General features: G+C 38.5%; 1 long non-coding RNA gene across 4 annotated transcripts; it reads right to left on the bottom strand.

The window, feature by feature from the left end:
• Nucleotides 1-1,523: 1,523 nt before the first annotated feature.
• LOC140602209 (uncharacterized) lies at nt 1,524-86,834 on the bottom strand. Of its 4 annotated transcripts, XR_012005181.1 has the most exons (5): nt 86,688-86,834; nt 50,926-50,968; nt 46,770-46,883; nt 40,020-40,102; nt 39,172-39,281 (listed from the first exon to the last, which is right to left on the bottom strand). It is a non-coding gene; the product is annotated as an uncharacterized lncRNA (long non-coding RNA). The 4 variants fall into 4 exon arrangements; XR_012005184.1 differs by lacking the exons at nt 39,172-39,281; nt 40,020-40,102 and adding an exon at nt 1,524-2,055; XR_012005182.1 differs by lacking the exons at nt 39,172-39,281; nt 40,020-40,102 and adding an exon at nt 34,289-34,820.
• Between the last annotated feature and the right edge of the window lie 57,345 nt (nt 86,835-144,179).

A 144,179-nucleotide genomic window follows, 5' to 3' on the forward strand; every position in this document is an offset into this window, starting at 1 on the left:
AAAATGAGATATTCTTGGGCAAAGCAAACAGACATGCATGAGATGAATAGCAAGACTATGGATAAGCATTTATCTGTCTCTGTAGATTTTACATTTTATTAGGAAAACCAGATAATAAACAATAAGTAAGTTATATACTGTGTTAAAAAAGGTGTCATAGATAAGAAAATACATCAAGGTAAAGGAGAGTAGGAGTTCCTGGGAAGGAAGGGATGGTGGTGTCAAGGTGGGCCTTATTGAGAAGGTGGTATTGGAATAAAGATTTTAGGAGGTGACTAAGCCATATGGTGTCCCAGGAGAAGAGCATTACAAGTAAAGGGAATAGCTGGTGCAAACACAGGAAGGTATCTGGTGAGTTTGACGAGAAGCAAGGAGGCTATTGAAGTATAAGCAGAGTAAGCAAGGGGGAGAATAATAGGAGACGATATTAGAGAGGTAATGAAGGGCCATATTGTATAGACCCATTAAGGTCATTGTAGAGGCTAACTTTGAATAAGAGAGTCCTGAGATTGTTGTAGCAACGCAGGAGGGGAGTGAAGGTAGTTTGGAGTAGTAGTAGCAGTGGAGACTGGTCATCTTGTGGGTGTTTACAGTTGACCCTTAAACAACTTGGGAGTTGGGGGCACTGATCCCAGAGTCAAAAATCCATATATAGCTTTTGACTCTCCCAAAACTTTACTAGCACCCTACTGTTGACTAGAAGCCTTACTGATAACATACGCAGTCAGTTAATGCATACTCTATATATTTTATGTATTATATATTGTATTCTTACAATAAAAGAAGCTAGAGAAAGGAAAATATTATTAAGAAAATCATAAGGAAGAGAAAATACATTTATAGTAGTGTACTATATTTATAAAAAAAATAGCCTCCTACAAATATACTCATGCAGTTCAAACCCATGTTGTTCAAGGGTCAACTATATTTGTATAATCCCACTATGTGAGACACCTGACAGCAGTGAATAATGAATGAATTACTGCTGCATGTATCAACGTGGGTGTATGTCAGAAATGTGAATGCAAAAGGTGAGACAAAAGAATCACCACAGTATGATGACACTTTTTAAAGTTCAAAATCAAGCAAAGCCAAATAATAGAGTGTTTAGTTGTACAGCTATTTGTGGTAAATGTCTATGAGAATATTAAAAGGAGGTTAAAGAACCAAAGTTCAGGATTATAGTTGCAGCCACAAAGGGGTAGGAACTCCAAAATGGCTTTGGGGAGGAACACATAGAAAATTTGCTTGGCAATGTGCTGTTTCTTAAGTTGGGTGGAAGTTTGGGGGAATGTGTTTTATTGTGCTTCATTCGTAATTTATATACACATTACATATAGTCATTAGCTATACAAATACTCTGTTAAAAAGAAAAAAGAGAGAACAGATGATACTTGACCAAAAGGAGGAAGATAACCAACAGAAGGGACCATGTAGCAGGAATTAAAAGTGTGGGCGTTGCTTTATTTCTGGTTTAGCAGGAGCTCCAGCTATGGGAGGCCGCAGGAAGCCCCTGGAGTCATCACTGAGGTAGCTTTCCTTAAGAATATGAATGCATGCAGGCCCCTCTTACTCCCTGAATGGCAGCCATGAGGTGAGGGACCAGCCCCAACTTCTGGGAGAGAGAATGGCCTGGAATAGCCATGAAGGCGAGGGGACCTTAGTCCCATACTGGTGAGGGAGCAGACTGTGGACTTTATGCCCATCCCAATGCTCTCAGTGACTGATGGTGGACACCTGGGAAGGGACTGTATACACAGTCTGGGATTTTGTTTTGGATTCTAGTTGACCTGCTGTCTAATGTACTGTGTGAACTTGGTAGATGTTAGCTCTCTGAGCTCCAGGCTCCTCATCAGTATAATTAAGGGGTGAGACAAGAGCAATTGTCTTCATGTTGTCACCTTCAGAAATCCCTGGTGATACTGTTGGGTCACTTAGAGGAGTCTATATAGTTGAAAAGTAGTTTTCAGTCAGGCTACCCCTGGTTCAATCAGGAGCCAATCTGATGGATGTTGTGTTTCCATTCCGTGTGTGACTTCATTTCAGAGGAGAGTTCTGTTGTTAAAACAAAAAGCAGTGAAAGCTCAAACAAGTAACAATTTGGAGACCAGTGGTCTAGATTAGTATCTCACAGATCGATCTATGTATTAAATTATTCAGATTAATTTAAAAAATGCAGATTCCCTCCAGACCTTACCCTTGATTTATTGAGTCAGTATTTTCAGGAGGAGGGTCCGCAGACACCTTTGTAACAAGCCTTCTAGGTGCATCTCACAGCGGCAGCCCCTCTCTGACCATAGGCTGGTTTTGGAAACCCCCTGATGTGCTGGAACTTTGGAGTTCTCCTCTAAAGCACTAGCATACCATGAGCCTGTGTTTATATTCCTCCTGTGTGTAACACCTTCTGTTCCATTTGTTTATTTTTTCACCATTTTTGCAAAAACAACAGCTTCTAAGAACCAAAATATCAAAATGAAGCTGCCATCCAATTTTTATTTTTTTCCCATGTGCAAAATTTAGGATTGTTTTTCTGTTTTTTGTGTCTCCCCTCCTCTTGGAACATTGTGTATAAAAATAGGCTCTTTGTTTTTCTACAGTGCCTACCGCTGTAGCTCCCACATGCTTTGGAAATCATGCCATTCAAGTTTGAATAGATACTAAAGGAGCCCAGGGGGTAGTTTTCCCTTGCATCGTTTGGGCGACAAAATATTTCCAAACTGTGCTCTGACATTGATTTTGAAATATTTTCCCCTTCCTGTTTGCTCCCACCCTCCTGAAAGCATATAAGCATGCTTGATTGAATAGCCCACTGGAGAGAGTTAAAGATAAGGCTGGGAACACCTGCTCTTGAAATAATGTCTGTGGTTAGTACCCCCTAACAAAGAAATATGATTCTTAGAAGGGCCAGTAAAGGGCAGATGAAAGAATTAAGGGAATACGTGGGCTGAAACATGAGGTCAAACTAAGAAGATTAAGACTTTCAGCCCACAGAGATGAAGGCTGCATGGGGAGATGATCAAAGTCGATGAAGCCAGGAAGGGCATCAATATGTTTGTGTTCACCAAATTCCAAAGCACTAGGATGAGCAGGAAGACTCTTTGAAGCCTGAAAGAGGAGAAATTTAGGACAAATAGAAGAAAACATTACTTTACACAGCAAGTCATAAACTTTTGAAACAAGTCATTCCCAAGATATGGTCTGGGTTAAAAATAATAAAGGTTCACAAAACGTGTAATATATTTATAAGGCATAGAGACACTGTTTTTTTTGAGAGTGTATTATACTGTTCTGTGGTACCTCTTTGACATTTTATATTTGGGTTGGTGCCATGTTTGAGACAGAGTGCTTGGCTGTGTTTACTCTGCAGATAATCTAATATGACAAAATTTATGTCCTTCTGGGGTTAACACTTTATTCAGTCAGATGCCTTCAAAATTTTAAATAATGGAAATAATTTCCTTACTGTGTAGGATCTTGCTTTAAGAAAACCTTTTACCCATCTTGAAACCTTATAGCTTATTAGTTGATGAGGCCTGTTTTCACTAACAGTGAAAGGTGGGATGGGAATGAAACAACTATAATGATGAATATTTGCATTGTTTTTTCATTTTTCATGTTTAACCTCTAAACAGATTGGCAAGGCCGGAGAGGGAAAAGACAGGAAGAGGCCTCCACTGATGCCACTGATGTACCATGAGGCCCATACCAGTGAGAAAGCCATGTGAATACCTCTCAGCACCACACATGGGAATTCCTTTCTGAGGCAAAATGACCTTTCTGCCTTTTCAGTCATGCAAAAGGCTGACTGTTGAGGCTGACAGACAGGGAAACATTATATACTGGGATGTGAAGTTAGCCATAGGAAAGGTGGAGATCAGAAGAGATAGTAAAGTAGGAGTTTTAACCTTCCTTACTCTTTCTCAGATTCTGATAAAACATATCCATGAATAAATTATTCTAGTAATATTACACCAAATGGCAGGACCAAGAGTTGATTCCTTCCCACCCTATCAAAATTATACTGTAAAAATGGCTGAGTCATGTAAGGAAATTGCTGTGTAACAAACTATCCCAACACTTAGTGGCTTAAAGCAACAACCATTGAATTATGCTCATGGGTCCTGTGAATTAGTAATTTAGGTGGTTAATCCCTTCTCTACAATAAATGAGACCTCCAAATGGCTAGGGGCAGAATGATCTTGAGGCTTTTTCACTCACATGTTTGACACCTGGGTTAGGAGGACTTAAATGTTGGGCTCAGCTGAAAATGTCAACCAGAGCACCTGTATATGACCTCTTGGTGTGGCTTAGCCTCTCACAGCACAGCAGCTGGGTTCCCAATGGGGGAATCTGGAGATATGGAAGCTATCATATGGAAGCTATGTGGCCTTTCTGACACAATCTAGTTTCAGAAATCATGAAGTGATTTACTTTTGTTGCATTTGTTGGCATAAATAAATCACTGAGGCCAGTCCATATTCAAGAGAGGGGTATTAGACTCCTCCTTTTGGTGGGGGGTGGTGGTAAGGTAACATTGGCAAAGAATGTGTTGGAGGGTAGATATTTTCATGGAAATCTTGAAAAATGAAATATAGTCTACCATAAGGATGTGTGTTGTATGCATGCGTGTGTGTGTGTGTGTGTGTGTGTGTGTGTAAATGATAATCTTTTTCCCCCATGTTAAGATCTGAGAGGGGAATTCTTTTGGCATCCAGAGACAGGGAATGCAGGATGTGTTTATTGAGGGTGGGAAGAGGTCAGAGGATTAAGAGCAATATTTGCAACTTATCCTTTAGATAAAACTTTCTTCAGTAAAGGATGAGCAAACAGGCAAACAAATAAAACCAACCTGGGGCCTTTGGAAAGTTTCTGCAACTTGAGAAACAAAGGACTGTTGCCTTGAAGATACAGATGGAAAGTATACTTTGAAAAATGACCTATTAAAATAAAAGAACATTTTTGAAATCTTTTTTGGAAGGAAGGAAGAACATAACTGAGACTGCAAAAAAAATGTGTCTGTTACCATGAAGAGAGAGTTGAGAGTCACTTTAGAACACAGAGGAAATCATCCAAGAGATGAACATGATGATAGCAAAGCTGATCAATATGGAAGGCAGAGAATAGATAGTGACACCCCAAGTATCAAGAATATCAATGGTATCAAAGTAATAATAATAGATATGAAGAAGAAAGCTTACCCAAATAGAAGAAAGATTGAGTCAGCATTTGATAGCACTCAATAATTCCCAGAGAAAACAAGCAGAGTAAGACTGGTTTCCAACATGTCCTTACAAAAATGTTCAAATTTAATAAGACAAAACATTGATGCAAAACCCTGAATTCCCAAAAGTTTTCATACAGAGGAATAAAAATCAAGCTGAATTTAGATTTCAACTCTATAATACTAAACACCACATGATAGAATAACCTTTGTAATATGAAGCACTAGGTAATAATAGTACTATGAGGAAAAAATGTTTTGATCAAAGTGTTCATCCAAATTTTTATCAATGTGTGATAGCAGCAGAAAAGCATTTTCAACTGTACACAGTTTCAGAAAGTAACCACAGATGTATGATTTCTGAAAAATTAAGGATATTATCTGTTGATGGCTGGAATGAGAAAATATGCATATAAGACACTGATTATGTGGATTTCAGATTTCATATCTCATCTTGGATTAGCAAAGACTGACAAGTAGTCATGAGAGAGACAATGCTGATATTCTTAATTTACAAAGGGAGAAATGACAAAGATACTGACTCTACTGCTCCAAAGCTAATTAAAGATTGGTTGAGCAAAGTGGAGAAAACTTCAGCCATAATATCTGCAAAGGAGGTTGCAGCCCAGCCTGACTAGAATGTTCCAGAAAGAATCTAGATTGGAAGCTCAGAGATAGTGGGTAACTGAGAGAGTGGAAATGAGAGTGCAAAAAGCAGGGAATTGAAGGTGTATACTTAAAGGCCTGTTTAAATAAGGACATATAGACTCTTTTTTTCCTTCGGAAGGTCTAGCAACCAAACATTTTCCTCTAGGCAAAAACAATGACAGCAATACACTAAAAACCCAGAGTATTCTTTTCTAAAGAAATTGAACAAATATTTTAAGAGAACTTGAGCTGTTAGTGTGGGTATTATCACCCCGGAGGAGAGCCCTTCACATTCTGTCATTTTGAGGCCCATAAATACAACTGGTTCTTCTCACCTCTTCACCTTAAGGGAAGCCTGTGAGTTGGGAAATCCTGCTCCCATCCAGCCTTATATTTGAGGAAGTTCACAAACATGGAAAAGAAAGAGTGAAAGATAATCATAGAAAACTGACCCCTACAGAAAGAGAATCCAGGAAACTGAAAAGAATTTAAAAACAGCAATAACAACTCTGTTGTCCTCAGAGAGATTTAAAGAATCTATTGCCTTCATAAAAGGAGACCAAGATGCCATGAAAGTGAAAAATACAAAGAACAAAGAAAAACACTTGGAAATTAGAGATGATTGCTCAAATAAAACATTCACAATAATTGGGAGGAAAAAGTTGAGGAAATATAAAAGGTAGCACAACAAGAGAGGCTACAAGGAGAGAAAGGATAGAGGTTAATTAAGGCGAAGACTGAAAAGTGTCCAGTGGATAGATTTAGCAAAAAAGGAGGCCACTGGTGATCTTGCCAGAAATAGTTTTAGGGGAGCAATAGAGTGAATACAACATCAGCGTCTAAATGATGTGATTTTGTCTGTCTGGCTTAAGACTGGTGCAGTGCTTCAAACTTAGTGGAAAAGAATCCGTATCTCATCCCAAATATATGATCCTAACTCATCTATATAGTTCAATGGATGGTCTTGAGTTCTTACCCAAAACTACCTACTGGATGGTTTGTCACTTTTGGTTCCAGGTGGGTAGCAGTGATCTCAGGCCAGAAATAAGCAGGGCCAAATTTGTCTAGATTGTTAATTAATTTTTCAGGACTCTAGGTTATATACCATTAAGGATCTTAATGATATTGATAGTATTTAGTTGCAAATTGGCTATTTCTACTAAGAGAAGGACACGTGGGTCATGTAATTAGTATCCATTACCATATCACAAAGTGGTACATAACTGTTGTGTGTGTGCGGGGGGAGGGGGGTAGCGGGCAAGGTGCAGAGGGTAGAGGGAGAGAGAATCTTAAGCTGGCTCCATGCCCAGCTTGCAGTCCAGCTCGGGGCTTGATCTCACAATCCTGAGATCATGACCTGAGCTGAAATCAAGAATAGGACACTTAACTGACTACCCTCCGCCCCCCCCCCACCCCGGCCGGTGCCTCTGGCATATAACTTCCTATATAAGCAGTTTGAGATGTTTCTGGCAGTAAGCATTGTGGTTTTCCACACATAAATAAAATAAAATAAAATAAAATAAATCCACAGATAGATATTGGAAGAAGGAAATAAAGATTAGGTAGCAGGAAAAATGATCTTTAAACTACATTTTTCAAAGATTTACGTGAAGTATTTATTGGCCCTAAAGTAGTACTTCACCAGTAGCAGCTTCCTAAGAAAAGCAGCAGCTGGATATTGATATTATTATTATATTTTGAAAGGGGGAAAAGTTTGCCTTCCAGGTAAGAACTGTCTTGGAGTTCCTTGTTTAACTACAAACAAAGGGTTTTCAGCTCTGTGGTGCTCTTTAACTTTGTACCATTGGCAGGAGGCAAAATGATAATGGGTAATAGCTAAAAAAGTCACTTTTTATATAGCAAGTGAGCCTGAGACTTTCAGTCCTGCAAATTAAGTTAAAATGAATGGCTTCTGAACGGCACATTGGGTGACAGGAAGTTTATAAATGTTATGTCTCCTGAGGTGTTCCAGTAATAGTAAGTTTGGGCAGAATAAGCTTTTTCTGTAACAGTCTCATTGGAAGGACCAGCAGTCTCCAGAGAGATTGGTTAATAAGTCAGTTACCTGGGTGTTGAAAATGAAATAGAAGAGGTAGGGAAATAAAAAAGACTTTGAAAGAGAAAAATGTTAATTTAGCCAATTCAGTGCTTCTCTTACTAGAGTGATATTCAAAGCTGGCTAACGTACTCTCTGTGGTTTTGCTCTAATTTCAATTTGTATGACAGCCTCCGTGAATGCAGGGCTTTTTGTTTTGGTCATGTGGAGCTGACATGGAGAAGACAGTGGACATATGATTTAGGTTTGGTACTGGAGAAGTTTGGAAATGGCATTAGGAAGACCACCAGGTGTGCTGTCTGATTGGACAACCCAGCATGTGGAATATGGTGCTGTTGCCATGAGCTACCCCTTTCCTACTGTTGCTTTTGTGGATCTCAGTAGGAATCAAGGCAATGGTAAGTGGTATATCTGTATGTCACAATCTGACAGTCGTCCCTACAAAAGCATTTTAATTTTCTCATGTAAAGGTGCTCTCATAGGAAACACAGTTAATTGGCTTCTGAAATGCATTGACACTTCAAGATCATTGGACAGATGACACTGTATAAGTTCACAAACAGAATGTGCTTGATTATGTACAAGAAAGAGTGTTTTTTTTTTTTTTTTTTTGAAAAAAGGCAGTGTTGTTTGCTCGAAGTGTTTTTTTTTTTTTTTTCTCTTCTTGTTCTTGGGATGGATAAAATTCTGAAACGGCCCTGAGAGAGAGAAGATTGAGGTCTCTGTAGATTTCACAGGCCACCAACAGGTCTCATGGTTTTGTTTCCTACACGAACTCTACATATGTTTACACATAGTTTCTCCTATTTTCTGCTAGCCCAGAAGTTAATAGTGTTGTTGTTAAATAAATGAATGTATTAATTTTAATGTGAAATGATTTTTGAAAAAGCAATAGTGTTTTCTCAGGAAAGCTCATGAAGTATTCATTTTTCTATCACTACACTGTAAATTTGTTTACCAGTTATAATCATTTGAAGATTTAGTTTGTATGCTCTTGGGTGATTATTTTGACTGAGAAGTCAGGGAAACATGACATCATGTTACCATCTCTTACCTTCTGCCCTTCTTTCTCTGGTCACCATGTCATTGCCTCAGTTGAGGTGTGCATCCTCTCTTGCCTGGACTGCGGCAGTAGCCTCTTCCTAACTAGGTTTCTTTCTCCAGCTTTGTCTTTCTGCAGATCCTCCATATAAAAGTGATGGGTCTCAAGGACCTATATGATCAGGTGAATTCCTTCCATGGTTTTCAGGGTTTAGAATGATAGAATATCCAAACCCCGAGCAAAGCCATTCATAAATTGACCCATTTTTTAAAATTATTATTATTTTTTAAATTTTTATTTATTTATGATAGTCACACACACACACACACACACACGCAGAGAGAGAGAGAGAGAGAGAGAGAGGCAGAGACACAGGCAGAGAGAGAAGCAGGCTCCATGCAGGGAGCCCAACGTGGGACTCGATCCCGGGTCTCCAGGATCACACCCCTAGCCGAAGACAGCGCTAAACTCCTGTGCCACCTGGGAATCCCTTAAATTGACCCATTTCTATCTCTCTAATCTAGTGATTCTCAACCATGCTCAATTTTACCTCCCAGTGGACATTTGACAATGTCTGTGTACATTTTTATTGTTATTATGGTTTTGTGTGTGTGTGTGTGTGTGTGTGTGTGTGTGCGCGCGCGCACGCGTAACTGGTATCTAGTGGATAGAGGCCAGGGATGCTGCTGAATGTCTTACAATGCACAGGACAGCCTCTACAACAAAAGGCTAAAGTCTAAAGTCTGAAGTCTAAACTGTCTATAGTGCTGAGGTTGACAAACCCTCCTGGTGTCTAATTTGCTCATTTCTTCTATGCTTCCGGTACTCTAACCACAGGGAACTACTTACTCCTCCATGACTGTGCCATGTGGTGTCTCTTTTGTCCTGCTCTTTGCACATGCTGTTCCCTCAGACTGGAATGCCTCCCTCCTCCTTTACCATCTGGAGGTAAAGTGTTATCACTTTACCTGGGCTCTCATACCATCCCTTGAGCTCCTGTGTAATATATGCTGATGTGGTATTGTAATGTTGATTTTTAAATTTTTTCCCTTGTTCCCCACCCTGGGAAGAGCTATTCATGTCAGGCATCATGTCTGACATCTTTCTATTTGTGCCAACTGGTGTTAATCTTAGAATATAGTAGATGTTAAATGTATTTGTTTGTTGGATACTTGGCGAGATGCATGGATAATAGAGTCAGTGTTTATATCAGATGATAGAGATCAATATTGTTCATATTCCAAGGCTTCTAATATTTTGGCTTGGAAATTAATTATCCTTTTAGTCCACTTTTTTTCAGTGTCACCTTCTTGGTGACTTTCTTTTGATATCTGCTTTGACTACTGGTGCCTTGGATATAGTAGGTGATCAGTAACTATTCAATGAATGCTGGCTACAGTCTATGTAGCACTGGATAACCTTAGATTCATTTTCTTTAGGAAGTTAGGAAGAGATTTTTTCCCTTCAAAATTGATCTGGGTCACTTTGTTCCTACTTTCCCCCTCCAGGCCATTGGGACCTTCCTGCCCCCTACTCCACCCACTATAGATCAGCATACCCTCAAAACTGGGTGCAGAACTGAAGAGCCCAGGAGTGAGAAGGCTTTCTCACCAATACAGCTGCCTTAATTCACCTCACTTAAGGTTTTGATGGGATCAGAGCCTCAGATCCCATCCCTGCTGTGCTAGTAATGGCATAGGTTTATCTCCTCTTTGGGCCACAACCTCTTCTGTAGGTTCTGTCCCCTCCAATTATGAATGCTGGTTAGTTCACCCTGTTTCTATTCTCAAACAGCAAGTTGAGCTGTTTCTATCTTTAGCTTCCCTTTATCATCTGGAGGAGAGTGGTCTATCTAGTTTCTTCTGAATGTCCTTTCTTCCTCTGTCCAGAGACATGGATCATTAGGGAGAAATAACTTTCTCAGGGTCTGTATTCAGGTGATTTTCCATTCACTTATGCAGCTTCTGCATTCCCACCTTTTTCTCAATATAGTCAGTTGGCTGTTGATGGTTCTTGGTTTTGGACACATTTTCTTGTTCCCTGGCTTTTCCATTTTTATTATAGATTCTGGTCCACTTCTATCTGCAACATAATTATTTTTATTTCATGAAGTTTTCAGTAATTCTCCTGAACTCTTATTCTCTGCCCTCATTTCTCTGTAGGTACCCATTAGCACTTCTGTATCTTTCCTATCAATTTACCATATCCTTTCTAGGTGATGGCATTTTTTATAGGCCATTACTTGAGTCTTGCACCTATTGTACCTCTTGAGTAGCAGATGCTTCGTGGTCTTAATCTTTGGATTTTATTGTGTCTGGAAATGGAGTTGGATGTGGGGGGGGTAGAAAGGGAGTATTTAAGGAAGAAAAAGGCAAGAGATCTTCATTTCAGTCTTATCAGAAAAGGACAAGGATCACAGTGACAGGGATTCCTTTCTATTAAACTCAGCTCTGGGTTTTGTAGAATTTCCTTCTCTTTCTTAAAGCCTTGATCTGTACTTCTACCCATAAGCAAAGTTTCAGTAATTTGTGGAGTTTGAAAAAGGAGCACCAACCCCATGAAGATTACTGTTGGAGTCTATTCAGTATTAGACATGACAAGCTAAGAAACATACACCTACCCATAGCGGCAGTCCAAGGGGAGGTAGGTAGGTGTGTTCAAGACTAGCGACATTAGATCAGCAACAAACTAAGGAAGAAAAAAGTTTTCAGCAGGAACTTCACAATTAGGAAATTGTCCTTCCCACAAATATTAAACAAAAACAAAAATAGAAATAAGCAATAGAAATCCTTCTCTTTCCTTTGCCACAGGCAGACAAAAAATACAGACAGTCCCACCAGCAGCTCAGAGATTAGACAGGCAGTAAGTCATTACACATCATAAACTGAGAGACAAACAGTGTATTCCAAGGGTTTACACAGAATGTAGGCAGCCAGCATGTTACAGAGAGTATTGGCAGGAAGAAAAGTATCCTCAGCAAAATGATTGATCATGAGAATGCATAAAGTGAACTCTGAAGTGTGTTGAAAGACTTAACAAAAGGACACTGATGAGAATTGCAGTTACTCCACTGTGGACCAGGGTGGAATAAGAATAGTTTGGAAAGGGAGGAAAGGAGGAAAAGTGCAATTCAGATTATGTCAGAAACACAGTCCCCTACCTTCAATGGCTAAGAGTTTTAGCAATTTTTTTTTTCCATAAGAAAGAATAAGGTGTTTCTTTTGGAACCCTACCCTCTTTCCTTTGTATTTGTATGTGAATGAAGTTCAGTTATTCTCAATATGCTTGTTATCTTCATGAAGTCTGAGGGTAACGTCACCTGCTTTTATTACACCCAGACAACTGAGCCTGTTTCAGCCATGAGTCAGGCATGCAGAATGGGAAGAGTGGGTAAGCATCAGTCTTACAGAATGTTGTCATGACCAAACTCCCCTATTTCTGCCCTAAGTTCTTTTGTAAGGTAAACCTCCTATAACCAGAATCTGATTAACCAGAATGTTTCTGTAGTCCCAATTCTCTCACAACACTTGCTGTGGTTTTGAATATTTTTAAAAATCTTATCAGAAAAAGGGCAAATATCAAGAAACTATATGGTAGCAATATGGAGTACATGAAAAATCTTGAAAGCTATTTACAATCAATGAATAAATAACGTGAGATTCATATAGATTCAGCTCAATCTCCTTTACATGATTTAAATCAGTAGCTATGGAAACTCCTACTTGAAGTTTTTTATAATAAGCATAAAATGCTGACCTCTGTCATCAAAGAAAGACTCAGCTGTGTTCAGGATGGTGAAGAGAACTAATAATGCATCTTCGAAGGGTTTAAAACAAAGGTCAAAAGCAAAGGTTCCAAGAACAATCTGAATACTTTTTTTTAATGTAAAATTTAGCTTTTTCACAATGGGTTTGCCACCAGAACACAGGTGTCATGAAAACCACCACTAAACCTAAACCAAAATGGGAAAGGAAAAGACTCACATCAACATCATCATTGTTGGACATGTAGATTCGGGCAAGTCTATCACTACTGGCCATCTGATCTACAAATGTGGTGGGATCGATGAAAGAACTATCAAAAAATGTGAGGAGGAGGCTGCTGAGATAAGAAAAGTCTCCTTCAAGTATGTCTGGGTCTTGGATAAACTGAAAGCTGAACGTGAACATGGTATCACCATTGATATCTCCCTGTGGAAATTCGAGATCAGCAAGTATTATGTGACCATCATTGATGCCCCAGGACACAGAGACTTTATCAGAAACATAATTATAGGCACATCTCAGGCTGACTGTGTTGTCCTGATTGTTGCTGCTGGTGTTGGTGAATTTGAAGCAGGAATCTCCAAGAATGGGCAGACCCATGAGCATGCACTTCTGGCTTACATACTGGGTGTAAAACAACTAATTGTTGGTGTTAAAAAAAAATGGATTCCATTGACCCACCCTACAGCCAGAAGAGATACGAGGAAATCATTAAGGAAGTCAATACCTACATTAAGAAAATTGGCTACAACCCTGACACAGTAGCATTTGTGCCAATTTCTGGTTGGAATGGTGACAACATGCTGGAGCCAAGTGCTAACATGCCTTGGTTCAAGGGATGGAAATTCACCCATAAAGATAGGAATGCCAGTGGAACCACACTGCTTGAAGCTCTGGATTGCATCTGCCACCAACTCGTCCAACTGATAAGTCCTTGTGTCTGCTCCTCTAGGATGTCTACAAAATTGGTGGTATTGGTACTGTCCCAGTGGGCTGAGTAGAGACTGGTGTTCTTAAGCCTGGCATGGTGGTCACCTTTGCTCCAGTCAGTGTTACAACTGAAATAAAGTCTGTTGAAATGCACCATGAAGCTTTGAGTGAGGCTCTTCCTGGGGACAATGTGGGCTTCAATGTCAAGAACATATCTGTCAAAGATGTTTGTCGTGGCAATGTGGCTGGTGATAGCAAAAATGACCCACCAATGGAAGCATCTGGCTTCATGGCTCAGGTGATTATCCTGAACCATCCAGGCCAAATCAGTGCTGGATATGCACCTGTGCTGTATTGTCACAGCTCACATTGCTTGCAAGTTTGCTGAGCTGAAGGAGAAGACGGACGGTCGTTCTGGAAAACAGCTGGAAGATGGTCCCAAGTTCTTGAAATCTAGGGATGCTGCCATTGTTGATATGGTTCCTGGCAAACCTATGTGTGTTGAGAGCTTCTCTGACTATCCTCTTCTGGGCCATTTTGCTGTTTGTGACATGAGACAGATGGTTGCTGTGGGTGTCATCAAAGCAGTGGACAAGAAGGCAGCCGGAGCTGGCAAAGTCACCAAGTCTGCCCAGAAAGCTCAGAAAGCTAAATGAGTATTATCCCCAATACCTGTCACCCCAGTCTTAATCAGTGGTGGAAGAACCATCTCAGAACTGTTTGTGTCAATTGGACATTTAAGTTTAATAGTAAAAGACTGGTTAATGATAACAATGCATCGTAAAACCTTCAGAAGAAAAGAGAATGTTTTGTGGACCATTTGTTTGTGTGTGTGTGTGTGTGTGTGTGTGTGTGTGGCAGTTTTAAGTTATTAGTTTTTAAAATCAGTACTTTTTAATGGAAATGACCAAAAAATCTGTCACAGAATTTTGAGAATCCTTAAAACAAAAGTTTAATGAGTAAAAAAATAAAATTTAACACACAAAAGTGAGAGGATGATATAATGATCCTAAGGTTCAATTAGATTCGAGTCCAGTTTTTAGGCAAGACTTTTTCCTGGGTGGTGTTCTATGCTTTTTGTTGAAATGAAGCCATAGCGTCTGGTTGTCCCACTTGAAGTGAGACTGAGATCCATGAGTGGGGACAAATATGTTACCCTCATCCCTCCATTATAAAGTTTCTGGTTTTTGGTGATTGTTATCTAGATCCACTGTTCTTTATTTAAGGGCTTGAAAAAGGTTGATTTTCTGATTCTATCATTCCTTCTGCATTTATTTGCAGAAATTTTCCAAAAAAGGAATTCCTTTCATTGACTATTTGATTACCCTGAAATACATAAAGTACCCCATTAGGTATAGGAAGGGCAGAATAAATAACTCATTCATTTCTTTTATTTTTTAGCTTTTAGAATCACTTGTTGGAGCCCCAATAATTAGATTTGTGGCCACTTAACAAATGGGACCTGTGGGTTTGTGTTTAAATTCCATTTGCTAAGGTCATTGATGAGATGCTTTTGTCTCCTCATTCTAGAATTATATTATTTTTCTTGGTCAACTGTAACCTTCCTACCTCCCACACATAACACTGCCTTCAACAAAAACTAGTAAAAATTCTCAAACAGAAGTGACAGTAGAGGTGTTGAGTTGAAGGAAGAGTTATGGTTTTCATGTTCTTTCTTCAAGAATTTGATTTGAGTTTAATGCAAGGACCTCCCAGACCTGACATTGCAAGGGTAGGTTTAAATATAAATTCTAGATGTTGAGCGGTGATGTATGGTCTCCTCTTTTCCTTGTGGCAGCTGTATTGTAAGGACGTGCACATGCTTATGATATATGGACAGGAAACTCCTGTGGAAGTGGCATTGTTGTATGTTGGGCTCCATGTATCCTGGAAAGGATGTAATTGGTATGGCCAGCATGCTCTGTCAGGCATTTTAGGAAGTAACAATAGCATGCTTCTATGGAAGATTTCTACTTTACTGTAGACTGTACTGTAAATAGGTCTAACCCAAGGAATCATTAGCTGTACTAACAGTGGGCAATGTACTAACTTGATTAGTACTTTATTTTGGAGATCAAGTGGCACAGAGGGAGAAGGAATTATTTGAAAGATAAAATAAATGTATATATATGTATGTATGTATGCATGTATTTCCCTCTTTTTTTTAAGTCATCCCTTGGGCCTCTGAATTCAGTTTGATGACTGTAGAATGCTGAAAGTAAAAAGCTTATGGTTTGGGGGCACCTGGGTGGCTTAGTCAGTTAAGTGTCTGACTCTTGATTTTGGCTCAGGCCATGATCTCAGGGTTGTGAGATTGAGCCCAGCGTTGGGCTCTGAGCTAGGCGTGGAGCCTGCTTAAGATGCTCTCTCCCCCTCCCCCTCCCCTCCTCTTCCTCTTCCTCCTCAAAAATAGCTTATGGTGTTTGGATAAAAAAGCTTCATGAAATTTAATTTTTGGAAGCTGTGTGTGCTAAAACCTTTTAGAGAACAAGACTAAAGTCAGTATCAAAGAGACCTTGAAAAAAAAAAAAAGAAAAAAAAAAGAGATCTTGGAGGATAGGGTTACTGGATAAAATATAGGATTTCCAGCCTAAAGTTGAATTTCAGATAACGATTACATTTTTAGTAGAAATATATCTCAAATATTGCATGGGGCATTATTCCACTAAAAATATTATTCTTTTATCTGAAATTCAACTTTAACCGGACATCTTGTTATTTTATTTGCTAAATCTGGCAACTCTGCTTGGATGGCTGACAGAACAATCTGAGAGTTGTTTGTGGTCCTGTGTGCTGAGCCTCCAGCCCTATAATTATCTCAGGAAAACTCAAGGGAGTGCTAGTAATGTCCATGAATATTCCTATACTATGTGCTGATGATATTCATCAGAGCAAAACCTGCTGTTACCTAATAGACTTACTTTTTAATGTCTCTCCTAATTTTATAAAAGTGAATAGCATTTTCTGGGGCATAGCATTTTCTGGGGCATAGCATTTTCTGGGGGTCAGAAGATCCCAGGCTAATCAGTCTTTTTCACTGAACATCTTAGTTATGTGAGGTACTCATCTGGGAACTGTGAAATACTAGGGGACAGGGCAGTTGTCTTTAGATTTAGCTGGGTGAAGTGGATACTGAATAAAATTTTATTTAGCTTGTTCAGACATCTAGTGAAGAGGCCAGTGTGAAACTTGCATCTTTCATGACCTGGTTATAGAACTGGAGAAATTAAAGGAGGTGTGAATATCTATTGGTTTTAAATGTTGTTGCAAGAAATAGGTCACATCAAAGCCTATATTTTTGGTGATCCTTGAGAAATTTGCAATCGAGATTTCTCTGTACTTTCAGCAATGTCTAGAGGTGTTTCTTTTTTCCTCCTTATATAGCCCATGTTGATTTTTGTAGTGTATGTAAATCTGAAATAGAAACAGGGACACCAGCCATCTGCATGTGATGTTGAATAATTCTCTAAAAGGAGCCTTACTTATAACATAAAGAACTAAAAGTTTACATAGTTGATCATACAGGGCTTAATGATTTTATTTGTCTTTTGTAAACGGTATTTCCTTTATTTCAATGTTGTTTCTATGAGCTGCCATCTTTGTAAAACATGTCTGCAGAGTCAGCTTCTGTGGATTGGTCGAGGGATGTTACTTAATTAAAAACTGGACCAATCATAATAGAGCTCTGTCCTTAACCCTTTCTGTGATCACCTGAGATGTCTCCAGTATTCCTCCAAAAACCAGTAAGTTCCTATTTTACCATAAATCAAAAAGTTTAAGTTGGGTTTCTAAAATTTGCAACCAAAAGAATCCCAACTCAGAATTAAATTTTTATGAAATATTTGTATAAGCCTTTTGGTTGCTTTAAAACAAAAAGAAAAAGAAAAAAAAATAAAGCCCAACCTTGCCTCAGCCTACTCTTGAAACATTTCTGTTTACATATATTTTAATGTTGGCCCACTTCCAGGAAGATTTTTTTGAAATTCTTTTTTAATTCAGGGAACGATCATATTTCATTATTTATACTACTCTAATCACAATTTATATCATATTATATCACAATTATTTTGCTCACCTCTTTTTCCTATACTTGTTAGTAGAGATCATTCTTTTACTCATTTTAGTAATGCTTGTAATACATACATTGTAAGTCAAAAATAATATTATTAAATGGATGAATAAATATTCTCTCAGTTATTTGTTCTTATTGGAATATAATAGAGGTTTGGGTTGTTTTATCCCAAAAAAGCAACTTATAATAATTTTTTTTATTACTTAGGGATGTACACATATGCATGTGGTGTATATAATACAACATAGAAAAATTCATTTTTGAAAATCTGATTTGAAAGGCAGTGGAAAGCTGTGCCTGGCTTATGGAGAAAGAGAATTTTGTCCATCTACGTTCTCTATATGCTCTGAGAAGACCAGCCTCCATAATGAGTGACAGAATGACAGAGGGAACTTCTTAATTGTCATGGGCCATTAGAGACAGTGAAAAAGATTCCCAGCCACATGCTTGAGTTGCTTCTGGGAGGATAACAGAATGAGGCTCATTAATAAAGTCAGGCTGTGGAATGGACTGGATTGCCAGAGAAAGCCATAGTGAAGGGAGGCACGGGGGGCACTCAAGTGAAGTCCCCCTGAGGGAAAACATCTGGAGGCTGCCCAGAGTATAGTGGGTGGAGTATCAGAGAGAGTAGCTCCAGGTACAATACTTTGATGATCCCTAACCCGAGTTGCTTGGACTGGCCCATTGTAGTTTCTGGGGAAGAATTGTATCTCTGGGGCCTATGAACTCTTTTTTTTTTCCTAAGGGAAAACCCTTAAGGTGACTTTTTATAGGAAGTAGAAGGAACTATTTTCTTGGCCAGAGATGAATGTCAGAAGTTGGCCTTTCTGAAGAGGCCAGCATAGGTGAGAATAGCTGCAGGAAGGCTTTGGATAGAATTAGGGAAAGTGAGATGAAGAGCAGAAGGGTTATGGGGTTCATTTCCATAGCCATCTTCCTCCTAGGTCTCCTTTTCTGTCCACCCCAGAATCAAGGGGGGGAATAATTGGGGAAGTGATTCCTGGAAAAGTCTAGACCTAGTAATAATCAAGCCAGTGGGGCCTTATAGGCTGGTAATGTGGTAAACATGAGATAGGTATATTGCTTATACAGTGTTACAGTAAGTATAAAATACTATGTAGCATTATAGTAAATAGTGTTATCATATTATAGTAAATGTATAAAGTATTACAGAAAACACAACACATTTGTATTCACTTGGATGAAGTTAGGATGTTAGAGTGGCAGGTTAACTATTTCCAATTATCCATCAGTTTGCAATTTTTCACTGTCATCAATAATATGGCTATTGATTCATTGTATGAGTAAATCTCTGTCCATACCTCTGATTATTTGCTTAGGATAAGTTCCTGGAAGTAAAGTTAAATCCAGGAGTATAAATAATTTTAAGGGTCTTTGATACCTACTGCCAAATTGCTCTTTAGGAAGGGTGTACTAATGTACATACCAGCTCATAGTATATGACAGTTTCTATTTCAGTGATAACATTATGAGCCTTGAATGTTATCATGAAAATGCAAATCTTTGCACAAGTGAAAAATGGGTATGTTTTGAGTTTACTGTTCGCTTTTTGCTGTATTAATGCTGTAGAGATAAAATACTTCCTCTACCCTTCTAGTTTCTTTTGGCTGGCCTATTAAGTTGACATAAGACAGATTAACAAGAGAAAAACAACTTTGATTATGTTTAACTCTTTGAGGAACCTCCACACAGTTTTCCAGAGTGGCTGCACCAGTTCACATTCCCACCAACAGTGCAAGAGGGTTCCCTTTTCTCCGCATCCTCTCCAACATTTGTGGTTTCCTGCCTTGTTAATTTTCCCCATTCTCACTGGTGTGAGGTGGTATCTCATTGTGGTTTTGATTTCTATTTCCCTGATGGCAAGTGATGCAGAGCATTTTCTCATGTGCATGTTGGCCATGTCTATGTCTTCCTCTGTGAGATTTCTGTTCATGTCTTTTGCCCATTTCATGATTGGATTGTTTGTTTCTTTGGTGTTGAGTTTAATAAGTCCTTTATAGATCTTGGAAACTAGCCCTTTATCTGATACGTCATTTGCAAATATCTTCTCCCATTCTGTAGGTTGTCTTTGAGTTTTGTTGACTGTATCCTTTGCTGTGCAAAAGCTTCTTATCCTGATGAAGTCCCAATAGTTCATTTTTGCTTTTGTTTCTTTTGCCTTCGTGGATGTATCTTGCAAGAAGTTACTGTGGCTGAGTTCCAAAAGGGTGTTGCCTGTGTTCTCCTCTAGGATTTTGATGGAATCTTGTGATTATGTATGTATGGGAACCTCACGGAAGTATGAGACTCACATGTGGTCAGGCAATTGAGGTTTATATGCCATTATGAGCTGAAGAAGGGGGTAGGAGTCTGAGGTTTCAAAGGGGATGGAGACAATTTATAGGAAGATGAGAAGAGCAGATGTTTGGTAACAAATGTTTGTCGTACTACAGACTCAGTGGGAACCAGAGAGAAGTTTGATCTTCAAGCCCTGCCAAACTCCCTACAGTTTACCACATCTAGCACATATTCTTTGTCGTTATCTGTGGTCATAATTCTCTTTCTGGAACAAGCCCTCTATCTAAATTATTTTCCCTTTTAAAAGATTTCATTTATTTATTTGACAGAGATAGTGCACTCAGAAGTGGGGGAGGAGGAGCAGAGGGAGAGGGAGAAGCAGGCTCCCCTCTGAACAGGGAGCCTGACCCACGACACAAAGGGCTGGATCCCAAGATCATGACCTGGAGCTGAAAGCAGACACTTAACCGACTGAGCTATCCAGGTGACCCCCTAAATTCTTTTAGGTGAGGTAAAGCTCTTCCTGAGTGTTTGAGCCTTGATTGACTTCAGCTCAACATAATCCACATAGCAAAGCAGCACATTTTGGGAAGGCTTGTTCTGAACCCCTTCAATATGATGTATTATATTAATAAAATTTCCTTTATAGTACTTAGATAAATGCTACTTGTTTTTGGTAGAATTATTTTTAAAAAGAACAACTTGATTTCCTTTTTATGAAAGAAATATGTTTAGGATAGAAGGTAGGAAAGCAGAAAAGAGAAAATAAAGATCAACTATAATCCTGCCTCCTGGAAATAACCATTATTAAAGTTTAGATATATACAGTAGATTCTTGAACAATGCAGGGCTTGGGGTTACTGATCCCCTACACAGTTGAAAATATGCATTTAACTTTTGAATCCACAGAAACTTAACTATTGTTACCTTAGTGTTGACTGGAAACCTTACTGGTAACATAAACATTTAATACATGTTTTGTATGTAATAGCTATTATATACTGTATTCTTACAAAGATAAGCTAAGAAAAGGAAATGTTATTTATTTATTTTTTTATACTAAATTTATTTTTTATTGGTGTTCAATTTACCAACATACAGAATAACACCCAGTGCTCATCCCATCAAGTGCCCCCCTAAGTGCCCGTCACCCATTCACCCCCAACCCCCGTCCTCCTCCCCTTCCACCACCCCTAGTTCGTTTTGCAGAGTCAGGAGTCTCCATGTTCTGTCTCCCTGTCTGATATTTCCCACACATTTCTCTCCCTTCCCTTATATTCCCTTTCACTATTATTTAAATTCCCCAAATGGGGAGTATATGAGAACATATAATGTTTGTCCTTCTCCGATTGACTTACTTCACTCAGCATAATACCCTCCAGTTCCATCCACGTCGAAGCAAATGGTGGGTATTTGTCGTTTCTAATGGCTGAGTAATATTCCATTGTATACATAAACCACATCTTCTTTATCCATTCATCTTTCGATGGACACCGAGGATCCTTCCACAGTTTGGCTATTGTGGACATTGCTGCTATAAACATCCGGGTGCAGGTGTCCCGGCGTTTCATTGCATCTGTATCTTTGGGGTAAATCCCCAACAGTGCAATTGCTGGGTCGTAGGGCAGGTCTATTTTTAACTCTTTGAGGAACCTCCACACAGTTTTCCAGAGTGGCTGCACCAGTTCACATTCCCACCAACAGTGCAAGAGGGTTCCCTTTTCTCCGCATCCTCTCCAACATTTGTGGTTTCCAGCCTTGTTAATTTTCCCCATTCTCACTGGTGTGAGGTGGTATCTCATTGTGGTTTTGATTTCTATTTCCCTGATGGCAAGTGATGCAGAGCATTTTCTCATGTGCATGTTGGCCATGTCTAAGTCTTCCTCTGTGAGATTTCTGTTCATGTCTTTTGCCCATTTCATGATTGGATTGTTTGTTTCTTTGGTGTTGAGTTTAATAAGTCCTTTATAGATCTTGGAAACTAGCCCTTTACCTGATACATCATTTGCAAAAATCTCCTCTCATTCTGTAGGTTGTCTTTGAGTTTTGTTGACTGTATCCTTTGCTGTGCAAAAGCTTCTTATCCTGATGAAGTCCCAATAGTTCATTTTTGCTTTTGTTTCTTTTGCCTTCGTGGATGTATCTTGCAAGAAGTTACTGTGGCCGAGTTCAAAAAGGGTGTTGCCTGTGTTCTCCTCTAGGATTTTGATGGAATCTTGTCTCACATTTAGATCTTTCATCCATTTTGAGTTTATCTTTGTGTATGGTGAAAGAGAGTGGTCTAGTTTCATTCTTCTGCATGTGGATGTCCAATTTTCCCAGCACCATTTATTGAAGAGACTTTCTCCCAATGGATAGTCTTTCCTCCTTTATCGAATATTAGTTGACCATAAAGTTCAGGGTCCACTTCTGGGTTCTCTATTCTGTTCCATTGATCTATGTGTCTGTTTTTGTGCCAGTACCACACTGTCTTGATGACCACAGCTTTGTAGTACAACCTGAAATCTGGCATTGTGATGCCCCCAGCTATGGTTTTCTTTTTTAAAATTCCCCTGGCTATTCGGAGTCTTTTCTGATTCCACACAAATCTTAAAATAATTTGTTCTAACTCTCTGAAGAAAGTCCATGGTGTTTTGATAGGGATTACATTAAACGTGTAAATTGCCCTGGGTAACGTTGACATTTTCACAATATTAATTCTGCCAATCCATGAGCATGGAATATTTTTCCATCTCTTGTGACTTCCTCAATTTCTTTCAGAAGTGTTCTATAGTTTTTAGGGTATAGATCCTTTACCTCTTTGGTTAGGTTTATTCCTAGGTATCTTATGCTTTTGGGTGCAATTGTAAATGGGATTGACTCCTTAATTTCTCTTTCTTCAGTCTCATTGTTAGTGTATAGAAATGCCACTGATTTCTGGGCATTGATTTTGTATCCTGCCACGTTGCCAAATTGCTGTATGAGTTCTAGCAATCTTGGGGTGGAGGCTTTTGGGTTTTCTATGTAGAGTATCATGTCATCGGCGAAGAGGGAGAATTTGACTTCTTCTTTGCCAATTTGAATGCCTTTAATGTCTTTTTGTTGTCTGATGGCTGAGGCTAGGACTTCCAGTACTATGTTGAATAGCAGTGGTGAGAGTGGACATCCCTGTCTTGTTCCTGATCTTAGGGGAAAGGCTCCCAGTGCTTCCCCATTGAGAATGATATTTGCTGTGGGCTTTTCGTAGATGGCTTTTAAGATGTTGAGGAATGTTCCCTCTATCCCTACACTCTGAAGAGTTTTGATCAGGAATGGATGCTGTATTTTGTCAAATGCTTTCTCTGCATCTAATGAGAGGATCATATGGTTCTTGGTTTTTCTCTTGCTGATAATGATGAATCACATTGATTGTTTTACGAGTGTTGAACCAGCCTTGTGTGCTGGGGATAAATCCTACTTGGTCATGGTGAATAATTTTCTTAATGTATTGTTGGATCCGATTGGCTAGTATCTTGTTGAGAATTTTTGCATCCATGTTCATCAGGGATATCGGTCTGTAATTCTCCTTTTTGGTGGGGTCTTTGTCTGGTTTTGGAATTAAGGTGATGCTGGCCTCATAGAACGAATTTGGAAGTACTCCATCTCTTTCTATCTTTCCAAACAGCTTTAGTAGAATAGGTATGGTTTCTTCTTTAAACGTTTGATAGAATTCCCCCTGGGAAGCCATCTCGCCCTGGACTTCTGTGTCTTGGGAGGTTTTTGATGACTGCTTCAATTTCCTCCCTGGTTATTGGCCTGTTCAGGTTTTCAATTTCTTCCTGTTCCAGTTTTGGTAGTTTGTGGCTTTCCAGGAATGCGTCCATTTCTTCTAGATTGCCTAATTTATTGGCGTATACCTGTTCATAGTATGTTTTTAAAATCGTTTGTATTTCCTTGGTGTTGGTAGTGATCTATCCTTTCTCATTCATGATTTTATTAATTTGAGTCTTCCCTCTCTTCTTTTTAATAAGGTTGGCTAATGGTTTATCTCTCTTATTAATTCTTTCAAAGAACCAACTCCTGGTTCTGTTTATCTGTTCCACAGTTCTTCTGGTCTCGATTTCGTTGAGTTCTGCTTGAATCTTAATTAACTCTCTTCTTCTGCTGGGTGTAGGATCTGTCTGCTGTTTTTTCTCTAGCTCCTTTAGGTGTAAGGTTAGCTTTTGTATTTGAGTTCTTTCCAGTTTTTGAATGGATGCTTGTATTGAGATGTATTTCCCCCTCAGGACTGCTTTTGCTGTGTCCCAAAGATTTTGAATGCTTGTATGTTCATTCTCATTAGTTTCCAGGTATCTTTTTAATTCTTCCTTAATTTCCTGGTTGACCCTTTTATCTTTTAGCAGGATGGTCCTTAACCTCCATGTGTTTGAGGTCCTTCCAAACTTCTTGTGATTTAGTTCTAATTTCAAGGCATTAAGGTCTGAGAATATTCAGGGGATGGTCCCAATCTTTTGGTATCGGTTCAGAGCCAATTTGTGACCCAGTATGTGGTCTATTCTGGAGAAAGTTCCATGTGCACTTGAGAAGAATGTGTATTCAGTTGAGTTTGGATGTGAAGTTCTGTAGATATCTGTGAAATCCATCTGGTCCAGTGTATCATTTAAAGCTCTCGTTTCTTTGGAGATGTTGTGCTTAGAAGACCTATCGAGTATAGAAAGAGCTAGATTGAAGTCACCAAGTATAAGTGTATTATTATCTAAGTATTTCTTCATTTTGGTTATTAATTGATTTAAATATTTGGCAGCTCCCACATTCGGGGCATATATATTGAGGATTGTTAAGTCCTCTTGTTGGATAGATCCTTTAAGTATGATATAGTGTCCCTCTTCATCTCTCACTACAGTCTTCGGGGTAAATTTTAGTTTAACTGATATGAGGATGGCTACCCCTGTTTCTTTTGAGGGCCATTTGAATGGTAAATGGTTCTCCAACCTTTTATTTTCAGGCTGTAGGTGTCCTTCTGTCTAAAATGAGTCTCTTGTAGACAGCAAATAGATGGGTCCTGCTTTTTTATCCAATCTGAAACCCTGCACCTTTTGATGGGGTCATTAAGCCCATTCACGTTGAGAGTTACTATTGAGAGATATGAGTTTATTGTCATCATGATATCTATTCAGTCCTTGATTTTGTGGATTGTTCCACTGAACTTCTTCTTAAAGGGGAATTTTAAGAGTCCCCCTTAAAATTTCTTGCAGAGCTGGTTTGGAGGTCACATATTCTTTCAGTTCCTGCCTGTCTTAGAAGCCCTTTATCTCTCCTTCCATTTTGAATGAGAGCCTTGCTGGATAAAGTATTCTTGGTTGCATGTTCTTCTCATTTTGGACCCTGAATATATCCTGCCAGCCCTTTCTGGCCTGCCAGGTCTCTGTGGAGAGGTCTGCTGTTACCCTAATACTCCTCCCCATAAAAGTCAGGGATTTCTTGTCTCTTGCTGCTTTAAGGATCTTCTCTTTATCTTTGGAATTTGCAAGCTTAAGTATTAGATGTCGAGGTGTTGAACGGTTTTTATTGATTTTAGGGGGGGGTATCTCTCTATTTCCTCGATCTGAATGCCTGTTTCCCTTCCCAGATTACAAAAGTTTTCAGCTATGATTTGTTCAAATACATATTCTGGCCCTCTGGCCCTTTCGGCGCCCTCGGGAACCCCAATTAAATGTAAGTTTTTCTTCCTCAGGCTGTCGTTTATTTCCCTTAATCTATCTTCATGGTCTTTTAATTGTTTGTCTCTTTTTCCCTCAGTTTCTCTCTTTGCCATCAACTTGTATTCTATGTCACTCACTCATTCTTCCACCTTGTTAACCCTCGTCGTTAGGACTTCTAGTTTGGATTGCATTTCATTCAATTGCTTTTTAATTTCTGCCTGATTGGATCTAAATTCTGCAGTCATGAAGTCTCTTGAGTCCTTTATGCTTTTTTTTAGAGCCACCAGTAGCTGTATAATAGTGCTTCTGAATTGGCTTTCTGACATTGAATTTTAATCCAGATTTTGTAACTCTGTGGGAGAGAGGACTGTTTCTGATTCTTTCTTTTGAGGTGAGGTTTTCCTTCTAATCATTTTGCTCAGTGCAGAATGGCCAAAAACAAGTTGTATTGGGAAAAGGAGAAAAAGAGAGAGAAAGAAGGAAAGAAAAGAGAAAAGAAAAAAGAAAAAAAGGAAGAAAAAAAGAAAAAAGAGAAGAAAAAGAGAAAGAAAAAGAAAGGGAAAAAAGGGTGGGTGAAGCAAACAGAAATCAAAAAGCAAACAAAAACAAAACAAATACAAAAACAAAACAAAACAAAACAAAACAAAAACCACGGGGGAGTATCTTCTGATTCTGTATACTTTAAGTCCCTTGACTTCCCCTGGAACTTGTCCTTTTAGCTGGTCTTCTAGGGGAGGGACCTGTTGTGCTGATTTTCAGGTGTTAGCACTTGGGGGAGCTGCTCTGCCCCCTGCCTGGTGCAGGGCTCAGTGGGGGTTGTTTATCCCGTGAGGCCCCAGGAGGAACAACTGCAGTGGTGGCGGCCAGCTCTGGAGCCCTGGAGTCAGCTCCCGCTGTAACTACAGAGCTCTCCGTCTGCAGGGCCTGGAGGCTCCGGGGCGGGGCTGCTGATCTGCTCAGCTCGGGGCAGGAGCGTCCTTGCTGTCCTGGGCCTCCCGGCCTCTGCCTGTCCCGGGGGGTGGCAGGATCCTGGGCTGTGTCCCGGCGCCCAGTGCTCCAGAGCTTGCGCTGTTGGATTCGCGCTCCTGGCCGCAACCCCCTTCGCGGAACCGCCGCCCGAGCCCCTCCGAGCTGCTCCCGGCCGCGCAGCCCCCTCTGCACAGAGCCGCCGCCTGAGCCCCTCCGAGCTTCTCCGGGTGCAGCCGTGCCCGCTGCAGTCTTTTAGGGAGTTTGACTGCAGGGTATGGCGCACTCTCCTGGGCACGCAGGTGTCTCTTACTGTCCCAGGGAGCCCGAGGGCATCCCCACCCTCCTGGGTTCTGCTCCAACTCCCTGCGAGGCCTTTCCCTCCGGGAAGATTGGTGCAGCTCCTGCTTCTTCAGGTCGGGGCTCTCCTGTCCTGAGGACACTCGCTCCGGCCTTAACCCGGCTCCTCGCTGGGTCCCTCTCCCTTGGATGCCTTTTGTTTCTTTATTTATTTTCCCCTTGTCTTCCTACCTTGATAGAAGCGTGAACTCTTCTCACTGTAGCATTCCAGCTGGTCTCTCTTTAAATCTCAGGCCGAATTTGTAGATTTTCAGGATGATTTGAAGGTTATCTAGGTAATTTGGTGGAGACAGGTGATTTGGGGACCCTACTCTTCTGCCATCTTGCCTCTCCTCCACAAAGGAAATGTAATTAAGAAAATCATGAGGAAAGGAAAATGCATTTATAGTACTTGACTGTATTTATTGAAAAAAATCTGCATACAAGTGGACCTGTGCTATTCAAGTCTGCTTTGTTCAAAGGTCAACTGAATATGTTTAGTCTGTTTTTTAATGAACACATTACAGTGGCTTTCAAGCCTGGTTGCACAACACAATCACCTGTATTGCTTTTAAAAAATATGGATGACTAGATCTTGTCTCTGGAGATTCATCTTCAGGAGGTACTTTCTTAAAACACTTTCTACCATTATGTTTAATTGTCACATGTCATAGGTTTTTATTTATTCACTTTCCTTGGGTCATTTCATCAACTGTCAACACTTTGATAATCTATTGAGAAGTGACCATTCCTACCCTTAGGCCAAATGGCTATACCAAGGATGAAAACCCTATGTCCCAACAAGTATTACCCAACTCAACATGGATGTGCTACAGGTTCCCCAAACTCAAAATACCCAAAACTCATCTCATTACTTAATGGCAAAAATTGGTTATTACTTCAGAAATCCCAATAACTAATTCAACCATCTACCCTCTTATTCACCTCAATCCACATAGCCAGTCAGACTCAAAAATAGTTCCAGTGATCCCTACTTTGTCTTTGTGTAATTCATGTTTTTGTATAATTCCCTCCCCTTAACTATGGGCTGGCCTAGCAACTTGCTTGTATATAATAGATGGCATGTCATTTCCATGATTAGGTAAAAAAGATTATGACTTCTTCCATGCCAGCACATTCTATCATTTCCTGGCTTTGCTGAAGCGAGCTACCATGTTGCAGAGGAATGTTCCATATAGGAAGGAACAAAAACCCTCCGTCCACATGCTGCAAATCCTGTCAAAAACCATGAGGCTTAAAGTAGTTCCTTCTCCATGAAACCATCAGATGAGACTGTAGCCCTGGCCAACACTTTGATGGTAGACTTGTATGGGACCAAGAAGCAGAAGACATGCCCTGACTCCTAATCTATCAAAATTATGAGATAAAAAATGTGTTTATGCGGGATTAGTGGTAATTATTTTGCAGCAATAGGTAACTAACGTAAAATTAACCCCCACATCCTATTGTTTCAGTATCTCTCTCAGATCTGATATACTCAGATCTGTACATCAGATCTCTCAGATCTGATGTTCTCACAACCAGCTGTCTAGGTCAGTCATGATCATAAATCCCCTCAATTATTACAGTCTTCTCACCCTGTCATTAGTCTTATGGTCTCCATTCTAATTTTTTCTTAGCAAAATCATCCTTCACAATGGAAATTAGATTGTATTCCACTGCTTAAAAATCCTTCAGCACTCTTACACTGTTCTTGGGTTGAGATTCAGTTTTAAGCATGAGTCACAAGGTTCTCTATGTCTTGGACCCTTCTTGCCTCTTTCATATCCTAAATGCATCAAGTTCTCTTGGTTCTTGGCTTAACTCTTGCTCTTTCTCTGCCCAGAGTGCTCTCTGACATACTTCTCCACTTGCCTGGATTCCAAATCTTTCACCTACCACACCTCATTTTTCGAATACAAACAATTTCCTTTAGCAAGACTTTCCCAATTGTTAAAGTCTGATCTGGATGCCTCTGTGGATTTATCTGCTGGCTCTACATTCTTCACCTATTTATCTATCATCACCATCGCCTATCTATTTGTCTCAATCCTCTATTGACTGTAAGCTTTGGATCACAAGGATCATGCTATTTAATTTCCTAGTTGGTTGACAATAAATATTTGTTGAATGAATAAATAAGTAAATATCAGTGGATGGTCTTTGTTCTCTAGACTTAGTGAAACTTCTGAAACAGAGATTCAGTTTTCTGCATGCACCATGTCTGGATCAAGCTGTGGCTTGGTCCTTATAACCAGCATCCAGTCTCTTTCTGCAACATAGCCCACGAGATCTCTGATACTGTGCCAGCTTTCTGCTTTCTTTTGTCGAATGGATCCTGGGCCACATCCTTTCTAGTGTTAATGCTCATGAGGGATGGAGTGGAGTGCAATTGGCTCCTGTTTGTCTAAAAGTCCAGCCCAGGCCTCCAGCTTAGGAATGTTAGTATGATTCAGCCAGGGCTTCTTTCACTTAAATCCTGGGTTTGCCGCTCTTTTTTAGGAGGGGGCAATATGAATGGAACACATTCTGGACCTTCTCTCAATATCATTATCTTCATTGGATGAGAGTGTTTTTAAAATTTTGCCATGTGAATGCTGTTCTTCTCTTTCAGGCTTGCAGATAAAGGATTTCCCCTGATTTTATTGGGAAAGTGGGGAGGAAGAAGTTAAATGACTGTGCTTAATGCCATTTGACCTGAAAAAATATTTGTAATTATTTAAGCTTTACTCCTTAACTCATATAATGTTCATCACAATCCTCTTATACATGACTGCCTGATTTCTAAGCTCCTGTTTTTAATTTATCTTTGTTCATTGTAATGTATTTAGAGTTCTTATATATCTAGGAATGTTTTTATCTTTGCTTCATAACAAGTGGATAACAAGTTGGTGAAATAGAAATATTTAGATAGTAACTGTTTCTGTTCAAACTCTGTAGATGTTGATCTGTAACCCTCCAGCTTTTGTTATAAAGAGAAGACTGGCCAGCCTGATTTTTTTTCTCCCTTGTGTATCACCTTTTCCTTTTTTTTTCTATCAGGAGCCTAATGTAATTTTTTAAATTTATCTTTGTAATTAAATTTTTTTCTAAAATGTAAAATCAGTTCTTAATTTTTCCTAGAATGCAGTAAGCCCCTGCTTACTGGTCTGTTTAGGCATATATTGGAGATACTGTGGGTTTAGTTCCAAACCTTTGCAGTAAAGTGAATATCTCAATAAAGTAAGTCAAATGAGTTTTTTGGTTTCCCAGTGCATATAAAAGTTATTTTTATATTATACTGTAGTCTATGAAGTGTTCGGGAGCATTATGTCTAAAAAAAAGTACATACCTTAATTAGAAAATACTTTGTTGTTAAAAATGCTAAGAATCATCTGAACTTTCAGTGAGTCATGATATTTTTTCTGGCAGAGGGTCTTCTCTCAATGTGGATGGCTGCTGACTGATGAGGGTGGTGGTTGCTGAAGTTTGGGGTGGCTGTGGCAATTTCTTAAAATCAGACAGCAGTGAAGTCTGTCACAATGATTGACTCTTCCTTTCATGAATGATTTCTCTATATCATGTAATGCTGTTTGATAGCATTTTACCCTCAGTAGAACTTCTTCCAGAATTGGAGTCAGTCTTCTCAAACTCTGCCATTGCTTTATCAACTAAGTTCATGTGATATATTCTAAATCTTTTGTTGTAATGTCAACAGTCTTCATGGCATCTTCACCAGGAGTAGATTCCATCTCAAGAAACCATGTTCTTTGCTCATCCATAAGGAACAATTCATTATCCATTGAAGTTTTACCATGAGATTGAAGCAGTTCAGTTACATCTTCAGGTTTTGCTTTTAAATCTAGTTATCTTGCTGTTTCCACCATATTTGCAGTGACTTCTTTCACTGAAGTCTTGAACTCCTGAAAGTCATCTATGAAAGTTGGAATCAACTTCTTCCAAAATCCTGTTAATGTTGATATTTTGGCCTCTTCCCAGAATCACACATGTTCTTAATGGCATCTCAAATGATAAATCCTTTCCAGAAGATTTTCTTTTTTTTTAATAATAAATTTATTTTTTATTGGTGTTCAATTTGCCAACATACAGAATAACACCCAGTGCTCATCCCGTCAAGTGCCCTCCTCAGCGCCCGTATTTTGCCCACATCCATCAGAAGAATCACTATCTATGGCAGCTATTGCCTTACGAGATGTGTTTTTTAAAGGATAAGACTTGAAAGTTGAAATTACTCCATGATTGATGGGCTGCAGCATGAATGTTGTGTTAGTAGGCATGAAAACATTCATATTCTTGTCCATCTCCATCAGAGTTTTTGGGTGATCAGGTGCATTTTCAGTAAGTAGCAATATTTTGAAAAAAATCTCTTTTTCTGAGCAGTATTCTCAACAGTGGGCTTAAAATATTCAGTAGGCCATGTTGTAAATAAATATACCATTGTCTAGGCTTTGTTGTTTTGTTGATAGAGCACAGAATGAGTAGACTCAGCATAATTCTTAAAGGCCCTGGGATTTTCAGGATGGTAAATGAGCCCTGGCTTCAACTTAGAGTCACCAGCTGCTTTGGCTTCTAACAAGGGAGTTAGCCCATCCTTTGAAACTTTGAAGCCAGGCATTGACTTTTCCTCTCTAGCTATGAAAGAGTCCTTGATGGGATTTTCTTCCAATAGAAGGCAGTTTGTCTGCATTAAAATCTAGTGTTTAGTAAAACCACTTTAATTATCTTAGCCAGGTCTTCTGGAGAACTTGTTGAAGCTTCTACATCAGCACTTGCTGCCTTATGTTGCACTTTTATCTTACAGAGACAGCTTCTCTCCTTAAACTTCATGAACCAACCTCTGAGGGCTTCAGACTTTTCTTCTGTAGGGTCCTTAGCCTTCATAGAATTAAAGAGAGATAGGGCTTTGCTCTGGTTTTGGCTTCATCTCAAGGGAATGTTGTGGCTGATTTGATCTTCTACACAGAACACTAAAACTTTCTCCATATCAGCAATGAGGCTATTTTACCTCCTTATCATGTATGTGTTCACTGGAGAAACTCTTCTCCAAGAACTGCTCCTTTGCATTCACAGCTTGGCTGACTGGAGCAATAGGCCTAGCTTTCAGCCTGTGTTGGCTTTTGACATGCCTTCCCGACTAAGCTTAAATCATTTCTAGCTTTTGATTTAAACTCAGAAATGTATGACTCTTCCTTTCACTTGAACAATTAACAGGCCATTGCAAGGTGATTAATTGGCCTAATTTCAGTATTGTTGTGTCTCAGGGAACATGGAAGCCCTAGGAGAGGGAGGGAGATGGGAGATGGAGGAACAGCCAGTTGGTGGAGCGGTCAGAACACACACATAACATTTATCAATTGAATTTATTGTCTTAAATGTGTATGATTTGTGGCACCCCCCCAAAAACAATTACAGTAGTAACATCAAGGATCACATGATCACAGATCACCCTCACAAATATAATAATAATGCAAAAGTTTGAAATATTATGAGAATTACTTAAATGTGACACAGAGACACAAAGTGAGCAAATGCTGTTGGAAAAGTGGCACTGGTAGACTTGCTTGATACAGGGTCATCACAAACCTTTAATTTATAAAAAGCACAAAGTCTGCACAGCAAAATAAATTGAAGTGCAATAAAACAAGGTATACCTGTATATACAAGTCATTTTTTCTAGCTTTGGGAGGTAATTTTCAGTCACATAGAATTGTTGCTCTTGTTTCGCTTATATGGGTTTCTTTTTCAGAAACTCTTATAACTCTTAGATGGGATCTCCATGTCAATTGTGATTTTTTTTTTTATGCCTGAGGGCTGATTTTGTGTAGGGAGAAAGGCTATGCTGTTATTCAAGGTTTTAATTTAATATTCACCTTATTAAAGATACAGGTTTTTTTTTTAATCTAGCTTTTCTCAAACCTTTAAGTTCACCTTACATTATTATTTGATTTATGAATCTAGTAAATTTTAACAATTGCTTTCAAGGGAGCCTTTGAGTAATGTTTGATCAATTTAAGTTGAACTCATTCAACTCCCAAGCATGTCCCTTTACAACTTAGTTAATAAAATCCCCATAATTATTTAAAATCCATTTATACATTTGATACATTCAGTTTTCTTGTTAAGTTTTTCAAATGCCTGCCCTACTAGCCAAACCTTAACAACTCCAATAAATCTAATAAGCTAACCTTAAATAACAAATCACACGTTCTCCTAACCATTCCAATACTTTTAAACTTGATTAAATTCTCTAAATCTTCCCACTTAAAGGTAAAAGTCTAAAATCCATTACTCAATTACACCTTTTAAATTGAAATCCCAAGTCTAATCTGCCATATTCACCAATATGGTGCATTTTCTTAAACATTAAACCTTTTTATATACTACACATACAAATATTGTCCAAAGATTAGAAACTTATTCCTACATTTACCACAAAAATATTAATTCTGTGGGTTTGATTCACTTTATCATTTCTGCATTCAACGCAAAACTTCCTGGAGGGAAAAGACACCCACTAGATTGAATTATCTAAAATAAATGGAGGTTGCCATTCCAAACAAGTTGGTGTTACTGTCTGGGGAGAACTGGATGCTGAGGATGCTTATTGACTAGAGATTTTTGACCAGAATGCATAGGGTCTAGTGTGGTAGCGATAGCATAGTATTGTTGTTATGGTAACAGGGGACTCCCAGTGCATTGCCTGTAGGTGAAGTTGGCTCCTTCTGGTTTAAATTATGCAGTTCTTCCTTTTGATTTGAGTATATGGGATTCCATACCGTCCCTCCCCATGCCCCTGTTGCAAGAATTACAACTAATTCCAAAACTTCCAAAAGCAAACTTAGAAGTTTGCTTTTTTTTTCTTTTTGGCTTCTTTAATTATTTTAATGTTTTTCTCTCCATCTCTAGGGCTATGTATATAATTCTTTCCTCTGATTTGAATAACAGCACTAACACAACAGCAACTGACTTATTGGGCATTTGCTGTGTGTATAACAGATTAAGTGCTTTGCATGGCATAAGCATTTTCAGTCCTCACAGCCATCCCTTAAAGAGAGAGCTATGATTTCCCATGGTAAATTTACTTATAATTTTGTTTTTTTAGGCAAAAAGAAAGTAACTTGGCCAAGGTCACTTAGTAATGAATCCAGGATTTCAACCCTGGCAGTGCCTTTGCACTATGAACTTGCTATGAGATGCCATCTATTTCTCTGTTGTAGCTAAGACCAAATGAGACCTTGTGTCCACCTTGTTAGAGAGGAATGGCCTCTCGTAATTTCAGGTTATGCCTTTATTTTGTAATACTCCTAGTAAGATTATAGCTAATTTCCTTCCCAGTTTCTTCGTTGCACGTTGAACTCTTGATTCATTTACAGGAAATGCATGCAAATAGAGAAGGCAGTGCCGATGTTTTCCTCATCCTCTTTTCTGATTTGATTTTCTAGAGTGTGAATTCCACTCTTTACTAGATTCTCTATGAGTTTTATTTTTGTTAGTGCAATTTTAGTTTTTGTGGAAATCTTCCTTGGGCCACACAGCTTCTCTTGCTCTCAATTCACTGTTTTCAAAACTCATCTTATTGTCTTTTATTCTTGACTCTTTCTCTCCTTAATGGGCTCTTCTCTGGGTACCTTAGAAGGCAGAGCTTCTTGGACAGTATCCAGTTGGGGCTGCCGAACAAATTCTCAGAATTTCTTCTGATTCCTGTAAGGAAAGCATTTTCAAGAGGGTGCACTTCCTCTGAGACCCTGGATATTTTCTCACCTTTTTCCATGGTTTTTCAAAGCTCTCTTGGGGAAGAAAAAAGGTCTTCTCAGTGTGCAGCAACTGAAAAGGGAGTAATAATGCAACATTCACTGTCTAGTTCTTGCCTTAGTATTTTCTGGGAGTTTCAGTCTGAGGAAAGTGATGGAGAAAGATCAGTGAGTTGAGGGAGGTGGGAGAGTAAACAACATCTGACTCCTCAGGCTTGAGGTCCTTCAGACCAGGGTCTCTGAGGCCCTACAAGCATACATTTTATTTTATTTTTTTAAGGATTTTATTTATTCATGAGAGACACACACAGAGAGGCAGAGATACAGGCAGAGGGAGAAGTAGGCTCCCTTCAGGGAGCCTGATGTGGTACTCGATCCCAGGACCCTAGGATAATGACCTGAGCTGAAGGCAGACACTCAACCACTGAGCCACCCAGGCACCCCTACAAGCATACATTTTCATTTATGTTTGTGAACCACGGATTTATTTGAAGTACTTCTTAGAATCTAGTAATAAGTTGTCTATCACTATTATGTTTTATGGGGGTGTGGTTTTATAGTTTTCTTTGATTTTATCAGTGTTTTAGTGAGGAATCAAGAAAGGCCATATCAAGGATTGCAAGCCAGACTCCATTTAAATCAGAAGTACTTAGCTATATTCTTGGAGATCTCTGTGGAATAGGTTGGATATCCCAAATGACTTATTTCTTAGATTTTATAGTGGACTTGGATTTATCTTATCTTTTTCCTTTTTACCTAAAAGATGATCTTCAAAATCTTTTATTTCTAAACAATGAGACATGAGTATTATTATTATTATTTTTTGGTTACTCATTCACAGAAACCCAAGCAATGTAGGTGACTTAAAAAGATACACATGAAATTTTAGCTCACCTACTCTCATGATAGAGAATAGAATGAAGAATGCAACATTATGTTCTATAACTATAACTAGAGAACAGTTGGCCTGAATGAAAGGATAGGGAAGGGTAGATTCTCAGAAATAGTTTTTTAAAAATCCCACAAAAAAAAAAAAAAAAAAAAAAAACCACCAGAAAAATGCCACTGGCTCTTCATGGTAGACAGTCTGGTCTAAATCCCTTTGCCCAGCGTTCAAAGCCCCTATCATTTGGATCCCATCTGCTTTTGTAACCCTGCCTCTTACCACTTTGCTATGTGAATCCTGCACCAAAGACTAAACAGTCTACTTGACTGTACTTGTCAGCAAATACAGCACTCTCCTTCCCCTGTTTTGTTGCTCCCAGTATCCCTTGGCTGAATACTTTCCCAGGATGCCAGTGTCTGCTTGTCTCCTAAGGCCCAGCTCTTAAGCAGTCCAGCACTTGTAGTCTGACACTGCCCGATTGTGACTCTCTGGGTTCTTCGCCTGTATTTTGGCTTGATTGTACTTTTCAGTCTCACAAGGACCCCATGTTGCATTCACGTAGTCCTGAGGTGCAGCAAATTGACCTGCACAAAGTAGGACCACAAGAAATAGGTCACTTTGATTGAAGAGAGAGTTATAGGGAGAAGGAGAATGAAAGGGCAAGTAATAATAAAATAAAAAAGAGATAGAGCAGGCAAAAAATTGAGATGACAGAAGGAAAAAAAAGGAAAGACAGGTAGACAGGGAGGAGTGAGATAGGCAGACATCGCTTTCTTTAATTCAGAGATAATATCTCCTTTTCATTGAAATGTTTATTAGCATATCAGCACCTTCAACATTGGAGAAAAGAGCCTGTCTGCTTTTATTTACACATTTCAAAGCTTATATTGGAAATAAACATTTATTTTCCCATGGAATGCCACAGATTTTGTATTATATCACAGAATGTGCCAAGATTTTTAAAAAGCATTTTGGAGACTCCAGAGCATCTATCAATTTTCCATTTATTCCTGTGAATCTCTTTGACATTCACATTCTATCATTTTTGCCTAATCTTTGTTATTTGAGAGATTAGGGCTGTCTCATTTCATAACATGTAGAAGATTTTATTTGAGAGCAGCATCTATTTCATAGTGTGGACTTTTTTTTTTTAAACCAAAGCGATCATTTTCAAGTCCAGTCACTTTTTGTTTTAATTGTTTCATGGTAGGAATTATAGGGAGAAAAACAAATCAAAAGTAGAAGTGCAGAAAATCATCAGAAAGAAAGGAATTGCTCCTGATCACAGCTCTTAAAATGTTCTGTTAAACCTCCAGAGTTTTAGTTTTGAGCTCAGGCATCTCAGATGCCTGCCGTTGCAGCCGGCTTAGGCCGTGGGTTGTCATGTTATGGCTGGTCCAACACTACCTCATCACAGCTTTCCTGGCGCCAAATGAAATGAAAGCTAAATGTGATTTCTAGGCTATTTTTCACTTCTGCTTACTCTGAGGTTCTAGTCAGTAAGAGATTAAAGCATCCTGAAGAGTTTCTGCTGCATGCCATTGCTTTAACAGGTAAACTTGACTTTAAGACTTCTTGAATTTGCATCATTCTTTTGTGGGAATGAGTTTTCAAACTTTTCATCTGAGTCCATTGCAGGATGACAAATATTAAGGTGGTGATTCTAGAATCTGGCTGGCAGCCATGTTTCTCCCCTTGTTTCTGTCGAAGGGCATGTCTACTATATCTGCAAGGGATAGCTGGAAGTTCCTGGGGAAGCCACTGAACTTTCAGTGTTATGGTCAGTTCAGAATGAAAGAATACGGAAATCCTCTGCATTACTGACAGTTTTGGAGAGCCAAGTTAGAAGGTGAGAAGACAGCAGTGCAGATGGAGGGTGTGAAAAGAGGAAAGATATTTCAGGTAGAGGTGTCAGCACTGGTAAAGACCCAGAGACAAGAGAGCTGTGTTTGAGAAGTAGGAGTGTAGATAAAACATGGTGTGAGATTTGAGGCAGTGGAGAGGGAGGAGTCAGGAGAGATAAGCCAAGAGCCCCGTATACCGGCTGGCTCTGTGAAACAGGAGTGATGGGGTGTGCACCTGAGGATCCAATTTGGTGAGCACAGCCCGACACAGTATTTCTGAAATGGCTTACATCAGAACTGCTGCTAGCCTGTTCAGAGCCTCTGCCCAAGTGAGAAGTAGGTCCCAGTGGATGATGCCCCAGTTATCAATTGCTGCATAACCAGCGGCTTCAAAGCAGAGTAGCATAAAACAACCATTTGAGTGCTCATGGACTCCGTGGGTCAGGAATTTGGACAGGGCCCACCAGCTCTGGCTTGCCTCTGCTTTACCTCTGGGCTATCGGGGAGAGAGCAGAAGGCTGGGTGTGACCCAACAGTGAGAATCACCTAGAGGTGTCTTTACATATGTATTTGCTGGTGAATGCTGGCTGTTTGCTAGGCCCTTAGCTGAGACTGTCAGCTGGAACTTCTGCACAGCATCTCCATGTAGCCGTCAAGGAATGGTACCTAGGTTCCAAGAGTGCATGTCCCAAAAGGCAGGAAAAGGAAGCTGTCACTTTGTTACTTTCAATTTTCTATTAATCCAGCAGTAAAAAGAAAAAGAAAAAAACAAAACAAAACAAAACAAAACAATAAAACAACAGATTCAAAGGGAATGGACCATAGGAATGCCTGGGGGGGTTCAGCAGTTGAGTGTCTGCCTTCGGCCCAGGACATGATCCTGGGGTCCTGGGATCGAGTTCCACATGGGCTTCTGCATGAAGCCTGCTTCTCCCTCTGTCTGTGTCTCTGCCTCTGTGTGTGTGTGTCTCTCATGAATAAATAAATAAAATCTTAACAACAACAAAGGGGTTGGACCGTAGATCACACTTCTTGTTAGGAGGAGAATCAAAGAATTTGGAAGTCATTTTTAAAAGGCCACAGGTTAATCAGGACATAGCCCTTCAGGCAAGAAAAAAACAACTTCTTTCTCCAAACAAATATTGCCTCATGCCAGGGAACACAGGATGGATGTAGTTCCATTTGACACCTTCACTGGGAGCCTTTGTGCAGTTCACCACCTGCACAACCATACATAGAGTCCGTGGGCTCAGTGAATCTTATGTACTCAGTTCCTCTTTCCCACTCTTCAAAATCAAAATGGAAACTACCTTTCTCCATTCAACTTTCAACCTTGCTCCCTACATCTACTTTCCCCCCTTGTGATTCTGTTTAATTAATATTATTTTTTTTGTCACGTGGCTTATGCTGATCCTGAGTTTTCTTGGATTGGTGATTTAAAAAAGTGTTTATATGGACTGTCACTGAATATTCTCTTGTTTACTACTTGATTCCCACCCCTGTCTCATGCCTTTTTAGAACGTACTACAAACAATACAAATAATAGGTTTTGCCTTTTAAAAGACCCAGCCGTAGTGATTTGAGTTTTCTATCTTGCATCCTTTTGGGAGGGGGTGGGGGGCAAATATTTTTTTTTATTTTTAATTATTATTATTATTTTTTTAAGATTTATTTATTTTATAGAGAAAGAGAGAGAGTGAGTGAGCAGGGAAGGGGCAAGAGAAAGAATCCTGAAACAGACTCCCCTCTGAGTGCAGAGCCTGACGTGGGACTTGATTCCAGGATCCGGAGATCAGATAGTGACCTGAATGGAAACCAAAAGACAGCCGCTTAACCAACTGAGTCACTCAGGCTCCCTGGGGGCAAATAATTTTTAAAGTGCGAATCCTCTTTTCTCTCAAAAACTTCTAAGTTTTAAATTTTTATCAAGTCAGAGGAGTTAAAAAAAGTTTTTTTTTTTTAAATTAAATCACACATTATAATATGTTAGAACCCTTCTCTAGATCTTTCCTGAAGCAATTGGCATTAAGTGAAAGTGGTTAAGGGAATGAGTTAAAGATAATGTGTACTGGTGAGAAATGGTTACTGAGATAAAATTAATTGAGCTATAATAACTGAAGAATGAGAACATGGGCTAGGATAGCATATTCATGATCCTACTGAAGAGGAGATGGGATGGTGATGAAGAGAATTTGGAGCTGACCACCACCTTGTAGCAGTCTCTAGCTGACCCTGTTAGGCATGGACAGCTTGGATATTGCATGATTGGAGGTGGAAGTCAGGGAGAACAATGGAGGCCTCCTCTAGGGGGGAAAAAAGGACAGTCATAGAAGTAGCATATTTGCAAATAGCGTACACTGAGGGATTGACTAGCAGTACCACATTCTGTAAATTATTCTCTGATTTATCTCCTGATTATAAGTCATCCAAGGTCTGGAATTGGGTCATATACTTATTTTATATATCCTGGCATCCAGTGCCAACAACAGGCCTATGATAAGATCATTAAAATATGGAGTAAAATTCAACAATGCTTTCTAACCATCGGCCTTTGCAGCCAGAGTGTTCGTCTTTATTCTTTGGTGGATCCTCTTCACTTTCCTTTTTAGCTTAGGGGTTCTTGATCTGTGTGGTGGGAGACATTAAGGAAAAGAAAAAATGACTTTAGGAGCCATTGGACTGGTTTTATATTGTTTGAGAGTGATCTGAATAGTCACATTCTAAGAGTGGAAGTATTTTGGTCATTGAAAGGTCATAAGATAAATATATTCTATTCATTAGATATAAATTGCAAGGAACTTCTATTTATTTATTTATTTATTTATTTATTTATTTATTTATTTATTTTTTGTAAGGAACTTTTTAAAGCAAATGAAAACTTTGTGCAGATGGCTACTCATGTTCCTAGATGCTGACTTTTGGAAAATCCCACGTGAGATCAGAAAGACCTATTTTAAATGGACCCACCGGGAGTCAACTTACAGGTTCTACTTGAGTGAGCTCTATGGCCAAATTTCAGTTTCCTTTAGGTATTCAATTATTTCATAACACCAAAGAAACACTGCCTTCCCGGGCCTGCTCTTCCCTCTAGGAGTGGAAGGAAGACTGGTTTGATCAAATCTTGAGGTTGCCAGTGAGAATGCAGTTGAGGCAGGAGAAATCCTTTGTTGTCTTGCCCTGGTTGCCTGCCTGAGGGTTGTAGAAGCTCCAACAAAATACTCTTAATTTCAGTTGTCCTCCAAGGTGGATCCCAGGACATGGCCTTTTTTCTGTCACTCCACTTGTCAGAATTATAACACTGTTAGATTATTTGTTTACTGGATGATTCTGTCCTAATGGATCCATTTTTACCCTTGCACACTTTTTATTTTTTTTTAACCCACTTAAAGAAATGTGAAGAAAGATGACTACTCTTCAGTTGGATGCATTGTTTTCAGCTTGGGCTAAAAGCACTTTTTGAAGGGTATGATGTTAGTATAATACCATATCTTATCCACTTAAGGCACCGTCATCTAATGTACCATTAAGAAAAGAAAGAAAACCCTGCCAGTTAATTGTGAAATACCAGACGCTCTCAATTATAAGATGCATTCTGATTCCTGAGATATTAAAAGGCAAAAAAGGATTGTCTTGGATTCAGTGAAATAAGGTGTATATATTTGATTTTTTAATCATTACATACATGCATTTAATTTTACAGAACTATAATACTTTAGTGCAAATTATTTATCCCCCTTTCCCTCACTATTGCTGCTATATCCATCCATCCATCCATCCATCCATCCATCCATCCATCCATCTCATATAACTGAATTGAATTATATAATATTATAAAGGTGTGTATTATATGTAATCCATATTTGTCCACATGATCATACAATCATGTGTAAGCCTATACATACACCCACATACATAAATGTATTCTTTCAGGAAGTTTGATCATTGTTTTATAATACTGTGATATTTTAGAAAGCATTTTCTCTACATTTAGGTTTTGTCACTCAAAATACCCCTTCTATCCCAGTTGGCAGAGCTGTAATTCATTCTTTTTTATGGCCATAGAATATTCCACAATGAATCTGATTAATGGACATTTACTTTGCTTCCATTTTGTTGTCATTGTTGTCAGTTGTTATTGGTAGCTTTTATCAACAGTGATACATTAAATATCCTGTATCATATTCTTGTATATTTGAGCTTTTATTTCTTTGGCTGGATTCCCGGGGGGGGGGGGGCAAGTCTTCAGTCAAAGATACATATATTTTTAATTAATATGGGCAGATTCTTTATCAAAAAGGCTTTTATAGTTTACATTTTTTAAAACATGTTTATCCTTATACCCGTTTTTGTCTTCTTTCAGAAATATAAAATGGATATGTTTTAAAAGTTCAACAATAATAATTATTTTTCTTTTTTACTTTGTCAATCTTACTGGCATCATGGATATTTCATTCACTTTTATTTACACTTCCTGCATCACTAGGGAAATTGAACATTTTAAAATACTTTCTGGCCATTTATATCAGCTTCTGTGAGTTTTCTCCTCCTATTCCTTTCCTATAGGGAAAAATTGTTTGCCTTCCTGTTGATTTGTAGTAGCTTTTTGTGTACAAATCGTGTATTAACTGTGTTTTTCTTCTGTTTTGTAGTATTTTTTCCCAAATGCGTTGTCTGTTGGGTTTGTTTAGGGTAACTTTTGCCATGGAAAATGTCTAGTTTTTACTTTGCCAAATATGTTTTACATTTTACAATATGAGTTTTCAGTTTGGATGAGGAAGGACTCACCTGCCCCTCAATAATACACATAGTCTCTTAGATTTAAAAAAATAGTTTTGTTTAATATTTTTATGTTTATATGTTTAATGCATCTCAAGTTTGCTTTGGTATATAGTGTAGGATGGTAGTTCAAATGATTTTTTTCCAGATGGATAACCAGGATAATTTATTAAGTAATTCATTTTTCACCCAGTGAAATGAAATGCTATCCTTGCTGTATATTACATCCCCATATGCTAGCATCTGATTCGTGATTTTCTGTTATGTTCCAGTGATCAGTTTTCTATTTCTTTTTTTTTTCAGTTTTCTATTTCTAGGTTAATACCATATTCTCTTTGTACTATGTTCTAATATTTGGTAAACCAAGTCTTACTTTATTCTTTTTTATTCTTTACTCTTCCTAGATATTTATCCTTTCATATAAAATGTGTGATCATTATAGCCAAAATTTTTAAGAATGTCATATTGGAAATCTAATTGAAGTTACATTAAAATTACATAGATATATTGATAGATGTTTATTTAGACTTTTTTGGCATTAAGTCTTCCTAATTAATAGCATGGACCAATATTTAAGTGACATTGTATTAGTAGGATTTTTTTCCCTACTATTTTCTTACCACAATTTAGTATTGCATTAAACTAGATTCTCTAATGAGATTTTCTTCATTTTCCATGCCCTAGAAGAGTTTAAATAACACTGGAATTATGTGTTCATCAGAACATTTTCAGTTGTATAGGTGTTTTGGTTATCTCAGTGATGGTGGGATGCTAATGTTATTGTGTACTTTAGGAGCTAGGAATGGGTTAATGCCAAGCAATGCACAAAAGAGTCCTATGCAACAAATTATTATTCCATTGAAAATGCCAATAGTTCCCCAGTAAAAAAACACTGGGTTTGAAAAACTCAGCTAAGAATCCATCTGATTTCAATGCTTCTTTCTAATAATAGCTTAAAATTTTTTTTAACCTTTCAAAACTCTGTGCTAATGGATCTGTTTCCCTTAGGTTCAAAAGTACGTTCCAATAGATTCTGGTATGAAATATTCTTCTTTTAATTTGCTTTCAAAGTAGTTTGTCATTTTTCTTTTGATTCCTCTTTGGTCCAAGAATTTTCTAAAAGTATGTGCCTTAATTTCCTAGTAGTTATAACTTTATTGGAGGAAACTTTTTATTTCTAATACATCATTTTGTAGCTGGAGAATGTAGCATGTTTCTTTTAAAAATATATTAGAGGTATTCTTTGTGGTTTATATATATTTTTATAGATGATCCATGGATCATTCTTTCTTCAAACACACACACACACACACACACACACTCTCTCTCTCTCTCTCTCTTTTTCTCTCTATTTGAGGAGATACTTTCTATTTGGGAATTAAGAGATTCAGCCTGGGTTGTATTAGTTTGCAAGGCTGCCATAACAAAGTACCACACATGATGTGGGCGTAAGCAACAGTTCTGGGGGCTAGAAGTCCAAGATCAATCATGGTGCCACCCAGTTTGGTTTCTTGTGAGGCCTCCTTTTTTGTGGCCTATAGAGGGCCACCTTCTCACTGTGTCTTCTTGCGTTCTTTCCTCTGTGAGCATGTATCACTCATTGCACTTTCTGTGTCCAAATTTTCTAATAAGGACACCAGACAGGCTGGATTAGGACCCACCCATATGACTTCATTTAATTTTAATTACCACTTCAAAGTCCTATCTCTCTATACAGTTACATTCTGAGTTTTGGAATTAAGACTTCCATCTGATTTTTTTTTTGGTGGGGGGAGAGGGGGTACACAATTCAGCCCCCAAACATGGATTTATTAAGTAAAGCTTATAAATTGCACTATTCATTTTTTCATTTTATTTTTTGTAAACTATAATTGTATAATGCTCAAAAGACATACTGATATTTAAAGCCAAAATTATATTTTTATCAAGGTCTCACATTTCTAATAATTTTTGCTTTTTATGCTTAGCAACCTACTATATATAAAATTATAGTTATTTTATCTTCTTTATACCTTGTATGAAAACCTGATGACCCTCTAATTCCTGTTTAGGGCTTTTAACATTAAATTCTGTTTGTCTAATACTAACAGCCTCTTTGCATTTGTCTTTGTCCATACGTTTGTTTTCAGCCTTTCTGAGTCACTTTGTTGTACAATTGTTTCTTTTAGATTGTATAAATCCATGTGTTCCATTTTTTATTTTATTTTATTTTATTTTACTTTATTTATTTTATTTTATTTTATTTTATTTTATTATTTTATTTTATTTTATTTTATTTATGATAGGCACACAGTGAGAGAGAGAGAGGCAGAGACACAGGCAGAGGGGGAAGCAGGCTCCATGCACAGGGAGCCCGACGTGGGATTCGATCCCAGGCCTCCAGGATCGCGCCCTGGGCCAAAGGCAGGCGCCAAACCGCTGCGCCACCCAGGGATCCCCTATGTGTTCCCTTTTAGTCCAGTTTGACAGTCTCTTGCAATGGGAAAATTTAATCTACTGGGTTTTAGTGTAGTGACTTGATTTTATTCCTGTCTTTTTCCTTTATGCTTTATGTTGTTGTTCTACTTTTTTCCCCTTATCCTAATTTTAATTGATTTGTTCATTTGTTATTTATTTGGAAGATCTACTATACTATTTTGGTCCTTTCTCTGTACTTATTATCTTAAATATATTTCTCTAATATTATTTTGAAAATAAGATACTGTTTATTTTCTTACCAGGAGGCACTGTTCCCTTCCATTTTACTCCATCCTAGTGAAGTGAATTTTTGAACAATGCCACTTACACTTCTTTCTACCTTTTATTTGACCTCTCCCCTGTCCAGATCCTTATAGTTCTTCCTTCCCTATGGTCTTTGGGCATTACTTCATTATCCTCTCTACTTCAGTATTGCAGAAAAGTAGTCCGGTGCCTAATTCTTTCTCCTTGGTGGTAACTTGTTTTGTTTCGCTTCTGTCTAGAAGTTTGTTAAATTTTCTCTTAATTCTGAGAATCCATGTATTTTATTAGAATAGTTGTAAACCTGTATTTTCTTGTTAATCTATATTTGAATCATGTCCTTTCCTTCTGCAGACTCAAGTGTTTTTTTTTTAGTTCAGAGAAAATGTTCTCTGTTATTTGTTTAGGCATTGTATCTCTGTCTTCTTCTGGGGGCAAAGAACAAAACAAAACAAAAACAAACCAACAAAAAACAAACCACCAAGAACCTAAGTTCTTGACTTTGTCCTCCAGAGCTTTTGTCTTTTCTCTCAATATTTCTAAAACCTTCTATAATTTTTGCATCTCTTCATTTTTATCTCTTTACATTTTTTTCGTCTCTTTATACTTTGGCTTTCTATTTTGAAATACTTCTTATACTTGATTTCCAAGTCACTAATTTGGATCTTAATGATAAACATTCAGTCTTCAAATTCATCTATTAAGTTGTTTACTTGGAAAAATCATGGTCTCTGTTTTGATTTTCTTCCAGAAGGCTTTTTTATTTTTTACTTTGTGATTGCTGTTACATTTTTTTTTTTACAAAAATATGTATGTTACACCATCATCATTTATTTTCCTGAGCAATTCTATTTTCTTAGACATGTATTTTGTTTACTCTTCATGATCTTACTTGATGGCTTTAATATAATTGTGAAAAATATGTTTTATTTATTCATATATCTTACTAGCATCCTCAGTGGGACTCAGGGCTGGTTGTTGGAGTTCTGAAGTGGTACCAGTTCAGGAAGTGGGTGATAGAAAGCAATGTGGTGTCTACATTCTGAGTGGTTAGTGTACCTCTAGCCTCTCACAGAAGCATGAAAAGAAGCCTCCTGTCCCCCTCCCCCTTTTTTTTTTGAGATTCTGAAGGGCTGGGGACAGGGAAGACCAGGACCATGTGCTTAGTTATTTCTTATCCATTTATCTAACACTTCTTGTCTAAGGATCCCAGGCATGCTCATGGGGCTTAGAACCCACCCAGTTCTGTGAACTATACTCTTTCCAGGATCTTTGGAGTTATGCTTCTCATGCTAGGATCTCACATTGGTTTCCTGTAGTCTTTTGCTTATTTAGTCCCTTTGGGAAAAACGTAAACCATTTCCATCTTTGGGGACTCACCCTGAGGGAAGGCCTCATTTCCATCCACCAATTGTTGGACCTAAGAGAAGCAGATAGACTGGAGTTGGGGGTATAGCTGTAACAGACCTTAGCAAGGTCTTCTTATTTTCAGAATCCCTAGAGGCCTATTTTAAAATAGTTACTTTATAAATCAGCAAAATCCTAGCAAAAATCCAGAGTTTCCTAGCCTTTTTAATCAGGAGAAGTATTCAATCTAGGCTGATTCTTTGCCTTAATGCACATTGGCAATGAGAGCTTAAATGCCAAATGATGTTTTTTCTTTCACATGTGTGAGACAGAGGGACATTTATTGTAAAAGTTAAACAGAGTGACAGCTTGCTTTGGCTAATGTGTAAGAGTTCTTGACTGGGCTGCTTTCCTTTCTTCCATAATAAGTAGTTAATAGAAATTCACTGACCTGCAGTGCAGACTTAATCTATCGCGTATATCAAGTTGATTTAACAGGAATGGAATGTGCTGGAACAATAGCTTCCCTCTCTCCCCACATCTTGGTGATCCTCCAACATTTCGCCTGAAAAGAAAATCAGGTTTAACACCATGTAGAACCTTTGTGATTTTAAATAATTGGACTAAGTTTGAAAAAAAAAAAAAAGTATTTAATCAATGGCAATCATCTGTTTATTTGAAAAACCATTGGGTGGGGGAGGTGGTATTTGTCTTTAAAATTTTCACTTGTAGGAAAAGCTGAAGTGGCCGAGTACACTATGTGCTTTGCACTGTGCAAAAGAAAAACTGAAAATCCTGAATTGCTTCTTTCTTGTATGGTATGTTCTCTATTTAGAAAATCCTTAATTAATTTTGGTGAAAGCAGACGGTCAAAGGATTTAAAGAAGCAGAAAAACATCTTGAATTCCCTACTGCTGGCAAAGTGGAGAAAGTGAAAATAGTAAACTGATTAACAGAAGTCATCTTGAAGTCTGCCATATAATAAGATGTAAATAACAACAGCCACAAATCCGAATCACTTACGAAAGTTTGCACAGGGTTTTTCCATTTTAAATGCATCTCTCCCCCAACTTTGTTCTCTTGAGACATCAGCCATTTAAAAGCATGATATTGGAACTAACCCAGCATCACTTTTAATTAGCACAGAAATGCTAATTATACTTTTTCTGCATGATGCTTAATGCAAGCTGTCAGGGCACTGCATTTTTCACATCAGTGGTGGTGAGGTACACATGATCACCAGACCCGTTTTAAAATCATTAGGGCCAGATTCATCCAAACTGATTATTATTTCTAAACTATAGGAATGTGCTAGAAGATACATGAAAATAATGGCATCAAAATGAAAAAAGTGAGCTTTTTATTTACTCCAGACACAAGCATATTTCATTTTATTCAATATTTGTGGTCTGTGAAAATCAAATTTCTTGCCATTGAATCATTTAAAATACCATACAAAGCTTGATTTTGAAAGAGAGCTACATTTTCATGAAACATAGTCTGTTTTGAAAAGCAAATGCCCTCTCTCCATTTATAGGTTGAAGGCTTTGCATGTTAGATTTTTCTTAAAGAGGGCCTACCTATGTTCTTCATGTGATTTTATTTTTAAGCTAATAGCTATAGGAATGCGATGGATACTATCCTTTAATAAAGTCTGTTGTATGAATTTAATTAAGCACAAATTTAATTAAGTTTATTTTCATTATTGAAGACAGTTAGACTACATTCTTCCCAATACTCAAACACATAACCCTTCCCGTGACCAAAACCCCAAAACAAAATGAAACAAACACATCCAACTATAAAATCTAGGCCTTAACATTTTACCAATATTTATCAGAATCAGGGTGAGGGTCTAAATGACTTTAAGGTCTATACTTATCATAAAATCCATCATATAATTCTATATAACAAAAGGGATTCATTCTATATTAAATTATTTTTTTAGAGTATTGATGTAATGAACCCAGCAGTCAGCCAGAAATCCTGGGGGGAGGGGGAGGGGTGGGAATAACAATAAAACTGTGTATATTAGAGGGCACAAATTTGTTTTTCCTCAACTAATGTAAATCCTCTGTAATTTTAACTCAGAGAAAATTATGAATTATTTCTTAAAAATCTGAATTGCAGAATATTATAAAAGAAATAGAATTTTATGGCATTTGATATACTTGGTCTACTATATAATGATAACAACACAACGTGATCCCTGTAATATTTATTGGCTGCCTGCAATTGTCTTGGCACTGCGCTGTGTGGTTTACATAAAAACCATACTGGGCAGCTTGGGTGGCTCAGCAGTTTGGTGCCTGCCTTCAACTCAGGGTGTGATCCTGGAGTCCCGGGATCGTGTCCACATCAGGCTCCCTGCATGGAGCCTGCTTCTCCCTCTGCCTGTATCTCTGCCTCTCTTTCTCTCTCTCTCTGTCTCTCAAGAATAAAAAAAACAAAAACAAAAACAAAAACAAAAAAAAACACCAAAAAACCAAAAAACCAAAAAAAACTTAAAAAAACAAAACAAAACATACCAAGTAGGAGCCATTATTGTCTTCATTTTATAACAGAGGACAATATGGCTCTGGACATTATAGAGCTTGCCCCAAGGCTTCACAGTTAGCAAATGGCAAGAGTGAGTCATGCCCAAGAGTGAGTACCTGTCTGGTACTAAAGCACCTGTAAACCATTGCACTATATGATGAAAGCTATGTTTTTTGTTGTATGGTAGAAAGTTCTAAACGTGTTTTCTTGTTTGTTTGTTTTGTCCATCTGAAATCAAGTTTAATATGAGTGCATGATCATGTTTTCACTGTTCTCAGGAAACCGTATCTTCTTATCTATGGCAAAAGCATATTTATGTCTAGTATGCTTTGAATGCTGACTGCTATGGACTGAATCCCCTAACTTGAGGGATGGCATTCCCCCCAAATTCATATGTTGAAGCACTAACATTCAATGTGATGGTATTTAGAGGTGGGGCCTTTGGCATGTAATAACCTATTACATTAAAACAGAAAAAAAAAATACCTTTAGAACTTTCTACCATATCCCCAGAACACATAACTGAGGTTATAAGGATAGATCTCCATGACAGGGTTAATGACCTTATAAGAAGGGGAAAAGATACCAGGGCTCCCTCTGTCTTCCTACCATGTGAGGACCCAGCAAGAAGTTGACTGTCTACAAACCAGGAACAGAGCCCTCATTGGGGAACCAATAATCCATAATCTTGGACTTCCCAGCCTCCAGAACTGTGAGGAATAAATTCCAGTTGCTTAATCCACACAGTATTTTGTTGTGGCAACTGCAGCTAACAAAGGCACTGATAGACTACAAATAAGTGGGAATGAAAGGAATAGTCAATGCAGGGTGTTAAATGACAAGGATATAGGTATAACAACATCAAGCATTTATGTGTTCTACTGTGTACTGGGCACTGGTCTGTGTGCCGTAACTGTATAACTTGCTTGACTAGACCTCTTAACACTCCTCTGTGGTAGTTGTTATCCTCCTTGTTTTACAATACCAAAGGACAGTGAAGTTGGGCAACTTATCCAAAGGTACAACTCTAGGGAGAAATGCAACAGAACTATAATTCAGACTCAGACAGTCTGGCTCCAGAACCTATAGCTTTTCTTTCTTATTCTACTAGAGGTTTTTTGTCATTTTTTTATATCTGTAAAATGGGAATGATGGCCACCCTATTTATAGGGTAAGGAGAAATAGGTAAGGTCATAAATATGAAACTACTTAAGGCAAAACAAAAGATAAAATATTACTATTTATTAGCACAAATTTTCAAAATTGATTCTTAGTGAATTTATTTCTACTGCAGCTCCTTCAAAAAATAAGTTGAGACAAGCTACCAAAAAAGAAAAAAAAAAAAAAAAAGGTCATAAAAATAAGGTCTGGTAAACCAGATTTAAGCAAAGGAGGAAGACAGAGCAACAAATAATGGTAAAGCCTTCTAATACCCAAGGCCAAAGGTAGAACACAAACTTCATAGTTTTACCAATAAAAAAGAAAACAATATTTTCTCAGGAGAAAGAAAAGTTTTTTCACCCTATCATTACATTTAAAAAAGAAATTTCTCATGTTGGAGCTTCTGAAGTGAACATAATGATCAGCGGTTCCACAGAGTAAGCAGTTTGATTGATTACAATATCATCACTTTTGTTTCTTCTTGTCATGGTGGAGATATTAAGGAGCCATGAAACCTTCAAATTTGGTCAGCAGGAGGGAAATGTCGTAGAGTATAAGGATATAGATAATTTAAAACTGGATAATCAACCCTTAAATTGCCAAAAATTGACTATTTTCCAAAGAAGACCTCCCAGGTGTGCCAAATAGATCTGCCATAGCTGTGATAATGCTAACCCCTGGGTCATTTCACACTGATGCCATGTAGGGTGTGATGCAGGATGCATAATTAGATGATTAGATGTGGTTTCTGCTCTTGGGGCCCAAATTTTAAATTAGACACAGCATATTAGTGCAGGGAATGGATCAGAATATAGATAAGGGAAACACCTATACATCGTGGAATATTTGGAAAAAGTATAAAAATAAATAAAAATATGAAGTCAACACCAAATTACCATCATTGTTACCTTTTGGTGTGTATTTCCTTTTAGTCTCTTATTCTCATTCTCCCTATAAGTGGAGATATAGATACAGATATGTTATAGACAGAAATATAGGTGTAGATAGATACAGATGCACACATGTATTTACACACATACTTCACATACCTGAATATGTGAATCAGAGATTCACATGGGTTATATATCTTTCCCATGGTTTCAGAGCCAGTAAGTGGCAAAGATGGTGCTCAGATCCATTTCTGACACTAACATCCCTTTCTCTTAATCATTATTCTATATTTGAGTATGCCATTTTTTGAAACATATTATTTTATGAAAGTAAAAACATGCATTGTTTAGCACTTTGTACCCTGCCATGCCTTCCCCAATCACCTTGTATTGGGAGCAGAGTTTCAAGTCATTAGTGGTTTAAAAGAATTTTTTTGATGACTTTTAACATTGCTTAATATTCTATCATAGACCATCATTTATTTAATTATATCATTATTTTAAATCTTTATGTTTCCACTGCTCCCAAGTTGTTATGTATCCCTCACAAAGGGGAGGGTGATAAGCCCTGTCAAGGAAGGCCTCATTGAAAAACAGACACTTGAGCTAGATCTTGAAGTTGCCTGGGGGTTGATCAGTCAGACATGTAACAGAAAAATATACCCAGTGGAAGAAAAAAACCATGGCAAATCTGGTGAACTAAATGTAGTTCAGTGTGGCAACATAGTATAATAGTTAAGAGATCAGAGTTTGTTTCCAAACACATGCATTTGAGTTCCAGTACTGGCATTAGCACTTCTCAGCTGTGTGAATTTGGGCACCTTACTTGATTTCTTTAAGGCTGAATTTTCTCATCTGTAGAATGAGGATTGCAGTAAAGTTGTTGTGACGGCATAGAAGGCTTTTTGTATAGAACCTGATGCCTTGTTAGAACTCAAGAAATATTATTTTTCTTTACTAGTGTTAGTATTGATATCAGCCACCTTAGGGTGTGTGTTGGGGAATATCGAGAGGCAAAGCAGGGCAAATTCTAGAGAGCCTTAGGTGTCCTGCTAGGGAGCTTGGTCTTTACATCATATGTAGGACTGATATATTTGTAAACTAGGCAGTACTATGATCAGGTTGGAATTGCAGTAGGGATGAAGGTCTGTAGGTAGGGCCATTACAGTTGCAGGTAAGACACAATGAGAGCTTGAGGTAAGTCAGTGATAGCAGTATCTGAAGGGAGACAGGTAAGACAGTTAAGGATAGAAAATCACTGGAACTAAGCAATTCTTTGGATCAAAGGGTAAAGGGAAAAGGAGTCCAGGATGATATGGAAAAAGTATCTGATGTCTTTGTCTACACAGTGTCCCTTTCCTTTCCTTTCCTTTCCTTTCCTTTCCTTTCCTTTCCTTTCCTTTCCTTTCCTTTCCTTTCCTTTCCTTTCCTTTCCTTTTTTTTTTTTTCCCTTGAAATAGCATCTCAGTTTTCCTCTGGGCAATTCCTTTTTCCCCTTACACATAGTCCATTTCCCAATCCCCTTTATCCATGATGTGTGAAGATGACCCAACAGTTCCATATTCCTGGCCACTAAGTAACTACTCAAGAGTGCATCAGTAAACTAAGTTGGTCCAGTAATACCAGGACTCTTGCTAAAATTATTAGGAAGCAGAGCCTCTTTTATTTTTTTTTTAAATTAAAACCAGATAGATGTAAGATCAGCATACACAACCCAGGATGGAGCCAACCAGGAGAGCAATTTTATGGTGTCACTTAGCTGGGTCCACTGAGACTTAGAGATAGAATCTCCTTTTTAGACTTTATAGTTAAATAATTCAATAAATTATGTCTTCTAGTCAAACCAGGTTCAGTTGAATTTCTTTCACTTGAAACCGAATTTGAAATTCTAGCAGATACAGATGATTTCCAGATTTTTGCCTCGGGTGACTTGACGGATTAACCAATGTATGAAACATATAGGAGATGCAGGTTTGGAAGAGTGTGTTGACTGGTTTGGAACATGTCAAGTCTGGATTACTCATGGCCAAGTAAATGGAGCTGTCTGGTAGACATAAGGATACATGAGTCTGGAACATAGGAGAAAGATAAAAGCCTGAGAAACAGGTTTAAATCCATCTGGGTTTGTGGTTTGGAAAGTTTATTTCTTTTTGAAGTTCTCCTTTTGTGGATGCAAGGCTGATCCCATGGCAAGCACTCAGGATATATTAGTAAACAATAGGGGGAATGGCAAGCAAATCAATACCTTGTGTAAGATTATTTTGGGGTGGGTTGTGCATTTGTTGTTCATTTGTATCACACTGTTGGTGTATTAGTAGCCTTATGAGGTAATTAAGACATCAATTTTCCATCTGAGGAAAAACAAAATGAATATTTTGAAAAGTGTCCTGTGATTTTTTTTAGGAATACAATAATGCATACAATGATTTTATAAGCTAGAGAAGAACTATCGTAAGCCTGACTGCTTTTATGGTGGATGTAGAGTAAATAGAGAAGAATTGATTTAAAATGACATTTGTTGTTTTGTAATTACTAGCTATTTAAAGTAGTAATCCAGCTATTTAAATATAAAAAATGAACAGGTATATTTGCCCTCATCCCCAAGTTGAATATCTAGCCAATAGCCATAGGCAGTATAGCTCTGTGCTTCATGAACATTAACCTCTGGAAGTTTGGCATGTGAATAATTTGTGGAGCTTCTGAAATCCATAAGATTTTGGATTCCACTCCCCAAAGAGTCTGTTTCTGCAAGTTTGTGTGTCTAGGAACCTCTGTTTACTCTCAGGTGACTAATGTTTAGCCAGGTATGGGAATTCCTTAATGGTGGGGAGAGTTATAGATGTAGTCTGCAATCATGTGACCTTGAGCTGGCTATTTTTATTCTTTGCATTTTTTTCCCTCATTATTAAACTGAGGGGGTTGAAATAATGATCTCTTAAGATCCCTTCTTGCTCTTAACATACCTTCATTTCATTCCCCAAATCAGTTTTATTTTTCTCCATTAGTATGTGACTTTTATAAAGTGCTTCTCCTACTTCATAAAGAAGATAAGAGAGAAAATTCAAATCAGCATTTCGGCTGTCTGTTGACTGCCAACAAGATGACAGTTTTAGGAGTGTCTTGGTTTAGTGATGTGTAACAGTAATGATAGTGAGCTGTGTTGTATATAATTTAATCCTTAGGCGTGCATACACCACTTAAAGTTATTTTCTATACACATAAAATGATAAAATAGTGAGAAGAATTTTCTTTAACTTACTCTATTTTGTTATTGTGTATTGTAAATGTGCTATTCCCACAGGAGAAAGTGTAGTGATTTTTTTCCTTTTTCCTTTGAAAATCAAGCTCATGCGAAGTGACAGGTTTAGAACATATTTCTAAATCAAAGAATGACCATTCTAGGACTCGATCATATGAGCTACTTCCCTAACTACCATTTATTTGTGCTAAAATTGGCTACATTCCTGATGATAATTCTGCAAGACAGCAGTAGGATATGACTTGCCTTCCCACTGTTTGATATAAATCTCCACTGATACGAATTGAGTTCAGCTGCAGTGAACTTAAATGCTAATGCTGAAAACATAAGGCAGCCTGCTGTTTCATTTATACTAGAAAGTTTTAACTTCTACAGTTTTCTGTATCCCCCTGCTCCCACCTTAGGTTAGATCAAATTAGAACCACTCCATTTCTGTCTGAAGGGTGAAATGTGCAAGCGTGATTTACATAACTAAACATGAAAACGGAAGAAGGAATTAATCTTAAGGATGGGTGCACCACTCTTGTCCTTGAATAATATACCATAACAGTCATGGGAAAGTGGTTGGTGCCATAGCATTTATCAGATAACCAACCAGTATTTGTTACCACTGACTCTGCCCAGGACTGTGTAAAGAAGCATTCTAGGGTCTAGAAAACAATAATAGTCAAAATGATAGTAATGGAATTTGTTGTGTGCTCACTATGTGTCAGGCATGGAATCCTTAAAACAACCTTTTGAAGTAGGTACCTGTTACTCTATAAATTTTACTGACAGAAAAACAGAGGCCTAGAGGAATTTAAAAAGTGGCCCATGGATTCCAGAAAAACCAGGATTTAGACACAGGTGTCCATACTCTTGGCTTCTTGATATTCCCCAACTTTAATGACTTTAAAGTTGTGTAGTTGGGGACACAAGGTCACATAGCTCTTCTGGAGAAGGCTCAGCATTGTAAGATCTGCAAAAAACAAATAGCATCAGGGTTTGTTCCTGATCATGCAAGATATCAACAGAGGTGTAAGTATAATACTTAAGCGGGAACAAGAGCCAGCTTAAAGACAAAAAGCAAGAATGGGAAAGATGAGTCAGTTCAGTTATACAACGCTTATCTCGTTCACACCTAAGACATTTCCCTCAAGCTTAAGTCCATGTACTTTTCTCAGTTTACTTTTGCTGTGACTCAGAATCGATCCTTGGATGCCATCACATTAAGGCCTGCCTGGAATTTGCGATGTCCAATATAGCTGATGCTCTGAACTTTAAAGAGAGAGTGGAATGAAATGAGATAAGGAAGGCAAGGCTCACATGGTGGGGGGCGTTGAAAGTATCCTGAAGAATTTGGTCTGTATCCTAAGTGGAGCTGTGTGATGATGTGGTCAGAACTGGTTATTCGCAAGAGTATTCTGGATGTGGAATGTGGAATAAATTGAAGGAGATATAAGAGTGTTGTGCATAAATGATGGTAGCAGCTTAAACTTAAGTTGAGATGGGATAATTGAGACATGTTTAGGAAATATTTAGACAGCGGAGCCATAGGATTTCTGGTGTATGTCCTCCTCATTCTTTCACAATGCCTTTGTCATTGCCGTAGTTTCTTACTTTACCATTCTTAGTTGACAGTATTCTAGATAGTAGGCCTCTTGCCTTTTAGATCCCATTTTTTTCTTTTATCGACTTTTCTCCTTTTTAGTTTAATTTTACCTGTTTTTCTTCTTTGTGACTTACCTTTTCAATCTCTTTTTAACTATTTTTCTACCTTTTAACCACCCACAATCGAACTCTTGGGGTTAATCCTGGGATTGCTTTCCTTCTCTCTCTATAGTTTAGTGTCTGCACTGTTTTCCAAGTGATTTTATTGTCCCTATGCTGTTGACTCACAAGTTTATGTCTTAGGCCTAGACTTTTCCTTGAACTTATAAGCTTATTACCCCAACTACTACTTGCCAAACCCATTTGGAAGCTAGCAGACATTTCAAATTCAACACATCTAAAAGTTACTTGTTGATTCTCTATCTTTTCCCCACCTCAGATAATAGCACTACCATCTGGCACTTAGATATTCAATGAAGAAGCTGGAAACATTCCTTTATTTCTCTTTCTCTTGATGTCTATATCAAGTGAATCAGGAAAACCTTCCAGTTCTACCTCCCGGGATATCTCTGAGCTTCTTAATTTCTTTGTTGTCCCAAGAAACTGGTTTTATTTTTCCTTGTATTTCTTGCTTTCTTATGTGTCTATTTACTTGTTTAGTGACTACTGTTCTCCACACTAAGCTGTAAGTTTCATGAGGCCAGGAAACTCAGCTGTTTTGCTCACCATGGCACCTAATACAGATGATAGATTCAATACATATTTGTGAAATGAATGAATGATGGTCTTATTGTTGATTTAATGTGAGTGGTAAAAGACAAAGGAGAAAAAGGTGCCAAAAATCATTCCCAGATTTCTGATTTGAGTAAGTGGTTTACTTGGTTATGCTCTTTACCAAGACCAGAGCAAGTTTGGAGGAAAGACATTAAGTTCCTTTCTTGACATGCTGAGTTTAAGATTCTTACAAGACACCAAGTAGAAATGTCCAATTGGCCTTTGGATGTATAGGACTAGAGCTTAGGAATCAGTTCTGATCTAGAGATACCCATTGCAAACTCATTAGCCTAAGGATGGTACTTGAAGTCATAGGAGTATCTAAGCTCCTTTAAGTGAGAAGAATAAGTCAGAGAAACATTGACATTATGGAATCAGTAGACCAGAAGTAGCCAGAGTGGTAGGAAAAATACTTAAGAGTATGTGCTGTCAAGAAAGAAAGAGAATTTCAAGGGGAACTGGACAATAGTGTCACATGCTGCTGAGAGGTCAGAAAATTATAACTGAAAAGTGACCATTGGATTTAGCAACATGGGAGACAGTGATGATCTTGAAAAGTAGTTTCAGTGGAGTACAAAGAAAAGGTCCAGATTTAAGGGATACAAGGAGTAAGGGCGTTAAGGAAGATGGCATAGAATTTGTTTAGAACAGAAAAGGAACAAGGAAGAAACATTGTCAACTGGAGGATGGACAGAAGGTTGATGGATTTTTTTTTTTTTTTAATGTGAAAGAGACTTAAGCATGTTAAATGCTGTCCAGGAAGAGAGAGCAAGTCTGGGGTGGTGGGAGAGGGAAAGGACAGAGGGAGCGGGAAGGGGAGAAAGAAGATAACACAGAGCAATAAATTGAGGAGAGGTAATAGCCAGGAGAACCAAAACATGGGAGGAGATAGAGACCAAGGTACAAGTAGGAGTAGCTTTCCACTGGAGGAGGGAACCTATACAAACTATGTTCTAACAGAAAGGAGGAGAGATCGTGTACACTGTTGACTGATTAGTAGATTTGGTCAAAATTGCAAGACCTTCGTCTAATGAGTTCCATTTTCTTTGTGAAGGAAAAAAGATGTCTGTTCCAGGACCACCCACTTTAGGGTCTACTCCTCCTTGGTATGGCCTACTCTAAAAATATTCTGTATGGCCAAGTCCTCTTGAAATACTACCCTTCAGTGATAGTCTGGAAATAATGCATTTGCTGAACTTCCCTCTCTTAGTGGCACTACCACTCTGGATAGACCTTCAGAGAATTGTGGCCAGAGTAGTACATTTGTGGACTGGCTCTCATCATTTCCATGATTAATACAAAGTTGTTTACTTATTATTCTTTTGTTCTCTTTTCTTTTTTATGGCTACTTTGCATTTTACCTTCCTGTTTGTTGCCAGGCATAAGCTAGAATAGAGATATTTGGTATAATGGTTTCATATTATAATATCAGTACACTTTTGATGCCCCTAGATAATTAATGCTGAAATTCACAGCCAGCAGTGGTAACAAGAGTCAGAAAACAACTCTTAAGAACAATGCAACGTGCTTAATAATTGGTTCATTTTTTCCCCTCTGCCTAGTAATCAACTTTATTTTTAACTGCTATGACAAAGACTGGTTGAGGAAAAATCTTATTATGTAACAGTCTCCTCCTTGATCCCATCCAAATGTGAAAGATATTTCACCTGTTCAGTGGGTGACTGGGAATCCTAGGCAGTATTGTAGTCATGACTTTTCCATTTTCATTTGGAAATAACAATAGCTACAACATCACTCAAGTCTTTGGAGACCTGAGCTGTGGCATTAGCAGTTATCTCACGTTGGTTTACTGCATGACCATTAAACAACTTCGAAAATCAGATTTTCACTGTTAATAATTAAGTAATTAGAGAGTTACGAGCTTTGACAAGAGTTCTTCATCTTTTGATCCCTACAGGGAAAATAAAGACAACAAAATTAAAGTTAATATACTGATTCCACTCACTGGTTTTCAAGTCCTACAAATGCCCTGCCATTGAAATTTCAGGGAGTGATGGACCAGGCTCTTCAAACATGAATTATTTTCCCTTTATTCTTCCAGCTGTGTGTCTTATTGGCAACAGTCTCTCTCTTCTTCCAGAGATAAATATGTCTGGCGTTGGCTGAACAACCCTTTGGAAATTTCCCATATTCAATCAGAGGTTTGCAGAGCACTGAGAATCCATTTTGAATGTTGATGAAGTCTAAAGAGTGATGAACAGAGTAAGAATTGAGTGCTATGAAAGGATAAAAACCTTTGAGTGTTATTTTTGCCTTGAAGTAAAACAAAACAATTTTGAAGTCAGATTGCAGCTCCATAAATTATTATCTTGCTCTTTGGCAAGTTACTTAACTTCTCTGAGCCTCAGTTTCTTACCTTTACAAAAAGGATAATAATAATAATAATAATAATAATACACATTTCAGAGATTCCTGGGATTAAATAAAATTTCATGAGAAGCTCCCAGCATAGGGTCTAGAGGATATAATTCTCAATATATAGAAGTTTCTTTGTCCTTCTTTCTCAAAGTAAAATAAAATGTCTTTATAGCTCCTGAACACATAAAAACCTCCGTTTAAGATTTGTTCTGTTATATCTACTTCTGTGACTCTCTTGCATCTGTATCTTCCCCTCCATTCCTTTTTTTTTTTTTAAAAGACTTTTTTTTTTAATTTATGATAGTCACAGAGAGAGAGAGAGAGGCAGAGACATAGGCAGAGGGAGAAGCAGGCTCCATGCACCGGGAGCCTGATGTGGGATTCGATCCCGGGTTTCCAGGATCGCGCCCTGGGCCAAAGGCAGGCGCCAAACTGCTGTGCCACCCAGGGATCCCTCCCCTCCATTCCTGTTGCTAGGAAGGGCCAATTGATATCCCAGGTTCAGATCAATATCCTTAGCATATAATTCCAGTCATAAGAACAGAGAGACCAGCTCCGAAGCCTTCAGTGCTTTTGCACTGCATACCTAGAAAAATCCAAAACCTCTGATAGCTCAGAGAGGTGGAGCCTTCCATGTTGAATCTTCCCCTTCCCTTTTCAGTCTCTTCACTGAGTTCCCTACACACCCTAGTCAGATCCTTTCTCTATGAGCACTGCTCATTCTGATCTGCTTCTTTGCCTCTTCTGGCTTAGAATCTCCTCTTCACTATCTCTACTCAGAATCTCCTCTTCACTGTCTCTACTCAATGAGTCCTAGCATCCGTGAAGATCAGTGCCAGTGCTCTCTGTATTCTAGGATGTACCATCTCTTCCTCCCACCCAGAAAGGATTTCTCCCCCTGAAAGTTCCCATAGCATTTTTTTTTCTTTATTTGGCCATGTCTAGAATGTTCTTCCAGCCTTGTCACCTCCTGTTCATTCTGAGGTCTCCACCATGAATCCTGTCTCTGGTTGCTGGGTCTCCTTAGATCAGTCTCCTTAGATAGGCTCTGCATTCAGAACACTTATCTTGGTTCTTGATGCCATAGGTCATTAGTCTGATCATTCCAGTAGTTTTCATCACCCACTCACAGGAGTGGAAGCTCTTCTAGGGGAGGAAGAATGCCTGTTTTTCGCTCTACTGTGTCCTCAGTGGCTGGCAGAGAAAGCACTCAGTAAATGCTTGTTGAATCAATAAAGTCTACCACTTGCCACATACTGCCTTTCCGTATAGCTATTTGTATCCATGCCTGTCACATCTGTGTCACTGAGAACAAGGGCCATGTCATATTAATCCTATTTGGCCCTACAGCACCTAGCTCAGTGCCTTGTTGATCATAAGTGCTTGTTAAGTATTTGTGTAGTAAAAAATGAGTGAGCACACAAACAGAGAACCCTAGCCTGAAGCCTACTGCAGACATTTTGAGTAGCTATCTGTATGGGGCGAGGGGGAGACAGAGCCCACTTCAGGTTTAGTAGGAGTCTTCTCATTTTAGTAAACAAACCACTTGCAGTGGGTTATGGAAACCTTGATTTTCAGATCTCATTCATAAATGGTTAAGGTTGTTTTTTCAAGGAAAAAAAACATTCTTAAAGCAGAGATCAAAGCATAAATACTTTCAATAATAAAAACAATAGCTGCCCCTTCAGCCCCAGGTTTCCGGTGGAAGGAATTTATAATTCTCCAGGGATATAATTTCCCATGTTCACCATCTTTCTTTTAAATTGCCCAATCCATCAGAGGGGGGATTTGTGCCCCACCTGTGGTGAGACATTTTAAAGAGAGGAGACATTTGATTGCTGTGTTTAGATTTATGGGATTGAGATGACCCTGAAGATTAAATGAAGAAGCAACTGTGAAAAAGAAACTGAAACAGGGAGAAAATTGATTTTTAAGTTGAAGACACATTGATGTGGCAAGGTTTAAATGAGGAGATAGGGCAGAATCAGAAAAGCCCCGTCAGTAGGGGAGGGGCGCCCTGAGGGGGGCCATGTTGGTTAATTGCCGCTGGTGCAATCCTTGTTGACCTTCAGGAGGCTCTGAGAAGGATGATATCCTGAGACTTGGGTCTTACAATCACATTTAGTGAACTCCTAATCAGAGTTACAGATGGACTTCAGATTTGATCCACCTGATGAAACTGAATTAAGACAGGATAGAAGACAGATAATCAAGAGTGACTATGAGATGAAATTCCAGAGAGGTATTTTTCAAAATGCGAGAGGCAGCAAAAATATATTGCTGGCTAAAACAAAAGAAATTTAATCAGTGAAGATAAAAATAGGATTTTTTTCTTTTTAGGAAAAAAATGTCTTGGGAACTTTACCTAAATATCTAAGTTTCTTTAAAAGAGATCTACTTCTGCATACCTCAAATCGATTTATTTCTGCTTCCTTTTAGGTTACTAGTCTCTCATCTGTTCTTTTACATTTTGCACTATTAACATCATTCCTTTTTGCCTTTTCTCCATCATCTTATGATGACTTCAGACACACCTCTCCAGGCCTGATTATGGAACTTCAGTGGCATTCAGTATGTTTTGAGTACTTGCTTTTTACTTAACAGTATTGTAGGATTTAAGCTAAAGGTCCTGTCCTCAAGAATTTAAAGGACTTTTGAGGTTACAAAGCACATACATGAAGTAATGAATAAAAATTTAATCCATAGACATTTGTTTAACAGGAGCTCATAAGAAGAAAGAGGGATCTTCTGGGCTGGCCCATTACAGTAAATTACTCGAAGGAGATGGCACTTAGTGCATTGGAGAACAGAGAAGTCATGGAAAGTGGAGTGTGGGGGAAAGTAGACTAAAAAAATCACAGAGCCCAAACTGAACATGGAAGTGTTGAGTGGCTAGTGAGAAGACTGACCTGATAAGACCAGAAATTCATTATTAAGAAAAAGTGAGGATCAGCTGAGGTATGCTCTATGGATTTTAGGCAAAGAGATTAGATTAGATTAGATTTTGAGACAAAGAGAATTATATGTTCTGAGAACATGATTATATAATTGTTAAATCATTTATATGCTGCATTTATGTATTTATGCATAAATATGTGGAAGGGAACGCCAGATCCTATAATTGTGTTTCTTTGTTTCTCATCCTTGAAGCCATTGTGTTGAGACATCACACAGATGCATACACACACACACACACACACACACACACCCAGTATGCAAAGCACTTTGCTAAGCATAAAGCTCCATGCAATGCTTAGTTAATATGATCAATTTTTCTGGGTGGGGAAGGGAAGATAGCAAACTTTTGTTCTGAGCACATCCTTCTTACCAGATAAATGGACTACAGAGGCTAATATATGGCCTTCTGCGTGGGGAATAGACATTACTAGATATAAAAATTCCATTAATGAATGCAGTGAGAACAAAATTATGGTAACTAAATGGTTTAAATACCAGATTGTTCTTTAGAAGTGTACATTTAAAAAATATGGAGTAAAGATGTTTGGGTAATTAAAAACATATCAGGAATGAAATAAAGAGTATCTCCTGATGTATAGGTAAGAGAGAAGAGTAAGAAGAAAGGATTTGCATTTAGTAATATTATAAAAAGAATAATGAAACTTATTCAATCACTGAATTTTAAATCATAGCAAACTAGAGTGATAAAGAATAAGAATAAAATGCAATGTATTTGGAGGCAGCATGCATTGTTGAATAAGTGAAGGCCTGAATGGAGATTCTGTAACAATTTCAAATTCCCTGTGCAAACTCAATTTCTCTGTTTTAAAGGGGAACTACAAAAATATTAATAACTACCACCACCATCACCACCACCTTTCCGAGATTTTGGCTTATCTGCTCTCAAACACCGTTCTTACACTTTTCCTGCCCCACTCTGAGGAGCAGGGGGCCTGACTGTGTTTCCAAAGGTGATGGGTCGGCTGACATTTTGCTGTGTTGAGGTGTCAGAAGGTGCTGGGATTGGAGGGTGAGAGGAAGGGAGAAAGCAGGGTACTTCTCCACCCCTCTCTCTGCCTTGGCTGCTGCTTCTCCATTAATCGCATCATTCCAGACTAGCCCCATTGTTCAGGCTTTAGTTAGATGACCCTGCCCCTGGGTTCTAGAAACACACTGCTCTACTGGTCTTGGAGGAAGAGACTTGCAGTGTTGCTGATCTCTCGATTGCTTCACTGTTCCCTTTGATTACTCATCTCTTTTGTCATCTGTTCAACAAAATCCCCTCTGTTAAATTCTCTCTGTTTTAAATACTGTTTTTCTGGTTGGACCCTGACTGCTACACTGGTTTCATACATGTAATATAAAGAATGAAATAGTACAGTGTTTCAGTCCTGAGATTTTTGGAGAAAGGCATTTAGTTATACATGTTCAAATAATAATTTTATGTGATACCTCATGAATCTAGAGTAATCATATTTAACACTACAGGCTTTCCCGAAAGTATTACAAAGCTTACTCATGGGGTAAAAAGTCTCCTGGTGGCTCTGAAATTATCTTCTAAGTATTGCTTTTTAGATTGTCACTAAAATATTGATACATTCCCAAATTCTGGGATGTATCCAACATATATAATGTGAAAGCAACCCAGATAAATGCTTCTCAGTGTTAAATTTATTTTAGCTCTTTTGACATGGATACATCCTCATTTTTGCATAGAGAAGTTATTGTAATGTTTTCTCCATTGTTTAATTGATTTGGCCAAAGAACAGCAGATCACGATTGTATCAGTAAATCAAGTATATTTCAAAACAGTTCCAGCACTGCTAGTAAGGGTAATATAACTAATATGAGTAAAATTATTAATAATATTAATAATATGCTATTATGGGTAATATAATAGCTCTGTTAGTCTGATATTCCAAAGGTTCTGATTCTCCTGGGAAGTTTTTTTATGATATTGTCTATAATGGCTGAACTCTATTCTGGTCTTCTCATACTTTAACTGTCCATAACATTTTTTCTCAAGTGTGGTTTAAAAAATGCTTATGCTGGAATCACCTCGGGAGTGCTTGTTAAAAACACAAATGCTGAATCAGAACCTCTGGAAATAACACACAAATGCTTGAATTTTAATAATAAGATTTTTTTTAACCTACTAGGATTTGCAAAACATTGGGTACCAGTGAATGCAGAATTCCCATTAGTCTGTATTTTATCTCCTCAATGAGATCAGTGGCTTCCAGAGGGAAGTTTTCTTCTGCTAATCTGTCTTCTCTACATTGCCTGGCAGAGTAATAAGCAATTAGTAAATGTGCAGTAAGTATTTGTAGAATTGATTTGAATTCTTTTATCAACCCAAATATGAGGAGTAATTTCTTGAGCATTATCTTAATGATAATGATTATTGTTGTTCTTTAAAACAATGAACAACACTGACATAATTATCTAGCAAAAGCAGGTAAATCTACATTGAAAAAATAGAATGAGCATTAATAGAAAATTTGCAAGCATTGATGAAACATAGAAGGATAATGATAATGGACATTATAAAATAGGAATTTAAAAAGGACAAATTGTACCAGAAAACCTCGATTGCTTTTTTTGATAGAGCTACAAGATCAGTAGATAAAAGTAATGTGAAATTGTAGATGTAATCTGTCTCAATTTTGGTAAAGTGTTTGATAGTGTCACATGAAATTTTCCATCTTGAATTAATTGAAATTGGCTTTGGTGTGAACCTCTTGTTGTCTGCTAGATGCTACAAAAGTCTACTAACACAAAATCATGATGCATCTTATGATGAGCTATTTCAGAAATGAAAACTAAGTTTGCCTTCAATTGCCATCTTAGTGTTTGATTTGGAAGCTGTATTTAAATAAGTCGGTGACATTTTACATTTGTGTTGCATTAAAATTTGCTGGAATAACTAGGGAAAGAGAAATTATACTAAGATGTGTTAAAATATCATAAATATTCATATTTTATATCATTGACAACCTCCAGGCTTTTAAACATTCTACCAACTCACACAGTTATGTTCACATATAGCCTTTTCTAGGCTGTGAATATACAAGCATATGTCTATTTCAAACATATTAAGGGTTGCCAGATTTATAAAATTAAAGTACTAAATATACTTAGAATATATTTTCAAACAGAGATATATTAAGAAATCCTAAGAAAAATTTGTAAAAAAAGATAATAGTACTTATTCATCTAGGAATACTGGGTTAATTCTTTTAAGGTTAACCTGCTTTTATAGACTGATTCAAGGGTCTGGTCTGAAGTATGATATGGCTATCCAAGTAGCTTTGTTTGGGTGTGAATGAGAAATAAGAGATTGAAAAGGACATTGTAATTTTCAATTTTCTATAATTCTGAGGGAAATGTTATCTGAATTTTAAAAATTGTGGAAAATGATGAGACTATTTAGTGCTAAAGGATTTGATTCATGCATGTCAGAAAGATGGCAATAAATAAATGACTATTTATAGTTGATGAAAATGGTAACTAAAGTGATGTGGTGGGTTGAGGAAGATATCTAATAATATCCAAAGAATATGAACATTGCAGAATTAGCTACCATGGTACATAAGTATTAATGAATGACATTAAGTAAATGAAAACTTAAAGAGAATGATGCCAAGGTGAATTATTTTAATTACAAAACTCTTCTAAGAAATTGTTGGGTATTTAAGTATGTTAAATATATATACTGTAGTATATATTTATGTACTTTAATATATTTAAAATGAGACTAAAACCCAGCATATATGCAGAATGACTTTTAACTAGAGATAATAACTTCTTCTTTTCTCTAATTGTATTAATTTTGTATTTTTCTATATAAGTGAGTGAATGATAGTTAGCTTTAATTCAGTATTAAGCATAATACTTTCACTAAGCACAGTTGTGGGGGTTAGCCTTTTTACAGGGATTTTATGAATCTTCCCAACAATCCAAGGGGTAGGTATTCTTACTGTCCTCATTTTATATAAGAATCTGAGGCTTTGATGAGTTAAATGACTTGACCAAGGTTGCGTAACTTGGAAGCTGGGATTTAAATCTAGGCTTGCCTGATTCCTAAACCTGTGCTTTTATTTATTTATTTTTATGAAGTTTTACATTTTAATTCCAGTATAATTAACATGTAGTATTATATTAGTTTCAGGTGTACAATATACAATATGTTGGGTATACAGTATATCAGCAATTCTCTACATTACTCAATGCTCACCATGGGAAGTATACTTTTAATTACCTTACCTGTTTCACCCATCCCCCACCCACCTCCTCTCTGCTATGCTTTATTTTTCCAAGTTTTTGATTAAATTCTAGCTAGTTAACATACAGTGCACTATTAGTTTCAGATGTAGAATTTTGTGATTCATCACTTACATACAACATCTAGTGTTCACACGAGTGCCCCCCCTCAAGACCTATCACTCACTTAACCCATCCCCCTCCCCACCTCTCCTCCATTAACCATCAGTTTGTACTCTATAGTTAAGAGTCTGTTTCTTGGTTTGCCTCTCTTCCTGTTGCTATGCCCCTACCATGTTCATTTGTTTTATTTTTTAAATTCTACATATGAGTGAAATCATATGGTATCTGTCTTTCTCTGACTGACTTATTTTGCTTAATATAATACTCTCTAGCTCTATCCATGTTGTTGCAAATGGCAAGATTTCATTCTTTTTTATGGCTGAGTAATATTCCATTGTGTATATACCACTTCTTCTTTATTAATTCATCAGTCAGGGGACATTTGAGCTCTTTCCATAATTTGGCTACTGTTGATAATACTGTTGTAAACATCAGGGTGCATGTATCCCTTCGAATTAGTATTTTTGCATCCTTTGGTAAATACCTAGCAGTGCAATTGCTGGATCATAGGGTAGTTCTATTTAACTTCTTGAGGAACCTCCATACTGTTTCCCAGAATGGCTGACCAGTTCGCATTCCCAACAACAGTGTAAAAGAGTTCCTCTTTCTCCATATCCTCACCAACACCAACAGATCATAAAATTGTTTCTTGTGTTGTTAATTTTAGCCATTCTGACAGGTGTGAGGTGATAGCTCTTTGTAGTTTTGATTTGTATTTTTCCAATGATGAGCGATTTTGAACATCTTTAATGTGTGTGTTAGCCATCTGTATGTCTTCCTTGGAAAAATGTCTATTCATGTCTTCCACCTATTTTTTAACTGGATTATTTGGTTTTTTTTGTGTTAAACCTGAGCTTTTAATCAGAAATGCTGTGCAGGACCTCATGAAGACAATAGGGGCTTTGATTCAATTCACAAAAGAGATTATTACTGTTTTAAACAGTTTTAAACTTTACTGTTTTAAACTTTACTGTTGCTTTAGAAATCATTCATTTTACTCAAATTTGATTTAAATACATGTTTTTTAAATTTTATTAAATTTTTAATTTTAATTCCAGTATAGTTAACAGTGTTATATATTAGTTCCAGGTATACAATATAGTGATTTAGGCATAGCTTTTTATTTTTTTTATTTTTTATTTTTTATTTATTATAGGCATAGCTTTTTAAAGGAACAGATCTGTTGTTTAAAGTGAGCAACAGGTCTACAGTGCTTAGATTTTCCCTAATGGTCAGAGACTAAAGTAAACCCCACCTCAGTCATACTCTATATGGATAATTATGTAAGATTCATGAACATAAATTTGCCATTTTTTAAAAGGATATATTTATTTTACAGAGAGAGGGAGCATGCAAGTAGGGGGAGGGGCAGAAGGAGAGGCAGAGAGATAATCTCAGACTCCCCACTGAGCATGGAGCCTGCTGCTTACAACCCTGAGATCCCAGCCAGAGCTGAAATCAAGACTGGGATGCGGGGGAGGGGCAAGAAGGCGGAAGAGTAGGGTCCCCAAATCACCTGTCCCCACCAAATTACCTAGATAACCTTCAAATCATCCTGAAAATCTACGAATTCGGCCTGAGATTTAAAGAGAGAACAGCTGGAATGCTACAGTGAGAAGAGTTCGTGCTTCTATCAAGGTAGGAAGACTGGGGAAAAGAAATAAAGAAACAAAAGGCCTCCAAGGGGGAGGGGCCCCACGAGGAGCCGGGCTAAGGCCGGGCGAGTGTCCCCAGGACAGGAGAGCCCCGTTCCGGAGAAGCAGGAGCTGCACCAATCTTCCCGGGCAGAAAGGCACTCGCAGGGAGTTGGAGCAGGACCCCAGGAGGGCGGGGATGCCCTCAGGCTCCCTGGGACACTAACAGACACCTATGCCCCGGGGAGAGTGCGCCGAGCTCCCTAAGGGCTGCAGCGCGCACGGCGGGACCCGGAGCAGCTCGGAGGGGCTCCGGCGGCGGCTGCGGAGAGGCGGCTGCGCGGCCGGGAGCGCAAACCCAACAGCGCAGGCCCGGGAGCACAGGGCGCCGGGGACACAACCCAGGATCCGGCCTCCCCCTGGGACAGGCAGAGGCCGGGAGGGCCCAGGACAGCAAGGATGCTCCTTCCTGGAGCTGAGCAGATCAGCGGCCCCGTCCCCGGGAGCCGGCAGGCCCTGCAGACGGAGAGCTCTGTGGTTACTGCGGGAGCTGACTCTAGGGCTCCAGAGCTGGCCGCCGCCACTGCGGTTGTTCCTCCTGGGGCCTCACGGTGTAAACAACCCCCACTGACCCTCACAGTGGCCTCACCTGATAAACAGGATAAACATTAGTCACTGAGCCCTGCACCAGGCAGGGGGCAGAGCAGCTCCCCCAAGTGCTGACACCGGAAAATCAGCACAACAGGCCCCCCCCCAGAAGAGCAGCTACAAGGACAAGTTCCAGGGGAAGTCAAGGGACTTAAAGTATACAGAATCAGAAGATACTCCCCCGTGTTTTCTTTTTTCTTTCTGTCTTTTTTTTTTTTTTGCTTTTTGATTTTTGTTTGTTCCCCACTCTTTTCTTTTTCCTTTCTTTCTTTTTTTTTCTTTTTCTTTTTCTTTTTTCTTTTTTCTTCCTTTTTTTTCTTTTTCTTTTCTTTCCTTCTTTCTCTCCTCTCTTTCTCCTTTTCCCAATACAACTTGTTTTTGGCCAATCTGCACTGAGCAAAATGACTAGAAGGAAAACCTCACCTCAAAAGAAAGAATCAGAAACAGTCCTCTCTTCCACAGAGTTACAAAATCTGGATTACAATTCATGTCAGAAAGCCAATTCAGAAGCACTATTATACAGCTACTGGTGGCTCTAGAAAAAAGCATAAAGGACTCAAGAGACTTCATGACTGCAGAATTTAGACCTAATGAGGCAGAAATTAAAAATCAATTGAATGAGATGCAATCCAAAGTAGAAGTCCTAACGACGAGGGTTAACGAGGTGGAAGAACGAGTGAGTGACATAGAAGACAAGTTGATGGCAAAGAGGGAAACTGAGGAAAAAAAGAGACAAACAATTAAAAGACCACGAGGATAGGTTAAGGGAAATAAATGACAGCCTGAGGAAGAAAAACCTACGTTTAATTGGGGTTCCCAAGGGCGCCGTAAGGGACAGAGGTCCACAATACGTTTTTGAACAAATCATACCTGAAAACTTTCCTAATCTGGGAAGGGAAACAGGCATTCAGATCCAGGAAATAGATCCCCCCCTAAAATCAATAAAAACCATTCAACACCATCTATTTGCTGTCTACAAGAGACTCATTTTAGACAGAAGGACACCTACAGCCTGAAAATAAAAAGTTGGAGAACCATTTACCATTCAAATGGCCCTCAAAAGAAACAGGGGTAGCCATCCTCATATCAGATAAACTAAAATTTCCCCGAAGACTGTAGTGAGAGATGAAGAGGGACACTATATCATACTTAAAGGATCTATCCAACAAGAGGACTTAACAATCCTCAATATATATGCCCCGAATGTAGGAGCTGCCAAATATTTAAATCAATTAATAACCAAAATGAAGAAATACTTAGATAATAATACACTTATACTTGGTGACTTCAATCTAGCTCTTTCTATACTCGATAGGTCTTCTAAGCACAACATCTCCAAAGAAACGAGAGCTTTAAATGATACACTGGACCAGATGGATTTCACAGATATCTACAGAACTTCACATCCAAACTCAACTGAATACACATTCTTCTCCAGTGCACATGGAACTTTCTCCAGAATAGACCACATATTGGGTCACAAATCGGCTCTGAACCGATACCAAAAGATTGGGATCGTCCCCTGCATATTCTCAGACCATAATGCCTTGAAATTAGAACTAAATCACAACAAGAAGTTTGGAAGGACCTCAAACACGTGGAGGTTAAGGACCATCCTGCTAAAAGATGAAAGGGTCAACAGGAAATTAAGGAAGAATTAAAAAGATTCATGGAAACTAATGAGAATGAAGATACAACCATTCAAAATCTTTGGGATGCAGCAAAAGCAGTCCTGAGGGGGAAATACATCGCAATACAAGCATCCATCCAAAAACTGGAAAGAACTCAAATACAAAAGCTAACCTTACACCTAAAGGAGCTAGAGAAAAAACAGCAGACAGATCCTACACCCAGCAGAAGAAGAGAGTTAATAAAGATTCGAGCAGACTCAACGAAATCGAGACCAGAAGAACTGTGGAACAGATCAACAGAACCAGGAGTTGGTTCTTTGAAAGAATAAGATAGATAAACCATTAGCCAGCCTTATTAAAAAGAAGAGAGGGAAGACTCAAATTAATAAAATCATGAATGAGAAAGGAGAGATCACTACCAACACCAAGGAAATACAAACGATTTTAAAAACATATTATGAACAGCTATATGCCAATAAATCAGGCAATCTAGAAGAAATGGACGCATTCCTGGAAAGCCACAAACTACCAAAACTGGAACAGGAAGAAATAGAAAACCTGAACAGGCCAATAACCAGGGAGGAAATTGAAGTAGTCATCAAAAACCTCCCAAGACACAAAAGTCCAGGGCGAGATGGCTTCCCAGGGGAATTCTATCAAACGTTTAAAGAAGAAACCATACCTATTCTACTAAAGCTGTTTGGAAAGATAGAAAGAGATTGAGTACTTCCAAATTCATTCTATGAGGCCAGCATCACCTTAATTCCAAAACCAGACAAAGACCCCACCAAAAAGGAGAATTACAGACCAATATCCCTGATGAACATGGATGCAAAAATTCTCAACAAGATACTAGCCAATAGGATCCAACAATACATTAAGAATATTATTCACCATGACCAAGTAGGATTTATCCCCGGGACACAAGGCTGGTTCAACACCCGTAAAACAATCAATGTGATTCATCATATCAGCAAGAGAAAAACCGAGAACCATATGATCCTCTCAATAGATGCAGAGAAAACATTTGACAAAATACAGCATCCATTCCTGATCAGAACTCTTCAGAGTGTAGGGATAGAGGGAACATTCCTCAACATCTTAAAAGCCATCTACGAAAAGCCCACAGCAAATATCATTCTCAATGGGGAAGCACTGGGAGCCTTTCCCCTAAGATCAGGAACAAGACAGGGATGTCCACTCTCACCACTGCTATTCAACAGAGTATTGGAAGTCTTAGCCTCAGCAATCAGACAACAAAAAGACATTAAAGGCATTCAAATTGGCAAAGAAGAAGTCAAACTCTCCCTCTTCGCCGATGACATGATACTCTACATAGAAAACCCAAAAGCCTCCACCCCAAGATTGCTAGAACTCATACAGCAATTTGGTAGCGTGGCAGGATACAAAACCAATGCCCAGAAATCAATGCCATTTCTATACACTAACAATGAGACTGAAGAAAGAGAAATTAAGGAGTCAATCCCATTTACAATTGCACCCAAAAGCATAAGATACCTAGGAATAAACCTAACCAGAGAGGTAAAGGTTAAAAAAACCTAAAAACTACAGAACACTTCTGGACGAAATTGAGGAAGACACAAAGACATGGAAAAATATTCCATGCTCATGGATTGGCAGAATTAATATTGTGAAAATGTCCATGTTACCCAGGGCAATTTACATGTTTAATGCAATCCCTCTCAAAATACCAAGGACTTTCTTCAGAGAGTTAGAACAAATTATTTTAAGATTTGTGTGGAATCAGAAAAGACTCCGAATAGCCAGGGGAATTTTAAAAAAGAAAACCATAGCTGGGGGCATCACAATGCCAGATTTCAGGTTGTACTACAAAGCTGTGGTCATCAAGACAGTGTGGTACTGGCACAAAAACAGACACATAGATCAGTGGAACAGAATAGAGAATCCAGAAGTGGACCCTGAACTTTATGGTCAACTAATATTCGATAAAGGAGGAAAGACTATCCACTGGAAGAAAGACAGTCTCTTCAATAAATGGTGCCTGGAAAATTGGACATCCACATGCAGAAGAATGAAACTAGACCACTCTCTTTCACCATACACAAAGATAAACTCAAAATGGATGAAAGATCTAAATGTGAGACAAGATTCCATCAAAATCCTAGAGAAGAACACAGGCAACACCCTTTTTGAACTCGGCCACAGTAACTTCTTGCAAGATACATCCACGAAGGCAAAAGAAACAAAAGCAAAAATGAACTATTGGGACTTCATCAGGATAAGAAGCTTTTGCACAGCAAAGGATACAGTCAACAAAACTAAAAGACAACCTACAGAATGGGAGAAGATATTTGCAAATGACGTATCAGATAAAGGGCTAGTTTCCAAGATCTATAAAGAACTTATTAAACTCAACACCAAAGAAACAAACAATCCAATCATGAAATGGGCAAAGGACATGAAGAGAAATATCATAGAGGAAGACACAGACATGGCCAACATGCACATGAGAAAATGCTCCGCATCACTTGCCATCAGGGAAATACAAATCAAAACCACAATGAGATACCACCTCACACCAGTGAGAATGGGGAAAATTAACAAGGTAGGAAATCACAAATGTTGGAGAAGATGCGGAGAAAAGGGAACCCTCTTGCACTGTTGGTGGGAATGTGAACTGGTGCAGCCACTCTGGAAAACTGTGTGGAGGTTCCTCAAAGAGTTAAAAATAGAACTGTCCTACGACCCAGCAATTGCACTGTTGGGGATTTACCCCAAATATTCAGATGCAATGAAACGCCGGGACACCTGCACCCCGATGTTTCTAGCAGCAATGTCCACAATAGCCAAACTGTGGAAGGAGCCTCAGTGTCCATCGAAAGATGAATGGATAAAGAAGATGTGGTCTATGTATACAATGGAATATTACTCAGCCATTAGAAATGACAAATACCCACCGTTTGCTTCGACGTGGATGGAACTGGAGGGTATTATGCTGAGTGAAGTGAGTCAATCGGAGAAGGACAAACATTATATGTTCTCATTGATTTGGGGAATATAAATAATAGTGAAAGGGAATATAAGGGAAGGGAGAAGAAATGTGTGGGAAATATCAGAAAGGGAGACAGAACATAAAGACTCCTAACTCTGGGAAATGAACTAGGGGTGGTGGAAGGGGAGGAGTGTGGGGGATGGGGGTGAGTGTTTGGTGGGCACTGAGGGGGGCACTTGATGGGATGAGCACTGGGTGTTATTCTGTATGTTGGTAAATTGAACACCAATAAAAATAAATTTATTAAAAAAAAAAGACTGGGATGCATAACTGGCTGAGCCACCCCGGTGCCCTGAGTATAAACATGCAGTTAAAAAAAATTGGGGGCAGCCTGGGTGACACAGAGGTTTAGTGCCTCCTTCAGCCCAGGGCCTGATCCTGGAGACCTGGGATCAAGTCCCACATCAGGCTCCCTTCATGGACCCTCTTCTCCTTCTGCCTGTGTCTCTGCCTCTCTCTCTCTCTCTCTCTCTCTCTGTGTCTCTCATGAATAAGTAAATAAAATCTTTAAAAAATAATTGTAGGGAAGCCTGGGTGGCTCAGCGGTTGAGCGCCTGCCTTTGACCCAGGGCATGATCCTAGAGTACCAGGATCAAGTCCCATGTCGGGCTCGCTGCATGGAGCCTGCTTCTCCTTCTGCCTATGTCTCTGCTTCTCTCTGTGTGTGTTTTTCATGAATAAATAAATAAAAATCTTAAAAAAAATTGTATGGATGACCTTCCTGGACTAGTGCTCCCAGAAGATGTAAGCATTCCCTCAGAGGAAAATCTGATACTTGAACTTAGTGGAAAATATTAAACTCACAGAGGATCTGAATCTATTTTACCTACTCCTTTGTAATACCACTGTACAAATAATGGTATTTTAGGGAAAAATGTATTAAAAGGAAGGAGATTTAGTTGTCTTTTTTTTTTTCTCCAGTATGTTCTATAGTTATTTATTTAACCTCTCTGGTCTGAACTACATAAAAATTAGGATAGTAATTATGGTCTCAGTTCCTGAAAACTGACTTGCTTGGCTTCAAATCTGAGTGAGGATGTCTGCTTCTGTCTAACATGGAGTAAAAAGAAGTAGATTTACCTTTCTTCCTGAAATGGCTAGAAAGTCAGGCAACATTTATGACATGGGACAGCTTTTAAGACACTAGACATCATGTCATGAAGGACAGTGATCCTTGGGATATGGGAAACAAATAAGGTGAGTCCTATAATTGTCCTTGCTTACTGCCTAGAGAGTTTCCAGACTAAGGTGTAGACAAGGGGAATCCAGGTAGATCAGGGCAATTCCCCTGAATTGAGAAGAGAGCTAAAATTCCTGGGAGGCCAAAGCCAGAATTTGCAGGGTAGAGTGTTGTAGAGAAGACAGCCATGGAGAGAGAGCTCCAGAAATCTGAGTCTTTAGCTAAGTGATAACCAGCTTGAGTCTTTAGCTAAGTGATAACCAGCTCATTTTTTTAAAAAAGATTTTATTTATTCATGAGAGAGAAAGAAAGAGAGAGAGAGAAAGAGAAAGAGAGAAAGGAGAGAGAGAGGCAGAGACAGAAGGAGGCTCCATGCAGGGAACCTGATGTGGGACTTGATCCTGGGTCTCCAGGATCAGGCCCTGGGCTGAAGGCAGCGCTAAACCACTGAGCCACCCAGGCTGCCCAAACCAGCTCATTAAGGAGAGGAAAATACCAAAGATAGGAGAGAACCAACTGCAAGGTTTAAAGGGATAATACTAGGAGCTTATACAGGCCTAGGACAAGTTCCTATTTCCACTAGCCACAGTATAAAACCTCGTAATTCATGGGGCCTCAGGTAGCATATTCTGAAAAATTTTGCCTTAGTTGTGAAGAATACTTAGTGATTCACTAAACACTACTTTGGTCCTGCCTACAAAGCTTAAAACCAAGACCCAAGAGGATTGAATTCCTCCCAAGTAACTTTCTAACATTGCAGAATACAGCTCAAGAAAGGAATACAAAAATATCCAATATCCAACAATATAAAATTCACAGTGACTAACTTTCCATAAAAAATTACCAGATCTAGAGATGCCTGAGCGGCTCAGCGGTTGAGCATCTGCCTTCGGCTCAGGGCATGATCCCAGGATCTGGGATTGAGTCCCATATGGGCTCCTTGTGGGAAGCCTGCTTCTCCCTCTGCCTGTGTCTCTGCCCCTCTCTCTCTCTGTCTCTCATGAATAAATATATAAAATCTTAAAAAAAAAATTACCAGGTCTAAACTTGACCACTTATCAGTGGCACCTTGAGTAAATAATGCAGATTCTTTAATCCTCTGTTTCTTTTTCTTCAAAGTAAAGATGGTCATAATACATTTCACAGAATTGTGTAGGGCAAATAACTTCATAGACGTCAAGTGTTTAGTGTAGATCATGGCATATTACAAAGTGTTCTCTATATAATAATCACATTACTGTTATGATTATTTGGGAAGAACTACATTTCTTACACAGACCCTCGGATATCTGCTGAAGACCCTTACACCTCTAATTTCTGCATGTTCGTGAAGTACAGAACAGTGCTTAATATGGTTTAAAGACTCCTTCTCTAAGGTAAACTTTGATTTTTAGCAACCCCCGCCTCCGCCCACCGCCAATTCTATGATGATTAAGTATTTGGAAATTTACTTAGGGTAATAAGAATATAAATACTCTGTCTTGACAGACAAAAATCTGAGTTTTGTCAGTTACAGATTTTTATCTGATGGAAATAAACTGCAAAAAGAAAATGCTGCCATTAAAATGTCATTATTTCAGAGCCTTTTCTGACAGGAAAAAGTGAGACCAAGATTGACCAGAAGCTGCTTTTGGCTGCATCATCTGCCACAATCTCAGTCAGCTCTGTTGTAATGGCCTCTCAGGACCCCTTTTCCATCCAGCAGCATCTTATGGTCTCATGTCGGGTTTTTTTTTGTCACCAATCTTAATTCCACCAGGCTCATGGGACCAAGGGTGCAAGAGGTGCGTGAGGGCTCAGTGCAACCTCAGCTGTGAAGATCCCAACTCTGGCTCTTATCATTACCATTTGGAACATCTGTGGCCAGAACTATTAATTGTCTTCCTAGTACAACTATATTTTTAGCAAAACAGAATAGAATTCATTATATTTAATTTGGTGCTATGGAACCTAACATAAAAATGTAAGCTAATTGAAATGATTTTAATTTAGAATGATTCATTTTAGTGTATGACTGTTATTTCTAGCATTACGCAGATTTCCCATCTTTTTTTTTTTTTTTTTTTTAGCATGTAAGGGTCCTACCCTATTGTTTCCTCTTATGACCCTTTTTTCTTTGGTTACTGGAATCTTCATTTTATTTTATTTGTTTTTTAGATGCTGGCACACTGCACCTCCAAAGGTTGTTAGCATTTGTCAGCTCTCAGAATGACAGTTCTATTCACTATAGGAGACAAGTCATTTTCTTTCTGAAGAAAGGGGAAGCTAATCTCCTCCCACAGTAACATGTTTTGAGAAACATAATGCAGTGGGAAAATGTACCAATTATTTCGCTGCAAATTGTCTCCCTTCCACTAGATAGACAATCATATCAACATTTTTGGACTTTTTTTTTCTTGCAGTTTTATAACATAACTCGCCTTCTGCAAAGTTAAACTTGATGTTAAAGAAAATGAATGAATGTTCCATGAACTATATGAGTGATAATGTATTGCTGTGTGGTTCTGGGCAGCTATCATTTGAGATTTCATTCCTGTTGCTAGCTTCCATCCAAGCCCTTTAGCAAGAATATTTGTTTTCTATCATACAGGAACAGGAGTGGGGAAGATGCTGGATTGGTTACTTATTCTTCATGAATTTGACAGGGGAAATTAAATAGAGGGTGTTTATTATATATCCACTTCCCTCTGACCTCTTTAATGATTAGAGGGCAGTGGGAAAAAGGGAGTGACTTCATTCTTGAGTTTGTGCAAACCGGTTTGTGCATGGCTTTAGATTTCATGTCTGACGGGAGTTCAAGTCCTGGCTCCTGCATATGATGGCTGGGTGGCTTGGGCAAGTAGCCCAGCCTCTCCGAGGCTTATTTTGTGCATCTGTAGAATGGAGATGGTCATTGTACCTTCTCTGTGTAAGGTGTTTTGGAGGATTAAGGGCCCACCACACTCAGTGGTATACACAGTACTCAACAGAGGTTTTAGGATGATGACTGCTGTGATTGCAGCTATGGTCTTAGGCACATATTTCATTTAAATGAGGTTAAAATGATTGTAACCTCTTTTAATGTAAAATTAGCACTGCACAAAATAAATTTTGTATTTTTTTCCCAACAGAGTATACTGATATTGTAGACCTATTTGGTATACATGGAAATGGCTATTGTAGTTCCTGACTCGTCACAAGTATCTGGCCCATGCTATTCCCCTATCATATCTGAAGGTAGGTGAACTTAAAATAATGAAAACTTTAGTTATTTAAAAATACATGTAGAATTGTTTTCAAGTTGAGATTTATAATTCAACCTGATAGCTGGAAAGTATTTGTCCTGCTGGGCCTGCTTCAGTAGTTAGATAACCTCTTAATTTCTGGACTGAGGAGACTTCTGTGGTTTATCTATTTCAATCATTGAGTTTTATAATTGAAGAAACAGATGTTTAATTTTTTTCAAGACTATGTAATTTATTGTCAACAGCGTAGGATATGAACTCAGATTTCTTCCAGCCTAGGTGAGCACTTTTTCTATGGTATTTTCTTGTCACTCATTGGCTCTTTTGTAACTTTAGCATCATTTTATGTGCATAGGAGGTCCCATAAGCATAAAAGTAAGTTACCTATCCTTGCACACTGTTTGCAATATTAATTTGCCTTAGAATTCTTTGTTCAGTGAAGGTCTAGTCAAAGAATTACAAATTTGGAATATTATCCAAGTGATTATTACTTTATTTTAATAGTGTCTGTAATTTCACTGCACTTTGTGTGGTTTTTAACAGGAAACATTTCATTTGCATGCCTGTGCATTTTCCCATCTTGAAAAGATAAAAATTAAGCTTTTTAGAGATAATAACTCAAGGAGAAACCCAACCAGGTTTTAATTTGACAACATGAGTCACGTGCATGCTAGACTCACAGCTTGCATTTTCCCCCTTACTATGCAATTATCTGTAAATACTGTATGTGCTGGGCTAAAATGCTAGGAAGTCTGCAATTACATTAATGTAGCTCCTTAATTGCATATAATGGGATTTTCAGGCTACTGCAACCCATCACATTTATCATATTCCTAATAAAATTACTCAGTTTTTTTTTGTCAAAGATCTTTTTATTTACTCTTCATTTAATTTAGAAGAACTTTAAAGATAATTTAATTCTTGAGAAATTAAATCATTTGTAATGAAGGAGGAAAATATGCAATCCAGGTTAAGAGCTGAATCCACTTAAGAGGCAGTTATCCAAAACCCCAAGTCTTGTTGATGAGACATTTTGTGCCCCTGGGCAGCAAACGCTAACAAGTGAGTCATGCTAGGACTCTGCTTATAAGATTCCTAGCTGTCCTTTGGAGAGAAATATGAATGTTCATAACTCTTTTGATGTCAAAAACAGGTATCCCTTGATATGTAGAGTGGATGTATTCCCCTCCAAAAGTTAGCTGCCTTTAAGGCAGATTTCTTCATGTTAGTCCCGTTTGCACTGATGGCCATTAAGAAATCCAACTGGCATTTCAAGGCCAAAGAATCTCCAGTATATATAGTTTTGAGTTCCTAATAAGAGAAAGACACTGGTTTATAAGAAAAGGTTAATAGTATTCAGAAGTCACTGAGAAATACCCATGCTGACCCTCAAAATACCAACCTTGGTTTCAACCTGTAGTGGAGAGGAAGGAGAGAGGCAAGTGCTCAGGAGCTGGATGAGCAAGGGAGGACAGGAGACCCTGGTGGAGTTCAGCACAGGGGCTCAGAGCATGTGTGGGGCAGACATAAAAGGGCCCAGTTATATTTTAGCCTGCTCCCTCTCTCCTCTTCATTCCCATTCTTTTTCTTTGAATCTCTAACCCATTGCACTTGTTATTTGCTCAAAGCTTTCCATTCTCGTTTACCCAGCCCTCTGGTTGAATCATCTGCTCCTCATAGTCTGGCTAGTCTCTATATACAAGTATGGGAGCAGCCAATCCACTCTTTTTTTTTTTTTTTTTCTACAGGGGAAACCATGACATAGAAATGGAAAGTAATGTGCTTCCTTTCTGGTCTCATCACCTCTATCTTCCAACTTTGGCTGCTCCGCAGGCTCAGTGTAAACTTCCTCTGGCCTCTAGTCTCTGGCTCCTGAGAGTTTCATCTCTGTCCTGGACCACAAAGTTGGTAGAGGAGTAACACCCTGTTCTAGCAGTACTAAGCTTCCCAGAAAATATATCTGGACAATGATACTCTGATCTAGGAGCATTGTGAAAAGAAGAGAGACAGAAGGTGGGGAGAGACAGAGAAAGAGAGAGTGAGCACATGTATGTTGAGAGGTGGAGAACAGATAGTGAGATGGAGGCATTTGGAGGTAGAAAGTCTCTAGTCAAAGTTTGATTCATCCAAGTGCATTGGGGACCCTCAGGGCAGTACAGCAAGGGGGTAACAAGCCCAGACACTTGAGCTAAGATTTAAACTCCCATATCTTGGCTGTGTGACTTTTGACAAGTTAATTTATCCCTCTGTTGCTCAGAGTGGGGTAACAACTATTATAGGGTTGTGGTGATATTACTAAAGGTCAGAGGGAAAGTATTAATACAGATGAGCTATTATTACAAGCAGCCCCAGAGAAGAATGCCCAACTCACCCTTTCTTATTATGTGCCTTGTATTAGTTTTGGGGACAAAATGTTATACACCTTTGGGTAAAATTAATCGACTTGGATTTTTAGGGAATGTAGGTAGCATCTCTTTGCTTCCTGTTACATACATACTGTCACTGTGAAATGCTGCTTGTTAGGCTGCTCTATAGAAGTATTTGCACTATAGACAATACATATTTAACGTGTGTGGGGGGGTACACGAGGACAAACACTAGAGGCTTCAACTGTAACATCTCTAATGACAAAAAGGATTTAAGGCTTTCTCCTCCAGAATTATGTCTGCATGTTTTCTATGCACCAAATGCCTTTCTTCGTGAATTTTTTTTTGAGTAATATCTCAGTCTCCCCAGTCCCTAATTCTAAGTACTAAATACCATATCTACTAGTATTATACGGAGGTCAGACAGTAAAAGTCCTTGGATTTATCTTTATTTTACTGAGAACCATCATTCAAGTCTTACTGGGGGAACATAAGGGTGATGAAGTGGATGTTAGGAGAATTTCTGATGTTCAGCTTCTTACTCTTTGCCTTGTGCAGGGATTCATCTTGTTAGTTAGACAAATAAAAGAAGTACCAAAGCTTGGGATAATTTTTTTCTCAATGTAATGGACTTATAGTCTTGAAAATGTTGAGATAGGGTGTGCAGTGTAGAGGAAAGCTCTTTATGGCTGCCTGGAGAGTGTGAGAATGTTTAGGGCCAGTGCGTTATTTGCTAGCCTGCCTGCCTGCTTGACCTGATGCATTGGCATCTGAGAGAAATGAATCTCAGGAGAGAATTTATTTGGGTCACCATGGCAACGGAAGGGGGTGCAAAGATCTGCCTGGAAGCCTATAAAGAATGCACACAAGTTGGTATGACAACTGCAATACCTACTTCTCTGAGTTTAAATGTTTCAGGGAAGTCTAATATTTAACTTTTCCAGTGGCATTCAAACTTTTCTTTGGCCATTGGTGGTTAATGTGGCATGACTCAGACTTTGATGTCTGATGTCTTTTTAAGAAGTTAGATTCCTGCAGGAATTCAGTAACTATTACATTTTGAGTCATAATACTCTTGTGGCACTCAGGCAGGAATAAACTTTTTCTTTTTTAATTATCTTGTTCTATCTTTTTGGTTTCTGACTAATAAAAAAAAATGTTCTTTTTACCGATGTGTACTATCATCGGGTGCCCTTCTTTATCATCCCATTACCAAGCCGAACATTTTAAATGTCATTTAGAAGAACATCATATTGAGCTGCTCACAAAGAAATGCCTTACATGTTGGGATTCAATATGGGAATTTAATTCAGCCCTGCACTGAGATACTGGAAAGATTAACAGATTATGGGATGAGAATGGAAATGTAAATGACAGATCAAAGACAGTTGAATAGTTGCTGTCTTGATTTCCCCAGTAAGAGACAGATGAATAAAATAAAGCACATATATTTGAAAAACAGCAGGTATAAAAAAGCAAAAGCCAACTATACACATTTGTTTGAAATCTCTACACTAGAACCTGGATGTTAGACTAATGTAGATACATGGAAATCTGAAGAGGGTATGGCTTCCAAGACAATGACCTTCTTCCAGCCCATCATATGTTTTTATCTTCACCTTGTCCCAAGCTTAATGTTTCTCCTACTCCATTTCCTGCTTCAGTTTCTTAAGTTCCTGCATGGAATCTACTTTTAGGTCCTTCTAGGCACTGAGTAGGCCGATCAGTGGTTCTAGTTTGCCTGGGACTGTCACATTTTTGGTCTTGAAAGTCCCACGAAACTCCACAATCCCAGTCACACCAGACAGGTTCGTTATACCAGCACCATGTGTTCTTTGCATTTCTTCCTGCTTCTCACTTTCTATTCCTCTCACTGCTCTGTTCCCTGCCACTTGATGATTTGCAAATGGTCCAGACATACACTATACAATATGTTAGCTACCAGCTACATGTGACTACTTAAATTTAAAATAAAGTAAAATAAAAAATTCAGTTTCTCAGTCTCTCTAGCCAAGTGCTCAACATGTGGGACAGTACAGACATAGAGCATAGCTAGTGTCTGAGAACATTCTATCAGACCTGGCTGATCTGTGTAACTGAGAATTGGGGTAGAGGCATGCATGCAAGTGTTTCCTACAATTTATGGCTTAGATATAATGTTAGCTGCAAACGTGAAATGTTGAAAGAACCACATAATCCTTAGCTTCCACTTTCTTTGAATTTCTCCTTATACCAACTGTGGAACAGGTAATAAGGCTATCTGTCATCCTTATTGGGTCATTCGTCAAACAGGTATTGAGCACCTGTGCTGAAATGCCATGATGAATGATAGCATCTGCCTTCTGGCAACTTATGGTCGAAAATGAGAAGAAAAGTTGTGATAGTTATCATATAATAAGACTCTTCATGAGACTCATGGAGGGGCTGATGTGAAATTGTGATCGGTAGTCAGGGCTTTGCAGAGGAGATGATACAGAGCAAGGAACTGAAGAAGCAGAAGGAGGCAGTGCATGTGTGATGAAGGGCACATCCATGGAGCTGGACTGCCTGAGTTTGGACCTTGCTTCTTTCCTTCCTCTACCAATATACTTGCTGTGTGGCTTTGGGCAAGTCTTTTAACTGGTCTGTGCCAGGGTTTCATCATCTGTAAAATGAGGAGAATAATAGTATCTGCCTCACAGGGTTGTAATGATTGAATGAGTTAATACTCATAAAGCTTATGGAATAAGATCTGGTATGATAAGAGCTATATTAGTGGGTTGTTAAATGCAACAAGCAAGAAGGAAGCATAATTGAGACATGGAATGTGAAAAGTGAGCTTACAATAGCATGGGGAGGGGTATTAGAGAACCACAGGTCTTCTAGAACTGTAAGAGTTAAATGATGGTGGTGCGTGGTGGCTATGCTAGAGATGTGTGTGTGTGTGTGTTTGTGTGCATGTGTGCACACATGGGAAGTAGGGAAGGAGGAGATGGGTGGGGAGATGGAAGACAGAGTTAGATGGACATATAAGTGGGGCATGCCAAAGAGTGGGGACGTGATTCTGTAGGTGATGGGAAGTTGTTGACTTTTTTGAGCACGGAAAGGAAGAAATTAGACATACAGTTTATAAGGATCCCAGTCCCCTGAGCTAGGATTATTCATTTGAGAAGATTGACAGCATCTGAAGTATGAGGAGTACTGAAAGAAAATGACAAAGTTGATAAATTTTCAGGAAGTTAAAAAAAAAAAGAATTTGGTGGTTAATTGGCTATGGGGAATCGGTGTAAGGGAGAAGTACTGTGTAACAATACAGTGGCAGTTAGCCTAGTATACTTGAAAATAAGAAACAGAGTTAAATTTGAGGGCTAATTTCAAAGACAGTTTGCCCTGCCCCTAGAAGATGTTGTTAGAAACATATGATATTATTCTTACTTATTGCTCTATTGTAGACTCATAAATGGAGTTTTAATGTTTTTTTTTAAAGAAAATTTCCCTGTGATATGGAAAAAAAGGGGAAAATTTGAGGGTGGAAAGCGGTAGAAAGTTTAACATCATTCTGTTATTCTAAGTTATTGCTTTGTCTTTGGAAAAGTAATAAAAGCTTATTTCCTTTATAACTTCATCTGTGTACTCAGGGCTGTCACATTAACCCCACATTAGTATTAGATTTTAATAAAGGACAACATGGTAGGAAGAAAGATGTTTGCTAAATCTAGAGAATGGGCCATATAATTTTGTTTTTGGAAGGTTTCTAATATTTTTATTTTTTCATTGTCTTGAAAATGGTATTTAACTTTGTCAAATAACTGCAACAGAAAACAAAGGCTGTGTTTGAATAGTACTTGGGAGGTGTTGTTAAACAACATAAGCTGGGGCTTCTGTTTCTTTACTGGTTTACTTCTTGGTAGCATCTTGAAGCCAAAGGGGTGTTGGATCCCTTGCTTGGAACAGAGTTCCTTACGTTCGTTTCTCGGCTGAGATGTGTTTTTGAGGATGATCTTTGCCAGTGTGTTCCTTTCTTTTCTCCCCTCTATTCCTTACTCAGTGAGTTTCGTGATTCCATTTTATGGCCTCATATAATCTCTGAACCTCCAATGGCTGATGAACTTTGGTCTTCAACCCGGAGCTGGTCCCTGATGCTCAGAAAACTTGACACTGTCCTTGGCATGTTCTTTCTGAACCCCTCTGTCCTCACAGCTCTTTCTGGGTTCCAGGCTTCCTATCCCAGGTGATTCAAGCCCAGATATTTCTATGGGTGGGGGATCTTTTAATCTAATCCCCCACTCCTGGGTGTAGATATACCATTACTCAGACCATTAAGTATTTGTTGTTTCCTCTTTTTGTTTTGCTTCATAGCCTTAAGAAGATTAGAAACCAAGGGAGAAGCATAGGCCTGCATATTTGTATTTCCCACAAAGCTTGTTGGAATATAGGGGAGAGCCTGGAAATGGCAGGTGAAATGGAATTAAACAATAGTGTATGAGCTTCAGTTATCTTTAGCATACCTGCTTCATGGCAGTAATAAGCAATTAATAGTTGTGAGATAATTTTGGCATTTTTCCAGAAATATTTTAGTTGACTTTCTGATTTCAAATAAGGCCAGTGCTTCTATAAATTTCCTTCCCATGGCATGTTCCTTGAGCCTTCATTAATATCAAACTGTAATAACATCAAAGCTAACATTTTAGATTGCTTCCTGTGTTTCAGGCACTGTACTAAGTACTTTATATTCATTGTTTTAGTTTTTACTATAACCTCCTAAAATGTGTACAGTTATTATCTGTACAAGTGAGGAAACTGAAATCAGAGAGGTTGACAGATTTATAAAAAATCACCCAATAGACAGTGAAGGAGCTGGGGTCCTGATCTAGGTGGTCTGGCTCCAGAGTCCATGCTCTTAACCAGTACCCTGTAAGTATTACTCTCTCTGTGGCCACCAGCCTTCCCCACATACATCTTGCTTTGCTAGGAAGTGCTACATAGAGTAACGAAGCCTACAGAGATGTCACTCTGCAGGATCTTGAGCATCCAAGTCTTGCTTCTCTGTGGTTCCCAAAGTGCTCCTTAGAGATGGAGAAAATTGCTAAAACTCTGTTTCTATGTGTTGAGTTTCCACAAGAGTGATATTTTGATAGCAGTAGGCTGAGCTCTTTGAGGAGCAACTCATAATATTTATCATCCCCATTTTTATAGATGGAAAAAGGGACCCCCCCCCCCAAAATCAAAATCACTTCTCCAGGTTTGAGTTGCAAGTCTTCAGGGGTGATGAAAATGTAGCCAGAAGATAAAGAAATCTCAACGTTTCTCTAAGTTTGGGGCTTATAGGATTCTTTTTGCTTCTTCAGCTTATATAATACTACACTAAGTGTCTGACCTGACCTCTCATTTTTTTCTGGGAGAGCTCATGCAGTTGCAGCAACAGGTTCTCCTGTGAGCCCAAGTTAGTTGATTGATTTAATAACTATCTTTTGTTGTGCTCTTTCCACTCAGGAAGGGCTCTTGCTTTTTCTTCTGTGCTTACTCAATCACACTGCATGTTTGCTGCTGAGAAAGGCCACAGAGTATTTTTATTCTGGTCATTCTCTCATAACCCTTGCATAAAGTAGCCACAGGCACCATGTAGGTAGCATTTACAGTGGTTTTCAGTAGACTTGGCATTCCTTTCTGTTTATCCAAAATGCAGCTAAGAAAAATCTCCTGGTAGTTGGAGAGAATGGAAGCTGCTCACTGTGGGTTAAGTCCACTTACAAAGAGTGCTGCTAGAGCCGCACCATCATCTCCGTGTGATGAAAAGGGTTTTTGGCTACAGCACCCATCTTTCAGAAAGCAACATGAGACCCATTGATGCCTTCCGGCTCTCATTTCATCTCCTTCCTTTCATTTTAATCACTTCTGGAGCACTACTCTGTCTCAATATGTGAAATTCCCAGAGACCCCTTTCAGGATAGTGCTTACTTCTCCAAATTATGTAGTGCCACACGGAGCCCACCTCTCTCTATGACGATTGCTGAAGGCCCCCTGAATGGTCAGATTCCAAGGTGGCTGCTTAGCCACAGGACTGCTTCTGGTACTATGAGCTGCACCTTTATCCTTCACTAATTTGCAAGCCCTGTGAGGACCCCATGCAGCAACTGAGATGGAATAGGAACACACAGAAGTTGCCCATAATGACTGGGCCTCTGAGGAGTGGCCTCAAACAGGCTGCATGTTACTTCTCTAACAACCCCTCTGTACCTTCTCTTTCTCCCTCAAATACCTCTGGAGCTTGAGCCTGAGCATCTAAGCTTTCCATCTCTATTTGTGTTCTCTCTCTCTCTCTGTCTCTCTCGATTTTTCACTGACATCCTCTGACTATACTTTCACCTCTTTCAATTTCTACAGTTCTTCACTTGAGCACCTGTGCTGTTCCTCATCCCCAACCCACACATACTCAAAGACTAAGTCCTCTTGCAGATTGTATCCACCAAAGGTATTTTAAGTTAACTTCCTTTCAGGGGGTGCCTGGGTGGCTCAGTCAGTTAAGCATCTGATTTCAGTTCAGATCATGATCTCATGATTGTGAGATTGAGCCTCACAATCTTTCTGTACTGAGATCAAGCCCCTCATCAGGCTCCATGCTCAGTGCAGAGTCTGCTTCAGATTCTTTCTCCCTCTCCACCCTACCCCTCCCTGTTTACACATGCACACACATACACACACACACTCTCTCTCTCTTTCAAATAAATAAAATCTTACAAAGTTTTCTTCCCTTCAGACAGCAACCCTGGTCCCTTTTTCTGGTCACATAGTTCTCTGTTCTGTTGACATACATAAAGCCAACCAACCAATTCCAAATGACTTTGCCCTCCCAGCCTCCCAGTACAATGGTCAGCACATTGCTTTGTAAAGAGCCAGATAGTAAATATTTCAGGCTTTGTGGGCTATACAGTCTCTGTGACAACTACTCAGCATTATGCTGTGAAGGCAGTCATAGGCCATGTGTAAATGAATGAGTGTGGTTGTGTTCCAATAAAACTTTATTTATAAACAAAAGCTGTAAGCAGGATTTTGTTTGTGGACCATAGTTTTTTTTTTTTTTTTTTTTTTTTTTTTGGACCATAGTTTGTTAACCTCTGGACTGAACTGTATGTTTTTTAGCCTGAAATCTTTGAACCAGTGAATGGGATTCCCAGTGTAATTTTGTGATCAGGTCCAGTCCAAACTGTTGTGTTTTGTTAGCATTGTTACCCCTGCCTGAACTCTTCTGGAATGTGTGCTCAGATACTTTTAAACTTCTTTTACACCCTAGTTGAAACTTTCCACTGGGTTCTACTTTTTCCTGCTTTTTCAGATCTCTGTTGTTTTAATCCTTTCCAGAGTTCTTGCCTTAAGTATGTTCTTCTATTTAACTACTTTGGTTCTCTATACCCTTTCCAGTCATAGCTATGCTGCCTTAAAGTCATCTCTTTCATTTTAGGAAGCCTGGATCCAGAGTTGTTTGTCTTTTTCTATCTCGCCAATTTCTATAAAAAGTCAGTTTCAGATACTGGGAAAAGCATAGACATGGTAGATAAAGCATGGAGTCTAAAAGATTCATCGGTGCAGCCTCAATCCTTTTTTTGTAGACAACAGAATTCACCCAAGGTTGTTTAACTGAAATGGCTTTATTACAGGGTATTGGGAAATCTGCACACTTTCCAGGCTTGGGAAACAAATTTGCTTGCTGTGCAGCCAGAAATAATGCAACCAACTGAAACAGTAAAAAATAACAAGGTACGTCTTTAGAGAAGACCCCACTACCAACTCTGCCTGCTGCTGCTCATCATTCTTATGACTTAAACACATAACGTCTTCAACCACTACCCTAAAGAACAAAAGGCTGTGCCCTGTGCTTGCCAAAGAATCCTATCTCTCTGCTTGATACTCATATCTACCTTCCTTGTCTTACGTGGATGTATCTACTTTCAAACCTAGGTTGTATATAGAGCCAGAGCGACAAGAGAGTCTGAAAACTAGCTCTCTAGCTTCAATGGTATAGAAAGATACAATCGAAGAGAATAGAGTGGGTTAATGGTAAACAACCATTTACTGGTCACAACCTTGGGTAAAGTACTGTTTGAATTTTCCTATAGATAAAAATGGGGATAAAAGTACGTTTCTTATAGCATTGGTCCAATTATTTTCAAAACACCTAAGATATAATAAATGCTCAATTAATGGCCATTATTATACATAGACAATAAATTAATATTTTGACTATATAAGAATACAATGAACATGTTAAGGAAAGTTTTCTTTATTTTTAAAAGCATACAAAGATAGTAAGAATGGAGCATGCTTCTCACCTTAATAATTTTAGTGTTCTGATTTGCTGACATTCTGTCCTTTGGTCAGTTCACACAAATATCAAAATACTCTTAACTCATGTATTCATTGAATTCAGTGCTTTCAGTTTAACCTCTAAAGTATATCCACATCTTTTTATTCATAAAACATGATTACAAAATGTATACATGACCACTGTAGAAAAAACAGAAAATATAGAAAGTATAAAGAAGAAGGTAAAGATCACAGGTGATCAGTGCTCATTTGTGGTAAAGTAAAAAGGCATTAATGGTAGCCAGTTGAGATGTTCATGACCTGATGCTAGTAGAATTGAGGGTCAGGTTCCGCAAAAATTTGTGGGTGGTAGGTGGTGTTTGAACCTATGCTATTAATTTGTTTTTCATTAACCTTTGGGGAGGCAGCTGTAAGTGTTAACCTCATCTTACAGGGGAAGAAACAGTGACAGGAGGTGACCACTGTGTGCTTTCTCAGTTTGCATCTTGAGAGGGCAGGATTCAGACTTAAAATTCAGATTCCCAGTCCACCTCTCTTTCCATTATCCTATACTTCCTCTGTTTCTATGAGTTGTGTTGCCCTGTGGTCAATAAGTAATGCATGGGGACAATTCCATTACATTTCTACTGCTTATGCTCCCACAGTGAGCCATTCTTAGCCACTCTATGATAAAGAGTGAATTAGTATCACTCAGTTTAGGATGATAGTGTCTTGCCAAAGATTGTGCCAAATGGTTGCTTAAAAATGATGTTGAGATGATGACAAAATGAATTGACAGCACAACACAAGAGGTCGTTTATTGTATTATAAATCATGAAGGTATGAATTTTGTTTTTTACTTTATATGCTTAGCCTATGGTAGCATCTCAATTAGATATCTTGAATTCAATTCACATTTGTAACAAATGTATTTGACCTATGGGAAAACCCGTATCTGAATTGTTTACTAGTGATTGACTTGTTCTCAGGAGTTGTTTCCTGATAGATTTATCAAATGGAAATGAAAGATGACAACAAAAGAGTACCATCTAATTTAAATGTATTTGACTGTCTTTTAAATGTTTTAAAATGCATTCTTACACGATACTTGAGTTTATAAGTGGGTGAAGTAAAAATAAAAAGGACATCTTGCATATGTGCAAGATGCATTAATATTCCCCTTTTACATGTTCCTTTGAACTGAGCCCTATTTCCTTTCTGTATCCAATGACAGTACTTTCCATGAAGTGTCTAAGCCCCGTTGTTAAACTTATGCAAGTAGTTCATCATACATAAACCTATTCTCCACTGACTCAGTCTCACCGAAGTTAAAAACAGAAGTAGAAGTCACGCTGTGAGGCTAGTAGGTAGAGGATGGACCCAGTTGATTTCTAGGGACATTGGGTCCCACGCTTGGGCTGTGGGAAGCAGAGCCAGTCTTCTAGGTGCAGCATCACTTGGTGAGACCTGACAGAGCTCAAAATAGCCTGTGTGCCTCAAATCTGTGTGCCGTGAGTATGAGTCACAGTCAAGAGAGAGCAGTGCAGCAGCCAGGGCAGCCATTGGGATGCACCATCACCGAGGCGCCTCCTTTCATTCCTGGTGTGACTGTTTGAGTTCCTGTGCATGGTGCATGCAGACCTGGGATTTCTTCTGGAATGTCACCACATTGTCTTAGTCTCTCTATTGAAACGATTCTTGTGAAAAGGCAACTCTTCTTTTAGGAAACTAAAATATTTCAACATATCTTTCTCTCATAGTAGACACGTTTGTTGTTTTCTGTGGAATGTAATTGCTTTGCTCCTTAGCTAGCTTTTACTCATACATTTCATACACCTTCAAAAGAAAATGGTCATTCACAAGATGGAGTGGAGGAGGCAAAATGTATCTGTTTTCTCTCCTCTCATGATCACTTTCTAGTCAACAAGTACCACCAAATATGGCCTCACTTTCCACACAATTCTAGGGTTCCTTAGGTGGAAATTTTTCCAAGCTTGGAATAGATTATCACAATCTATTAAATATAAGCCGACAGGGATCTTTTCTTCCCTGACACTGTTTTTTACTTGCGTTGTTAATAAAATTAAAAAGTGCTTACAGTTGTGAAGTTCTTTATATTTATTTGGTGCACTTGACAGGATGAGCACTGGGTGTTATGCCATATGTTGGCAAATTGAACTCCAATTAAAAAAATATACAAAAATAAATAAATAAATTTACTTGGTGGTAAAAGAAAAAAAGCAATTAAAGATGAAAACTCTTTTATTTTTTTAATTCTTGGAGAAAAAAAAACAAACTCCAAGTGGGGGCTTAGTTAGTTCTGTAGGGTAAATTCTTTTAAAATGTACCACCTATAAAATATTCCTTGTGCCCTCATTTTCTTAGAGTAGGCAGGTGGGCATATTTGTTTTAATTATAGAGCTGTGATTCTCAGCCTTGGCTGCACATTAGAATCATTGGGGGCACTTTAACAGGTATTGGTCACACCCTCACGGAGTCTCATTTAATTGGCTTGGGGTGTGACTTCAGTGCTGGATTTAAAAAACTCCCTAGTAATTCTCTTGTGCTGCCAAAGTTGAGAACCACTGTTCTAGAGCAAGGATTTCTTAGCACATCAGTTGGATTCTCAGTTTATAGCTATTGGAATGGACTCTTGCTAACTTATGTACAAAAGGAATTTGTTAAAAGATAAAGGGAAGCTCACCGACTCAAAAGGAAAAGCTATGTTATCAGGTCTCAGGACAGAAACCAAGACAACTATGGCAATGGAAGCAGCATGAACTAACGGATGACCTCTTTAGGCACTGCTTGGATGTATCAGCCCCAACCATTTTCTGTCCTTAAAGGTCTGCTTAAGATTCAAATTCCAGGGAGAGAAAGAGGATCAGCTGAACTCTTAGCCCTACCCTTAGCCAGGATAGGATGGGGTGGGGTACTTCCCCAGAGGAAAATTGATTTGCTCTTCTTGGAAGATGGCACTGTGTTTTCTTGGCAGACAACACCAACAGATGTCCCCACACTCTGAAACCATTTTTGCTCTGGATAGGGAAGATGTAAGGAACATTTCTCTCAGAATGCAGTTGGCTTAGGATCAGACTCCCTCGGTGTCTGATAATTTGTTCATGGTAGTTATTCATTCATTCAGAAAATGTTTATTGAATATCTATATTATGAAAGTCTCTCTGTGAATGTCAAGCTGGGGAAGCAGTTGATGCTTTTAGGGGACTTAAAATCCAATAAGGGTAAGAGACATGCAAGCATAAGCATGATATCCCAGGCCTATCTCCAAGCATTAGTCCACAGAGTAAGACCAGCATCAGTCAGACAACCAGTATTTGAGTGCCTACAATTTGTTAGACCCTCATAGTTCCTGGCCAGTGAAAATTAGATGGAGGACCATCAGATGTCCCTAGACAAACTTGATTCCTGCACTGGTTACCCATGGCTGGAGTTTCTCATCTTCTGAACTGAATCTTTTTCTTTTGTTTCTCAGTCTCTTGAAGTACCTTACTGATGGCACCTTCCTTCTAGCATGCCTGGACTCAGAACTGCCTTCATTCCTTGCTTTAGCTGAATTTTCTGTACATAACCTCATATCTGATTAACTTAGAAAGCTTACTAACATTACTAATTTTTTTCTGATTTGCTATTCTGACCTAGGCCCATCCTCTTGCTTTGCTTTGTCAAATAAGGTACAAAAAGATAAGCTCTCTCCTTGACCATGGGCATAGTCATTTTTTTTGAAGAATTTATTCATTTATTTGAGAGAGAGAGAGAGAGAACATGAGTAGGGAGAGGAGCAGAGAGAAAGGGAGAAGTAGATCCCCCTCTGAGCAGGGAGCCGACATGGGGCTCATCCACTCAGGTGGCTGAGTGGCTCAGTGGTTTAAGCGTCTGCTTTCGGCTTAGGTCATGATCCCAGGGTCCTAGGATTGAGCCCCCATCAGGCTTTCTGCACAGCAGGGATCCTGCTCACTCTCCTTCTCCCTCTCCCTCTGCCTGCTGTTCTGCCTACTTGTGCTCTCTCTCTTTCTCTGTCAAATAAATAAATAAATAAAATCCTTAAAAAAGTATAAAAGAACTTCTCCAAGTCCCTCCAAGTAGCATGGTCAGGAACTAAACTCAGGCATTTGGCTCCATTTTTGTAGTCCCAAGATAGTTGTTGGTTATTTTTATTGATATAGTGCCTACATATGGTTTCTTCATAAATATTTGTAGAAAAAAATGAATGAGTGAATAGTAGATTCTACAGCTGGCTTCTTTCAACCCTGCTCCCTACCACCATACTTTGGAACACAAAAATTTAAATTTATTTTTAATTTTAGCTAAGACATAATCATGATGACAATTTATACTTAAAAGACTACTCTATGCTCTACAAAGCTTGTTGCACTTTTTTTTGCTTTATTTCTTTTAGCTTTATTGAGATATAATTTCCATAAAACACTGTGAATTCATGATACATAACATGTTGACTTGATACACTTATGTAGTGCAAAATGATGACTACCACAGTTTTAGTTAATACCTCCATCCTTCACATAATTACCATTTTTTTTTGTTTGAGAACATTTGAGATTTACTCTCTGAGCAATTTTTATATATACTACAGTATTACTAGCTATATCACCATATTGTGTATTTAAATCCCTAAAACTTGTTAATCTTATAAGTGTATATCTATACCTTGGTCCTTCTCCCCATTTCTTCCACTCCCCAGCCTCTAGTAACCATCACTCTACATTCTGCTTCTCAGAGTTCAGCTTTTTTCCAAGGATTTGGTTAATGTGGTTTCTTATGATTTTACAAGTTTGGATCACTGAGATTTGCTTAACTTCAGAAGAATAATGATCTATTTGGCCATCGTAGATAGTGCTTCAGAAAAACACATCAATAACCAACAGAGGAGATGGGGCTGCTTCATTTGTATTGTCTTTCTGATTCTCTTTCCTTTGCTTGCTTTTTCTCCAGGATGGAGGTGACTCTCCTTAAAGTTAATTCCTCAGTTGTCCTTGCACTGTCAGATGCCTTTCTTTTCTGAAGGATTTATTTAATCCACTGTGGTTCTTTAAAAAAAAAAAAGATTTTATTTATTTATTCATAGACACACAGAGAGAGAGGCAGAGACACAGGCAGAGGAAGAGAAGCAGGCTCCATGCAGGGAGCCCAATGCGGGACTCCATCCTAGGTCTCCAGGATCACACCCCAGGCTGCAGGCGGCGCCAAACGGCTGCGCTACCAGGGCTGCCCTCCACTGTGGTTCTTTAGTGACTGTCTTGATAACACCAAATGTTGTCTGGCAAGTGAATGACCTTACCTGACTATCCAGATATATTGCCAGAGGAGACTATGAACTTTGTTTTGGCCTTAATTTTAGGAAACTGAATCCCAAGGCACGTATAACAAACATGAGGACCTGTCCCATTTCCTGTTCCTGTACTTTGCTAGAGATGAATAGAAATTATTGCTCTTTTTTTATTTGTGTTTATTTACCTATTTTTGGAAGAGCTACTTGTTTTTAAGTGACAGAAAAAGAATGCCAATAAACCAATTCCTGGGTGAATCACAGATTGAAGTAACCCTGCTGGGATGTTTCAAAGATGCTGCTGTGTCTTTCAAACCAGCGGATCCTGAAAGCAACTATTTATCATATCTTTTTGCCCTCAGTTTCATTTGTACTTGGACAAAACAAAGGTCTGTGATAAACACTGGGTTCTAGCCTGGGACAGCAAGAACCAAGCAGACTCCTGAGTAGGGTTTCAAAAAGATCCTCAGTCTTAGAGTCAAAGTTCACCTGACTCCTCTGCTGGATCCAGTGTTCAGGAAGAGACCCAGCTGAGGCAGGCAGGACAGTGGCCAAGGATGGTGTTAGGTGAACCAAATCCATACCCATCACTGCATAAAATGAAAGAAAGAGAAAGTCTCTAGGTATGTGGCTTCTCAAAGAATCTGAGGCTAGGAGAGAAACATCTGGTTCTGGCCAGGGTGAGTTGGAAGAAATAACCTCTGATCTAGGTCTTAAAGAAGTAGGAGTCAGCTCAGCAGAGAAGTTGGGGAGAGCATTCTAGGGAGGATTGCATGTATAGAGATTTAAAAAGAGAGGAAGAAACTGAGTGGTTGATGTAACCATGTATGGGGTGAGTGAGAGAAGTAAGCAAGGACCACATTACAAATGCCTTGCTTCCCTCTTCTAAAACCTTCACGATAAATGAGAAGGGAAGTAAGAAAGAGACAGTGTTGGATTTTCATTTTTGAATCATCATTCTGATGGAAGGATGAATTGGAGGTAGCTGGGAACTAGAGGAAGGAAGACCAGCTTCAAAGAGTGGTAGCAGAATGAAGAGGATGGGGTTGGATCTATGAGATATTTTAGGAGGTAAAAATTGATAGAACTTGGTGAGTTACCTTGGGTGCAAGGGGGTAAGGATTTCCCCCAGGAGGGGAAGTTGGGTAAGTGGTGGCATTGGTTTCTAAGAAAAAGGATGCAGGAAAGGAATACACATGTAGAGGAAAATACACATTCTTGGAGGAAAAGAATACACATGTGTCTATCCCTGGAAGCTGACAAGATGTATATACTGGGTTAGTTTTTCAGCCCTAGCTTTCCTCATATATGTGTATCAGGTGTTTCAGTTCTCAGCTTTGGCTGATGCAGTCCAGCAGTCCCTGTTAAGATTGTCACTACTAATTTTCTTGTGAATCATTCCAAGACCATAGGAGCTTGAAAGCAGAGACATTTCCCATCTTAAAATGATGTGAGATTCATTCTTCTTCAGGCTTAGGCCTTACAAACCTGGGGAATCAAAACAATGTTTCTGTGGCCTGGCCTCTTGGAGAGTTGGGCTGGTGGTACAGCAACCAAGCTACACTCAGCAGCAGTCAAACCACTGGATATAAAGGGAAGGTTCCCTCCCATTTGCCCCATTCAGGGTCTTTGTCCTTTCAACCTCATTACACAGAACCCCCTCACAGCTTGGGAGAGGCTCACACATTTCTGCTTCTCTCTCGTTTGTCCTCACAGATGTCCTGCAATAATGGATCAGCATATCCTGTGCTCTTGGCCACCCTTGGGTCCCTTATAGATCCAAAGTTTTATCACTTCCAAAATTCATCCTTCAGTTTTCAGAGTCTTTCACCAGGTTATTGAGATGCTGGAGACAGTAACCAAAATTGTATGGTTCTTGCCTTTACCCACATAGTCCTTTCCAGCCTAGCGTATTTCTGAGGGACCTAGAGGGTGTTTCACATGTGCTTATAGGAGTCCTCTTAGTCTTCTGTTGGACTGGTACCCACAACCAGCCACCACTGCTCCTCTTGCTGGTGTCTTACATTTTTGCTGAGAATACTGACATCTGTACAGAAGGTACCCTTAATTCCTGATACAGTGCTGTGCTGGTTAACTGTAGGTCAACTTTGCCAGGTTGTGATGCCCAGTTGTGTGGTGAAAAACTATTCTATGTTGCTGTGGAAGTATTGTATAAATTAACATTTACAAATAGTTGATTTCAATTAAGGCAGATCATCCTCCATAATGTGGGAGGGCTTCCCTCAATCAGTTGAAGGCCTAAAGAGCAAAAACAAGTTTCTCAGAGATGAAGAAATTCTGCCTTAAGACTGTAACAGTGAAATCCTGAGTTTCCTAAATTTCTACCTGCTGTCCTACCCTATGAATTTCAAACTTGCAGGTCCAACCACCATCACATGAGCCAGTTCATGAAAATATGTATCCATCTATCTGTCCCTTCCACTGGTTCTGTTTCTCTGGGGGAACACCAACTGATACGGGTGTCTATACCAAGGGTACTCTGAGGATTCTCAGTTTTTGAGGTTCCAAAGAATTATGGATGTATCTGCTGGAACATCTCTTTTCCTCACCTATGGGCAGATTGTCACTAGGGCCCAAAGTGACTCTATCTGTGCCTTCCTGTCTCTCACGTTCCCTGAAACCTACATGAATACTCCCTATCAAGTATCTACCTGTAGTTCATCACTCCATACCACTCAGTTACATGTTCTAGAAAAATAGAGGGTGAATATTCTGGCCTGTAGCTGTATGCAGGGCTGAGACCACATCTGCCACGTTTGCCCATGTGTCCCCAGCCCCTAGTGTAGTATTTAAACTTTAAGGATTAGATTTTAATTGGGATTGCCTGGGTGGGTCAGTCGGTTAAGTGTGGGACTCTTGGTTTTGGCTCAGGTCACGATTTCAGGGTTGAGGGTTTGAGCCCAGGATTGGGCTTCCCGCTGATCCGGAAGTCTGCTTCTTCCTTCTTCCTCTCCCTTTGCTCCTGTATATGCTCTCTGTGGCTCTCTCTCTTTCTCTCAAAAATAAATAAATAATAAAAATTTTAAAAAAGTTATTATTTGGGGAGTTGTAATGAAATAGTTGATGCAGTGTAATAGGTACTAAATAAATGTGTGTGGATTGGTACATTGAGACTGACACTTCCTGCTCTCCCCTCTACTGGTCATTTTCTCTAGATCCAACAACCCAAATGCAAATCAACTTGTTCTAGTCCTGTCTACAACCAGTATGCTCAGATCAAATCCAAGTGCCAGTTTAGGCTTTAACTGCAGGAGTAGAACTATGCAGTCCTTTTCTTTTCTGGCTAGAATTCATCTTCCACCTGCTGCTTTCTCACATATTTTGGTCACAGAGAATCCAGCTCATCTGTCTCATTTTGCATTTTAATTATTTTTCCCACTGATCTGTCTCCCCCAAAAGTATGGAGCCCTGACTTAGATATCTTTGCCTTCTCAGTACCTCAAATCAAATGTAGAGCTTCTTAGATACTAAGATAATTTTTCATAAAAGAATGGGTGGAAGGAGGGAGGGAAGTAAGGCAGAAAGGATGGGAAAAGGAAAGAATGAAAGAGGGAAAGAAATATGGAGTTAACTAAAGACACACATCCCAAGTTTTAAGACAACCTCCTCTCTCTAGCATTTGGTTCTGTCAGATTCTTTAAGGTAACAAAGTTTCTTTCAGCTGATAAATTAAATACTTGGAGAGTCCTGCTAGTTTGAAGACTGGTGGAATACATAGACTAGTACTCATGTGACTACAAATAGCAGAAACTAACATCAGACCTGAGAATTCTACTCATTGAACCACAGAACCCTAAAATTATTTCCTACACTCAACAGTCTGGATCAGACACCTAATCTGTTGTAATGGAAAGTAATCATATTGCATGATATATTTTGACAAATGAATGTGTGGGAAGGCACCCCTGTGACTGCAATGCACATGGCTTTTAATATGGCTAAGTGGAACTGAAGCCTAGTATGTAGAAATCTCGTGTTAGAGTTGTACTTGCAGCCAGATCCTAGAGAGACTAAAACAGAAAAATCTACCACAATTAGAATGTCAAATCACACTTCCCATTTTCACATTGCATTTCTAAAAATAAGATAATGAAAATATGTATTTGTGTGGGAGAGGGCTTATTGTACAAAGCTGCAAATAAGACGCAAGAAAATATCTGTGCTCAGAAACCCCATTCAGGAAGCGGCTTTCACTGCAGGGAGCTCTGTGCTATGAAGAAAGCTGCATAATGTGCTCTGAGCACAAAAAGGTAGCAGCCAAGAAAGGTGACTGCTTTTCTAAGCCTCTAAGAAGGCTTGGTGACACTATTGTTCTACCAGTTAGGGCTAGTTTTTCCCTCTTCCTGTTATCTGATTTCAAACATTCTTTAAGGGGTTGGGAAGAGACTTAATATGGTCTGTTAAACATCGATGTAGCATTGAAACCTTTAAAACAGTTCGTTATTGAAAACTTTGGTGGAATGTTATGGAAGGCATCTAAGGAGTCCAAAAGATTTCTCCCATACTGTCTTCTTTACAGATTTCTATTGTGCAGATTAAACTAAATATAGGAAAAAGATTTAGGATCATTACTGGTGACAAGGGAAAGAATTGCCTGATCTGTGGCACTCTATTCCTTAAAACATTAATCCTCAGCAATGAGGGTTCCTTGAGGTAATCTCTCTTTTGAAATGAGAGAAAGTATTAAGTGGGGGGAGAGGTTTGAGGGCACCTATTTTCTTAAGATTTAGTTTTTATTTAGGGAGCTGAAATGAGAAATGATATAGAATCATTTTCAGACCCAGGAACAGACATTTGGATTCTCCTTTTCTTCCTTTTCTAAGGTTAATGGATACTTTAGGATATAAAATTTCTCTGACTTAAGTGAAAATGGGAGTAAGGGAAGTATACATTTGGAGCAAGGTGGACATAATGTTATTATTTTAACAGTTAAGTACTTACTAAGAAGTAGTCATTGTGCTACGAACTGGCCATAAGTTGTTACACTCCCTGCTGTTCTGGAGATTACCGACAGGTTTTTGAAAATGTAGGCTTTTCATTACTCCCTACATTTCAGTGTGGCTATTTTAGATATTTTCCTCCTACCTGAAAAAAATCCTTTCAGTGATTTTATTTTTTTTTTGGTTCAGGTTGGCTAGAAATGTATTCTTTCCATCTTTGGAATTTGTCTTAAAACATCTTAATTTTCCTTTTATGTTTGAGTATTGAAGTCTTCATTATTTTCTCCCAACTCTTCAAAGAAGTCATTCCATTGTCTTCTGGGTTTCATCATCTCTCATGAGAAGTTAGCAGATTTTCTAACTGTTGCTCTCTTAAAGGTAATGTGTCTCTTCTCCCCCTCTGTCTACTTATAGGATTTTTTATTTTTTAATTTTCCTTGGTTTTCAGTTTTATATGACATAGCTCAATATATTTTTCTTTGACTTTATTTAGGATTCTAAGAATGCTTGAAACTGTGGGTATGGTCTTCATGAGTTTGAGAAATTTCTGATGGTTATTGGACTATTTTCCTGTTGCTCCTTTCTACCTAGGATATCTATTACATATCTGTTAGATTTATTGATGTTGTACATGTGTTTATGCTCTTTTTTGAATTTTTATTCTTTTCCTCTCTGTTCTCTGTTTAGATATTTTTATGAACCTGTCTTCCAATTCAATAATTTTGTCTTCTTCCATATTAAATCCATTCAATAAATTCTTAATTTCAGTAACTGTATTTTTCAGTTCTAGAATTTGCGTTTGACTCTTTCTTACACATTTCAATTCTTTGTTGAAATTCTCCATCTTTCCTCTATTCAAAATTTTTTCTTATTTATTTTCTTGAAGCTATAACTCATAGTTATACTAAAGGTTCTTTTCCTGTTCTATATCTGGATCCATATGGACATATTTCCATATCATTTTTCTTTGGGTTTTTAGGCATATTGTTTTGTATCTTAGCATGCCTAGTAATTTTGTAGTTAAGTGCCAGTCATTTTATATTAAAAAAATTGTGATGGCTCCAGATGTTATCTTCCTCCAACCAGAGTTTACTTTTTATTGTCCCAGGGCAACTTGGAACTGATTTTTTTTTTAGTGTTTATTAATTTGTGAGAGAGAGGGAGAGAGAGAGAAAGCAGCAGCAACAACAGCAGCAGGGGGAGGAACAGAAGGAGATGGAGAAGTAGACTCTCCACTAAGCAGGGAGCCTGACGACGTGGAGCTCAATCCCAGGACCCTGGGACCATGACCTGAGACAAAGGCAGACGCTTAACCAACTGAGCCACGAGGAGCCCCAGAGCTGATTGTTAATCCAACTAAAGACTATGTTTCAGTTTCAGTCTGAGTCTATTCCTGGTGCATCCCCACCCCAAAGCCTGAGAGTTTGAGGAGTTCACTGGGCCCCCCTCACCCAGACAGGGCCTCAACTCTAATCTTTTCTCCTTAATAACTGAGATTCCCAAAAACTCTGCTCTGCTTTTCAGTCTATCTGCTTAGCTTCTAAGCCTTCTGGCCTCACTTTAGAAATTGGCCTATGTGTTAAGGGAAAAGCTGGCTATGTATCAGGCTTTGTTCTCTATTCCTCCCTTATTACTAGTAACTTGGGATTTCAAATTTTGTCTCTCTTGTTTCACAAGACAGTGAAAATCTCTACTCGTTTATATGTCCCAAGTGGTGGCTTTCTGCCTGGACAAAACCCAGATTTGCATTCTTTTGCTCTGAATCCAGAATCATCAAAACAGTTGCACAATGTCAGTTTTTTTTTTTTTTCTTTTTTCCTAGTTCTCTCCTTTCCAGAATCTTGTCCCTTTTAGTTCTGGTTGTTTCAGCAACTTGCAAATCCTTTAAACAGTCTTTTGTTTGTTTGTTTAGTTCTAAATTTTAAGTTATTCTGAGTAATATTGACCTGCTGAGAATATTCTGAGAATACTGGATTTCTTTTTCAGGAAAGAAGTGTTTGTGTCAGCATCTGAGATGCATCAGATACTATTTGAGGTGTGAGGAGTATAAAGACAAGTGGAACTGATAAATTCTTGGGGTAGATTCTATTTTGTAAAGGAATAGGGCCCTGTTATGGGTTGAACTGTATACACCTCAAAAAAATATGTTGAAATCCTAACTCCCATTACCTCAGAATGTGACCTCATTTGGAAATAGGGTCATTGCAGGCATAACTAGTTATTATGAGCTTATATTGGAGTAAAGTAGGCTCCTAACCCAATATAACTGCTGTTCTTATAAGAAGACAGACATGTGAAGACACAGAGACACAGGAGAATGCCATGTGAAGATGGAGGCACAAATCGGAGTGATGCACATATAAGTCAAGGAATGCCAGTGAATGACAGCCAACATTGGAAGCCAGGAAAAGTTAAGGAAAGATTCTTCCCTACAGATTTCAGAGGGAAGTGACTTGCTGACACTTGAATTTTTTACTTCTAGCCTCTAGCAGCTCCAGGAAACAAATCTAGGTCTCTTATCTTCAGAAGTCAGAGAAACTACTCTGAATAAGAGAGAAGAATTAGGAACTTCTGTGAGAGAAGGGAAGGGGAGACAGGGAGGTGGAGAGACAGCAAGTTAGAAATAGTGGCTTTACACAATGCTTTGTCTTGTCAATAATATTTCTGATGTTCTAAATCCTTGATACAGCCTTAAAATGGTAACTGATGGAATTAGATTTCTTGAAGCACCCAGAAAAGAGTTTGAGAGCAATGTCTAGGTAATTGTGGGACAAAACCAAGTTTACATAAATGAGTGTCAGAGGGGAGAAGAACCTTGGAACTTTCTAGGACCCAGGCATTCACAGAAATCTTGGGGAGAATTTTGATATTCTGCTGTCTCTAGAATTTGTCTTTAGTGAAAGTCAGAAGGATTAACTTTAAGAAATTTTACCTTGAACCCAAGAGTTGTGACATATGGGTTATTCATGTGTTCATTTACTGAAAATTGTAGCATTTACTTATTAGCTATATTCTTGAGTCATGTTTTTAGAAGATTGCTTTTTTTCTCCCTAGTTATTTCTTTCAGGCACAGTGACAACTAGATTACTCAAGATACACTGGTTATACAGCAATAATAAATTTACCCTGAAATCTCAGAGATTTTAATAAAAGTTTATTTTTCATGTGATATCTATTGTGGATAGCAATGGGGTATACTCTTCTCTTTATGTTCACTCATGTACTCAAGATGATGGAGGCTGCAAGGTCATCAGCATTCACTATGGCAGAGGAGAAGAGAGCATAGAATATTATGTGCCAGCTCCTAAAATTTTTTGGTGCCCTGGAAGTGACACAATTACTTTTGCTCATAGCCCATTAGCCAGAACTAGTCACGTGATTCACCTCACTACAAGGCAAATTGGGAAATTGGGAATACATAGCATATTTTCATAAGCAACTATTGTCTCTGGCACTCCACCTGAGCCTGTTACTATCTCCATTAAACTGATGGGTACATTTTAAGCATAGAAAAGAAGTAATTTGCTCAAGGTCACATAGCTAGTGAGCTGTCAGAGTCAGGAATGAAACCCAGGAAATCTGCATTTATAAGCACTGTGCTATATATCATACGTAGAGGGAAGAGTAGTCAATTTGGTATGGATTTTGGTCTTCTTAGTACCCTTTCCCCGGTCCCCCATATAGTGGGGATTTCTTAATCCTTCTGCTTCCCACAGTAAGACATCAAGAACTGTTGAGTGAAACATGTCTTTCAATTTTTTTTTGGAAAATGAACAGAATAGATTACTCTTTGTGAAATCTTTCTTAACTAGCTTAGACTGTTCAGACTGCTGCATCAGAATACCACAGACTGGGTGGCTTAAACAACAAACATTTATTTCTTCCAGTCTTGGTGCCAGCAATTCCAGTATGTGGTAAGAGTTCGCTTCTTGCTTCATAGAGAGTGGCCTTCTCACCATGTCCTCAGATAGCAGAAGGAGTGAGGGCATTCTTTATAAAGAAACTAGTCCTATTCATATAGACTTCACACTCACGATCTAATTATCTCCTAAAGGTCCCAACTTATAATACTATCACAATGAGCATTAGGTTTCAATATGATGAATTTTGAAGGACACAGTCTGAGTCACTAGCTAAAACTGATCTTTCCTTGCTCTGAACCGTCATTGCACTTGGATTACACTGCAACAAGGAGGAATTGTGGAGATTAATTTTTCCATAATCGCATAATCCAGTAACATCCATTAGCCTTGCTACCATACACACAACACACACATATACCTCTTTATTATGTGCAGTTGGCATGTCCTCAATCCTACGTATAGTGCTAGACATCATGGCTTCTAACTCCCTTCTCAACAGACTGTGGTTCCTGAACTACTTCTGTGTAGAAATGCTAGTGTCACTGTTCACACATGGAGATTTACCCTTACCTTTAGCAAGTAGTTTGAGTACATACCTTATGCCGCTTACTGTGGGCATAGCAGCAAGTAAAATGCACATACATGGTCCCTCTCTGCATAGAGTAAAGGCAGAAAAAATACGTACACAAAGAAGGGTATAATTACTTGCTATAACTTTCCCATGGTTGATTTCCCCAACCTATTTTGAGTTTCTTTGAAGGCATTAGGCACATCTTATACTGGTTGGGTCCTTCTACCATGCTTGGTTGAACTCTCAGTCACTCTTGGTTGATTATTAATTATCTGACCATCTGGATTTGAGAAGAAATTCTAGGGTTTAAGGACTTCTTGGCAGAAGGAGCTCTCTGAGGTTGGCATTAATTTCTTACTTGGCTCCAACTTTTTCCTATTTTTCCACTTAGGAAGACAGTCAAGTTTTTGAGATTGCTTTATGATGTGGTCAGAGGTTAATTTATTCTATTAAAGAATCTATGTCCACCCATGAAATTCAAAGTATTAGACTGAAGTCAGAGGTACTGTTTTCTGTAATCGACTAAAGCTAAACTGGTGAGTAATACAGTCTCTAACGCAGGTAATAGTGCTGAGCTAGCACAGTGCGGGCTCCACCTCAGAGCACTAACTTGTCTAAATTAAGCTATTGGACTCTTTTAACCAAGTTAAGCTCTCCCCTACTTTCTGACCCCTGAACAGGGCAGATTTCATCTTATATTCCAAGACTATATCACTTGTGTTATCACACTCGGGACTTGGTTAAAGGAACTCTTATTGGACTAGAGCCTCTCATACTGCCTGGAATTCTCTTGTCTTGTTACTTAATAGGGTTAAGGGCTGCATTGATCTTAAAGTGACCACAGGGCTCCAAACCTAGCAACCTGCTGAGAATAAGACTGGAGCTTTGGCAGAAAGAGCTGTGCTTCTTAACTAAGAGAATGGGCTTATAGTACAACCCTCGAAAGGCGGAAGCTGGCAGGAAGAAAATAAGGTTACAACCTCCACCGTTTTCCTTTTTATGCCAACCAATTATTGATATAGGTTAAGAGTCTCTTCCTTGAGCAAGGCATTTTGCCCTTACTTTATTTTGCTGCTGAGACAAAGGAATGTTTCCTATATGTTCACACAGATCACTGCATTTTTGTCCTCCCTCGCTTTTAAATTAGGGATATGTCCTGATAAAAGGAAGCAATTGCCTCCCAGAATGTGGGAATCCCTGTTGCCAGCATGTTTTTTGCAGTGTGAATAGGGGACTATGTAGACTATGACCCAGTTAAAAGTTTTTATGCTCAATTCATAGTTAAGACTGTTCCCATTGTCAAGCACACAAATGGAAGTCTATGATTCTTTGCCAGTATTGCATTTTTCATGTAAGCAAGAGTCAGTGTATAAGTGTTTTGTTAAAATAAAAATCTAAAATACTCAGAGAGAGAGTTTATTTTCTGACTTACTATATGAGTTCCCTATGACTGTTGTAACAAATTACTGCAAATTAAGTGGCTTAAAACAACACAAATGTATTATCTTATAGCCTGGATATCAGAAGTCCAAGATGGGTCTCACTGTACTAAAAGGAAGGTGCTGGTGGAATGCATTTCTTTCTGGAAGCTGTAGGAAAATCAGTTTGCTTGCCTTTTCTAGCTTCTAGAGACCGTCTACATTCCTTGGTTCATAGTCTTTTCCTCCATCTGCAAAGTCAGCAACACTGGGCTCAGTCTTTCTTGCACTGTCATCTCCCTGGTGCTCCTTGGTTTTCCTTTTTAAGGAATCTTAAGATTACATTGCTCTACCTGGATAAACTAAGGCACTCTCCTTAATTAAGGTCAGCTGATTAGCAACTTTAACTCCATCTGCATCCTTAATTCCCCTTTGCTAAGTAACCTAATACTTTCATAGGTTCTGGAGATTAGGCTGTGGACATTTTTTGGGGGCCAAGGGGCATTAGTCTACCTACTAGAGGAATTAGGAAGTGGTTTTTTTTTTTTTTTTTTTTTTTTTTTTGTCTTTTAAAAAAATCTGATTTTGGTAATACCAGGACCTGCATCTGATTATGGGTTTTTATCTGTCAGATAATTAAGAAAGAATATTTAAGTTCAGACATTCCCAGAGTCTTCACTGGTCCCACTTAAGTATGACTTCACAATATTCTCAATTTTGCAATTTAAGCAATTAGATACAGCATTGATTGTCAACCAACTATTGCATGAGATTAGAAGCTATTGCTGGTGAATTGCTTATTGGTTATATATGACTGTGACATAATTGTCTTTGTTTTATTGCAGGTCTTTGTAGTGATTTTAAGAAAAGATCAGATCCAAATGTGTTTCTAATGTGACTTAACATTCCTAGACTACCATCCCCAAATAGCTGATGCTTTGAATTTCTGGTCTTCCAGACACACAGAATGGAAGTGTCATCTTTGACAGTCCAAAATGTGTATTTTAGTTTCCAGGTCCCTGACACCCAGGGTATACCTATGTCTTGATTGTTGTAAATCTTCTAAATCATTCACCCTAAAGCCAGTCTTTCATCCCTTTATCCACACTCCAACCAGAAAACAAATTTCTGAAATATCTGTTTCACAAATCATGAATCCTTGTTCCAGTACTTACTAACTGTGTGACCTTGCAAGCTTAGTTAACTTCTCTGTGAGAATCTGATGAAATGGAGCTAGTACACAGCATCTACCTCTAAGGCTGTTGGTGAAGATGTGATGAAATTTAATACATGTAAGATGCTTTGAATAGTGTCAGGCATATATTAAGCACTCAACAAACATTTACAGACATCATTATGATTATCATTATTATAATATATCAGCCAGTATGAATGCCTCTGTTCTTGCCTATATGGTGCCTTGGGCCTAGTTATCTCCTGTGGAGACACTGAACTCTCCCTGGCCTTCTTCCTCTTCCTTCTATTTACCATCCACCCAGACCCTTTATCCCAGGAACTCTTACCTGCTCTTGGAAGGGGACAGGTGGGAAACCTGGCTTTATTTCAACAAACCTTCCTGCCTGTTTCCCCTCTAAGTTACTGAAACCTAAAATGCCAGACTTTGAACTTCATAAAAGCCTCCTATCTTCTTTTTTTGTTCTTACAACATCACCTCCATTTGAAACTTTACTGTTTGGCTTGAATGGGGAAAGTGCCAGAGTATAACAAAAAAAATGCTAGCGATCCCCCTTAATCCAAACCCACACATGCACACACACTCCTGTTTAGTTATTAAAATATTACTTGGTATAAGAAGTGTTTAGAATAACAACAAGTATTTATTAAGCTCTTTTTATGTACTGGGCACTGTCTTTGGCTCACCATGTGCCACCTCATTACCAGCTCTGCTTTGGGATCCTCTGCCTGTGACCTCCACTTTACTCCCTGCCTGTGGGTTTGCATTCCCACCACTGAGACTTTGCTTCTACTAGTTGCTGTTTGGATGGCCTCCTTTTTCTTGTCTGTATACTCATATCCTCTCCATCTTTTATGGCCCATCTGTAACACTGACCATTTTAAATCCCATGGTTCCTCCTCCTCCAGCCTGGCACCATGAGAGATAAAAGTGAAGCCAGAGGAAAGGATCTTGCTATTGAAAAGTTAATTGAGGAGACAATACACAATAGAGAAAACTCCCCAATACTTTTAAATTCTGGAGTAAAAATCATAATTGCTGCACAGGTATCCAGAAGTGATAGTCATATGACCAATTATAGTACTAAATCAATACACACACAGAATTGACCAAATCCTTTCATCCTTGAAGCAGATTTCTCTTAGAAGTTTATGAACCTGTTCCAGCTACTATGTATAAATTAGTTCAGGAGCTTCCCACTTTTAGTAGAATCAATGTATATAAAACAGGATTTATTTATTTTTTTAAAAACACAGGATTTATAAAACATTTCAGGTCATGATTATTTTCCCCCAAAGACTTACCATAATATTTCTTCTAAGGAGCAAATCTTACTGGCTAAATAGATTTTAAACATGATTTTATTTACATAATGGTTTTGGTTTTGTTTGTATAGAATTTCAAGACAGATAGCCATTGAATAAAAATGAGGCAAATCTGTAATTACTGTCCAAAATAGCCTGGAGTTTCATGAGTTAATGAAACTCCCCAGTAAGCTTAATTCATTCCCCAGAAGTGATGTGAATTTAAGTTTTTGTAGAAAACTTAACAGAATATGTCCGAGAGATAATTAAGCACTCATATTCATCAATTAAGTTGCCCTTGCAGGGGAGGTGTCTCATCTCCATTTTTACTTATATATGGCTTTATTTATGAGTAATGAGTCACTACAAAAAGAGGTTTTAAACCAAGAGAAAGGAGATCTTGAAATTTAGATGGATTCTGTCTCTAGAGCAAGGGTTTTTGATGGGTTTCTCAAATCATGAGTGAGTCTTAGGGAGTTCTCAAACACCGGAAAGTGTAAACCAAGTGGTGTGTATGTGTGTGCATGTGTGTGCACACATGTGCATGTGTACATGCACGTGCACATGCTTTTTTGGAGAGGACCAGAGCTCTGAACAGCTTTTTCAGAGGGATCCATAATATCATGCTAAAAAGCCACTCCTTAGTCCCCATGGATGAGCTTCAGGAAGTTCTGTCAACCTCCTTGGTTTGTATCAAAATCTTGCATATCAGATATACCTGGGACAAGCCAACTAGGTACCCAAACTCTCAGCACTCTCTTTACTTCCTCTCCTTCATCCTACTCAACATTTGCTTATTTGGATTATGAGAACTTGACTTTATACCAAGTTTCTTTAAACACATTTTCTTTAATATTGTCAAATGAGTAAACTAAAACAATTTAGTAACCAATTTAATGCCTTTATTGAAGGGAAAACAGTCCATGGACTGGAGAATACAGTGTCTCACCAGCAGTGGAACACTCTTCCTGAGGGATTTTGGGCAAGAGTGAGTTTTGTCCAAAGTTAGAAGAGGCAACGTTGAAGCCAGGCATGATTGACTAGGAGAACAGGGATTTATTTCCTTATAAGGTGAGTAGGTCCTGTTTTCAAGAGTAAGGTAAATTGGCTAAAAGTTGAATAGGAAGATGGTGATTAGTGTTAGATTTCCTTAATAGTGAGGTATTTTTTAGTGTAGGCAGACTTAGATATAGATTTGTGATGTGGGGCCTCCATTTTGTGGGTCCCAACATACAAATAAACTTTTATCAGTGTAGATTTTGGACTTTGTGAATACCCGAGTGTCTCGAGAGGGATCAGCACATGGTCATCTTTGCAGTTGTCTCTGTTTTGTCAGTTGTACAGACTTCTCCTTTCAGAGTGGTCAATTTTTGTCAGGGATATTTGATATGGCATGGCCCTTCTGCTGTCAACTTTCTCCGTGTGAGATTAATTATATCATTGTCATTGGTTGTTATTACTATAATTTTTTTCTATATTAAAGGTTGAATTACTTAACAGAATACCACTTGTATACATTTTTGTGAGCATTGTCTTAATCATAAGATGGAAAATAGCTTCATAAAAGACCTCAGAAGGATCAGGGGAACAACCATATTGTAGAATAATTAATGAAGAGAAAACACTGTGTTAGGTTATGTTATGATAATGAATGTTAACTATTGAGGTAATTAAGCCCATTGTAATGGGATTTGATGTTGTTTTAACATAAGTGCCTATCAATTTGGATGATGGAAACACAAAACTTTTTCCCTTTGAAATTGATTGTAATGATACTTTCAAAAACAGCCCTACAGATTTCTTTTCATGAACAAATTATTCTCCAATAGATGGTGTAAGACTCTTCTGTTCTTGTTCTGTCTAGAAAGACTCTTTGACTGTTTACTGATCTATGACTATATTTACCTCCATTAGTTTTAGAGAAATGCAGGGTAAGGGATGATCATTCTTCCTTGTCACAGGAAGGTGACTTTTTCTCTTTTAGACATACACACACAAACTTACACTGTAAATGTGGAAACAAATTCCAGTGGAAAAAATGAGGATCAGTGATTGCCTCTCAGAACTTTAGATAATTCAAGTTTTCCTTTCCTGTAGAATGTCTCAGTTTTCATCTGCATTGACTAGAAGTGCCAAAAATACACATGTAATTTTATCGAACATGTGTATGTGAGTGTGGTTATGTGTGTTGAGGGTGGTTAACTTGGAAGGCTATTGAGAGGAAACAGAAGGACTGCTGTTGGCTCTGCAGTGCTGTAGGAAGATTTTGATAGATGCTGTTTACTGTTGTTGGAGATCTGACTCAAGCCTTCTGGAGAAAGGTCATTAGTGACACCCAACAAATCACTTTTATGTTGTAGCTGATGTGAAAGTCAAATGGAAATTCTTTTTAAGAGTCAATCAGAGCAAGGCTCACCGTTAAGTCTGGTTAAATTAACTTTTCCCAAACTTATCAGTTTACTGGCTAAAAAAGCCATGATCAAGGGAACAGAAATAATGGAAGGGACAGGACCCAGCTTCCATAATGCTGTGGGAATGAGGGCCTGCAAGAGAAATGTTTTTCAGGGCAGTACAACCTTTCCAGAGCCAGAACAGCATGGCCCACTTCAACTTCACCTCAAACAATGTGAACACTTAACACAGAATATGCTGCCTGGGCTCCTGGACGAAGCCTGTGAGGCAATGAGTGGTAGCTCAAGCATAAAGACTGAAGGGAATTGAAGTCTGTGATTAGGAAATTGAAGACTGGCTGAAAACTTGAGATTTCCTGTATTTAGCTGGGGGGATTCATGAGAGATTTGATTAGAATGCACACTGAGAAGCCAACTCTTTTGTCTCTCCTGCTCCACATTGGACTGAAGTGGTGGGGTGCATTCCACTGCCCTTATTGGATTTGTCTCTGAAGATTTAAAGCATTCAAAAGTAAAATTCCATTGATCTGAAAGGTCAGGAGGGGCAGGAGAAAGCATTATAGGTTTAATTTCCAGTTCTGGGTGACTTCCTAGTACTTTACCTCCAAGACTCAGTACTTCATCCATAAAAATGGAGGAAATATTTAAAAAAATGAAGAAGAAGAAAGCAAGAAAAGACAAAGGAAATAATTTCTTAGAAATAATACAAATAAAAAGGTAAAAAGGTAAATATGCTAAGTACTTCTCAAAGAAGTTAGTAAAAATGAATGTTGTTACTATCATTTTGACCTATACCCTGTAGGACCTGTTACCATAAATAAGAAGCAAAAATAAGACAGGAAATTGTGTACAGTAGTAAGTTATGGTTGTTACCATAAGAATTTTTTTTTAATAAAGGAGAAGGGGTAGTCAGGGCTTTACTATCATGTTGGATCCACACAATGAAATCCAGATATCTAAAAGGGAAAACAGAGAGAGACAGAGAAAGACCAAACTAATTTGGGTAGATCGGGATGCCAGGAAATAATCTGCTAAGGGTGACTTGAGTGCTCTAAACAGGCATGTATGTGGCAAGATGTGGTACATGATGTTTCTGTGTCTCTGGGAGCCCTGATGACAATGAGATGCTTTCCTCTTCACTATTGTGAACTCCTTCCAAGTTAGCCCTTTGATTAATTCTGCCAAGTTCGTGTACTGCCAGAGTCATTTTGATTTAGTGACATTTTAAATCCATCTCCTGCATTTTCCTCCTCTTTGGGTCTGAAGTCAGCATCGCTGACTCTTTTTGATGTACAGTTACCCTGTGCTTCTGAACCTCAGAATCCCACAGAGAGCCCTAATGTGGCGCATGCATCCTTCTTCCCTCATACCGAGGAAGGCAGAGCTGAAGCACATCTGTCTGTAATGGAAAACCTTTTACATAGTAAACATGAAAGACCCCATTCTCTCCTCGGTCACATTTCATATTTAACATCAATTTCATAAGCCGGCCTTCCTTTCTGTTCTCTCTATTTCGGACTTTCACATCAGGATTCTTTCCAGTCCTTTCCAGCCAAATCTATTCCCTCGTTGGTGATGGCACAGTATTGTTTACATTGTAACAGTGTAGTTATAACAGAGATATACATTACCAAGAATGCTAGAAAAATGAGAAGGTGAGAAAAGAAGGTGTGTGCTATTCATAATTATGGTCCTAAAGCTTAATGTTCCTGTGTAGGTTTGCCCAGTACCTTGCCTGGCATATATTGGATACTAAATATGTATTTTCCCAATGGAATAATTTCATCTATGGGTGAGAGCACCAATGATCAAAGTTAATAATAAGACCCAAGTTCCCAGAATCAGTTTTTTTAAATTGGATGCTTCTGAATTTTAGGTGGAAAAGATATTTGTAATATGTTTGTAATAAGCATCTAAGCCAGGGAAAGCTATACTTTCCAATATGGGGAGCCTCTCTGTTCACTCCATGTTTCTTGTGGGTTGTTATAAGCAGCGAGGATAATTTTCTCTGTTGATCTGGTCAGTGACACTGTCAATACTGTCTAGTGCTATATTCTTTTTCAGGCTTTCCTTTTTACCTTTAAGGGTTCTTCTCTCCTACCAGTTTCTTACACCAGAGACCTTGGAATCATCCTATATTTTTTTTCTTCCCTCTTACTCCCATGTCCAATGAATCAACATATCCTATTGTCTCTACCTTCAAAATATCAAGAATATGACCTGCTCTCGTGATCCAGGGTTCAAACCACCACTGTCTTATATCTGGATGGTCACAGCGGCCTCCTGAGAGGTCTCCATTAGATTTTTCTTTAAAGCATAGTAGCCATAGTGATTCTTTAAGACCCTTTACCCATCAGATAAAAGTTCCTCTGTTTGAAAACATGTATGGCTGTTCATCTCAGAGTAAACCCCCAAATCCTTATAGTGGCCTCAGATCTGGTGCAAGTCATTTCTTGGACTTTATATTGGATCTCCTCTCCCTCCCATGCTTCTGCCTGCTGACCACACTTGTCCTTACAGAGCCATGAGTGTGCTGTCCTACCCTCCCCTCACCATTCCTTCCACTGGGATGCTTTTCCCACACATATTACCATGACTGGTTCCCAGACTGCCTTCAGGTATTTACTCCATTGTTCCCTTCTCCAAAAGTCCTTTTCTAATCACTCTATTTACAGTGGCTATAAATTCCTGACATTTCAATCCCTACTTTATTTTTCCTTGTTATCACTTTTCACCATGTGACTTGTATTTTATTTACTATTAATTGTGGGTCTCTCTCCCTAGAACATGAACTCCTTAAGACCTAAAGGCTTTGTCTGCCCTGTTCCCTGCTGTATCTCTGGAACTCAGCAGGGATCTGACCCATTAAATATTTATTAAATGAGGGGTGCCTGGGTGGCTCAATCAGTTAAGCATCTGCCTTCAGCTCAGGTCATGATCTCATGGGTCCTGGGATCTAGCCCTGTGTTGGGCTCCCAGCTTAGCCCAACACTACTACTTGAATCTACTTGAGATTCTCTGCACCCCCCCCCCAACTCTGCTCTTTCCCAACCTTGTGCAGGCACACACACTCTCTCTCAAATAAATCAATCTTAAAAAATGTTATTAAATGTATTAATGAACGCTGTTTTGAACAAGTTGCAATGTTTATCTCTACCAACTTACCTTTTCTTTTTTTTTTTTTTAATTTTAGAGAGAGAGAGAGTGTGTGGGAGAGCAGGAGGAGGGGAAGAAGGAGAAGGAGAGAATATCCAGCAGACTCCAAGGTTGGGCTGGATCTCATGACCCTGAGATCATGACCTCTGCCAAAGCCAGGTCAGATGTTTAACTGACTGAGCCAACCAAGTGCCACTCTATTAACTCCCTTTTAACAAGCCAAGTACACTGATTTATATATATTTATATTTATATATATAAACACATATATCACATATGTATGGTGTACCTGATACATACATATAGCTTTTATATATACATATATAGGGCATAGCTTAATAATATAAATTAATGTGTATTTAAAAGTAGATGAAAAGAAACTCTACGAGGTCTGTGCTCCTCAAATGAATGTAGCTATTCATTCAAAGTGTGTAATTACTTTAAATTCCATGGGAATCAAACTTATTGATCTAGAATTGCATTGCATACTTCCTTATCAAATTGCCTAAAAACATCACTGGTACTTCATTACTTCTCTGAGCCGCTCTACTCTGATCCCTCATACTTAGAAGTCTAGAGGAACAGTCATGTTGCCTGGCTATCGGGGAGAAAAAAAAGTGCAAGAGGTTAGCAAAGTGGTAGAAAAAAATGACTATGGTACTATTCACACTGGTGGAGAAAATCAGGTGTAATTGATCATTTATTATATGTAAGGAACATTCAGTTTTTGAAAATTATTGTAATAGGCAAACCCTGGAAGGTATCAGTTAAAGCATTATATGTAAGAGGTGAAATTATTATGAAAAAGACCGCATAAAGTCTTTCCCAAACATTTGTTGGCATTACTAGCTGACCAGAGAAAGCTGTAACAGTATTTCTCCTAAACAGAAGTGACCACAGAAACATAGACCCTTTAAGGAGTTGACTGCTCTTGAAAGCCCATTAAAATACTGACTGCATTCCAAAGTCCATTAGTAAGCCTAATTAATGGCATCCTATTTCAATATTAATGACTCAACTCTTTGACATGGTCTTTGGCTTTGTAACAACAGAATACACAAAGAACAGTGAGATGTGAAAAATAAAAATGGACACCACTTGCCCCTGTTACTTAGCTCAAGAAACTTTGAAATCGCTTGAGTTTTATAGCTGAAACTGCCTTAGTAAAATTAATTATTTCTGTGAATTGACTTCCTTTTTCCCTTTAACTCATTATATAAGTACATTTCTATATATTTGTGCTTATATGGATATTGGAATATATTCAAAGATGATAAATCTAGTAAAATGCTATATCTGGTATAGAAGTGTTATCAGGTGAACTACAGTCAGTGGAATCACAGATATTTTTTATCTTATTAAACTTAAAAGATTATTGTCTGGATACACAGTATTTTGGGGAGTCTATTTTAATTTCCTTTATAATACACTAATTTATAGTGACTATACAATGGCAATCTACCATTACCCTTTATTTAAAATAATGCTAAATTTGCTGGGTTAATCTATAATGATTTTTAAAAATCTATGTAAAAACAGATATTAAAAGAATGACCTTTTTTTTTTAAGTTTTCCATTCCATCACAACTAATACTGGACAGGTGTACACTTGCCCATAATATTTTGAAAGTTAGGATATAATGGCTATTATACATCTGTCCCCTGCACCAAGGTGATTAAGTTCATATTGCAAAATGTGTAACAGCAATGGGCTTGTGCATAGAAAAGACCCACAACCTTATCAACAACCATTGGAAAACCTGAGAGGTAGTGTTGCATTTATAATTTGAAAATGAGAGAGAAAGGGATGCTACTGGATGGATTTCAATATATGTAGCCATTTGAAGCCCATTGTATCAGTTTTCTGCAGTCCATTTTTATTTCCTCATAATGTTCTTCATAAAAATTGACACGTAGAGCCAGTGCTTTTGCAGTGGTGAATTTTTTTCTTTGCAAAACAAAAATATTTTAAGATGTTGCTGTTAAGATAAAACAAACAGAAGCCAAACAGCAAGGGTTTTGACCCCATCTTTGCCACTTACTAGCTGTCTGAGAAGTAGATTAATTTCTCTTTGGCACAGTTACTTCATCTGTAAAATGGGGATATTAATTGTATCTACATTAAAGTCTTAATATAAAGATTTAAAGAGCAAATATAGGGGGGTACCTGAGTGGCCCACTGGTTGAGCATCTAACTTCATCTCAGGTTATAATTCTGGGGTCCTGGGATCAAGTCCCACATTGGGCTCACTGCAGGGAGCCTACTTCTCCCTTTGCCTATGTGTCTGTCTAAATTTTAAAAATAAGGGGAAATATATGTAGCATATTTAGAGCAGTGCCTGAGACATAGTTCTATTAAGTGAATGAATGTATGGGCTTTGGAATCAAATATATCAGGATTTGAATCTTTCTTTGTTCTTCTAATTGCTAACCATATGATGAGTCATATAACCTTTCTGAGCTTTGGTTTTCTCATCTGAAAGATTAGAAAGATAGAAACCATTTCTATCTTGTAGAGTTGTTGTGCAACATCAAATGAAATGATATTTTTCACCATTGGAGTGGAAAATCTATACACTTAATTCTCTGTGCTTTTGGAAAAATATAGGAAAGTGGTTCATATTCTATCAGTGGAAACGTAAATTGGTACAACTATTTTGAAGGACAATTTGGCAACATCTCCTACCCTTTTAAATGCACATAACCAGGAGTTTTACTTCTAGAAGTTTATCCTATGGATAAATAAAAAAATATGTGCAAGGATACTTATTGCACCTGTTTGGAATAGTAAATAATAAGTGATAATAAATCTATACAGTGGAATTGTGTGTAGCCATCAAAAGGAATGACATAGATACATAGATATGGAAAGATATCAAAAAATTATTATTATATTAAATAGCTAGTTGAAGAATAGTGATAGGCACCATGCATACAAGTATACTAAGTATATATAGACATAAGAACATGTAGCATCTTGCATTTAAATGCAATGTTAAATGCAAGGCAGCTTAGTGAAGCTTAATATGCTTCACTAAGTTGGTATACAGATAAATACATCTCTTGTATTTTTCCCACTAATTGCTTGTGTCCACCTTCCATAATGTCAGTCCAGCTCCCGACATCAGGGGGAGCCAGTACAGCAGACTCTGCTCAGCCCTCTTCTGGCCTAGCTTCTCATTTCCGGTCTAAGTTGCACTCACTGGTCCCAGCACCAGCTGCCAGGTGGCACTTGCCCACACTGTTGGAATGCTTCCTCCAGGATCCTGAGAAGCTGTGATGGCCCATGTCTATGATGTGGAGGGATAGCTGCTTTAACTTGCACCCTCAGACTGTATCATTATTCTCCAAATCAAAGGCTAGTCTTAGGGGTGCCTGAATGGCTCAGTGGTTGAGTGTCTTTCTTTGGCTCAGGTTGTGATCCTGGGGTCTTGGGATTGAGTCCCCGCATGGGGCTCCCTGCAGGGAGCTTGCTTCTCCCTTTGCCTATGTGTCTGTCCCTCTCTCTGTGTCTCTCATGAATAAATAAATAAATAAAATCTTTAAAAGACAAAACAAAGCAAAACAAAACCACCACCAACAAAGGCTAATCTGAGCCTTGTTCCCCTTCAATGGAAGCCCTTGGCCCTGGTGATGAACCGCTTTCCCTTTACCAACCCCTGGGAGGCCTCCGTATCCTTTCCACCCAACTGGTTTCCCTAACTTCAAGCAGAAGGTGAACTCTACATTTCCTCTTTCCCAGAAGACAATGAGGTTAGGGCTCTTTTTCATATTGGTCCATTTCCTCTCCACTCTCTGCATACCAAGTGTAGGAGTGACTTTTGCTTAATTACGCAGGTCTGAATTGTCTCCTTGCACTCTTATCCTGGGGACTGGGTATCTCCTGGCCCTGCATTTGAGTAAGTACCAGCAACAACTTCTTCTTCTTCTTTTTTTTTTTCTGGAATGAAGACATCTCTTTCAAGGTCACTTCTTGGATCTTCCTTTTCGAATAGGTAACAACTTGGGGGATATGGGCACTTATCCTTGCCTTACTATGCATTCCATGTACCTGAATATTTATGTATCTTACACACACACATTTTGTTTGTTTTTTTTTGTCGATGATGCATATGTATAGAAACTTTCTGGAAGAACACTCACGAAATTGTCAATGCTACTTATATATGAAGAATAACAATGGTTGTTAGGGGTCATCTGGGTGATTCAATCAGTTAAGCTTCCAACTTCATTTCAGCTCAATTCATGGTCTCAGTGTCCTGAGATCAAGTCCTGTGTCAGGCTCTGGGCTCAGCAAGGGGTCTGCTTAGGATCTCTGTCTCCTTCGCCCTTTGCCACTCCCCCTACTCATACGCTCACTCTCTCTCTCTCTCTCTAAATAAATAAAACAAAATCTAAAAAAAAGAATGGTTGTTAGGAAGAAGACATTTATTTTTTACCTTATCCCCTAAATGTTTTGCTTTGATTTTTAAAAATTTACTTTATAATAAAAATTTTAAAAATAAAGGCGTAGCCATCAAAAGGAATGACAAAATGAGAAAATGAAATCTCATTTCAAAAATGAGAAAATATATTTCCCAGCATATGACAAGTATTTAAAAATGATTATTTCCTTTCTCCACCTGTAACTGGCATTTTTTGACTGTTATCTGGACAGGAGAGACTGAGTAGGTGTAACATGTCCAGTACTGAGAAAAGTATTTCTCCCTGGCAAAAATATGAGAGAAGGATCAAAAAAGATTTGAACTGTTTCAATGTGGGCCAGTGTATGTGAGTATTCTTTATCATAGTCTTCACTAACAGGGCTGCCATGTGCAGCAGTGTAGGATGTGCATTGAATAAAAGTGTTACATGTAAGGGATATGTTCATATAACAGACATAGTAAATTGGTTTGTTTATCACTACCTTTACGTGGAAGATAAAAAAGTATTCTGTTCAGTCAAAATTATGATATTAGGACAATTTTATAGCAGATGGAAGTAAAGCATGTGGGTGCTATACAGCAGGCCTATTATGACCCATTGCCAGAGTGATCATCTCCAACAATGATGATCTGCTCTTCTCTGACTTCCATTCACCTTCTTAGTTGTACTGTCTTATGCCACTGATTCCCTCTGCTGTAGGAGAGGAAAACAGAGGATGGCTTATACCATATTCTTCTCTGAGCCCTTTCCTTCTCAAACAAGGTACCTTCAAATGGTGAAAGGGAATAAAGGGGAAAGGAGAAAAAAAATGAGTGGGAAATATCAGAAAGGGAGACAGAACATGAAAGACTCCTAACTCTGGGAAACGAACTAGGGGTGGTGGAAGGGGAGGTGGGCGGGGGGTGGGGGTGAATGGGTGATGGGCACTGAGGTGGGCACTTGATGGGATGAGCACTGGGTGTTATTCTATATGTTGGCAAATTGAACGCCAATGAAAAATAAATTTATAAAATAAATAACACTGATTAAAAAAAAAAAAAAACAAGGTACCTTCAGAATTAGTGGATGGGTTCATTGTCCTTTTCTGTAAAACAAGATAGAAGTTCTCCTGTAGTCCTTGCTTATATCAGAGTGTTCTTAAATAAGATATGACTGAATTTAAAGTAGAAGAAACTTTTGTACCTTCAGATGCAAAATCCTCTACCTTCAAATTATTGTTGACTTTTAATGACAGGGAAATTCAACAGGATTGAGAACCTTTGCTTGAGTTTATCATTTGGTATATTTGTTGAAACATAAGACCTGTTTTTGGAGCACTGCTTAGAAATTCTAATGCATGTTATTTTAATGTGTTGGTGTGTACTACTGTTTGTATATGTTATTTACCTTTAAGGTTGACTTATTTGTAATATAAGCATAGATAGTTGTGCTTATGCCTTCAGTGGGCAAACTTTGGTACTCAGGATCTAAAAGACAAAGTGCTACATAAATACCTAAATTTTATACATTAAAAGGAGTACAACTCCAAGAGTCTGCATTGCATAATTCTGTGAGTCTTATGCAGGTACAACAATTAAATGCTCTGGTACAAGGTCCCTGAATAGGATATTAAGTAGTTAAAAGGTTATATCAATTGGGAATCTCAATTGTAAGGGGTGTTAAAAACTTAACTTGAACAGGCCTAAGCACAACAGGGAATTTATTGGCTCCTACCAGCCAATAGCCCAGAAGCAGTGAAGGCTTCAGGACTGACTTGATCCAGAGGCTCAAACAATGTAGTGAGAACATAACCTTTCACCAGGTGAGGTTCATTCTCAGGCTTTATATGCCAGCAAAACAACCATAAAAAGCTCTTCTTCCTCAGTCTTTACTGAACCTCTGTAAGATTCACCGTGTGCCCTCCCTTTCCTAAATCTATATAGTCTGAGAAGATGATCTGGATGACCAAGAATGTATCACATGCCCTGAGTGAAGTCATCTTTTCTGTAAACTCATGGTCTAGGACTGGAGGAAGGGCAAGGTTACACAGAGGACTGTTGGGATATGGTGACAGAAGAAAAGACACAGGGAAGTAAAAAGAAAAAGTTACCCACTCCTAAGGTGGTGGAGTCTAACAAAAAGAGGGTGGATAGTCTACATTTCCAGATGAACATTGAGCAGCAGCTTGGGACACCTTGGGAGTGTGCAGTGATGACCCTGGTTATGTACGTTGTTCTGTTATGCATTGGTTGTTCATTAGATTCCCTTAAACCGTAGTGACCTTTTTGTCTAGATCTGATGGAAAGCACTTACAGTGTTTTTTGTTTTTAAAATGATTTTCCTTTTAACTTTTTTATTTTTTAGTGTAAACATTTGCTTTTCCACCCTACCTCACTCCCCACTGCCCTTGCTCTGTCCATCCTGTTATAGAAAACTTGGAAAAATCCCATAAACTATAAAGAAGTGAACAAAATTCACTCAGACCTATCACCCTAAATATTTTCACTGTTAGCATCTTGGCATATTTCTTTTTTTTTCCTATTCCTTTATTTTGCATCAGAAATTATATTTATGGTTTGGAAGGATTTAATGAAATAACGACAATTCCAGGGTAGTAGCTTGGTATCTAGATATAGGAATTCAGATAGAGGGCAGCCCGGGTGGCTCAGTGGTTTAGCGCCACCTTCAGCCCAGGGCCTGATCCTGGAGACCCAGGATCAAGCCCCATGTCAGGCTCCCTGCATGGAACCTGCTTCTCCCTCTGCCTGTGTCTCTGCCTCTCTCTCTCTTTGTGTGTCTCTCATGAATAAATAAATAAAATATTTTTTTTTTTTAAAGAGGAATTCAGATAGAAAATGTTTCAGGAGCTTTTAATGTAAGAAAGCAAACTTCAAAAGATGACTGTGTTTTCTGATGCTGTGTTCTATCCTGCAGGCAAGACATTATTCTTTCTCCAGATATGAAAGGTTATTTCAGTGATATTGGCTTAAATCAAAGAGTCAGGTCAATCTGTCATATGTCCCTGAGTTTTCCAATCAACAGGATTTACAATATTATTAATCACATTTTTATGTTATTTTATCAGCTGTAGAGGCCCTGGTTAGGAATCCTGTGAGAATATACAGTGTGTCATACATTTTTAATACACTTGATATTAGACCTTCCACAGAACTCCTTTCCATTCATATTGGTATATTCTTGTATTAAATCATTTCTTGAATAACATGAAAGGAAAGCAGACAGAATTGTGCTTTTACTTCTCTTGATGCTCTTTCCTCCTTTGTAAATGGGGACCAAATTTAATGAAAGGTTGCCTAAATTATGCTAGCCTTGGGCCCTCATAGCCCACTTTCTCATACACTCATGAAGGCCATGGCTCTCTTTAGTTACTGAACAGGGTGCAGCTTCTCATGTTCTTTAGACAGAATTCTGTATTAATTCCTGATGGTTTGGGCCTTCCTTTCAATTTTGAATTACTATTCCAAGGGCTCAGTGACCATTTAAGTAGAGACCATAAATCATGAGTATTTTAATTCAGCTGTGGCAGTGTTCACTGGGTGTTACTGGTGCCCAGAATGTCTCCACCTTATTCCTGCACCTTAATTTTTATGTCTACCTACTTGAATGCTGTCACACTCCTATTTGTTCAAGGCTTCAGTAAGTTCCCCTTAGTACCATAGGATGCTAAGTTGAAAATATCCTAAAAGGGTATCTAATCACCGAATATTTAAGTTACTAGCATTCACTCTATTCCTTCTTCCAACTTCTCAGTATGTTGCTTCATCATCACCTAATCACCTACTTGGCCAATCTATAAAGTTCAGAGTCACCTGAGACTTTTTTCTCAGCCTACTCTGTCAGCCCTCTACCAGTCCCAAACCAGTTGATGTGAAGTTCTGGCCATTGCATGGCCATTGCATGGCCGTAGCATCTGTCAGTCCCTGCCCCCTACCTGTTTCTCCAGTTCCGGTAGGGAAGCAGACCACTCTAATTCCACATCCCTGTTCAGATGGGGCTCACACAACTTATCTCTCAGTCTTTAGGCTGGTCATTGTTACTCCATAGGCTTTGTAAGACCCTTGAGAAAAGGCACTTCTTTTCCTTTTATTTTTTTTTAATTTATTTTTTATTGGTGTTCAATTTACCAACATACAGAATAACCCCCAGTGCCCGTCACCCATTCACTCCCACCCCCCGCCCTCCTCCCCTTCTACCACCCCTAGTTCGTTTCCCAGAGTTAGCAGTCTTTACGTTCTGTCTCCCTTTCTGATATTTCCCACACATTTCTTCTCCCTTCACTTATATTCCCTTCCACTATTATTTATATTCCCCAAATGAATGAGAACATATAATGTTTGTCCTTCTCCGACTGATTTACTTCACTCAGCGGCACTTCTTTTCCATTGGGGGTGCTAATTGGAGCTACTTTGGACCATTTTTCCTGTACTTGATAAGAGCTTATCTGAGAGCAGAGCTGTGGAGGGTGAGAGGGGATTCCTGGAGACATGGTGGGGTGCCTGGATCCTGCCACATCAGCCTCTGGAGTTACTGAGCCATCACAGTCTTTTCTTTCCTTCAGTTGATTTGAGTTTGGTTTCTGTCACATGCAAGCCAGAGTCCTAACAATACAGAGCCTATCAGCATTTAAATATATCCAATTCTAGTGAAAAATCTTTCCTTGATCCTGTGTCTCTCCTTCAGCTGCTGTCCTTTTCTCTCATCTTCTTTATGGCTACAACTCTTAAAAAGGAGTGGCTTACCATAGTTTTCACAGTGTCCTTACTTCCAGTTTATGCAACTGACTACACTCTGTCTTTTGTCCATTCTGTTCCCCAAGCCTATTGACATTGCCTTCCCCAGGATCCCAGACTCTCTTTATCAACAGCTCTTAAGACTGCCACCCTTATTTACTCTCTCAGTTTGACACCAAAGACTATTTTCTCCATCTCCAAACTCACTCTATTTCTCCTGGGTGTTTTCATATCACTCTGGTCATCTTTCTCAGTTTCCTTTGTGGGTTTTAATGTCTGGGATCATCATGACTCTATCCCAGGTATACTTTCCTTCTTACTCTACACATTGTCCCTTATCAACTTCAGTGGCTTTAATCATCATCAAAATATTGATGATCCTGTGGTAGCCAATTCTCCCTGGGTTTCAATAGACAGAGCCCCAGTACAAAGTGGCTTAAGTTAAAAAAAAAATAAAGAGAGAATCCTGGAAATATACAGTGTTTGACCTACTTCAGGCCTGACTATCTGTGTCTTTATAGAGTGCTACCTGAGGTCCATTTTTTCTATCTCTGGCACAAGGTTTCCTTATGCCCATTTAGGAATCCCAGTTGAGAATGATATTTTTCTCCTCCATCCCTGGGAAGGACTTCAATTGGTTCACCCTTGCACCCATCCCTATGGCTAGAGTGATCAGTATTCTCATTGGCCAGATCTAGGTCACATGTCTGCTCCTGTGGCAGCAGGAGCAAGGGTATGGAGTTAGCCCCATTTGAACTGTGCAAAATAAATTCTCCGTGGGAAAAAGGGTTCTGTTACTGAAAGAGAAAAAAGGAGATATTGAATGGGTAAAGCCATTAGTGTTCAAAACAACTCCCAAGTCTAGGATTTCAGTTTAGATCTCTCTCCCACACAGGACTGCTGATTAGTCAGCTGCCTAGTTGACAACTTTTCTTTCTTAGACAAAGATGCTCTTTCTCCCTTAACTATTATCTTGGGAAATTTTTCCCTTCTGTGTACTTGACAAGATGTGTATCATCCTTGGTTCTTGCTCCCCTTTCTCTCTATATCAAACACCAAATCTTGTCCATCATACATAATAAATATCTCATGTAACCATGAAGAAGAGGCCTAGAAGATCACAGAACACCAGTACAGTCATCTTGGAACTACCACATAATCAGCCTGATTTCTTGTTATGTAAGAAAAATAATCCCTATTTGTTTAAGCCACCATTGATTGCATTTTCTTTTCCTTGCAGCTGAAAGCATTCTTTTTTTTTTTTTTTTTAGATTATATTTATTCATTCATGAGAGACACAGAGAGAGAGAGGCAGGGAGCCCGACATGGGACTCAATCCCGGGTTTCCGTGATCACACCCTGGGCTGAAGGCAGTGCTAAACCCCTGAGCCACCTGGGCTGCCCTGAAAGCATTCCTAATTGACTTAGTGCCCCTGCTATGTGTTCTATTTTGTACATTAATCTCATCTCATCTCATATCATTTATATTTTAATTTGTTATCTAATTGTCTCCTTAGCTAGAGTGTAAACTTTAGTACATATCTGTCTTGGTTGCTGCTGTACCTCCCAAACCTAGCAGAATGCTAAAAACCAGGGTGCCGGGATAAATCTAGCAAAACTGATCCCACATTTTCAGCTGAAGTTGAGGAGTAAATGAACCTCTGAACAAGAGACATTAAGAGGCATTGTCCCATAGTCCTCACACTTTATATTTTGTTCCTGACAATGAAACCAAGTGTCAGTGGTCACATCATTTTTTGCACTGCTGGCGACCTTCTAGTAGAGAACACTGTCTTTGTGTGACTACAGGAACCTGTAGGTAAGTGATTAATAAATATTTGTTAAATGAATATGTGACTTGTACTAGGCCTTATCTCATTAGTAACCATACTCCCTAGGACATTAGAATCAACTTAAAGGAAGCAAACACTGATTGATTCACTGAAATCCAGGTGATTGTGGTGAATATCTGGGATTACTATACAGAAGTTGCAGAAAGCTTTACAAAGTTAACTTCTACTTTTACCCATGTTTTAGGTCTCAGCTCAAATGCCACTTTCTTGAGAAGCCTACATCAAACTTCCTTTTCTTTGCATTAAAATGCAAAACAGTTATCACAAATGAGCGTGATGAGATGATATAAACAGAAGGGCATCTTAAGGTGTAGTCTTTCAACACAGACACTGTATCTGCATTAAAACATGGACCAGTTCATCATTTCCACAAAGAAATATGCTCTCTCCTGTTTTTCTTGAAGTGAGCTGCTTTTTCCATCTATCTCTTACTTTCTTATTTTTGGTAGTTTTGTCAGTACAAAGACAGTGTTCTCTATGGGAAGTTAATTAGCAAGGTTAGTTAGCAATGATTGTGGCCACTAACAATTAGTTTCAATGCCAGGGACAAAATGTAAATGGTAAGAACTTGGGGCAATTGGCTATTGATGCCTCTTTTTCAGGGGTTCATCTACTAACTCAACTCTGGCTGGAAACGGTCTAGTTTTGCTAGATCTGATTTTTCAGAGAAGATGAAAATCTAGATTTTTATATGGAATCTTTTAATCTTTAAGTTTGGGTCAGATTAAAAGAAACAAATAGAATAAGCTGTGCCAAACATAGCTGGAATTCAGATCTGTCCATGGCTCGTGAGTTTGCAACCTTTGTTCAAAGAATCAAACTTGGGCAGCCACTACTTAATACCCCTCAACAGAATAGGTGGATGGGCATATAGATGAATGAAGTATTAGTCTTTCTGCTTCCAATTTCTTCAATCTGTCTTCTATGTAGTTGACAGAATGACCTTTATAAAATCCAAATCGGGTCTTGTTGTTCCTACTTAAACACCAGCACTTGCCTCCTCATTCATTATCATTAGGTTAAAATACAAACCGACTAGCATGGTCTTTCCTGAGTCTTCATCCACCCATGTATCTCATGTTCCAGGAACGTTGGCCTACTCACCACTGCCTTGGATAGCCGAGTTTGTTCAAATTTTATTCTTACAATTCCCTCAGGCTAGGATGTTTTTCTCCTCATTCCAGCCATATTAAATCATGCTTATCCTGCAAGTTCCATATTAGTTGTAACCTCCTGTATGAAGCTTTCACAGATGTATGAGACAGAATTAATGGCTTCCTTTGTCTTCTCACATCACTTTTTCTTATGTCACTGATATAGCATGGGCTCTCTTTTAATACAGATCTATTTTTATCTGTCTGTCTCTCCAGCTGTTATGAACAGTCAAAGATAGGGACCAGATTTGGGTCTCTCCTTGAGTAAGCTTTTGTATCTTACTGCTACTTTGCTTTTTAAACTTAATTTTTCATGGGCCTGTCAATGCCTTAGCTTCCAATTAAGTTGGAAACTCACTAGGGTAGAGATGGTATAGCTCATAAGACATCATACTCTGGTAAACCTAGACTACATGTTATATAATTATCTTTAAAGGTGTCTGAATGATTGCATCAGAGTCTTTGGAAAAGAATAATGAAGATGCTGTGTAAGACCAGCGATGGGCTGTGTCCTCTTTAAAATAAATTTATTCTAACCCATTAGACTGAGCTTATTATCTTTAATATAGTCCAATTTCTTTTTTTAAGGTATAAAACCAGAATTACAGGTTTTGTAAGGAAATGCTCTATTTGTCACACTCAAGTACATGAAGCAACAGTGCTTTTTAAACAGCCCATCCATACTACATATAATTGTTTTACAAGTGCTTAAAAGTTTGCTGGCTTTTGTGCTTAAGAAGACCAAATTTCATCTTTGCTTGCATTGTTCATTTGCTTAGCAATGAATACTTTGCCCCATCTTCTACCCACATACGGATCAAAGGCAAATATCATTGGGATATGATTGCTTTGCTATGATTATTACTACTACACTGGAGATTCATATCTCTGGTACCCCCCTCTATGACAGATTTTGGTGGATCCATCTTAAAGTAATATATAATGTCTATTTTTTTAGGATTTTTTTGGTTATAAGAAACAGAAATGGACTCTGCCCAATTTTTATTAGATTGTCATATAGCTCATAGAATCAATAGACTTATCTTTTGAAGTCTGGACAATTCTGATTATAGGTTATTTTCACGTTTCTTTCTTCTTTAGATAGATGATTTCACAAGAAACTTACCTTAATTTCAAGTCTAGCAGAATATCTTGCACTCTCCTTAATTGGAGAACCTCAACAGGAAATAGCTTACCCCATCATAACCTTGTGGACTTCAGCTCTGACTTTCTCCCTCCTTGTTTTGTACTCCATGGAAAAAATGAAGTAACAGCAGGAAAGAAGACTACTCCATTCTCTTAATAGGCACAGTTGCATTCCAGACTGTAAGTGAGTTTCAATTCAAGACAAGTGGAAGGTCAAACTCAGGATATTAATGAGAACCATATTTTTTCTTCCATGGTGGCTATTAAAATGATAGATACCAGTGGAGTAGGCTAGAGGAAACCCACTCAAGACCTTGAATGTTACCATCCATCGTTAAATCTCACATATACATGTGTCATCTTACATGAGCAGTGTAAGTGCAGCCAAGCTAAGGCCATGGCTGCTTCCTTGTCCTGTCCATCACTGGGCTGTCAAATCCCATGCAAACAAAGAAGATTCCCTTATTATTGATTCCATGAGGAGCAGCGAGGAAGAGCTAGAGTCAGATCTTGGTGGATGCATTCCTGAGCTGGGTTCAAGCCAGGTCAGAAGGGCAGGAGTCAGGAAGCAAAGCAAATTATCCCATGCAGAACGCTGGCTTGAAAGGTGATCTGCAGAGGCAGAACTCTGTTTACCCAAATGGTGTTGACCTCTAAATCTTACCTTTCTGTCAGCTGTTCTTATGTTTAGTGACAGTTTTAAGGGCTGCTATTTCACTAGATAGTGGTTCTATCTTGTATTTTAAATTAGAGTGGGAGAAAAAAGGAAACATATATTGCGAGAGGTGGAATGAGAGTGTGGTGCCCAAGATTACATATCCGAGAAACCACCAAGGTGCCGACACTGATGCAAACACACAATGGTTTATTTATAAGCTTGAGCTTGGGTCCAAGTGTACCCAACACAGCGGAGCAGGGACTTGGACCCTGAGGTGGGTTCCAGCTTAGTTTTATGGGCTGGTCTAGGGGACCTCCAGGAAGGGGGGGAGGAATTTCTCAAGTTCTGTTTACATTCTGATATGGGGCTTTCAAGGGCATTAAGCTCTGTTCTCATTTTGATTTAGGACTTTCTGCCATGGGCATTGAGCTCTGTTCTCATTCTATTATGGGGCTTCCTACCACTGGCTGGAGCTCTGTTCTCATTCTAATATGGGGCTTTTTAGGACGTTAAGCTGTTTTTTTCCTATAACTGAAGTAATGTAAATTTCAGCTCTTATTCACAGGGGCCTGAGATGGCTGTACTTGTGCTAACGCTGAACTTAAGGTGAAATGGCCTTAATTTTCTTGGCCTCCACAAGAGAGTGGAGAGAAAGGAGAAATTTGGAGGGGTGGTTAACATGGCATGGCTCCATCGTCTAAGTTAATTCATCATTTACTTACTCAGTCAACCTTTATTGAACACCCTTATGTGCCAGACACTATGCTAAATGCCGAATGTGTCAGTGGTCCCCAAAGCTACCCTCAAATTTGATGATTCACTAGAAGAACTCACAGAACTCAGAAAAGCAGTTACATTTATGTTTATGGCTTATTATAGCAAAAAGATACATACTGAAATCAGTAAAGGATAAAAGCATGTGAGGTAGAGTCCAGGACAGCTCAGCTCAAACTTCCAGTTGTCCCATCTCAGTGGAATCATGGCATTTTGACCTCCCAGCAGTGATGCTTGACAACATGTGTGGAGTATTACCAACCAGGGGAGGCTCAACTGAGCTCTGGTGTCCAAGGCTTTTATTGGGGGTCAGTCTCATAGGTATGGAAAAGCCACTTGATTGATCTTAGCTACCCAGTCTCCAGCCCCCACAGAGGTCAAATTGATACCATAGAATGCAGGGCCTAAGGCAAACAAAAACAAGCATTCATCATAAATCATATCATTAGCATAAACTATCTTGTGTGGCCCAAGGCTCTAGGCATATAAAGACACTTTATCAGACAGGATATTGCAAAGCTTTAGAGGTTATCTCCCCGAAAGCTGGTGCTTATTTTGGAATGTGCAGGGGTTGACACCCCAAGCCTGCTGAATTAACCCATTACTGCACACTGGGGATAGACCTCTTTCTCCCAAGAGCCTGAAAGTCTGGCTATACAAACAAATATGAGTACAAGAACAGGGCCAGTACCATATTCTGTTACATTGATCTAGTTTCATTTCTTTTTCTTCAACAATTGGAGTGTCTGTGCCCATGACTGCTGTAATTAATGGGGATAAAGCAGTGTTCTAAACATCACGCCAGCTCTCATGGAGCTTCCAATGCTAGCTGGAGGAGGTAGACCATAGGCAGATATATTAATAAATATATTATACATCACATCTTATGAAAACAATTAAAGCAAGGTGTAAGGGGGCAGTGGGAGATGAGGATACTGAGGTTGGTGCTTTACGTGGGGTATTGAGAGCAGATTCCACAGATAAGATGATATTTGGAGCAGAAACTTGAGGGAAGTAAGGGAGGGAACCAAGTGGACTTCTTGTTAAAGAATATTCCAGGTAAAAAAAAAAAAAATTCCAGGTAGAGGAACAGCGAGTATAAAGGCCAGAGGTAGGAGCTTGTTTGGTGTTCAAGGAAGAACAAGGAAGCCAGTGAAATGGAAGCAGAGGGAGGAGGCAGAGTGAGAAGGAGATGGATTACACAGAGGTTAGGGCCTAGCTGGTGATCCCAGGAGTGATAGGATATCTGACTTGGGAAGGTGTTGAGAAGAGGAGTGACATGGTCTGCATTTGTTTCCAAAGGATCTCTCTTGTTCCTGTTTGGAAGATAGACTTTAGAGGGCAAGGATGAAAACAGAAATGAGATTCAGAGGGTAGGGTGTCTGTGTGTGGCTAATGCAATATGGTGGTGGCTTAGACTGGGCTTCTAGTAGCTGCAGTAGGATGGTTAGGTGTAGTCTCTGTTGTGCCCAAGATTGCGAATCCGAGAAACCACCGAGGAGCCGACACTGATGCAAACACATGAGGGTTTATTTACAAGCTCGAGCTTGGGTCCAAGTATACCCGACACAGGGGAGCAGGGACTTGGACCCCGAGGTGGGTTTCAGCTTAGTTTTAAGGACTGGTCTAGGGGACCTCCAGAAGGGGTGGAGCAATTCCTCAAGTTCTGTTTACATATATGGTAAATATATGATATGGGGCCTTCAAGGGCATTGAGCTCTGTTCTCATTCTAATATGAGGCTTCCTACCACTGGCTTGGGCTCTGTTTTTACTCTAATATGGGGCTTTCTAGGACGTTAAGCTGTAAGCTGTTTTCTTCCTGTAACTGAAGTAAGGTAAAGTTCAGTTCTTATTCACAGGGGCCTGGGATGGCTGTACTTGTGATAACGCTGAACTTAAAGTGGAATGGCCTTAATTTTCTTGGCCTCCACAGTCTCAGTCTATATTAGTCTCAAAAGTAGAGCTGCAGGATTATCAGATGGAATAAATGTGGAATGTGAAGAAAGAAAGGAAGGAGTAAAGGATGACTTTGCTAAGGTAAATTGTTGCTCAGTCTGAATTGCCCAATAACCGTTAAATCATAAAATATTTACTTGGTGTTTCAGGAGGAAACTCTCAAAGATCAAATGTAATTAGCACTTATTTGGACTTTTATGTTTTATGATTAACAAAATTTTATTGTTGAGATACAACATGGCGTATGAATTAATACTCTCATTTTATAAATGTGACATAATGCCAGGCGTCAAGGTCTAAGTATTAGTGAAATGTAGCAGGCGTGATTGGCTCAACCCTATGTCTTAGTTTTCATGTATGACATCTTTATTCTATTAACCTTGTATCTTTAGAATGCCTTTGGTTGCAGGTAATAGAAACCTGACTCAGATTAGCTTAAATATTAAAGACATTGCTAATGTTACATAACTGCAAATCCAGAAATGAAGTGAGTTACAGTCATGGTATGATTGAGGATCAAAGATGTCATCAAAGACCCATATTATTTCTGTTTCTCTAATCCTTAACATCATCTCCCTGTTTGGTCAGTTTTTCCTAGTTGTTACAAGATGGCTGCCAATGGCAATCTGGGCTTCATGCTTTCTTGGTCAATTGAGAGGGAAACTCATCCTGCAAGTGGGGTGAAAGTCCTCATTAGTCTTACTGGAGCACCTAACCACCTCAGGACCAATGGCTGCCACCATGCCAAATGGCTTTATTAGTCAGGATCCATCCCTGCTTCTGGGGATGGAGTCACTGTCCTCTGACTCTTGTATGTGGCAGGTGGTGGGAACAGTTAAAGCAAAGGTCCTAAAGAGCATACCTGGAATGTTCTAGAAATGACAGGCAGTCTAGAGTAGCTAGAAAGAAATGAATTGGGGGTTGAGTTGTGGGGAATGAGGTTAGAGGGTGAAAGGGATGAACAGTATAGGACCCTGTCATCTAATGAAATGGGAAGCGATTGCAGGTTTGAAAGAATGGCATGAGCTCACTTATATTTTAAAAAGATTTGGGGGCACTTGGCAGGATGAGCACTGGGTGTTAGGCTATATGTTGGCAAATTGAACTCCAATAAAAAAAAAACAAAAAAAATAAAAAGATTCCTTTGACTATTGTGATAGACTGTGTTGGCGGGGGGGACAAAGGTAAAAGCAGAGAGACTTATTGAGAGACTAATACAGTTATCTAGAGAAGAGGAATTGGTGACACAAAGGTGGTAACAGTGGAAGTTGTGAGAAGCCACATATATTTTGAATGCAGAACCAACAGAATTTCTGAAAAGATTGGATGTAGAATGTGAAAGAAGGAATGGTCAGGGGTGTGTCTTTTTTTTTTTTTTTAAGATTTTATTTATTTTTTCATGAGAGACACAGAGAGAGAGAATGGCAGAGGCAGAGGGAGAGGGAGAGGTAGGCTCCATGCAGGGAGCCCAACATGGGACTCGATCCCAGGTCTCCAGGATCACACCCTGGGCTGAAGGTGGCGCTGAACCGCTGAGCCACCCGGGCTGCCCACAGGGGTGTGTCTTAATTGTAAGGATGGAATTGCCATGAACTATAATGAAGAAGACTTAGGTGAAATAGGCTTTGAAGGCCTAGGAGAGGCTCAGTACCTTTGAGACATGTTGATTGTGAGATGTCTTTTAGATGCCGAAGTTGGAGCCCTAAGTAGGCAGCTCATTGCTCAGGGAACTCAAAGCTAGAGATATCCATGGGAGACATGTCTGCACATATATGACACATAAATCCATGAGACTTGGTGGGAGCATGGAGGAAGCAGGAGTGAATGAAGAAGGGGACCAAGGACTGAGCCTTGAAGCACTTTCTATTTATAAGGTTGGGGGAGGAGAGGAGGAACCAGGTTGTGACTAGTGACCAAGAGAAAACCTTTAGAGAATGTGGTGCTCTGGAGCCAAGAGCAGAAAAGGTAGCATGGAGGAGGGAATCATGAAGTGCCACATGCCACCATGCAGCGGTCTTTGGTGACCTTGACAAAGTGTAATAGAAGGGGCAAAATCCTAATTAGAGAGGTTTCATTATTTATTATTTGCCTCACACAAACAACTTTTAAGGCTCCTAACTTATTTACTCAGGTCTTTGAATGTTGCTGTGTATAGCTCTCTATCCCAAAATAATCAGGAATGGCACCTCTACATATCAATTCCTCCCTGCCTCCCCATTTCTGTTGGAATACTTTCCTTCTGTTGGAGAAGCTTGTCCATATTGCTGTGGGCAGTAGAATCTTTCTTTCAGATTCAAAATGTGAACAGAAAGGATAGATACATGAAAAATCACTAACATTGAGGGCTAACATTCATTGAGAACTGTTTTATTCCATTTGTACTTGTACTTCATGGTACATCCATGAAGTAGATGCCACTGTTGTCACCATTTTAGAGACAGTGTAGCTAGGATTAGAGAGATTATATTACCTGGCAGAGTCTCCCTGCTTTGGATGATAAGATGGCAGACCTGTGATTTGAAACAGGTCTTCTTTATATAATTAGTTCTCCTGATACTATAAAATTTGAATTACGAAATTTAGTTTATGTAAAATGGATGGTACCTAATAAAATTGTAAGTGCTACAGAAACCCTTGTTGCATTTTATTGAGCTGAATTACATTATTGGGTATTGAGATAACCAAGCCCTGCCTGGCTTGCCGTGCTCTTTGGCCAGTTACCGGTTCCCACCTGAGAGAGTTTTCTCCCCTTCTCCCTGTTGCACCAGGCAGACACAATTTCAGGTTGCCTGGTTTAAAAGCAATTATACCTCTAGAGAATCTTGTTGCCTCTGATTTCTAAGTGCTGGTTGTTTATAGAATTACTGCTCAGATCCCTTTAGTTCAAAATGAACATGCCAATGAAACTGAAATGAGAATCTGCACTTCTAAATTGGATTATTGGCTTCCCTAGTGTACCAGTGTACACCATTCCTCCCTCAGTAGAGTTGCCAGTGATTCTCAGCAGTTTAGTTTTACGGCTTATGCTGGATGGCTGGAGCTAGGTGCATCTAGTTAACTTATTAGTTATGCTGTGTCTTGGGGATGACTGTTGCCACAGTAACAGACCAACAGACCTTCCTAACCTTTTTAAGTAGGTTCTAAACCTTTTCAAAAAAAGAAGGAAGGAAGGAAGGAAGGAAGGAAGGAAGGAAGGAAGGAAAGAAAGAAAGAAAGAAAGAAAGAAAGAAAGAAAGAAAGAAAGAAAAGAAAAAGAAAGAAAGAAAGAAAGAAAGAAAGAAAGAAAGAAAGAAAGAAAAGAAAGAAAGAAAGGAAGAAAGAACTATATTGAGAGGAGGATAAAATCCAACCATCCCTTCTAAAGTAGTATGCTTCTATGGGGGAGGAAAACTTTTCTTCCCTTCTAGGTTCTTTGGTCAGTCTAATAAATAAATTGACATAAGACAGATTAACAGGAAAAAAACAAATATAATTTTGTACACATGGGAGCCTCTGAGATATGAGGCACAGAGAAGTGACCAGAGCAGGCAGCTTTTATACGTTCTGGACAAAGAAAAAATAAACTTGCGAAGGACAAAACGGATAGGTTTGGGCTTGGGGTAGCTAATTAGTGAAGTAGTAGCAAGGTTTATTTATACAGTTTCCTTGGCCCTGAATTTCCTATCTCTGGTGATGAGGATGTCTCTCTACCTCCTGGATCAGAGAGAGGATACATTTCGCAGGGGAGATTTATTTCCTGCTTTTGGGGGTGCGGGGAAGGAGGTGAGTCAGAGTGTACTTCTTGCGCCTGTTTCTTAAGTAGCTTTAATTTGGAATAATCAATATGCCAAAATAGCATATTTTGGGGTAGCATATTTTATTCCCCTTCATTACAATGCAAAAATGTTTAAAAACCCCAAAAACAAAAAAGCAGGAAAATTTCTGTTGCTTTATTCACTCTTGCTTTCTTCTGCTTGGAAAACCTTTGTCTGAGTTAAATGGAGTTGATATAAATATGGCTATTTTGAGACAATAACAATTCATAAAGCATGTTTTCATTGTTAACTATTGTTTGGCACTAGCGTTAATTGGCTAACGTCAGCAGAGGTGGGTTAGTGTTTATCAGTTAACTGCTGCTGAATTATACAGAGGAGGCAACACAATGCAGTGTTTTCATGAACTTGATAAAAGGAGTAGGTGGGTGGTTTTATTTTTCCTGAATGGAGAATTAGAGGAATTAACAGACTTTCTGGAACACAGTTAACTTTCAGGTAAATCAGGCTTGAATCTAATTTCAGACAAGTTAACTATTAATTTTTAGAAAAAGATTTAAGTAAAAGATTTGTTGAGGTCATTTTTGCTTTAAAAACATACATTTGCAGTTAAGGTAGTAGCTCTCTATATTCCCAGGATTTTGAAAAAAAAAAAAAAAAAAAAAAAAAGTGGAAAGACAGCATGGCCTGATATCAGAGTTGAAAAAACGTGGGGATAGATACATGACCTGAAAACTGGACCCCAAGATCACATGGAGGATAATTTATGCTCTTGTGGGGTCAGAAGGATGGATGTGATGATCCAACATACCATCTCTACCATCCTCTTGATTGGCACATACTCGCCAGGGAGCAATTTGCCTTCTCTGGCATGGGAAATAAAAATATGGCCACACGTTGGCAGCCACTAATGAGAACAAAGAGGCCAAATGGGAAAAATGTAATGTATTATATTTATTTAGCTGGTTTTGGACTGGCTTTACAAGATACTGTGTACCAAATATCACTTACCCTCCCAGAATAGAAAGTGTTTTCTTTCCTTTAAAAATAGGAACTAGAGCAAAAGGATCTATGCTCACCAGTGGGCTTACATTTACCCCATGACTCACAGTATCTCTCTTGCTTACCCTGTCTCGCCTACACACCGAATGGGTTGAAGTGCTGGGCTCAACCCTGGCTGCTTATCAGAATTGCTTGGATAGCTTTCAGAAATCTTAAAGCCCACATCAAATTAGAGTCGTTAGCACTCTTATTAAAAAAAAAAAAAAAGTCCAAGATGCTTCTAATGTGCAACCAAGGTTGAGAACCATGGGTTTGGGGATCATACTCTCCTGGCCACCCAAAAGGGGCAGGATGGATGGAGATCTTCAATGCGTAGAGCATCCATTAATTATGGGGATAAAGTATATATTATGTGAGTGGGAATCAGAAGAAAGTATTTCCCATGCACATGGTGGTGTACAACTTTGTTAATCAGGAAAATATTTTTAAATGGATCTAAATTCTGGACATAAGAGGTAATCATGACAAATGCCACTTGTTAGCACCTAACTTTGTCCCAGGGACATGAGCAGGTACTTTCATGTAATGTTTCTTTGAGTCCTCATAACCAGCCCCATAAAGTAGCTGGATTTATCCACTTGACAGATAAAGAAATAGAGACTCAGGGAAAAATAAGTTAAAATTTCACAGCTGGTGAAGCTGGAGCCAACATCTGGAGATGAGGGATTCCAGAGCTGCTTCCATCATACTTACTCTTCTTCCCACAGCCTCTCTTGAGAGAGAAGGTGTGCATCCCTCAGCTTCCTCTATATAGACATCCTCCAGAGCTGGAAAGATACCGGTGCCATTCTGTATTCTTCATATTATTTGAAATTGCCTGTTTTCCTCCCTGTTAGTCCCTCCTCCCTTCTATTTTATTTTCCTATCATATCATATTCCTGCTCTTTTTGCTTTCCCTGCTAAGGCCAATATTAGAATATTGAAATTGTGCATTGCAGAAACTGTTTTCTGGCACATTGAATACATATATATATATATATTTTTAACATTATTTCCATACATTCACTCACAACACACATTTCATTACACAAATGGGGAACTGAAGGGAAGCAATCTCATTGTTTCCCTAAGATGTGAAATATTTTCCCCACTGTAAGAGTTTGCCCATACATACATCTACCGTATTGTAAAAGTTTGCAATTGCCAAAAGGCTCCATGCTATAAATGAAGGAGAAAAAGTGAAAGACCAAACTCCTCCCACACCGTTGGTTTCTATAGTTGGCAATCTGCACACCCCCGGTTAGTGCCTGCTATTTGCATTTGTTTAGGGAAGCACACTGAGATGCTAAGGCTATCCCCTAAAATGATGATTTGAAGAATGATGTGTAATAGAAGTGGGTCCTTGTGTGAGTCATGACGATTAATGCCTTCATCTGTAAATGGATGATTAGTTGCAGTTGAGACTCCTGTTTTCATATAGTTCAGGAGAAGACTTATCACAATATCAGTAAGTTGCTTCCATTTATATAGCGCTGTCGCGAATATAATTGGTGAGTTTCTCATTTTTCCATGTTGCTCCTCCCTCTGACTTATTTATGAGTGCTACGCAGTAATGAAAAGATACACTGTGATGAAAGACTGCTATGTGGAACATTTTTCTACAGTTGCTAAGTTTCTTTTCTTTTCGGGAAAATTCATTTCTCTCTCCCCATGATCTCTGTTTTGATGAAAAAAAAACAGAATTAGAAAGTTGGATATCCATAATTAATACATGTTTACCATGCCAAATGGTTTCTTGCTAAGAGAACACTGGCAGGAAACGGTAAAAGAAAGGGCTTCAGTTCTGGGACTCTCAGCTAGCAAAGCCACATGAAGTACCTACTGTAGAGGGGTGATGTCTTAAACAGCAATGGTTTGAAGTAGGATATACCACAACTGAGTTTACTTAAGTGGAGTTTCCTGGGAAACTCAAAGCATTTACTGCACGTCTTGTTTTTTATTTTTATTTTTTGACCTAATTAAAAGGTAGAGGCAGAATTGTAACGAATTTTATGAAAAAGTAATTACCCCAGCAGCTGCAGATTTGAAAAGCTAAAGCAAACAAACAGTACAGTTGTTTCTAATATGGCAATTCCCATTGACATTCCTAAAAAAAATTGATATTAGATACTATTTTGAAATATTGGCTTGTTCATACTTTCTACATTGAAAAAAGTCCAATTTTTGATGGAAATCAGAGGTAATGTGTGACTTGCCTCAAGAATGATAGCTTTGTATCTGTTCCTAGAAATCATTAAGCCTCATCTTCTCTCTTCTATAGCACATGTTGTGCCAGAGCCATGGAATTTTCATCCTGCTACTTTTTATTTGTGGTATTTATGCGTTTTATTGATTATGTGACATAATAAAACATAGCAAGTCAGAGCCGTATGTGCTATATATTTTGTTCAACAGCGATACAGAATGTTAGGGCTCTGCTCTCCACTTGGAGAAACATCTTGCTGGGATATAAATAGATTTATAATGACTGCTAGGCTATGTGCCTGCAAAATATCTTGGTAGGTAGCTCATTATAGAGCTAACATCATTAATAAAATAGCTGAAAAATTTCACAAGTACAGGAATATCTTTTATATCAGTAGCTGTAAGGAAAATACCTAGTGTATGCATAATTTGAGGCTCATTTTAAAGCTATAATTTATCATCATTATCTACATATTATAATGGCAAAACAGGTTTAATTGCTTTTGACTGGACTGGCATGATGAGGAGGAAAAAAGTTAGTAGCAGATGGCCCCACTGTCAAAACTGCATCTCTTAGCCCAAAATAAAGTAACAGACTGAAGAGAGGATGTTTCTGGTTTCTAGCTCAATCTTATCTTGATAAGTATGAATTAGCATTTTCTGGTATTATAATTGTCTAGAGAAAAGTAGAAATAGTAATTATTTACAGAAGACTAAAATAGCTGTGAAATTCAACTTTAGCAGGTTTAAATTGTCTAACATTTTTGGATTAACAGAAGTATTTACTTTTGGTATGATTTAGTAGGTTTCCAAAATATTTCCATTCCAGCTTTACAATATTAAATTGCTGGCATGTGGACGTTGTAGAGCACATCCATGTTGGTATTACATAATATTTATTCCTCTGCTCCTCCTATAGTGTTCTCCATTCTTTTAATAATAGCAATGAAGCAATTATTTTATTTGGAATAATAAATAAATAAATAGCCTATTTTTAAAGAAATAGCCTATCCAGCAACGCTTACATTTATCCCTGTTTTACATCTCGCTGTGTTTGAAATTTCAATATTACTGCATCAGTTACAATACAACCTGAAAGGGCCCTCCTATTTTAAACACAGCACAGATGGATAAATGTGATTTGAGAGAGAGAGAAAAAAAATCCCACCCTACCTGTCATGGAGCTTCTCAGCAAATCAAAGAATTTAAGATCAAATCATAAGAATTCAAAGGATAAAATTTCAAAAATTAAGTCTTCTTCTTTGTCTTTTAAGACTTTGGTGGACTGAGAACACAATTATCAGGTGGTAGATTACACTGTTGGCTGGTCAATGCAAGTAAATTAACTGCTTCAGCTGATAGAAGAGAGATGCCAGCTATAGCAACTTAAGTGAAGGTGACATGCTATCTGCAAAATAATGTGAATTCGAAAGTGCAGTTTAACCCTAAAGTAAAGAGGAAAAAAAAGAATGGAGCAATCTGCCAGACTAAAATAATGTGCGACAGAGAAATTATTCGGAAATGGAACTGGTTATAGAGATACAGATTTATTATTTGGTTGCTGTCATGATACATTTGCCTCAGCTATGCCCATACATGTTATAGTATTCATGTCTGAGATGAGTGGAGATGTTGCAAAAGGCTTTGCACAATTGAAAATTCATTCTGAAAATATAAATGAGTAAATGTTCTTTAAGAGTGTGTGTGTGTGTGTATACTTACACACACATACACATATGCACGCACGCACAAATTTTTCACTTTAAAAGAAAATGGTCAGTTAGTGAATTGAGGTGTACCCACAATGTAGAGGATTTGAGACTATAAAATGAGTTTATTATTATTGCCTATTTGTGTAAATAATTTATTTATTTATTTTTAAAAGATTTTATTTATTTATTCATGAGACACAGAGAGAGAGGCAGAGACACAGGCAGAAGCAGGCTCCATGCATGGAGTCCAACGTGGGACTCGATCCCGGGTCTCCAGGATCACACCCTGGGCTGAAGGCGGCACTAAACCACTGAGCCACCCAGGGATCCCCTGTGTAAATAGTTTAGAAAACCATTTCAGTGGCCATAAAATGGTTATTCTCATCTACTACCAATTAGTGACTTTCAGCATGATACATTATGTGGATCAACATTATTAATAAGTATTGCTATTGATTATTAGTAACATATTTAAACTAAGTAATTCAATTTTATCTCACCACATTTTTCTTGTTTTTGTCTTCACATACAGCACTTTTTGCTATTATGTGATACATTCTTCATGAAGTAGACTTAGACAAATGTTATGAAAAGCAAAAGATTGAGAGGACATGCGATTACTTTTGCTACTGGAGAGAAATGAGATAATTCCTCTAGCAGGGATTCATGGAGCCTCTCATTGAGAAACCATAATTTTTTAGCATGTTTGGAGGGAAGACTCACAGTTTGTTTGATAGACTTCTATTAGCAAAGCATACTACAATCTTCTTTTCTAGGATCTGTTTTCTCCAAGAAATATTGGTGCATATGGCTCCAGTCTGGAAAGTTACAATGATATGAAGCTTGCCTCTACTCTTTGAAGTTTTCTGCTGAATGATTGTTGTCAGTCGGTAGCAGAATTCTTCTGTCAGACTTCCTTGTGGAACTGTGTAAGGCATCTGTGGCTCTACCTCTATCCTCATCTCATCTCTTCCTTTTAACTAAATGTGTCTTCTGACTCCTCTTTCTTCAGTCACTTTTGACTCTTAGAGAACACGAAGGCATTTTATGTATCTCCTGCCTAAAACACTGTATTTTATAGTAAATGTAGGAGAGGAAAAAAAATCTTTTTGCCTCTCTACTCATTGTAGATTCATTGGCAGGGGCATTGCAAATTGAACTGAGAAAAGACAGATCAACAGGAGAGAAACAGAAGTTTATTACACACTCGGAATAACTCATAGGAGTAGTTAGAACTTGGGGTTATATAGCATCTAGTAGAAGAACAATAACATTGTAGAGAAGTGATCAGAAAATGGAAAAGAACTTTGAGCTTCTAGAGGCAGCAAATTGTGGGAAGGTAAGTATATGTAGGGAATCTAACAGTAGACAAAGGCTAGTTAAGAAGTAAGATTTGTAAAAAAATAAATAAAATAAATAAATAAATAAATAAATAAATAAATAAATAAATAAATAAAAATAAAAAAAAAAAAAGAAGAAGAAGTAAGATTTGTGTGTGCAGACACTTTCTTGGTGCCATCTTGTCCCTGTGTTAAGGCTATCCCCTTCCTGATACGGGACATGGGGAAGGAAAGGGTTAGGAAAACACCCTCACAGAAGAAATTTATGTTCTGTTTTCAGGTAGATTGGAGGAAGGCAGAAAGCTTGTCCGATATCTGCTTTTTCTTAGTGCCCTTCAGCTCAAAAAATCAAAATGCCAAAGTGGGATGTCATGGGGTGACATATTCTCCTACCCTTCATAAATAATAGAATGAAAAAAAAAATAGAATGACAAAATATATTCTATATGTGTGTGCACTTCTGGGCACCTTAAACTCAGGTTTCCAGGCATCAAGAAGATCATTTCAGGTATATTCAAACATAGTATTTTACAGGGCACGAATCCTCAGTGTCATCACTGTTATCTCTATCACTGTTTTCATGACTTTATCCTTTTCACATAAATTAACTGATACCTTGTCATATGCATGCACTGCATCAGTATGTATGATCACATTTGAATCAGCAGCCCAGAGAGGTGGATAATTTTATGATCCTTGGTATCAGGAATCCAAGGTTTAAAGGGTTAAGGTGCCCAAGGCCACACTATACCAGTGACTTGAGATTCCAGCCCATATCTCCTGGTCTCCAAAGTCTATGCTGCTAATAACTAAACTTTGTTGTTGTCTTAGAATTTCAGAATGTGGATTCTCTATCATTAAATGCCATCCTATATACTTAGTCCATATGTGTTTTTTGGTGTTACCATCATTCTGGAGCTACAATTGTATTTTCTTTCTTTTATTTGCAAAACATATGCATGCATGTAACTTATCAATTCACTTTTATTTAGATTCTCTATTTACAAAATTTATAATGATGATTTTCTACAAAAAGCCTCTTTCATCTTTAAACTTACCTTGAAAATATAGGTTTGGTTGGAGTCCTCGAAATGATGGACATATGAAAGTATATTAAAAAAAATGAAAAGTAACGTAATGGAAAGGTAGAATAGTAAGTAACATCATTTTGTTTTATTACAGTGGACTTGCTTTATGTTTTGAACAAATTGGAAAGAACAATCAAATTAACGTAAAGTAGAAGCTATTAGTGTTGGGGGCAAGGGAGGAAGTTTTACTACAATAAAATCTATTTCATCTAACTCCTGTGTGATGATTTATAATGTTCTCCTCTAGAATAATACAAAAAGAGCATTTTGGAACCATGCTGTTGGAAATGCACATTTTACCACTGTAATGTATAATTATAGCCTAATATAGCAGCTTACATTATCTTTTAAATATTTATCCCTTTGAATAATTGGATTTAGGAGATTTGAATTCATTTGGTGAATATGCCATTAATTTTTCATATATTTTGATAGTATACCAATCGTTCACTCATCTAGCATCTAGTAAATGTTACTGAATAGTGTAGAACTTCACAGCAAAATTATTCATCTTTCTGGATTTTAAATATTTATACCCAAAATGAAATACCCATTACAAACTAGAAAAATGCAGTTACTGACTTACTTCTGGTGGCTAAAAATTAATTTGACTAGCCCTCTGTTTTACTTTCCTTTGTAGTTGAAAGTAATGGTTAAAAATAAATGAAGACAATATTACATCAAAACCATTCCAAAGCTCAAAGAGGTTTATAGGCTGTTTCCATGGTACCCAGTGTGGCAGCTCACCAACAGAGTTTGGCAGTAGCCGCCTCAACAAAATGGGCCTAACTTTTGTTTTCTACAGGAACAGTTAGACTCCAAAGGCCTGTGTTGACAGGTAATGAGATTTAATTCATAAGAGGACCAAAAAAAAAAAAAAAGAGGAGAGAAAATATCCATATTCATTGCTTCATCAAATAAAATTCTTTCAGAGGATTCTGGGAATTCTCCCCAGTTGCTTCCAAAGCTTTCCTTTGATAGCTGTAAACAAATTACCTTACGAATAACTTCTTAATCAGGGAAAAGAAGCACAGTTCTCTACTTGATCTTTCCCTTTGGGTGGTCCCAGCCCAAGAGCACAGTCTTCCTCCCATAGCTAGGCCTCTGAAAAGCCATATAGCATTATGCTGACAGCTGTAGACCTCTTTTTTGTTAGGATAACAAACATCCTGTGTTGAGGACAGCATCAAGCCAGCTTGCAGTATGCCCAATTAGAGAAGCTAAAATCTCATTTGTTTCACCATGGGAGCCCCCTGAAAGCACACCGTTTTGGCCTCATTACAGTATTTTTAACTTTACAAAAACAATTTCATTATGGAAATTAAAGAAGCTCATTTGGCCTTAGCATGTATACTGAAGTTAATAAATTCCAGAAGTATTTCAACTGCCACAGCATGTAGTTTTGTCTTCACTTAATCACAGCCAATAGTTGCTTTGTAGAAAATATGGTGGGTCCAAAGTAAATTATCATTTTCATTTGCTGTTTGCTGTGCTTTGATTAAAAAAAACAAACAAACTTTCAAGAAAAAATATTAACTTCAACAGTGTTGGAATAGAATGGATTCCTGCAATTGGTGTCCTTATGGATACGTTGATTTGCACGAATGCATAAGCTTGGCATGATCTGTTTATCTGTAACTTCTTTGGAAGGTACCTACAACCTTAAAGAATGAAATCAAAATAACATTTTCTAACTACTCAGTGCCCATGAAGTTGATGTTGGATGTTTGAAGAAAGTGCTAAGAATTTCCATAGTTAATATTATTTGAAAAGGGAGTTTGAAAGTAGTTTTTACTGTTTTTTTTTTTTAAGATCTTATTTATTTATTCATGAGAGACAGAGAGGGAGAGAGAAAGAGAGAGAGAGAGAGAGAGAGAGAGAGAGAGAGGCAGAGGGAAAGGCAGGCTCCGTGCAGGGAGCCTGACATGATCACACCCTGGGCTGAAGGCAGCACTAAACCGCTAAGCCACCCGGGCTGCCCAAATTTTTCCTGTTTTGAAAGTAGTAGTTGGCTTTTGTTATACTAACCAGAGGGAAAATATACTGTTCCCTCCTTATCCCCAGTTTCACTTGTTACCTGTGATCAACTATGGTCTGGAAGCAGATAATCCTCCTTCTGACGAATTGTCACAAAGTCAGTAAAGCCTATATCATTCCCCTTACTTCATTTAACCACATAGGCATTTTATCATCTCACATCATCACAAGAAAAAGGAGAGTGAATACAGGACATAAGAAAATGAGAGAAAGTGAAAGAGACCATGTTCTCATAACTTTCATTACAGCATATTGTCATAAGTTGTAATTGTTCTATTTTATTATTACTATTATTACTCTCTTAATGTGCATAATTTATAAATTAAACTTTGTTGTAGGTATGTATGTATGGGAAAAAACAGTATATATAGAGTTTGGTACTATCAGCAGTTTCAGGCATCCACTGGGGTCTTAAAATGTATCCCCCACAGAGAAGGGGGGAACTACTATAATATAATGAGCAATCAAATGGTGATGTTTGGTGGTACTGAATTTGAGATCCCAAATAGTTTTATGTAAGATCATACTCCTGTAATTGCCCAAGTGATAGATATGCTATGCTGGTCCCCCAGCTCCCCTCACATTGGGACCCTGTGCAGAGCTACATGACTCTATTTGTTATTTTCTGAGAAGAGAGACTTTTAGGAGAAAAACATCACATCTATTTTTCCTTTTCCTCTTCAAGCTCAGATATTCTTAGATGATCTTACCTAGATCAAGTTGCAATTAATAAATTGATGACATTAAGCAAAAGACCTCTAAAATTACATTTTTGAGATTATAAATTATTATAATGTAAATACATACCTCTCTTTCCTCCATCAGAATCAGAAAAAGGGTGTTTTAAATTGAAAAAAAATAGGAGGGGTAGAGGGAGAAAACAAAGATCTATTTATAAGCCAGAGAGAGAAACAACTGTCAAAGAACATTGCAATAGTTTGGTTTAAAACCTAGAAAATAATAAGGCATAATTTCAGTTTTCTGGCACGTGGAAATATATTTATTTTTGTATTTTTTCTCCTTGTAACTCTCTATGTTCATTCTCCCTCCTTTATTCCTTCCTTCCTTTACTCCTTCCTTCCTTCCTTCCTTCCTTCCTTCCTTCCTTCCTTCCTTCCTTCCTTCCTTCCTTCCTTCCTTCTTCTTTCCTTCCATTTGTCCATCCATCTATCCATCTATCCATCCATCCATCCATCCATCCATCCATCCATCCATCCATTCATCTATCCATCCGTTTATCCAGCTATCATCTCTATTTGGAGAATAGTTGAATAGTTACAGATAACATTCTTTGTAATGTAATGTCTAGCTGAGTGCAGTTTATCAGTGACCACTGTCTATTTGATGGCTTTTCTGTAGGATGTAGAAGATCTTACAGGCAGTGCAAACCCAGTAGAGTTCAGTTCTATTGTCAGATGGGTTCTGTCTTCCATGAAGATGATTTTGCTGCCTCATAGTGGAAAGTTTTATCAATGTCTCCAAAAATGTTATTTACAATTTAAGCTAAATATTCGTGGTCTTTCTCTTATCCTGAAAGACAATGAACTGCAACTTGATATAGTAGAAAGATTCCTAAGTTGGAGTCAAAAACTTAAGTTCTAGTCTAACTCTGAGTTTTGGTTAACTATTGCTGCATAACATTGTACCAAAACTCGGTGGCTTAAAACAAAACAAACAAAATAACATTTATAATTTTACATAATCTCTGCAGGTCAGAAATTCAGGAGTGGCTTATCTGAATGGTTTTGATTTGTATTCATTTTTCTAGAGTTGTTTTAACAAAATACCACAGACTGAGAGGCTTAAAATAATAGGCACCATCTCACAGTTCTGGAGGCTAGAAGTCCAGGATCAAGTTGTTGGCAAGGCTGTG

The sequence above is a fragment of the Canis lupus genome, chromosome 13, assembly GCF_048164855.1.
Source record: "Canis lupus baileyi chromosome 13, mCanLup2.hap1, whole genome shotgun sequence".
NCBI lineage: Eukaryota > Metazoa > Chordata > Mammalia > Carnivora > Canidae > Canis > Canis lupus.